Source organism: Ambystoma mexicanum, chromosome 3p (assembly GCF_040938575.1).
Source record: "Ambystoma mexicanum isolate Mex_15411 chromosome 3p, UKY_AmexF1_1, whole genome shotgun sequence".
Lineage (NCBI taxonomy): Eukaryota > Metazoa > Chordata > Amphibia > Caudata > Ambystomatidae > Ambystoma > Ambystoma mexicanum.
The window spans coordinates 133,797,857-133,942,035 of record NC_090925.1 but is presented as its reverse complement, the minus strand read 5'-3'; positions in this window follow the sequence as shown (position 1 = coordinate 133,942,035).

The following is a 144,179-nucleotide window of genomic DNA, read 5'->3' as shown; positions in this document are numbered from 1 at the left end:
TTGTATCCTACATCAACATCTCCTTTGTGTTGATAGCATAGTGTGGGTGCAGTCAGCAGTAGTATGCTTATTGGGTCTTCGTCCTTCTCCATCCAAGTCAGCATCTGTACATACATACCCCAAGTCTTCCAGCATCTGTCATTATGTTCCTGTATGGTAGTGATATTCTCTCTTGTAACCATATTGCTGCCAACCACTCCTATTTCCCATTTATTATTCATATATATTTTCCCAGTTATCGTTATTAGAGGTCTCTCCCAGCATCCTTGTACCCCCGCAACTTCAGGTTCATACCAATCGCATGGCAGGTATTCTAGCATTACTTTCTTTGTTTCTCCTTTGTCGGGGCCATCCGTCATGTATCTGAAAGCTTCAGCATGTAGGCTATCTTTATGGTAACTCAGATAAGTTTCGAGGAAATTGTTTTCGTATGGATATATGTCCCTTGTTTTCCATTGAAGTCTCACCACTGTCCCTTGGAACCGTCCTTTTGTTTGGAATAGTGACAAATATATGATACATAACAAAGTCTTTTCCGGCACTTCTGTTTCTACGAATGTCCTTGATGCACTCATAGCGTACGGGATCAATGAACACACATAGCAGTTGTCCTCTGTTGTCTGCTTACCAATTTTGGTCATGTGCTGATACCACATGTTTGAGACATGTGCTGAATCAGTTATGTAATTATCAATACCCCTGGTCTCCTCATATGTGCTGCGTTTAACTCTACTTCCCTTCTTTACAAAGCTACTCGTACCACCTGACACTGTACCTGTTGCAGCCGTGGGAGGGGGTAAATTAGTTCTAGGTGTAGCCATAACATTTAAAGCGTAGTTTCACTGCCAGACAGAGGCAGCTAATAGACCAGTGACCACCAACACACCTAAAAATTTTATTACAAGAGCTAGTCTCACTGGCATTTTCACTCTTACCTGTGCTGCAGTCCTGCAGCTTATTCTTGCGATGTTAAAGGTGCCCGCCTGAAAATTCTGAAGGTGTGCGTTATTTGGTGTTAGCTATTTTAATTAAGCTCTCCCTATCCGATACTCATTGAGTGCCCAGGCGAAAAGTTGTTCCAATGCTAATCTTAGTGACCTGTCCCTTAGGGCTGGCAGGTGCTCATGGAGATGAGGAAATGATTGTTCTATGGCCAAGACAAATGCTGTGTAGTATACACATATCCTTCTTCTTTTCAGATACTTTGGCCTTCTTATATGATATACAAATTGGTGTGATAGGGCATCAGAGTTGTTGTCATCTGTGGGTAGCATTTACTCCTGGGCACACAGTACGGCGTTAATTACTTAGCTTTTCTAAATAATACAATGACCTGCGGTACCTGCATGTGCGAGACAAAAGGGAAAAGAGAACATGCACGTGTCTACACAGTGTGGTGTAATTTTTCAAATATTTTTACAACATTCTTTATTCAGGTAGTGCGGGGCTTGGTGGGGCGGGGCAGTGTTTGTTTTAGTCTGTGATCTTGTGACCATGGGGTGAGTTGTGGGGAAGTGTCCAAAGTCTATGGCAGTGTTCGTGGCCGGTGGGGGGTCAGGGGCAGAGTCATAATTGTCTTTTGTTATTGATGCTGCCTCTTCATCTGTCGTTGCAGTAGCTGATGACGTCGTGGTTGCTGTAGTGCTGTCGGCAACGCGAGAGCGGGTCTGGCCGCAGTAGGGCTTTACGTCGTGGAGGTGATACCAAGTCTTTTTATCAATTAACTTCACCACTCTGGGAGCTACTGTTTCTACCATGTGAGGCCCTGTGAATCTGGGGCCGTTCCATTTGCGGTTAAAGTTCCTGAGAAGAACAGTATCATCGTTTGCGATATTACATGCTGTCGGCTGCTCTTGTTCTTCAGTCGTTTCCTCTTGTTGGGTCTTCTTTGATCTGCCCCGCGTGCGCTCGAGCTGTTGAGACACAAATGATACACTAGTAATCAAGGAAGACACATATTCGAACATTTCATCACCAAAAACATTGGCAGTTGCATGGTAATCCGTGAAGGCCCTTGATGTTGGCGTTAATGGGAGGCACATTTGTCGACCTGTGACCACCTCATGGGGAGTGAGGTGGTGGTCGGATCCTGGTCTATTCCTCAGCTCAAATAGGGCCAAGGGGAGACAGTACAACCAGCTTTTCCTCGTTGTCTGTTGGATTTTTGCTATTTCCTCCTTCAGGAGGCCGTTCAGGCGTTCGCACACACCGTTAGCTTGTGGATGATATGCACAAGCAAACTTGTGCTTGATGCCCAGGAGGGCAGTGATGTGTTCAAACATTTTGTTTGCAAAGTGTGGGCCGTTATCTGACCGTAACACCTCGCAAACACCCCACCTTGGGAAAACTTCCCTCACTAGAAATTTAGCAGCTCTAAATGCATCTGCGTGTGAGCAAGGTCCAGCTTCAACCCACCTTGAGAAAGGGCATACCACAACAATCATGTACCTATGTCCTTGACACACATTGATCATATCGACATAGTCAATATGAAGGTGTAGGAAGGGTCCTTCTGGCCGGGGTATAATACCTTTTATCACTTGCAGCGTGTGACCGGCTGTAAACTGTTGGCATGTTAGGCATTTACTGATGAAATTGGTAACATGGGAATTTAACTCGGGGCAGAACCACTCTTCTTTAATGCGTGCTGCAATCACTTCCTTTCCTGTGTGTGTCGGATGGTGGAGCTGAGACAATGCTGTGTTTAACAGTGCCAGTGGCATAACCACTTTCCCTGTGTTATTTTGACGCCATAGTGCGTCTGTGGGAGACATTGTACACCCTCTCCTTGCCCATAGCTCCTTTTCTGCCATTGGGGCAGCTGCCTGTAGTTCCATTATCTGGGTTGTAGGGAGATGTGTGTAGCCCTCTTTTAGCAACATTTGTTTCGCTATCAATCTCCCTCTACCCCTTTCTGCTTCTGGGGGAGTCCACATTTTGCCAAAATACGCAGCATGTTTTGCATGTGCGTCTCCTGTTTCATTACCTTTCGAGATGGGGTCATCTCCATTAGTGTGGGCCTGGCATTCAACCAAAGCTATTTCTTGGGGGTCATTAATTACCTCAATCAGTTCGGCCAATAAGAGGGCAGGTTGTACTGGGGTACCATCAGCTCTTCTAAATCCCCTTCTTTGCCATTTTATTATCCGCGGGTGCACTGTTGATGTTACATATGCACTGTCAGAATATATAGTAACTCATTTATCGAAGCATTCTTTTAGTGCTAAGATCAATGCCACTAATTCTGCTGCCTGGGCCGAATAATACTGTGGTAGCTGTACACATTTCACTGGGACAAACATCAAATCATCTGTCATTTTAACTACTGCTGCTCCTGTCCTTCTTATCCCGTTGCTCTGGTCAATTGTTGATGACCCATCAATATACATTATTTCCCCCCCTTTCAGGGCAATCTCCTCAACTACCCTTGTGCAAGAGTATATCTCAGTAGTCCGTGAGCAATCATGGGCATAATCACCTTCCTCAATTATTTCTTCCACGAACCTGGCCGGGTTTACATGGCTGCATCTGACAATTGACAATTCTGGTCTTGATAAGATGATCTCATAACCTGATGCCCTTTGTGTGGTCAGTGTGGACTTGGGCTTGTTTAAAATTGCAAAAAGGGCATGTTCCACAAATAGTGTGGTGGGGCACCCCATTGTTATTGATGATGATTTTTCCACCGCAAATGCTGCTGCGGCGAGGCCTTGTTCGCATGGGAAGTGACCTAACATTACAGGGTCTAAGTGACCGCTGTAGTATGCTATTGGTTTGTGTCCCAGGCTAGTTTTCTGAGTGAATACTGCCTTCATTACTGCTGAGTCGCAATGTGAGAAAATGAAAAATTGGTGCTCATAGTTTGGGGTGGCCAGTACGGGTGCAGAGGATATGGCGTGTTTCAACTCGTCAAATGCTTCCTTCATTTCTCTTGTCCATCCCAACCTTTTGTCCCCTTTTTGTGCTTCCTTTAGTGCTTCGAGCAATGGTCCTATGTATGAACTATAATCAAAAACCCATGCTCTGCAATAGTTACACAAACCCAGGAACTGCTGCAATTCTCGCACTGTTTGTGGCTGTGGTGTGTTGTTTATCGCTTGTGCTCGCTGTGGTGCAATATTCCTTCCGTGTTGGGAAATGAGTTGGCCAATGTACAATACCTGTTCTTGACAATACTGTCACTTTTCCTTTTCCACTTTGTACCCCTTTTCAGCCAATACTGTGAGCATCTTTACTGAATCTGCCCTGCTCCTTCAGTAGTGCTGCAAATTATTATGTCATCGACATACTGCAACACTGTGCTCTCCATTTCGATGTTCCCTAAATCCATCTGTATCACCCTGTTGAAAATTGAGGGTGACTCACAGTACCCTTGAGGCAGCCTGGTATGTTTCCACTTTGTGTTTCTGTAAGTGAAGCTTGTGAGATCCTGTGAATCTGGGTGTAGAGGTATTGAGAAAAAAGCGTTTTTGAGGTCAATCACAGTAAACCGTGATGCCTCTGCTGGTATCCCGCATAGTATTGTGGCCGGGTTCGCTGCGATGGGGTATTCTGCCTCTACAATGTAATTTAAGGGTCTGAGATCCTGAATGAAACGCCAAGACCCTCCTTTTGCTTTGCGTACTGGGTACACCGCCGTGTTGCAAGTTGACTCTGATGGTACCAATATGCCATTGTTTATTAGGGCTGTTATTGTCTCGTATATGCCCTCATCTGCCTCCTTTGATACCGGGTACTGCTTCACCCTGGGTAAGATTGCCCCCCTTTTCAGTTTTATCTTTACTCGCCCAATGCTCTTAATGAAGCCCACGTCATATGAACTGGTGGTCCACAATGAAGCTGGAACCTTTGCCATGTCTTCCTCATAAAATGGTACTGGGGTAGGTGCAGGCGCTTCTAGTGCCATCGCCATTTTCAGCGCCACCTGTTTGTATGTTACTTTTAACCAGATATCAACACTCATCATAAACACCATCTCCCCTTCTCCTTTATCGTCTGAGAAAAGCTCTTCGTCAGACACCTGTGTGAGCCTGCACCCTTCAGCCAGTGCTATAACAGCTCTCCATGCCCTCCCTTCCCTGTCTTGGGCATGTACTGCGATATAATCTGCAGTTGCCATGATGCTCTCGATGCTCACTGCAATCACCTTCCCCTCTGGTTCATTTGCTGGTGCCTCTGGCCTGAACAAATATGCCACTGGCCTCCTCAAATCTTTCCGTCAATCCCTGGCATCCATGCAAATGCCATGTCAGTACCATATTGAAACAACTCCATCTACTGGCTCAGCCCGTGCCACTGTTTGGCCGCAGTAGCCTTGCAATATTTGTCGTGCCGTGAGCATGTTTATTCTAGGTGTGGAGCAAATTATGCTGTTCTCCGTGAAGGATGTGGTCATATTTAATCTACTCATTATGTCCCTTCCCAGTATATTCACTGGTGACTCCTTTAAGTGCAACAACGGGACAGACATGTCATTATCTCCTATAGATAAGGAGATGTTATCAGTAAAGGGAACCACCCCTCGAACCCCAGAGAATCCTTGAGTGTGCATGGCCTGGCCTGATATTTTAAATTGACCCTCCCTTATACAAGACCTAGTTGCTCCAGTGTCAACAAGGAAGGAAAACTTTTTGTCACCTATCGCTACCTGTATGCATGGTTCCTCCGCACTATTAGGTGTAATCGACAGGATGGGACACATCAAAGACATCTGTGGGCTGTCCTATTGTGGGTACAGTGATTGACCACTCCCTGTGTAGGGGTTGTGCCCCAACATTGTCACTCTCCCTAACTGTTTCTGTTGCAGTGGCGTATCAGTAGTCAACACCTTGTTTTCCTGTATCTCAGTAAGCTGCTGTGTTGGTTGTACCTGGTGTTGTTGTGTTACTACCACCTGTTGCTCTGGTATTGTGTATGTCTGTACCTGGGGTTGTAGTGCAGCATATTGATGTACTTGTTGCTGTGGTTGTTGTGGTGACGTTTGTTGCTGTGTGTTGCTGTTTTGCAATCCTTGCTGTTGCTGGTAAACCTGTTGTTCCCCCATATGCCCTTGTGACCCATGTTCCCCCCAGGCTGGTGGGGTGGGCCTCATTCTACATGTGCGTGACATGTGTCCCACCATCCCACGAATCCAACATACTGGTGGTTCTCTGGCTTGCCATGGGAAATTCCCCGTATTGTCTTGGTATCCTTGCTGGCCGTTGGTGTAATAGCCCCAAAACCCTCCCCCTTGCTGTTGTGCAGTATCCTCTCCCTCTAATCATTCCGCCCCTCCCCCGGAAGTTGTTGCAGTACCTGTTTCCCAAATTCATATACCCTCCCCCTAGCGGGGGCTGTGTACGGTGGGGGTGGTGGCATCTTTTGTGTTCTAATCTGTGTCGGCTGTGGTAATTGTGCTACTTGTTGCTGTGTGATGTCTTGTGTGACCATTACTGGTGTGGGTTTCTGCGTCACTGTTACTGGTGTAGTTATTAGTGCTCCCTCCATTGTGTATTTAGTTCATTTTTTCTGCACTAATTTTGCCTCCTCTGCTTTCCTATCCTCTTCCTTTTGTTTCATCTTTTCTTGCCATATCCTACAGTGATGTATTATTGTTAGTTGTACCTCCGGCCATGCCTTAGCTTCTATCCCTACTATTTTCTTCAGTTGTCTTTGTACTGCCTCCGGGAGCCCCTGCACTAGTATGTGGTAGAAGATTGCTGGTGTTTTATCCCACTGTTCCCTAGTTTCCAAGCGCCACTTCTCCTGAATCTCCTGGATGTAATCAACAGGATCTTCACTTTCACGCATTTTGCGTGACGTAATAGCTCCTATGTCTGATGTGTCTGGGTACTGGACTCTCAGGGCCTGCCACAGTGCATGCCTGCAGTTTGCAAATGGTGCCCCGTCATGTGACGTATCTGTAATCGTAACCCCGGGGAAGCCTGCCCTTTTCCAAATGTCATCTGCTGCATCTTCTAATATTGATATTAATAGACCCTTCACATCCCCCACTGCTAGTTTTTGCCCCGCAGTGTGTTTCTTCATTTCATATATCCACTTCCCTGCTCCTCCGCTCAGGGACGGTAGCCTGCACTTTGTTTTCCTTATCAGCATGCTTCCAGGGGACATATTGTGGTCTGACCCCTCCCCTCTCCAATAGTGGCATTAAATTGTTACCCTCTATATCCCCCCGTGACCGTGGGGTAGTGTCTATGTATTCGTCCTCTTCCTCTGTGTTATGGAACTCCGTTATTATATCTACATTACGAGTGCTTGTCATGTGATCTCCTTCGTTCCCTTTCTCTCTCCTAGTATTTCCTTGTTTTATTGCAGGCGTGTGTGGTCGTTCCACCTGCTTGCGCCCTGGGAGGTCTCGAAGCCTGTCAATGTATGGTGTATGTTCAGGTGTAGGTGTCCGTGGACGCGGTGGGCGTGGGCGTACTATTGTAGATGTTACTGTGTGTATTGTCTCTCCTGTCACCTCTCTTACCTGTTCTTCCCCCGTTTTGTCCTCTTCCCGTTTTCTACATGCCCATGGTGATTCACCGTTGGCACGTGTGAGGTATAATTAATCTAAACTTTCCCTGCTTCCGTCCTTTTCGCTCCTCCCCACACTTCCTTCTTCTTCGCTGCAGAACTCGTCCATGAGTGACAATCCCCATTCTGTTCTTTTTCCCCCCACTGTCACAGTTTTTAAGTCTATTAAATCCATTTCTCTCTGTTTGTCTCCACTATTTGCCGCCCCCTGTGTTGATGTCGTAGCCACTTCCGCATCTCTGCGTGCGTATGTTCTTACCCCGTGCTCCACTCTCCTTCCTCTTTTCTCTTCTTCATTTTTCGCCAGTACCTTGCCACCTATTTCGTCTCTCTTCTTCTTCAATTCCTCCATCACCTCACTACTTACCCTTTCTAATATCCTTTCATCTTCTCTCCTCCTTTCCCATTTCTCCTTCTCTCTCATTAGTATGCCTTCTATTACTTTACCTTCATCGTATTTCCTTGTGAGAGTATTTTCTTCCTCCATAGTTGCATTTCCTTTTCCTTCTCTTCCTCTCTCCTCTTCATGTCGCGTTGTGCTGCTCTGGATACCCTCTCCGCTATTGCTTTCATTCTCTCTGCCTCGCTTTTTCTTTCTTCTGTGCGCTCCCTCATCCTTTCCTGCTCCTCCCTGCTTTCCTTCCTTTCCTTCCTCCTTCCTCGTGTTTCTTGCTCGAACTCTTTAATCAATGTATTCTGCGCATCCTTCAATTCAGCCAGTCTTTCCTCCAACATTTCCTCCTCTTCCTGTGACAGCCCCCCTCTCTTAAGTTGTTCGTTCCACCCCCTGTCTGAGCGTTACCTTTGTCGTCCTTAGGTACTCCCCTCACCACATCTTCTTCTTCTTTTGTTAATGACCCTCCTAGCTTCAGAAGTACCTGCTCTGCTATCCACTCGTCTGGTCCTATATTTGCGAAGTGCTCCTCACCTTTCTTCCCTTCATGTGTGTGTGCCTGCGTTGGACTCAATCCTACCGTGCTTGTCACCCCCCACCTCTGGTAGCTACCTGTAGCAGTAAATGGTGGAGGGCTATATGCAGGGTTGGAGTACCCCATAGCTGCCATTAACTGTTGTCGTGCTGCTTCTCGTAACTCCATCACTGGATACAAGCCACCTTTCTCCTTCTTCACCACTTTCGCTAGAGGCATATCTTTGGTCCCTTCTTTCTTCACCTCCACCCCTAGTGCTGTACCTGACCCTTCGGCTTTTCCTTCATTCTTTTATGTGCACTGCGCGATACTGCTCGCCGTGTCCATGCTCCCTTTCTTCTCCTTAACCTCTTTTACCTCATTCTGTTCCTTGCTCCCCTTCTCCTCTGACGCTCCTTCCATGGTGAACATTCCCATCGGTCCTGGCCTGGATCCCTGGAACATTCTCCATAATTTGAATACCTCCACATGATGAGCTAATTTCTTACCCTTGTATGTGTTGTGTAAGTGTTTTAATAACGAATGTTGGACTTATAGCACAAAACTGCCTTTAGGCGGCCATGGTGTCGTCATTTTATTATCCGTTCCTTGTGTCCATTCTATGCTGTATTTGATAACCTTTTCCCTGTGAGGTGATAGCGTCTTGCAAATATGTTGGAGGGGGGTAGTTAGTGTTCCCACACCCTCCGGGCCCTGACCCGTAAGACATGGCTGTATTCTAACTTCTTCCAATAACAACCTTCTTTACCTGGCCCCGTAAATTGGGGACTTCCGACTGTCCGCTGGAAGGAAATACAATTTACCAATATACAGTCCTGTTTCTCTGTTTATTTTCCTTCTTTGATATCACTAGTACGGCCCCCTGCGACCGTGGGACACGGAGCCCCCTGCGTCTGCGTGCCCTGTGTGACGTACTTGTACAGTCGCCCCACCTTTCCCTCTCCACTCGTCCACCACCTTGCTCAGCGTGACCGGCGTTCTCCGTGTGCGGTCACCTCCCCCTTTTCACCCTCCGCTTGTTTTGTGGGTAGCCGGCGTTCTCTGTGCGCGGCTTCCCCACTTCCTCTATACCGCCCTGCCTGTTACTTATTCCCCGGCCGCCCCCTGGTCAACACGAGGCGGTCGCGGTGTCCTATGGAAGCACTAAAGGTGACGTCCTAACTCCTTCAATCTGGTACCGGTAAGAACTTTTTACAACATTTAACAAAGCGCGCTATCATTTTAACTCTTTAACCCCGTCAACCCCAAAGCTGTCCTCTCATTACGCCTGGAACAAGGAAACCAACAACAAAACCCCTATAATCGGACTGCGCACGCTGCGTCGCCTCGTGTGTGATACGCCCCCTCTCCAGAGGGGCTTAACCAGCCAATTATCTTCCGCACTCGGCAACAATCTAGCTACCTCCTGTGGGAAAATGTCATCTACCTAATGAGCTTCAATGCTCAATTAGTAGGGATCCCCATCTACTCATTGACCTAAAATGCCAATCCATAGGAAAGCCACACCCCTCCCCTACAGGTGCCCCCGATCTGAACAAATCAGTGCCTTCTGACAATCATGTGTGGCGCTTTTCAGCTCCAGCCAACTTTCTCTGTGACGCGGTGGGAGACGGCCCTCGTGCCTGTCTGGCCGCCGCTCACTCACCTGTCGTCACTTAGTTATCGAATCCTTGCAACACACTGTAAGAACACCTCCCGCCGCCCAAGTTACAATTCCTCCCCCCTCCCTTACAATATCCCATTGCTTGTTGGGTGTGCCATACTCACCAAGTTCCCTTGATGCGGGGCCCCTCGACTGCGTGCACCCCTCCAAAGCGGCTCGCCACCTCCCCTCGTCTGGACTCGCCTGGACACTCGCCAACCGCGGGCGGGATACTTCTCAACCGGATCCCGAGGGCCAATATCCGGATTGCGCTGTCCGGTCTTCTCGCAGTTCCGCGACGGTCCTGTAGTCCACAAAGGGGGCAGCGGCAGAGGGGGCCGCGCTGCCGGGTCGTCTCGCAACGAGAGGCCTTGGAATAAAATTCTCAGGAGATAGACCTTAACCAGATCTCAGCAGTGCCTCCAACTTGTCGGGGTGATTATCCCGGGGCCGGCGGAGCCGTCCGCGGACCTCCGGGCTGGGGAGGCCCCAACACCTCCCGTGTCCCCAGAATGAGTATGAGACACACACAAGAAGCAAGACGTCGGCTTCAGTCGGGCAGGCTAGTGGGCATACTCCTTTTAGGTTCCTGAACCATGGTATTTTGTCATCTGGGAGATGGACGAACTCTTCTCGTGGGGGGTGTCTGGGTCGTGATCCTCTAGGCCATGGTCTGGATGAGATTGGGGGGAGGGTATTATCCCATTTTCCCACTTCAAGAGCATGAAGAATACACCAAGAAGTGTCCACCCTGTCGGGTGTGAATCTTTTCAGTTCAGATACTGGCAATCTTGTCATAGCAATCGTCAGTAATTGGGCCTATAATTTCATTTTCTAAATCAATACAGTAGTATTGGGAATTTACCGCCATTCCAATAGATGTGGCCATGCTCAAAGTGACACTTTGAATACTCGTGGATAACAGCGATCCTTAAAGGTGTTGTCATTTAGATCAGCTAGTGGTGTTGGATGTATGGCCAATCCTTCTTGTTGGAGGGTATGACTCAAATTTATAAAAGCTTCCTGATTTTTCAGGGTTTGTCCTCTTTATTTTGATTGGTACCGTAAATTGTCACACCTGTCCTGGTATAGTAATCTCTTTTTTTGCTTGGACTTCAAAAACATAAGGCAACAGTTCAGCTGACCGAAATGCTTTCTCAACATTGTCAAATCCCATTTGGTTAACCCCACTATTGACCAAAGTTTATAAATAAAATCCAAATTAATTGCAAATAGATGGAGAATGTTACTACACAGAAGAAATTCAGAAGTGGCACCTCTTAATGATCCAACATGCACCTGCTAGTTAGTATATGTTTTGAATCTTGATTGCCAGACAAACTTTCCAATTTATTTGTCAAATTAAAGCAGGGAATGATCTGATCTGTTTGGGGTTGCCGAAACAGTGCTTTGCTTATGAAGCTTTTTCTATTGTTTAGACAGATCTGGCAAGCAGAAGATCTTTCCCTCTATTTATCTGAGTGGGGAAGAATGTGTGTTCACCCTTTCTCCGAATGTCGGTCTCATTATGCATATATTTTTCCGGACTCTTTTCAGGAAAGCTTTGTATTTCTTTGGGTTCTCCTGATTTTAGAAATTCAAGGTATCCTCTTCCAATGTGGAAGACCTCTGTTGGGAGGGAGATTAATGTTTATGAGTTGGGATGAGGTCCCCTCTCCACTTTTTTCTCCTACTGAAATAATGATGATCTCAGGAATCTGATTATTATGAAAATGAAATTCAATTTGGTATGGTTATCATCCAATTAAGTCACAAGTGCCATTCAGGCTGACATAAGTGGCACTCCTCTTCATCTTCATTGGACGGTTTGTTTCAGTTCAGAGAACCTGGTTCATGCAGTCAATCAGACGGGACACCCTCGAAGGAAATTGCTCCCCAGTTAACAGTGTGTGCCCTCTGCAACCACGATGATTACTGGATGTTTCAGATGGTGTTGCCCATTTTTGATCTTGATAACCGCAATCCCATTGATGGAAATCTCCTTTCCCTACCTTTCTAGGTTGAGAATCAAGGTTGCCTGTGACCCTGTGTCTACCAGAGCTGATAATTCACACTGACCTTGTATCTGAACAGGAGCTTAGAATATACCTTCTTAGACTATAGTTTACAAAGAAAGTGTGAGTTTTTGGACAGCTCGGTATGCATTTTCTTTGTCATTTATTTCTTGAACTTGACCTTGGGTCGCTATCCTGTATGTCTTTCCTTCCTTGAGATCAAGTTCACATGAGTTGGCTTGGTAACTTGCTGGGATAAACATGCAATTGGAGATAAAATATAGAGTAGGTGTGTCCCCCTTTCCCCTCCTTTCCACGGTCTTGTTACTGTCTTCTCTTTTCAGAGCACAATCTTGACAATCCTTTAGGGGGGAGGGCACCTCTACTGTTGCTAAACTTTCTTGGTTTATAGTTTCTCATTTATCAGATTGGCTTTCACATCTAAGGGTTTCTTTTTACTTCTTAGTCTCTGGTTTTATGTTATGAAAATGTAGTGGGCCTCATTACACGGTAGGCGGTGGACCAAGGTGCTATTAGCTATTAGCACCTTGGTCCATGCCGGTAAATTACCGGCACCGCCTTGGTGGAAAGGGGAATTACCGCCCTATTCCAAGGTTGGCGGGCGGTAATTCCCCCTTCCACCATTGCCCTTCCCCATTCCCATTTTTGCCCCATAGGGCATAATGGGAATGGGGAAGGTGCTAATTACGGTACCGCAAATTTGCGGTGCCATAATTAGCACCAAGGTCCCTTTGCGGGTTGGTTTTTAACGCCTGCAAAAAGCAGGCGTTAAAGTACCAAGCCGCAAAGGGACCTCGTAGTAAGGCGGTAAGGGTTAACGGTCACCGGTACCATTACCGGTGACCGTTAACCCTTACCGCCTTCCGTGTAATGAGGCCCAGTGTCTTATATTTTCACCCACTCTTCTTTAGTAGAGTCACACAATCTCTGAAAAAGAAGATTTTCTTTTCTGTATTCTCCTTTCTCTCAATGGGGACTTTTTCTTTATATTTATTTTCATGGAATGTCAATTGTTCTGTTATTTTGCTTCCAGTTGCCAGTGGAAAGAGTTGTTGCTACTAGTTTCTGGCATTTATTTAATTAAGGGGTCTTTTTATGGGTCAGAAAGGAAGCTTCCTCAAAGGCTTTGCATGTCTTTTATTGCATATTCCCTTTTTCTTCTTCCACTAGGAAACCATTATCAGACTTGTTTGCCTCTTGGCATTGTCCCCCGAGGGGACCTGACCCGGAGGTTGGGGCATTCTGGGGAAAGCTGGCAGTCTGAGGGTTCTGTTGGGCCCTCAACATCTGTCCAATGTTCTCTGTCAATTGCTTGACCTGTCCCTCTAGTCCATACCTTTGTGCTCCCTGGAAGAGTAACTATCCCTCCTGGTAAGGTAACTCGGGTACTGTTCAAAACTACTGTAATGTTATTTTCTGGGTCTCCATTGCCCTTGATTCTTGTTTCTTTTGTGTTGGAATCTAGGAGAAAGAGGAGGAAAGTTACTTTGGAATTTTTTATTTGCAGGGGGTGTTGGTTTTCTTTCCCGCAAGAAATTATGATTAAGATTTCTCTGAGAAACTCTTCCTTGATTTTGATTCCCGCCACCCAAATGTGGCAGGGGAGAATATCTGTAGCCCACGATGGGCCTACAACTAAATGTACTGGTGTCAAAGGGGTATGTATTTTGGAACACTGAGGATCTCTTGATTGGGACTGGGTAGAGGGCCTCCTCTGTCATTCTATTTGATAGCAGGAGGAGCATTCTTTGACCGGCCGTCTGGCCCCAGATCCAAAAGAGGAGCGCTCTTCACCTCTGCCACTTTCGCATTGGTGGGTGTTGTAGGTCATTTGGGAGGTTATTTTCTTTTTGCTTTTCTGTAGGCTTCTGGACCTCATAAATCCTTATAGCTGGTGAAATTACCCAGTAGAGTCTTCGCGAAACATCGACGTCTCTTACTAACTGGGTGTCCATGTATTGTGGAAGAGCATGAAAAAATGTGGTAATGAACTCCATCCTGTTGGTGGTTACCCGCCGAGAAGTCTGCGAATGCACGTTTCAACTCTTGGGAAACCTCTCTTGGAGATTGGTCCTCGTAACACACTGTATTGTATGCAACTTTGCAGGCCTCTTGGGGGTTTGTGAAGAAAAGTGTTTTAAAATGGCTGCCTTGTATGTACACCATTTGGAAGCTAGAAAATTCAGACAACATCCAATTCGCATACTCCATGTTATTGAGGTTAACTCTTTTTTTCATTTGTTCATCCAACTCTAGATGTTTCCACACAGAATATTTTGTGTTTTTGTGATAAGCGATCATAAGATGGCTTTTATTTGTTTTATGGGGTCTTTGATGAAACTCTTTTGGGATCTGCATTTCCTGCAGAGTTCACTCTGTGTCAGAGCTACTGCTGGGATCCCATTTCCTGTTGTCATTTGGGCGCTCCCTATTATACTGATTTCGGGATTGCAATCCCGGGAGGATAGCTCAGCGGCAGCGTGCGCGTCTTGGAAGCAAGACGACACGAAGCAACAACAGGTTCGATCCCCGGGTCCGCGCTTAAAAACCTCTGGGTGTTTAAGCGCGTTATAAATACGTAACTAAGACAAAAACACAATTACGCAACTAAGAAAAAAAAAAAAAAAAACAACAATTCCTGTAACAACGCCTCGATGCCTGCAGGCTGTGTGAGCGCTTTATAAATGTAAAAAATAAATAAATAAAAATCTGGAATCACGACACAGACTCCTCTCTTTGTTCTTTTCTCTGGAACTTCTCTGGGTAATTTCTTTCCTAGGATCCGTTATTAGAGGTCGGATAATAGTGGGTTTCTTCCCCTGAGGCTTGATAATACACACTGGGCCTCATTACAAGTCCGGCGGTAACCCTGCCGGTGCTACTGGCGGGTTGCCGCCCGACTCGTAATAATTTACCGGCACATAGCTTCCCGGTGCCACTGGGACATTCCAAGTCCCGGCGGACCGGGATCTAGGTGCCGGCAAAATGTTGTTCCCCGTTCCCGTGGAATACGATAGGACTCCATGGGAATGGGTACACGGAAGTACCGGCACCGTTGTTAACGGTGCCAGTGCTTCCGTGACGGGTCTGCCTACCGTGGTCACTGTGCTTGGTAGGGTCAGACCTGTCAGGCATGGTGGCTCCGGCAGGCACACCTCTAATATGCCAATCTGGAAACCAACGGTGCCGGTGAGCTTACCGGCACCCTTGTTTCTGGATTGGCAGGGTCAGAGTGAGGCCCACTGTCTCTTCTCCAAGATGTCCTCTCAGTCTCCCTGGTGGAAAGAAACCTTTAAAATGCCCTTCCTGGGCTGATAATATTGTCTTTCTATCTCAGTCAAGTTGGCTACCTGGTTTCTCTGCAGTTCTCGCTCTTTCAATTCGTCTTGATATTTTTCCTCAGGTCCAGATGTATTTTCATTTCCTCTTTTGTCCCCTCCTGACATGCTGAATGGGGCTCCTATCCACCTTCTCACTGGGAAAGATGAAAAGTCATCTATGTCTGAGACACTGCCTCTGTAGGGGATAGGATAAGCAGGATCCCAGTGGGATCGATTTCCCACCCGCCTCTGGGTACAAGGATTTCCCCAGTAAGGATTTAATCCCAACTCCCTTCCATACAAAGTGTTTGTTAGTTATATGAAAACTGAAGATGGCAATCACGTACAGGGCCTCTTTAAAGTGGGTGGCTTGGTTCCTGACCTATTTTTGTTACTGCCCCTTTCTGAAAACCAGACCAATGGAATCTGCCATTTCAGTCCCGGGAGGGACATAAATACATCTGCAAGTCAACAGACCGAGAGAATCGCTAGAGAGCGAGGAATGACAGCTTGCACAGCCATACAGAGGAGGGAGTCTGTCCCTCGCAGGAGGAGCAGAACAGGAGACCCAATCAGCGTGGTGTGTGGAGACCCATGGCAGCCTGCAGAGTGCTGCTGCTTTAAAAGCAGAAACCCCGGCGAGCCCAGGACCACAGACAAAGGTAGCCAAACCAAATGAAAAAGAGAAGTACCGGCCGTCTGCTCCTTCAACACCAAAGTCCTGGAATGGAAGAACTGATGCGAGGAAGCTGCTCATGCAGACAAGAACCAGGTTGAGAATGTTGGCTGGGCTGGCCAGAGGGGCCGCTTCCACTACTGCGCACTGCCGCTGGAGAAAATGTATGCAGCATCATACGAGGAGCGAGTGGAGAGCGCTGAGGCCACAAATAAGCCCACATAGGGCTGAGGATCCGAATACCCCCTCCAACAACATCTAACTTGGCAACTTCAACCCTTCGAGACACCAATCCCATACGAAAGACTATTGTGACAAATCCTTGGATGTCGTCCCTTCTCCCCAGGGGGAGAGGGCCTTCGCATTACGCCAGAGGGTGTAAGGCTGCTACCTCATAGTCCCCCTGGGGGTGATACTCAGCAGGAGGATCTCATGGGAGGAGACGTCCGCTCTGGGAACAAGGGAGGACATCTCGGGAGAACATGGTATTCCAACCCTCCTTGTAGCCCAAAACGTCATCTATTCCACCCTCAAACCTGTCCCAACCTCTCACCTCTCCTCTGAATACTTCTATCTGTTTACCTCTGCCAGCTATGTCCCACGTACCAGTACTGGGAAAAGGTGGCCCATAGGAAGAATAAAGAGCAACCTGACAACTTCAGATGTTTAGGTGTTGACGTTCTGCCAGGGCGGGGATAAGCAACGTAAAAAGGAAATGGAAGAAGGATTATCCAACTGAAGCCATCAACGAACCCAGGAAGTTCGAATCGCAGCAGATAAAGAAGCAGACGGAGTAGGAGATGCCGGCGAGCAGCTATGGGAGTCCCGAGGATGTCGAGCTGAAAGCATCCTCCCCTCCAGGCCTGTCGAGTAGAGCAGAGAAGCGATTGTGATCAGTAGGACCACACGGCCAGCATACCACAAGAGGAAGGCAGACCAGAGAAGCTGACGAGAAGCAGCGCCAGAGCTGCCGTCAAGCCGTCTGGTCCCAGGAAGGACCGATAGCCATCTGATCCCAACAGGTACAGGGAAGCTTGAAGGGCCCGGTCAGGACATGGGGCAAGCAGTGAGAGGGTCTGACAGCCAAAGAATGTCTACTCAGCTCAGTGGAACAACAGAAACCACTGAGCAACAAGGAAAGGGCGAAGACCCCAAAGTGTGATGCTATAATAATTGCACTGGAGGAAATATTCCTCGTGTCAGCGGGCACATTAAAACCACTGACCACCAGGGAATGGTCGAGGACCCTAACGAGAGAAAGTTTAATTGTTGCATCTGAGAAAATCTTTTTCGTATGATAGGTATTAGTGAACACAGAGAAACCACTGACCACTGGAGACGGGTCGAGGACCCCAACATGAGACACTGTACATTTTGCACTTAAGGAAAGCTTCCTCATGTCGGTGGTAGCCCCAAGGCCATTGACACTCGGAGAAGGGTCGAGAACCCCAAAGATATCAAATTAAGAAGGGCAGAAGCATCTTCTTTGTGGCAGTACCTGGCAGGAGAGTATACCAGGTCTGCCAAGTAAAAAAAAGGGAGATCTACGGGTCTGGGACCTGCATCCATAAGGAAAGGCTGAAGCATTGAAATGTCTCCTGCATGAACCAAGATGACCACAGGGGGAGAAGTCCAGGTCGGCGACCCTCTCATTTTTGTTGAACTATAAAATCAAGCTGCAAGAGAGACCAGGGGAAGGGAGTCATTCCCCCTGGTTAAGACTTGAAACCACTATTGAACTATAACCTGAACCATAGTCCAGGAAAAGGGAGACATTCTTCTGAGCTAAGAAGGTCTACTTTATTTCTACATTAGTTTAAGATGTAAGGGACAGAAGTAGTGTTTGTTTTTGCACAGGACTGTGGACACTTTGTTTTGACTGACATTCTGATATAACCCTTAGAATTTTAGTTGAGGCAGGGAAACCCCTCTTGGATTAGGGAGAGTTAGGGTTTTCTCCTTTTTTTCACTAGAGAAATAAGTCCGTAACCCAAAAATGGCCACCTGTATGTCAGTCTGCTCCTTCTGCACCCTTACACTATCCTCGCTCCACTCACCCATTTATGACCTCACACACAGCCCATCACCAATCCCACACACATTGCTGACAACCCATTGGACCTTTTGATTGCATCATGTCTCCATAGATATTTGAATCTGGCTACCGTGGCCTGACCACTTTGCCATCCCCTTCACGTGCGTACTACCACACAAAATCCCACCACCTGCCACACATCCCCTTTTCCCCCAGCCAGAAAAACCAAACACATTACAGACATAGCCTTATCACAACTCATAGCACTCCCACCTCCTTCCCCACACGCACATCTCTCGATCCTACTCCATCAATTCAACACCATCATCACACAGGCACTCGACAAAATTGCACAACTCAAATTACAAAAACACCACAAACCATGACAACAGTTCCCTCCTCACTATCAAGCCGGAAGCCACACGCCTGGCAAAAGAACCCAGGCCCCTCAACCAGTACACCCCTCAGACACTGCCGCAAAAGCAATATGCAATTCCAAAGCCACTCATTACCTCCAAGAACTCCAATCTTCCACCACTCCTTCTCAGAAACTATTCAAATACATCAAGTCCCTCTCTAAACCACCCTCCACACCTTCCGCACCCCTATCCACTGCTGTATGCAACTCCATCATGAACTACTTCAAGTCTAAAAATACCCAGCATCAGGACAGCTCTCCCCTCAGCTCTCCCACTCGCCCATCCACTCCCAAACATTTAAACAGATGGGACACCTTCCACCCGATTGGCACTGACACTCTCATTGCCCTCACTGCCAAAACAAAACCTGCACTCTTCCTGGATGATGCCATGAGGCCATAATTCAACAAATAGTTGGGCTGCAGTATGTGCTATATTATTGCCTAAATATCTAACTGCAGTGACCATCTGAAGCGATCACAGAATTCCCCCGGCTTCACCGCGTCCGTCAGAGGCAACAGTTCTGATTTTGTTCCAGTTGATTTGTAACCCCAGAGTGTCGTCCAAATCCGACCCACAATCTGTGTTAGATTGCGTTCCTGGTGTTTACCAAAGACTACATGGTCGTCCACATGCAGTGAAATACCACAGTTTGACTAAACAGTTTAAGGCCACTCTCTCCATGGTGTTCTCTGAAGATGGCGATGAAGGGCCAAAGCAAATAGCATCTGGGAAAGAGGACATCCCTGGCATGTACCTATGGAGAGTGAGATATCACTCCATTTATATATACCCGAGCAGTGTGATGGGTGTATAGTAAGAATACCATCGATATGAAATAAGATCCCAGTCATAGCCTTGTAAGCACCTCCGACATGAACAACCATTCCAATGAATCGTATTCCTTCTCGGCATCCAGGAAGGCAGCAATGGCCGGGATTGCAGGGTCAATTAGTGCCATAACACTGAACAGTTTTCTCAAATGATGTGATGTAGATCGGCCAGGCACTAAGCCTGAGTGATCATCAATGATCATGACCGGTAGGAGAGGGAGATGTCTACGGACCAATACCTTAGCAAATATATTATCCAGATTTAACGTCGATAAAGGTCGGTAGGATCTATGATCCTGTGGCTCCTTGAAAGGCTCCCGAAGCACCACTATCCCGGCTTCATTTGTTATAGTGGGGTGGGAGTTCACCATGCTCCAAAGCTACACCATACATAGATAGTAATTCGGGGGCCAGTATGTCTGCAAACTCCTTGTACAACTCTGCCGTGAGTCCGTCTGACACAGGGGCCTTTTCGGACTGCAGTCCCAAGATGGCCACTCTGATTTCTTCTACAGCCAAGGGAACGTTCAGTGGGGTCCTTTGCTCAAAACTGAGCCACATCAAGGGGGTCCCTTCTAAATACGCGCCTGCTTGAGCCCTGGATGTGTCGATTTTAGATGAAGAGTAATGAAGAGTAATGCTGTAGAAGTGGAGTTTATACCCTCTGCATGTGATATACAGGCGCCATTGGAATCCGCAATACTTGCCATTTGATTAGACAAGCTAACATTCTGCCTTCTCTATCAGACTCTTCGTATCTTCTCGCCATCTGTGTACGACCACACATCTTACATTTTCTGTCTGCTAACTCACAATTCAGCCTTGCATGACCACACATCTTACATTTTCTGTCTGCTAACTCACAATTCAGCCTTGCATGTATAGATAGCCAAAAGAATGTCAGGCTTGTCAGTAGTGTCATAAAGCGATTTGAAGTGTGCTTCACAGCCAGTCCATTCCCTGCGGCCTCATTTCAAAATCCCAAATTATTTTGGAGCACAAACTCCACTAGTACATGCTTTCTGGAAAGGACCATTTATAATGTGTTATTATATATAGTGCTTTCACCACAGAGAACATATTTACATACAATATCACCCAACTATAGTTGGTACAATAGTAGTTGGTACTATTTATCGACCTCGGAAAGATGAAAGGTTGAGCTGGCCTTGCTGGGATTTGAACCGACGACCTACAGATCATGCTCAGAGCATAGCAGGGAGCGCTCAACCCGCTGAGCTATATTATAACCAAGAAGGAAAGCCTGGAAGGAAAAGCCATAAATAGCTGTTTGTTGCTGTTCATTGATGGAGCGCCCCACACTGGACTGTGCGAGTATGGCTGGATACCTGTGAGTCATAAAAGGAAAGCAAAAGTATTTAAAGGCGCCTGTGGTGTGTTTGACTGGTTCGTGTGTTCTTTATAACGAGATTGTTCTGATCTTTCATTGTACTAACCACCAACAGGCATTGGCGCCTGATAATAGCCCTTCGTTGTTCTCTGTTGTTTCAACACGTTAGCAGGGACATCCCACAGCTGCGCCTCCCCAAACACACAGTCACGCTTACCTCGTTCATACCCCCCCCCCAACAAGACCTCCAGGAGATTCCCTGAATAAAGAGGCAAGACCAGTTTTCAAGGTGGAAATCGCAATGCCACAGCATGCTTTATTTGCATAAAGTCAAGGAGTTATCTTACAGGTGATCACCACGGGGAATATTCAACGCCGGGTGTGGTTTCTTAAGGACCTCCCCCCTTTCCACCACTTTCAGTTTCCTGAGGATGCTGCTGGATAAGCCCGGCCCTCCATACACATTGCCCTCTCTACCCATGGCCCTTAATTTTGTTTGTTTCACAGTAAACTTTCCCCAGGCCCTTTTTTCAGAGCCTTTATTCACAGTACACATTGTCTTCTACTCTTCCCTTCCATTCCCAATTCCACATACCTTCTTTCATTCTAATTTCTATTCCCATGTTCTTCTCGTCTACCATTCTAATTCTAGCGCTTAGTGTTCACTACTTCCCTTCTATATACTATTCCCTGGTTCTGTCTAGTATGCTACTCTTCTAATTCAATTCCCCGTTCTTGATTTCCCATCCTACCCGTCTTCATTGATCTTACATCCGATCTAATTCCAACCTATAGTTCTCCCCCCCACCCTTCGTTCCCGAGTCTCTTCCTCCCCCTTAAGTTTCCTTCCATTTTCCCCTGCCCTTTGCCTCCATATTCTTTTCTATCTATTCCCCAGGTTGCCTGCCCCTTCCCCTAACCCCTCCCTCGGTTCTAGCCATCATCCCCCAGCAAGTTATTTCCCCCAACCAGCTTTTTTTTTTTTGTAAACAATTTTTTAGTTTTTCCAACAACCAATCGACAAAAAAACAACAGTGAGTGCGTAACATATAACTTCAAGCATCATATACAGTATCGTACAACGTCCGCTGCCTCCCCATACCCTCCCCCTTAACTAGAGCCTACTCCGCTTCGCCCTCCGCCATTGTTTCCTCTAGGAGTGCCTCCCCCACTGTATTCTCAGTAGAATCATTATCACGACTGGGTAGACCTTGAGAGTGTGGCCACTAGTTGTCTCCAGGCCATCAGAGTTTCTGCCTCATCCTCCCCGCCCTTATTGGCCGTTTCATTCCATACCGCCGTTTCCGCTTCTGCCCATTTCTGGAGATTGTGCCACCAGACCTCTACCCTTGGTCTGTTTGCTTTCCACCCCATGGCGATTCTGCGCTTGGCAAGTATGCAGGCCAAGTCCTTGAGTTTACTCACACGTTTCAGTTTGCGCGGTCTCGAGAATCCCCCTACCATGCATGCCCACACAGAGTCCACATATAGCATGATCCCCTTCTTGGTTAGACAGTTGGCTATTTCTCTCCAGAAATTTCCAATTTCCGGGCATGCCCAGAACATGTGTATCATCCCTGCGTTCACTTCCCCACATTTGGGACATGTTTGCCTTTCTGCACACTTGAATTGAGCAATCCTCTGGGGGGTCAGATACGCTCTGTGGGTAACATATAGCTGGATCTGTCGTAGCCTCGCATTCCTAGATACTTTTTTATGGTAATCCTGGACCCTCTCCCACAGCCCATCACTCATGGGTTCCCCGGCTTCCTCTTCCCAGCCCAATCTCAGTTGGGTAACTTCTTTCCTCATCCTGGACATCAGTAGTTTTTCCCCTAACCACTTAATCCTTTCCCCGCCCTGCCAACCTTAACCCTCCCACCCCCAGAGCCCTTCCAGTCCCCACTCTTCCCTTTGTCCTAGGTACTTTCCCTTCCTTGTTTTCTTTCGTTATCCTTTCCCCTACTTCTTTCTTTCCAAAACCTTACTGTGACACCTTCTTCTCATTCCCCACGACTTCCCTTCTTCCCATTTTTCCATTCCCCTTCACCCCCCACTCCCTGCATTTTGGGGTTGGAATGACTTCCGAGCCCCCTATCCTCTCCCTCTTTGCCCGGGGCCTCCCCTGAATCTAGTACTCCTGGGCGCCGTTAATTCTAAGCTATTGGCTGCGCAGTCCCCCACGGGATCTGTCAGTGCTTTTCTAGGGGATCACAATGTAACTCCGCTGGGCGACCTGAAATAGAAAACAGACATATTATTTAGACAGTAATAACTTACATGGAATGGGCGGGTGGGTGGGATTTCAACTCCAGTGAGGAGGGGGCAGTGCACCGAGAGACTGAAATCTCGAGCGACGGCTTTATATAGTCCACCACTCTCTGGGTCCCGCACCCCCTGCCCCCTTTGTCGCCACCTTGTGACGTGCTACCCCCCCTCCTCCAACTCTGGCCAAGTTGGCCCTTGTTGTTTCTTTGGGGGTTGGCTGGGTGGGAGCCTCCACTAAGGGGTGGCGCCCGCCATTTGCCTCAGTGGTCAGCGCGTTCGCCAGCCATATTACTAACTTGCTCAACCAACACTCTCCTGCAGACGAGCGCCCCTACGGCTTCGTGCTTTGTCACTCTGCTACTGATCTATGCCTGTGCTAAAGGGCGTGCTAGATGTTTGGTGGTGGAACGACTCAGTGGAGGCAGCCGGTCTCAGGGAAGGGAAGAGAGGTACTTCTGCTACCCAAGATGCTAAATCATTCATAAACGCTAAATGCTGTTTGTTTTATTTCAAATAGGAACCTCACTCCAAACAGTATCCCGCGCTAACCTGCATGCTCCCACTGGGCAACCACACCAGATTACAGTTTTTCTTGGTTCTCTCCTGATCACGCATAAAACGGTTTCTTTTTTTACGCATGCCACCCGTAAGGATCTGTAATTTTACTTCATACTCCAGCATGCCTAGCTGGTTCTGGCTATTAGATACTGGATATTGGGCGTTGATCTGTAGGTGGCACAGGGGAGTGCAGGATGTTCCAACTTCTTTGGCTTTAGTGTTTTCTGGACATTGACCCAGGTTGTGGCATGCAATGCCATCAAGTCTATTAACTTATGTTAACTGCCGGCAATGTTTTGAAGCTTTGACTGAGCCGTTGCTATGTTGGGAGCGAGGAGGGGGAGACAGACTCTGGCAGCCACCTTAGCTATCGGGCATGCCTCGCTCCAGCACAGCCTCAGACTTCCGTATTGTTCGCAAGTAAGTTAAACTGTGCTAAGAACAAACAGCTGTCCGTAACTGTTCGTTTTACGTGTGACGCACTTTTAGTTAGTTCAGGACCCGAACACTGTCCGTAGAACATCAACGCACATGCGCAAAACAATGTCCGTACATTGGGTGTCCTGCGGACGGCCGCTTCCTTAGCGAACATGCTCACGAAGCAATTATGTGACCGCGCCCACGCTCATCGCGTGTTCTGAATGCAGACACTGTTTGTGTCCCCGAACAGTTTAAAAGTACATTTCCAAGTAATCCACAATATTTCTCATTAAAAACTCACCATACCACAAATCCCACATACTAATGCTAAGTTTCCACATAGTTTTTGTGACTTTTTGAACCTTTTTTGGTGTTCAATCTGTCTTGCAGACGGCGCGCATGTCTGCGAACCGCGTACAAGCACCCCTATAAAAGACCACGCCCTAGAGCTCATTCTCATTGTGTTTCTGGCTATTCCACAGAGCACAGTAAATTTTGCTGCATACTTTGCAGATTTTGAGATTTCCATCTCCAAACCGATGACATCCATGGCTCCACTATTGCCACCTGGTGCTACATCTGCCTCAGCACCACCCCCACCCCCTCCACCACCACCATCTCCCCAAGGGCCTGAAGAGGGGAACAGGAGTGAGGATACAGAGGAGGAAGAAGAGGATGACGAGAATGAGGTAGAGGAAATCCCTACTACCCGCACTCGGCATGATTCTTGGGTGTGGCGGTTCTTTACCATTCATGGGAATGGTCCTAAGGCTTGTGCGAACCGTGTCAACTGCAATGAGGGTACTCAGTCGCGGGAGGCATGGTGCGTATAGCTTTGGGACCACTACCATGAAGCGACACCTCAACTCATTCCACACTGGGGCCATGATTGCCTCTAATTCATCCTCCATTTCTGATCCTGTCACCACAAGGAACACCTCTGTGGTACAGGATCTTCCTCAAGCTGCCTGACAGGCCATACAGAATTCTGATGACCCTTACCTTTCGAGGGTCACAGTTGTATGTATGTACTGTGACACAGTACTCTGCAGGGGGGAGCGACTTCCGAGTGCTTTTGAGACTATCGTCTCAGAGCATGAGACGACCTGCTCACTACCCAAATAAAACCCACTCTACATCTTCCTCTCTCAGCTCGCCCTTTCTTATCCCTGTGGTTGGTGCCCCCCCTTTACCCTCCTTTCCCCTCCTCTCCTAGTGTGTCGTGTATAAAAAACCAAAAAAAATACAAAATAACAAAAATCAAAAAGAAATAAGGCTCTTTTCAGAGCCGCCTTTCACGGTTAAAAAGTAGAAGTGAAGATAAATAAAGCAGGGCCCTTAAAAGTCCGCGGACAGTTCGCGAACATAAAAAAAATTGGGGTGCTACCCTATTGTAACCATTGCATTTTTCTCTGGGAGGAAGTGGTGGCTCTGAAAAGAGCCTTTGGGAGGTGTTTGTATGTAAAAAATTATAAATACTTAACACCTATTTCAAAATGGATGCTGTATTTCTAAAAAAGGTCGCAATGCATTTTGTACATTTCTCAGAAAAATCTGACTGCGAGCATAAGTAAGATGGACTCCATCTCTGCGAAAAATGTATGTACTACGAAACATAATATTTTCATTGTGAAAAGAGGACATGCCAAAATCTCTTAGGAAGGCACAAATAGCCTTATTGACATTACGCCTTGCTTTCTCCATTTGTGGACCACATGAGAAAGAACGAAGCCACATTTGTCTCTGCGCAATCCGTGAAAAAATTACTTTGGAGTTTGGAAACATGTCCATGATCTTCTGAAGTCCTTCTTTCATTGCAAATTGCCAAGAAATTCCAGACACATGTCCTAAACTGTTCCCTCCACAATGAATTACAATTATGTCTGGATGTTCCTCTATCTTCAAAGTTGCACAGAAAGGTAGCAAGTCCAACCACTTCATTCCACGCACTCCATGCCAGTGCACTTCCACATGTGGGAATCCAAGATCTATAGATACTCCACAGCTTTCTGCATGCACCTTCAACCAATGTATCCACAAGTCTCCCAAAAGCCACACAATCTGTTTTTTGAAACACTCAGCCATAGCTATCTGTTCTTCTCTCAGCAAAAAGAATATCTGAGAAAACCTCTCCTAGCACAACACACTCACTAAACTTTACTGACCAATCCCTTGCTATATTGAATCTCATTTGCATGCCTCCCTACCCCAAATTCCCCGGATGTAATACGCGGTGTCCTAGAACTACCACCATGTCCGCGAACATATTGTAACATGGACAGCCCTTCTACCATTTCCACTTCACTCTCTGTGCCATTCCCTCATTGGATGTAGCTAAGAAATCACATGACCATCCACCAATCAAATCCAAGACCTCTACATTTAACTGCATCATCATAGATCAGCACTGCAAATGTACGGTGAATCTCTTGGAGTACAAGTCTTATACCATTGGCAAGCACGATCTACGAGAAATACTATACAAGTCTCCAAGATTTCTACTTGCAGCTTCGTCCATATCCATATGCATGAACACAAACTACAGGTATGCATATTTTCTATACAGTACATGAACACATTTTCTAACCGACTTTTACCTTGTATAATCTGTAAAATGAATCTACGATCATTTTTTCATTGTCCTAAAATGAACTGTGACTTACAAACCTTTATACCGTTTAATTTCTTCATACACACACACACGCAAATAATGTTAAACTAACATTTTTGAAATAAAATATATAGACTACATATAATCAAACAAAATTACATACACACTCTATGATCAAATCTCAAACAATAATATTTGTACAAACACATAATTGGTTTTTAAGTTTTTTAATTTATATAATTACTTACATTTATATAGGACAAGCAGGCTATGACATTGACTCACTATTACGTGGAAAAGCAGGCTATGACATTGACTCACTATTACGTGGAAAAGCTTAGTTACAGGAATAGTGGTATACAGTGGTACATTATGAATTTCACAAGCCATAGTAAAGATATTTTCTTTCCTACAGTTAGTCATAAGATAGTTTTAATGGTTTTGAGGAAGGCGCTGAACATTTCAATTTAAAAAATCTATGTCTAAATTAAAAACAGTGCTATATACAAACCAAATTACTAATTTCTTTCTTTTACAATTGCAGTGAAGACCATTCTCCTGAAAAGAAGCAGCTGAATTTGAAGTACAAAGAACAACTAAGAAGTAAACTGCTCATTTTAGAAAAAAGTAAGTAGAATGTTACCATAATATTTGAATTATTGCTCAAACACACATGCTATTTCTGTGCCTAAAAATAGAGATTCTGCACCATTCTGACCAAATATCCCCCCCGTCTTAAACAGTGATTTACTGAAGAATGGCCCACAAATTCCTATTTTTCGACACACAAATTACCCAACTCAGCTGCTAGAATTTAGATGTTGCACAACAAACAACTGTTTTAATTGTATAGCTTTAGATATACTATTTATACTTCTCCACACCACTGGCTTACTTTTTTCTGTCATCTGAACCCCAGTTTAGTAACACATGAATTCAAGAATACCCATCCCTAGTACTTGTACTTCCCAATGCACAATCACACACCATTACATACATCTTTATCATCTTACTCAAACACTCACGCACACAACACACATGCATTGCAGAACACTCCAACCCATACCTTCTGTATTTTTTTCAACAGACCCTAAAGAATGCCTACCAAAAAGCAACTCCGTAGAAAGGAACGCAGAAGTAGAGCAAATGAAAAGAAAAGTCTCCAACATAAACATCCATCTATAGCAGAATTTGTAAAAAAAAGTTGAAACACAACAGCTAATGCAGTCATGTAGTGAAACAGAAGAAGTTTCTAGTACAAAAACTTTGCCTCCTTTATCACAAAGTAAATCAACCCAAAAAACAATTAACAGAAAATCAACTATCGCTACAAATAAAACTTCTTCTATAAATCTTGATGTAGTACAATGTAAGCATACCAAGAAAAGTATTTTAGCCAAAATGTTCCGTCACAAAGTCCTTCAAAATCTAATAAAAACAGGAGAGAAACCAGGTTCAACACTTCAAACCTATCGAAGGAAAGTAATCTTAGAAGCGTTGATAGACAATGCAATTCTTCTCAAAAGAAAGTTATTTATTTTAGTGTTAAACAGAATGAAACCACTAACAAAACTAATAACTAAATTACAAAAAAGACTTCTCAATAAATGAAATGTCAACAGAAATAAATTCTTAAATATCTGTGGAGGTGAATGGAGTCACACTACAAGCACAGAACCATACTTTAATGAAGAAGCGTGCAAACAAAAGCAAACAAATACAATTGCCATACATAGCATTGGTCGAGGTTATGAAAAAGTTAATAATACCATAATGGAACAAGAAGTACTCCTTACAAAAATATGCCCTGACAACGTAGATTTACCCCTCCATTCAACTGAATTAGAACATCTAGTGTACAAATGGCCATGCACGTCAATGTGTAACATTCCCAAAAAAATGTTCAAGTCTTTACGCCAATTCCTCAATCAATATGTGAAAAGCAAAGACAAAATCAAAATTAAACTACTGCACAATATGGATGCTTGTCCAGTACGCAAGTACACAGGACTACAAGGACATTCATTGGCCTGCATTACAGGACCTACTTGCAAAACAACCTTCCATGATATCAAAAGGATATCAACACATCATGCAAGTATAAGAAATCTAGTTTATAAACTGTACTATGCTAAAAGTCCTGCTTTAGCACTAGCCAATTTAAATAACATTCTTCTACATGGTACAGCAAAAGACCTACTAGAAGAAATCGACTATATCCAGACAAAATATTTTGGAAGTGAAACCCACTTACAAGATGAATTAGCTGTAAACCAACTTCGTAACAATTCTGCACATGGCAACCTTTCACTACACACATACAAAAAAGAAATACTAAAATTTGAAAGTACTTCAGCTGAAGTACCAAACCACGTGTGTGTATGTTGCCGCAGAACTTTTTGTAAAAGTAACACAAAAACTGTAGCCCTATCATACAAAATAGAAGACAATGAAGATTCTAAATGGTTTGAATTAGCTCTCTACCTTATAGCAGAAAACAAATACGAAATAACTGACCCCATAATACTTTGCAGTTACTGCACTACTAAACTTGATAACAACCAAACTCCTTCACGTTCTATCACAAATAACTTGGAATTATATCCACTACCAAAACCCCTTCAACAACTTAATTTATATGAGAGCATCATAATTCAAAAAGTGCACCCATTTCAAGCAATAATACGCCTTCAACCAAAAACTGCTAAATTACCTCTGAATTAGTGAAAGGTATTCATGGAAAAGTAGTGTATTTACCATTAGATCTAAAAGAAAATGTGCACACTCTAGGAGTGCAACGTCCAATGCAACAATCTTTAATTATCTTGGTAAATGGAGTACCTACAAAATTTGGCAACAACTGGTAGATTTACATAAAGTTAGAGAAGCCCTGCAATATCTTAAAGAGAATAATGAATATTACAAAGAAATTAATATTGAAGAAAACTTGAAAGATACAACTGAAATAATTCAAGAGACACAAGAAGCTGTTCAATTTGAGCTCCTAGATCCTGCTACAATATCAAACACTTTAGACCATTATACAATTCATCCATTGCACTCTAATGACACCATATAAGATGCACTGGAAACGTACCAAATGCGTCAAACAAAAGGATCACCAATCAGCATATGGGAAAAAAGTATAGAAGCATGTGCTTTTCCTCTACTCTTTCCTACTGGCGAAGGAGGAAGATACGATGATAGACCTATTCAAATATCAGCATCAGAATATCGTTCATTACGAATGTATTCTGAAGATCCCAGATTACGACAAAATGTGGAATACATATTTCACCTACTCTTTGAAAGTGAACTACCAACTTTGTTACGGAGTTGCACACATTAAAATCAGGATCACACTTTCAAAATATGACAGCTACACAATTATTACAAAAAGTTCAACAAAAAGATGAGGTTTTACAAGCAAATCTTACAAATCTATTAGCAAATATGCGTGGTACTAAAGAGTACTGGTTTTGACGTCATGGAGATGTACGTTGTATGATCAGAAACCTTGGCCCACCCACTTGGTTTGTTACATTAAGTTGTGCAGAATATGCATGGGAAGATTTACATGCTTTCCTACGCATATCAAACGAAAACAAAACAAACATAGATATTCTAACACCTGGAGAACTTTGTTCTCAGGATCCTGTTAATGTTTCAAGATATTTTCACCATCGCTTCATTGCTATGCTACATTTTATTTGCAATAAAACTCTTCCTCCCCTTGGAGAAGTACAACATTTCTTTTGGAGAAAAGAATACCAAGCCAGAGGAGCACCACATGTCCACATGCTTTTATAAATTAAAGATGCCCTTAAATTTGGTCAAGACAGTGATGCCACTGTTTTACAGTTTATTGAAAAATATGTCACTTGTGAAATTCCATCAGAATCCACAAATAGTGATCTTCATGCAAAAATTTTACAATTCCAAAGACACAAATGTGGCAAATATTGTCGTCGCAAATACAAAAACAAAGGAAAATACTACACCAAATGCCGATTTGGTTTCCCTAGACCAGTTACAAATACAGGTCAAGTGAACAACCTCATGTCTTCAGTTAGACATAGTGTTAAAGGTAAGTCACCTAAAAATACATATTGCATAAAAAGAAAAGAAGAAGAAAAATATATCAATGATTACAATTCAATCATTGCCCACTTATGGAATGCAAACATAGATGTGCAGAACATTGCAGACAATTCTACTGCAGTTGCATGATATGTCACAGCATACTTAACCAAATCAGAAAAGACAGAGCTCCAAGACCTCTGGAATGACCTGTCATCAGATAAAACAGTGTCTCAGAAATTATACAGCTTGGGCATAAAAATGCTGACCCATAGAGAATGTGGATCCTATGAAGCAGCTGATCGATTAACTGGTACTGCATTGTATGGTAAATCTGAAAATATAGTATGGCTAAGTCTTGGTCCAGCTAAATCTAGAAAAAGAGTTCTAAAATCATACGAAGATATAGAAACAATAGCCAAACATGATCCCAACAGCCAAGACATTTTAAAAAAACAATGTATTGGACACATACTACCCAAACAGGAGTACCACTTTGGAAACCATTTGTCTATACCACATAGCCCAAAACTACACATACAAAAGTAATATAAAACCTGATGAACAAAACCGTAAATACAAAGTGACAAACTGTGAAGGCAGCTTAGTAAAACTCACCAAACCAAATTTAATTAATCATATCAAATTGTCATTAAAGACTCCTCAACATAAAGAAGTATATTACATGTCCCTGCTACAACTCTTTAAACCATGGAGAAAAGAAGAAGAAATACTAGATAACTATGACTCATATGAAGACGCTTACAAAGCAAATGAAAGCAGTATAACTGATGTAAACTTTGCACAGTACAAAACAATGTTGCACAATGAACAGCAACACGAAGAAGAACTCCAGGCCCAACTAGATAAGGACACTCCTGACAGTAGTTAACCTTCTGTCACAGGAAGCCAAGAACCACTGGGAGACCCACTAATAACAAATGAGGCAGAATTAGCTCTGATAGAAGTAGAAAACACCATGTGTCAGTATGAAGATAAAGAAGACTTAACTATACTACAATCAAAGCTAAACAATGAGCAACATAGCATTTTTCAAGAAGTAACAAAAGAAATTGCACATGGTGTACAACATGAAAACAAAGAATGCACCTGTCAAAATTACAAACCTATACTATTTTATGTCAGTGGTGAAGCTGGTTCTGGCAAAACATTCCTAATCAAAATCATCAGTAAGTTCCTTCAACAATTGACAAACAACAAACTGTCAGCTGTTGTCACTGCCCCCACAGGTTTAGCTGCCTACAACATAGGTAGTGTCACTTTACACCGATTACTACTCCTGCCAGTAGAACACCAAAACAAATTAGATTATTACAAACTTTCTGCAGAAGCTGCAAAGGAACTAGGCAGAGAATTAAAACAAATGAAAATGCCACTAATAGATGAAGTCAGCATGGTGTCCAACCTAATGTTGTCTTTGATTCACCTCAGATTACAAGAAGTACTCAAAACAAACTATGAAGAGCTCTTTGCAGGAAAACACATTATTGTTTTCGTAGATCTTCTTCAATTGACACCAGTAAAAGGTGAGCCTATTTTTAAAACATTAGGACACAAACTCTGCCGTAAAACTGTTGGCAGCATTGGAAATGTCAACCTTTGGCAACATTTCCAATACAGAGAATTAACAGAAAACATGCACCAATCTGCAGATCTCACTTATGCCAACATCTTAAAAAGTATCAGAGTTGGTATACTTTCTAAAGAAGCAGAAGCAATATTGGAAACCCGGCACATTCATGCACTTTATGGTGATAATGCATGTGCTGCAGATGTTATGGAACAATTAGCCCACAAAAATGTCAATTGCATGGCCTTAATGCCAACTCTTGCAAGCTGTTTCAAATTCAATGAAATAATGTTAAGTAAAGAAATGCAACCAATAATGGAAATTAGCGCCACAGACAAACTAGATGTACATGGAATGACACTACCCATGTGTGACCAAGCCACAACAAGACTAAATAGTTTAGAAAAGTCAATCTCAAACACAGCAGGCTTGGAAAAGATATTACAATTATCCTTAAATTGCAGAGTAATGCTGAAACGTAACCTTGACGTGGACCAAGACTAGTTAATGGAGCACTGGGTACAGTTGTTGGCTTTCAAACATACCCACGTGACAACAAAATTCAGTTTGTCAATATTCTCTTTGACAAACTTTCAGAAGTAAAAAGAATAGGACGCTCAACAGCTCGATTCCTTCTCTTCAAAGACCTGTATGTACGCAGAGAACAATCTTCTCTAACTCTTGCATACGCAGTCACGGTTCAGAAATCACAAGGTCTTACCCTAGACAAAGCAATGATAGACATTGGTAACACAGTCTTTAAAGAAGGCATGAGCTACGTAGCACTATCACGCTTAGGTACACTTGACGGTCTATTTCTAATCAACTTTGATGCAAGTAAAATAAACGCTGATATTCCTTGCATTTTAGAATACAATAGACTTCGTTCACTATACACCCCCCATCTAGAAACATATCCTGTTCCACAAAAAGGAAAATGTTCTAAAAGAAAACTAAATCAAACAGAAATGCAACAGGATGTCACTGCAAATCCTCCAAAGAGAGTAAAAGAAACTAAAACTTCATCATGTACCACAAGCAAAAAAGAACCAATTAGGGAAAGTAAACCAAGTACTTTGTCAAAGAAGGAACACAAACTAAAAAAAATCAATCAGATACAGAACTACTTGGTCCATTTAAACTTATAAATGAAATTGGTGTAAGTTGCTACGTAAATGTAGCAATCAATATTCTATTTCGATTACCACCAATTGTTGACAACATTTACTTACACTTTACAGACCCATTGTGTATGCAAATGTTAGTACTTCATAGAAACGCAACAAACAATCCTGACAACCCGTATAGTGTTCATGGAATAAGACAAGAATTGGATTACTGTGCTGGAATGGTGAAATTCACTATAAACTCACAGGAAGATCCACAAGAATTTCTAATGTACTTACTATTAGTACTAGAAAACAAAAACATACCTATAAATGAAATCGTCCAGATTTCATAAATGTGGAAACATACATGCACTCTCTGCAACAATTTTACACAAGAACAAATCCCCAATGAGCGCTTTGTGTATATATCAATACCTAATTGTGAATCCGTTCCATTTCAGCAACTTGTACAAAATGCAAACCATGGTAGATTATGTTCGACCTGCAATTCAGATAATCGCTCCACGTTAGTAATACAAACACATAGTAAATACGTAATACTAATGCTTCTACGTTACAATGCAGATGGTACCAAAAACAAGTGCAAGCTGACTGGATTCACACATGGTCAAATATTACTTGGTAGGAAAACCTTCACAGCAATAGGTATAATCTACCACGCAGGAGCCACAACCAATTCAGGGCATTACACTGCATATATAAAAAAGAAATGTGGATGTTTTTAATGTAATGATAGTACCATTACTCTAAAGCAGAGATTACCAGCAAATCTTACAAACGCTTATTTATTGTTCTTAAAACCAAAATTTGATAACTAAACTGTACTTAAACCTTAAGTACACTTGTAGTAAAAAAATATAAACTGTCACAATATTCCTAAAGCTATCTAACTGCCCAAAGATGCTACAACAACTAATCAGATAAATGAATACCACTCAAATAGAGCAAAAAATAGCCAGAATACGCCAATTGGTATCTAACTGTCCCAAAATTTAGAAATATCCAAACAGATAAATCAATACCACGAAATTATATAAAAAAATAAACAGTTAGAATACGCCTACTGGTATCTAACTGCTCCAAAATTTAACAATATCCAAACAAATACCTAATATCTTACTGCTCCCAAAAACTGGAACAATCCAATGTATAAAGCATTAGCCAGAAACAACAAGTAAACACTGAAAACAAACAAACAAACAAACTGTAGCATAACAGGAAAAGGTTTTTTTTTTTAAATCCAACATGGATTTTTTTTCTCCCACAGACCCAATGATTTTAGCAACAAATATAGAAACTGAGCAAATTGCACAGTACTCTGGTTTGTCATCTACTAAATATGAGGGTAAAAAAAAGAAAATGTTGATTGTACAATGTAATAAGTCTTTATAAAATACTAATACTAACATGCTATTTTCTTTTAACACAGAAATGAACAAGAAAAACATGGACTCCCGTTACTAAACCAAATAGTAAGTATAACATGACAAATACAACCATCGCAGCATATCACACCCATACTGGCTTATAACATTGTTCCTTATAAATTTGTTTTTGACCCAAAGTTATAAGCCACTATGAGTGTGATATGCTGCGGTGCTTGTGGCCAGGGCCATAGACTCTTGGGTGCATGGCATATGAGTGTGATATGCTGCGGTGGTTGTGGCCAGGGCATAGAGTCTTGGGTGCATGGCCAAATGGCCATGCACCCAACATTCTATACCCTGGCCACAACCACCGCAGCATATCACACCCATAGATTCAAGCATTGCAACCATTTTAATGTCCGTGGACACAAGGAAGCTCCTAGAACACATTCAACTTGCCAGAGGACGATACAGACAGCGTCCTCAGGACACCCCCATTTTCTTTATGTACGGACATTTCAGGACACCGCGAGTGTTCTTAGAACATTTTCAGCTTGACAACGAACAATACAGACAACGTCTTCAGGACACCCCCTGCGAACATTCCAGGACCCCACGAGTCTTCTTAGAACACTTTCAACTTGACACCGAATCCATTCTGTTGATTTACGAACATTTCAGAACAGCTGTGTTGTCCGCAGACCAATCGAACACAACAAAAGCGTCTAGCACATAAAAAAAATACAACATTGCGCCTATCTCATACTCCCCCACCCTCCCCAAACACTCTTACACACCAACACACTCCACTAAATACAATTTTTAAACCAAGTTTCACCTCGCTGTCCGCGGTCGTCCGCGAATGCAAGATGTCGGGCGCCACCAAAAATCTGACGCGCTCCACGCCGTCCAATCAGCGAACACGTCGGATGTCTGCGGACATCGCGCAAGCCGCTCGGCCAATCAGGGCACTGTCCGCGGAGCGAACCGGGAAGTCTGTCCGCGGAGCGAACGGAGATATCACTAATTATTTTGCCTTACATTTTGGTCATTTTAAAAAAACTACTGGACGGATTTACACCAAATTTGCAAAAGCACGCTTTTGGGACCAAGCCCCCGCTCCTGCTGCAAATTTGGTGTAAATCCGTCCAGCGGTTTGGGCTGTAGGCGTGCGCAATGTTTTTTCCCATTATGTCTATGGGAAAAAACAAACGTTTTTGGACCCCCCCTATAACTTTGCCCCCCCTTGACCAAACCTCTCCAAACTTTGCAGAAAAAGTTTGGGCCATATACTTTTTTTTTTGCAAAGTTTGGTGAGGATTCGTCCAGAGGGAGCGAAGTTATGAGCCACCCAAAAAATTCTCTTCCTACGGAAACACCAATTTAACCATAACTACATGGACAATATCTTACTTTTTCTTAAAAGGCGGTGAACCGAGTAAGTGCTGCTTTTCCTATTTCTTTGCCCATCCAGCCCCTTATTACTTTTGTGTTTAGTTTGCGTGTGTAGTAGTACAGGCCTGATTAAGGGAGCTTAAGCTGTGACTAACCCCCTGCCTTTTTTAAAAACAAATCAAAACGTAATAAAATGTGTATGGGCAAAAGGAAAGCTGAGTGTGCAATGCCAGGAGGAGGGGGCAGCGTAACATTTCTAGCCCATAAATGAGGTTAACAGCTGATCTCAGAAATGAAAGGATTTTTATGTGATATAGATGGTCCAGTAAAGGCAATAGAACCAGCTAATCCAGTTGAGGGGCCCTAGGGTGTAATGGATGTGGGGGGAGTTAATGTACTTTTGTGTTCCGCTCCGAATTGTGTCTAGTGGTACTGATGATCTTATTTCCTCATGTAATAATTCCCCCGAGGGGGCAGTGGTCGAGGGCGAGGCCGGTAGCTCAATCGCCACATATTACCAAAGAGGATCACATGTAACCATTTCAAGTGCCCCCGAAGTGTGTGCAATGGTAGAACCTTTGTCTTGTAGGTAAACAAGACTGACAGGGGGTTAGGTCCCGCTGTACCAAACATTATAGAGACACATTGTCCCCCCAACATAGCAAACAAATTGGGTCCCGTTGTGGGGGAGGAGGACGACCCCATTAATGTGGGGAGGGAGCCCCCTACCCCACCTAGAGGGACTCCTCAAATAAAGTTATCCAATCAGTTTGACCCTCTTGGTCCAACAGGGGGAGCCCCAACTACAGAGCCTGTGCTCGGTGACGGGGCTAGCAAGTTATGTGCTCCATGGAGGACAGCATCTCGTGGAAAAAAGCTAAACAGTCAAGGGCTACTCCAGGTGGTAAGCGGGCAACGATGAAGGGAAGTGAGGGGTTGACCTTGGGGCCTCGAGAAATGGGCACTCCGACAGACTAACCAGCGGTGGGCTTAGAAGCCACCACCAACCAAGCGAGGGAGGTAGCCATTGTGGTTAGTATGAGCAGGGAGGAAATTGCTGCTATTTTGGATGGATACATGGAATCCCTACTGGATCAACTAAAAGATCTAAAGGGGTTTATCAAAATATCAAATAAAAAAGCTAGGGATCCCCCCAGGTAACCAATGTGGGGAGCCCTAACCCCTTGGTCTGGTCCCCCCCATGGGTTTTGAAGGGATGCCTTGAGCTATTGCTGTAACCCCACAGGATAGGGGTGGTCTCATGGAGCGCACCTGTGGAAGGATTAGCTCCAAAGCTGGGCAAGAGATGAGCAGCAATGGAAGAGAGGACAGAATAAGAGCGATATCCCAGGATAACAGGGGCACCTGGCACTCGCGGGTGCATGAAACCCATATTGAACACCAGGGGCCTAGATACCCAAATCCCCTGGTGGGTCCTCCCCCTTGGTGTCAAGGTGGGGGACTGGAATTCTGTTAAACTGGATCGAACCTACAGCCCCTGGGAGGACAAAGGGGTGAAGTCCAGCAGCAGACCCAGCAGCCCAGGGGTTCCATTGATCTAATTGACAAATGTAACTCGCTTGCCAAGAGGCGCCTACGAGGATGCCGACGGATTAAGTAATACGTGTGTGCATTGGTTTAGTCAGAGGAGGGGGTGCCTTTTGGTAATTGCGAAAGACTTTTTACACTGCGTTAGAGGCCCACTACCGAACTCCAGCATAGATTATATTAAGATTCACCTGAATTCTTGGGACCTAGTGGAGGGAATTTTAAGTATTGATTTGCGGCAATACCACCCAAGGGAGTGAAGAGTCTGGTACGCTCCCTGCAATATTTCAACCATAATTTCATCCAGGAACCTACCCCAAATAGGATATTGAATCATGTGCTAGCTAACGTGGTTGATGATGTGCCCAGGGGATATGTGATTCGTGCTGAGGGCCGTAGGGGGCGATCGCCCCCAAATCTGAACCAGGTAGATTGACTCCATGTACCTATAGATGGGGAGCCCACTGGTATTATGAAAATCCTATCATGGAACATAGAGGGGTTAAAGCAACCTTTATGGTTTCTGCTACTAAGGGGCCCAGAGGCAGACCGTGGGGGGGAGTCTACAGATTTGGGTAGATATAAACTTGGGTTTGGTGGTGGAATCTATAGACACAGGTACACCTCATTTAGAACTGCTGGTGGTGTCCACCAACTAGTGGAGCGATTTCTGCTGTTTAATCTTTATAATAGACCTAATGGGGGGCTCAGGGCTAGAACCCCTATTGAAGCTCGAGGAATTATGTAATTCAGATCTGTTCCAAATACTAGGAAGCTGGTATGTTTTGGTTGCGGGTGATATGAACCTGCAACTTGAACCTTTGTTGCCCATGGATGACCTTTGGGAAGACCAGGACTCTGCCTGGTCTATTCCACCCCTATTGTCTACACAAGAGGGTTCACAAAGCAGCAGTGAATTCTGCATCTATCATTGCCAATCTGAACCTCAGAGCTTGCAACTGCAGATTTGTAGGTGACCAGCTGGCCCAAATGACTTTTAGGGGCCCTGAGGGCCAATCTCATATCCATTACTTTTTTATTTCGGCCCGTAACTGGTTTAGGACCAGGGATCTCTCCATAATTGATCGGAGTGAAAGCGACCACAAGCCCCTATATCTTAGCTGCGATCTGTAAAGTGGCGAGCCACGTGGAGGGCTATTAGGGAGGCCCAGCCAAAATATTAATGTGGAGGGGTATGCCAGAAAAACTTTAAAATGGGCGGAGTGGATCGGTGGACAACCTGGGTACTATCTTTGCTGGTAGCTGTTAAGACGGATTTCTGAACTCTGACCCGGTGGGCAGAGGTTCAGAAGGCCAGCCTAGTTTCTTGGAACAGGGTAACCTTCTGGACAAGCCAGACCAATCAAGGTAGCATTTGCAGCAGTCAAGACTAGATCTCCCGAGGGGTGAGTGTGACTGAAAGACCTCAATGAGCACACACAGTAAAGGACACTCACAAATCACGCCCAGTCAGGTGTAGATATATTAAAAATACAAATACATTTATTGCAAGGCCTTTGAGTTTCAACACACAAATAAAATCACAGTAATACTTCTAAGCCAACAAAATCCTATCAATATACATATATACAAGACCAATGGGGTCTAAAGGGTTAATGCACAAAATGGGTCCACAACCTAAAAAGGGAAGGAAGCAGGTAGTGCACATAGTCTTTAGGCCCTTCTGCATCAAACACAATCCTAACTGAAAGGCAGTCCAATCCCTAAGATGAGGGGAGCCTAGTGCTCAAATGTACTTGTGAAGCTAGCACACGCGGTAGTGCAGATGGGCGAAACAGGGTCTTTTGTAGGGGCTGTGCAGCTCAGGAAGGCAGGTGAGGTGATCTAGAATTGGTTCGCACTATTCGAGAAGGGTCTTCCCTTGAGGGCAGAACAGGTTGAAAGAGTTTGGAATAGTTTGATAGTTCGCACTAGCAGTGGAAATGAGAGGGGCCCTCAGGGGCCAATCATGCGTAAAAATTAATGGATGCGCTAGGGGCCACCAGTAAGGGTTGCAATTACTCACAACTCCCGGTGCACTCCGGACCCAACTTCAGCACTCGAGTCCACTTCGGTTGCAGGTTCAAATGTGGCAATCACACGGCTCTGCGGCTTTCAGAGAAGAACATACAGCGTTGATTCCCAAACGGGACAGTGGCAATTTCTCCGTTCCTGGTGGATGGATCAGGCCAGTTGCACTGTAGCAGGCTTCAGGGCGCAGAGGGGCACAGCTGCAATCAACTTGCAAAGTTCATCGGGCGCTCTCTATTTACTCCAGACCCGGGAACGCCAAGTGTACAAAATTCGGCGTGTGAGTGCCGTGAACACAGAGCTTGCGATGGACCAAGTTTCGAGTGCCTCCTCAAAACGGCAGCGGTATTGGGGCAAAGGTCCTGCGCAAGCTGGTCAGCCAACTCGTTGGCCCTGGGACACTTCTGAAAAGACTTACTTGCAGGTTTTGATGAAGGTGCCGCGAATAGTTGGTCCCACTATTCCAATGGGTCAAAGCATCTTCGCATACATTCTAGGACGACCAGATGCAGAGGGGTCCAGTGGGACGACAGCAGTCTCAGGGTACCAAACCTTCCAGTGGGTCACCAGCGGTTCCTCGACACGGCTTCTCAGTGGAGTAACTTTTCTGAAAATGTTGGGGGGGGCATGACATCTGAAGAAAAGGTGCCCCAGCCAAATGAATGGGGACAAAATGGTGTGCCATGAAAGTTGGGGGGGACAAACACCCCTGTCCCCCCCTAAAATTACACCCATGCGGCTTCTTAGTTTCAGGATACTTGGATCCTATCCTTTGTTCAGTGAGAACTTCGGAGATCGACATGGCATGGGTGTTAGGAGCCTTCTCTTATCCAAAGTCTCCTTCGTGCCAAAACGAAGAGGACCCAATGGGAGATCTGCTTACATACAGGCATACCATACGTGGACCAATCATGAACCACGGTGGTCGCAGGCATTCACAGCCCACCAGACTCTCTGGCATCCAGGATGTGTATTGGAACTAGACAGTCCAGCCCATATCCTGGGGGCGCACACCCAAGGCATGTATAAGCCCGCAAAAGCTTTGTGCTTCACGGGAAAATGTATGCCCAAATAAGGACCGACCTGGGGAAGGTGAAGGGGCAAGATGGCCAAAGGACATGACAAAGAACCTCGTGGCATGGCCATTTTGGAGCCAAGCCACCTCACTGTGCCAAACACGGTAACAGCAGTTTACCTGGCAAGAAAGGATTAAAAATAGACAAAAAGATAAGCTGCCACCAGCCCTGTCCAAGGCACATCGGCACTTCTCCTAAAAAATCCTTCGAGAGTATTTAGGGCCTTTAGAAATGACAGGAAGACACAATACTGGAAGGTAAAGTGTGCACTTGCAACATGTTGCAGAAAAGTTGCAACATTGACAAGGACTAAGGGAAACAGTCTCCCAGTACTGACTGTCTTTAAGGGCATGTCAGTTTCCCCATAACAAATTGAGCGGAAAAAGCCCAGCCGCGTGCAGCAGAAGACTGTGCTCCTCTGGCAAAATCAGACTATGGTGCTTAAACAAAGCAAAAAGCTGGGGATTACACAACTGGAGGGAAAATTACACATGAAATGGAGATCTTTCCTAACGGTAGCCTGCGTGATGGGGCAAAGGTTGCAGAAAAACTCTAATACCATTCCTGACCATCTACTGGGGGAAGGTTAAATCAAGGTTAGATAAAAAACAACCACTGGTATGATGAGGAATGTGCAGTGGTAAAAAGAGATTTTTCTCCACGTTAAGTCTCCTAGCCCGACAGACAAATGTATGCTACAAGCCCAATAAAGTATAAACAGCTCCTATCCGCAAAGAAAAGAGTATATGAAAACGGGTCCTGGGAAGGTTTGTTTGAGGCAATGGTTCAAAAAGATATGTCCAGATTCTGGAAATTGGTTACCCGCTGTGCCATTGGTGGAGAGCGGTTGTTACAATGCTATATATTGGGCGCTGCCTGGCAGGCCCATTTTTCTAATTTATATACAGATGTAGGTTATTCGCTAGAGTGGGATGGAAGTAAAGACCCGCCGGCCTCTCCCACCGAAATGCATTGGTTATTTCTAATAAGGAGGTGGGGGAGGCTCTACACTCTAATTTGATATCATTGGACTTCTACCGGGACAAACCATCAATCTGGATCCCGGTGTTTTAATGCGGTTATTCGTGCAAAAATAGTCCCACGTACTTGGTCTGAGGATGCAATAGTCCCAGTATATAAAAAGGGAGGTAATGAGCGGCCCGAAAACTACTGCCCTATATCCCTGCTGGACTGCATTGCGTAGACGTTTGGCAAATTTTTGCAAACCAGATTGCAGGAGTGGGTGGATGACTCTGGTATTATTAGCAATTCGCAAGCAGGGTTTAGAATGGGTAGGGGAACTGTTGACCATGGTTTTCTATTATTCCTCCATATCCAAAAGTACACCAAGTAACTTAAAATGAAGTTATGTTATTTTCCTCGAACTGAAAACAGCGTTCGACTCAGTGCCCAGAGAAACTTTGTGGCAGGTCTTGAAGCATGGACATGTTCCATTACCCCTAATAGAAGCAATTAAACTGTTGCACGAGAAAACTTCAGCGTCAGTTCAGTATGGGACAGGAGGGGAACAAACAAAACGATTTGAGGTTAACCAGGGGGTGCGCCAAGGTTACGTCTTGGCTCCGCTCCTTTTTCTGCTTTATATCCAGGAAATAGTAGACGCCTTGGAACAGGATGTATGGGATACGCCTAGAATTGCATCTACGAGGTGGCCCACCTTATGTTTTGCTGATCATGTGGCAATACTTGCAAAAACCCCTAAGGGTCTTAAAGTAGTACTTGACATCTTCTTGGGGAAATGCAAGGACCTTGGGCTAGAATTAAATATTACTAAAACAAAGGTAATGGTTTTTAAACCTCTGTTTACCAAATCCCATAAATTGAGAGTTGAGATTGAAGGTTGCAAATTGGAGCAAGTAAGGTATTTTATTACTTGGGGATTAGATTCAAAGAAGTAGGAGGTTGGACTGACCAACTGACGAAAGCTAAGGTTAACCTATCGAAGTACAGTGGGGGCATCTCTTCTTTTTTACGAAGCCATGGTAGTGGGGCAATCTCTGCAGCTATGGAGTTGTTTGACAAGCAAGCCCTTCCAGCAGTGTTGTATGGCGCTGAGACATGGGGCTTTACCCCCAGAAAAGGCTTATCCATAATTAAAAACATCTTCCTTAAGAAATGATTACCTAAAAATGCCCAGACCTCATTGATCCATCTGGACCTGCAGACCTGGCCCGTAGCCGCACAGATTGCCCTAAAGCCAGTGCTGTACTGGGTAAGAATCTGGTCCACCCCTGGCTTGCTCCCCTGTAGAGCTACGTTCATAGACCTTCTGAAACTGGATGGTGCAGCCAATTGTGGGGGGGGAGTGCAGAATGTGCAATGTATGCTAATAGGGCTGAATGTAGAACCCCTCTGGACTGTCCCCTCAGAATGCCACCATGACTCCAAAGTGGATCTGAAATTAAAGGCTAATCTTGTTGCCAGGACCGATTTAAAGTCTCTAGGCTGTGTCTTAAAGAATGGGCTGGAATTCCTACCTATGAACACAGTGGGGAATTGTAAGCACATCTGGGTTGAGATTCACCGACTCTGAGTGCTCAGTTTATGTACGCTTTAGATTAGGGATTATATATACTGCTTACTACACTTGCCTATGGTCTGCATCTAATTCGGGTGTTTGCCCTCTGTGTCGGGCATCTGTTGAAACTCTATTGCACTTTATGTTAATTTGTCCAGTGTATCGATCTTTGAGACAAAGGTATTTGAAGCCTATCTTTCTGGAGTTGAGTATAAGAAATACATGTGATGCCATGCTGTTTTTAACCGGTTCCTTGGAGTGGAAGGTAATTTTTTCTACAGCTAGCTATCGTGCTTGGCTCTCAAGAAGTAAATTGTTGGGCATTGAGTGATTATGTAAGTGATATGTTCGAGAGGCTGCGAGCTTGCTCTTCTCGCGGAGGTTTCATTTTGAGGAGATCCTGTTCTAGGAGGTTTTTTATACGAAATTGTTTATTTTTTTATAACCAGATTCCTTCCTTTTTGTACATTTATGGTATGTGCATGTTTTAACCCAACCTATCAATTTTTAATGTATACATTGTATTGATTATGGTTGTTTTGCTAAAGGTCTAAGCGAATAAAGCTTTAAAGATGAAATAAGCCAGTCTTGCCCCCTTGAGTGATTCCAGCATCTAGCTGTACCTGTGTCAGACATCCAGTCTGCAAGGGTGCAAGTCACATCTTCCTATGAAGACCTGACTGATGTTGAAAAGTGATTACTTGGAAGGACCATAGCAGTGAGCCTATTTATTGTATATTGAATACTTTTTTGCCTATGCTCAAAGGCAGATGGAAGTTCTAAATGGGGAGCATTTGTTTTGCTTGCAAGGCCTGAATCCTGAGAACCAACTCCAGGGAAAGTCATAAACCTTTCTGGTCTGCTTCAAAAGACTTTTTTTGGCCTTTTCTCTGAGGAAAGCATATACCATGCCCTGTGGGTTATTTGCAGTCTTATTTTCAAGTCAAATGTGGCTATATTCCCTAATGCAGCCTTTAAGTCACTGACAACTGATCATCATAACTTTTTTTCGTTGCAATCAAAACTTCTGACCAAGACTTGTATTTTTGATATTGCTATATGTTTCTTTCTTTTTTTAAATCTATATTGTGCTATGGTTTATTATTAAAACCTTTCACCATTACAGAAAAATATCACAAAACAATAACATTCAATCTAAAATATATAGTCTAAAATGAATCAATTTTAAAACAATTAACACTAAGAACATTTAAACTGTATCCATTTTATAAAAATACACATTGTGGGAGATAATAAACAGTGAGTAATGTGAGAAAACAGAAGGTATCTCACTCGCTAGTCCCCAGGGACTTGTCATCCAGGTGGCCAGGACATGGCCATCGCTTTTGGATCCAGTTCCTGGGGGTGGACCAGTCTGTGAGGATCACCTGGGCGATAGGTCCTCGGGGAATGGGAGTGGGACACCGGATGGTGAGATGCAATAGCCCTCTCTTCCCTGTAACACCTTTATCCCATCTTACCTGATGGGATATTTAGAAACTCAACACCCCTACACCCCCCTTTTCCTGCACGAACACTTTACACGGACAGCCTGCTGTGGGAGAAATCAGACTCACGCCCGAGCCGTGTACATGACATGTACCAATACTATGGTCAGGTGAGGTCAGGCAATTATTGACAATCACTCCCACCTGACTTCTATTACACTTCCCCACATGGATAAAAGGCGGAGCATGAGAGCACACTCTGAGCGAGGCAAATCACACAAAGGTACAAAAGTTTCGAGTTGGTAGTTGAATGAGGGGAGAAAGACAGCCAGGTATGAGAAGTTTGTGAGAGGGGCAAGACCCTCCACCTTTTTGAAGGAAGCCGTTACGTTTTCTGCCTTTGCGGTTACTTGAAAGTAAGACCAGGAAACAAGGCTAAAGAATCCTGCATAGTGTGTCGGAGATATTGAGGGTCCTCCCGCATAAATGGCCAAGGCTGGGAGGAGCAGGAGATGCTGTGGTATCGTCCTTGGCTCCAAGAACAAAGAAGCGACAGAAAACAACACAGCCGGTGAGTTGGGGAGACCGATGCCAGACCAGTCTGTGTTGAAGTCAAGGTTGCAAGCGGCAACATTGTAAAGTGAGCACAGGATGGAAAATGTTAAACGTGTTTCATGAAAGACGTGAGTGAAGCTAAATTACTGGTAAATATCTGAACATTAGAAGAAAAGATAAGATACCATTGACAGAGTGGTCCGGCACTGTGAATGTGCTCAATCGTAGGTCACTGTACAGTATCCTGACAAAAGGAAACTAAAGCAGAAGATTGATATGAAGTGTAAATTGTGTGAAGTAAAGCAAAGTGGACCTGCAACGGTTTAAGCAAAACCCAACGCACATTCGAAAGTCTTCCCTTCTGGTATAAAAAGGGGATCTTAGCCCAAACAAGGGATTCCATGTTCCGAGCCCGAACGAGGGAGACCAAGTTGTGAACATTTGTAGACAAGGGGTTTGAGCATGGACGAGGGGGACCTGTGGTCCAAGCCCAAAGGAGAGAGACTAGTCTTGAACTTGTGAAAGTGAAACCCTGACAAAGGACAGGAACTGTTGTTATTTTTGCTGCATCAGACCCTCTATGATAAGAGACTGTCATTGCGAGAGAGACTTTTGCGGAAGGCCCTGATGCCTATATGTTGAACTGTTACCTCGTGGCCAAGAAGCTAGAGTGTGTGCGAAGCCTGCACGTGCCGCCTTGCCCTGTGCTGAAAACATGGGGAAAGGAAGCTAACTGCTCAACTATCCTGACATATCATTTCTTGAACACTGTTCCTTTGCATACGTTGTTGTCCCACACCATTTTGTATTTAGAAGTAAGGATTGTCAATAGGTGTATTAGTATAGGCCCTTTTATTTTGACGAACTCCACTAGGACTGTGTTGTTATTATTTGATGGTCGTAGCTTGCTCTCATCTTTAGATTTCGCTTTAGATAGGCATTTTACCAACCCATTGAAGTTCAAAAAACACCCTTGAACTGTGATCACTTGTCTCTGTCTTCACTCCACACTAATATGCTTGGCTAAAGCATACCAAGGCATCCTTACCCAAATAAAGTGGCTAGTGCAAATTCATAATGTATCCATCTTGCTTTTATAAAAGAAAGCTCAGTGAAGGTGTAGTGCGTCTGGGCGAAGACGAGGTACAAATCGAGCTATACAAATTCGGACATCCCTGCAAGTTAATGTTTCCACAATAGAAGAACACCAATATATGCAAATAAATTGGACCTGAATGGATTACGTCTTCCAACAAAATCATTATAACTAGCCAAACATCTTCAGTCCTGTAAGCTCAATGAAAACTCGGCTAGCCGTGGAATATCTCCTAATTTAAAAAATATCTCCTTTAAAAAACAGATTTGTGCAATGGTCACTAGTTGCTTACCATTCGTCAGTCTCACCCAAAGATTGAGAAATGACTGCTGAGATGGTATGAACAAATCTTTCAAAGAAAAAGGCTCTCCTCTGTATTAAAACCGGACAGGCCAAAATTAAGTGGTGTAGAGGTTCAAAGCTGTCTAATTTAGAAAGTCTACAAGTGCGCCTATCTTGAGGTAATCCAATATGGTGGCCAATCACTTTTAATGTATGAAGACGGTTCAACCTGAATCTTAGTTTCTGTGGTTCCTTAATGGAAATTTGGAAAAGTAAGTCATCAGGGTCTTCACTCCTGGGAGAGTATCAATATAATATTTATAGAGTCTTAAATTTGTTACACTCTCCCTGTTTTCAATTTAATCCCACGCTTTCATCTTTTGAATGAGATTCCAAATTAATTCCTGCTTCAGATAAGAAACTTTCACAAATCCTCCAACTCATTCAAGGAAGAATCTACTTCAAACGAAAGATATCTCCCAAACTAGAAAAAAGAGATTCACCTCTTTTCTCTTTAATCTTAGTAAAGAGAACCAATTTATTCCATTTATAAGTAAACCACCATGTGTTAATACACAACTCTAGCAGACTAACTCCAATTGGAACTGAAGGGGGAAGACCCAACACTGCCTGCCATTTTTTCCCCGTCGGACATCAAGCCATTTCCGGTTCTTGAGGGTTAGAAGCTCCAAACCATACATGGCAGTTGGCATAACTTTAGTTTTGTCGAATTCTACTAGGGCCCTATGGACTAATTACAGTAGAATCTTCTGGAAAACAAAAGATACAATCCTTGACCCTTATTTCACCTTAATAACGTCAAGGTGATTCTTATTGGCAAAAATAAACCCCAGGTATATTAAATGTTCAACTTCTTCTATATTACTATTTACAAAGCACCTGCCATTTTTATATTTCATTTTTAGTTGAAAATCCGAATTCGAGATTTATCAGTATTACCCTCTGGACTGTTTTCTCTAGCGTATTACCCAACCGGGCCTAGACATCTTTGGAAGCTGATGGATGTTGCATCTAAAAGAATCAGATCATCTGCGTCCACCATCCATTCAACCTCCGGGGAACCTAGCTTGGTGGGCGGGGGCGACTTCAATAAAATTGCGTGCAAATCAGATATGTACAGGTTAGAGAGTGTGGGGCAAACACACACACCCCTGTCTTAATCCTGTCTAGAATGGTACATCTCTTGAAAGCTCCCACTCAGAGTTCAAACAAATTCTCAAGCTATTGTCAGAATAAAAGAGAACGAATATATTTAAAAGGGCTGGGTCGATACCGCAGTTAACTAACTTGGACCAGAAATTACCTGTATCCACCCTGTCAAAAGCAGTCAATAGATCCAAGCTTGCCAAATACAGAGGCTGACCCTCAGCCCTACATGCCTTAATCTTACAGAGTGTATATCATGTTTAATGAAGCCCCATTCCTTTCCGAAAACCTGTTTGGAAGATGCTCAACCTCATAGTGCTGTCTATCCACATGACCAGATATTTTAACACAAAGTCCGTTAACACTTTGCTTGGTGTATCACAGATATGGTCTGTAGCTTTTAGGGGACATTCTGTTCTCCGTTTTAAAAATGGGTTCTATGATCGCCCAGTTCCAAGAGTCCGGAAGGATCAGATCAGTGGCAACCTGTCTAAAAAGAGTTAACAGGATCTTGGTCCACAATTTTACATTTTCTTTGAGAATCCTATTGGAGACACCATAAGGACCATTCACCCGTGAATGGTTTTATCGATTAAGGGCCCCCTCAAGATCTTCCAAATCAAAATTCAACTTCCAGGGTACCTGCGATAGCCTGACAGCGGCAGAAGACGCATCGTTACCTTTAGAGAAGAGATTTAAAAAGTGCTGCGCCCAGGAGCATTCAGAAACACAATTGGCTTGAAATGAAATCCGTTTACTTTCATGCCCATTTAATATCTTCCCGATTCCCCTATTGTCATTGGTGATTAATAGCTTCATAATCGTTTGATTTACTTTAATTTAATTGTAAATTTTGTGTGATTTATGCCAATTTTTGAATGTCTAATCCTCCTGCCCTCCTCGTCCCTTTCTTCAATAGCCACTGATTCGTAACCCATAACTTTCATCAGATACGAATGCATTACTCTCTTACGATTTCTAACAGCTATGTCAAACGAATGACCATCAACATTAAGAAACAGATGCTGCTCCATCTTTCTGAGGAAGGTGGAGAGACTAACCATTTCTGTAAAAAGTGTCAATAAAGGAATTAGCAGAACATTTACTCACTCTCAAGTACCGACCAGCTGTCCCAACACTTATTTAAGGTTTGAGGAACCCTGGAGCAACCTGTTTCCTGAGTTGTTAGCCGAAATGTTTTTACACATAGAATTGACCCCATTCCTCTCCCACCCCTCCCAGTTCAACCTAAATAGTAGCACCAACAGAGCATGATTACTATTAGCATTTTTTAAGACCACAGTAGATGATAGAGGATACTATCTAAGAGAACACTGGAAACAAAATCAATAGTTGAGCTACAAGCTGGGACATGCAAGGTAGGTTGACTCGGGGAATCACCTGGAAAGTTCCCATTGATTCTACTAAGTTCCCATCTAATCATATATTTCATCCAAGTAAGGCCTGAAGCCTCTTTCTTATTCAGAGATTCTATAGGAACCATATTACTTAAGGATCGGATGCTACTTGGGTCTCCAATAGCACTCACTACATCAGGGCAAAAACAGTTAAAATCACCTGCAACTAAAACCAATGATAACGGATTGTTAGACACCCATTTCAAAAAGATCTCCTCCAGTTCAAGTCTAATCTCGTCCTCATTTACCAACCCTGAATTAAGGTATACATTAATAAATAAAACATTATTCCCTTTGTTGCCAGAATAGTTAGACAATTTTGCTGCCAGCATTGTATCTGATGCTGATTTCATAAGCATCTGATGTTGATTTCATAAGGCATAAGTCCAGGCCTAAATAATGTTTTATGGCGCTCAAGAGTCTACCCGAGGGACGGCCTCCCTCAACCCCCATGCTCCCCTCTTTTTGGCTTTCTTAATTAGAGATAACTCCATTTATAACGTGGGTCTCACAAAGCCAAGTTTTCAGTAAAAATAAAATGTCAAACATGCAAAAATGCACCATCATCTTACTATTTAATAAACGGTTACAACCTTGCGTATTGCAACTTGGTAAGGATAAAATGTGTGAGTTAAAACCCTGGGTGAACGCCAACTTGAGAGGACAGGTAGGCAGACAGCGAAGCCCAATCCTCACCCCCAGAAACCCTGGGTACCATGAAAACCTGCCTCCATCCTGATAAAGTAATTTTGAAACACACATCTATGGAGTTCTGGTTAACCATACTCTTTTCAGTTCCTCTGTTATTGTTACGCTCACCTGGTATCCACGGGGGGGGCCATACGATACTGGATGGCGGTCTAAGCTTCTACCAGACCCCTCTCTGCTTGGTTATGTGCCAGACGTTGGGTCGCGCTTTAGGTTTTTGTGTGTTAAACTCTCCGTTCTGCGTCTCCGTGCTGGGGCGCGTGGTTGGTGCGGACCTAGTTGCTTCACTGGTCGGTGTGCCCTTATGTCGGGTCCAGACCGGCTTTGACTATGACTCTGCTTGTTGTCTTCCAGGTGAGTTATAATGTTTTTTCTGTCTGTATTCTGTCTCTTTCTTTCCCTATGTTTTCTCTGTCTTCTCTGCGTCTTGCTCCACTACGCTGTTCACTAACAATGTCTCTTTTTGTTTTCACAGGGATGGTTTTGATCTTGGAGTTGCTGCGCCAATAACGAAGACCACGGTGAGTTATTGATGCGCGGAGCGCTGCGCTGTTTATTGGTGTTAATTGCTAACCTGTGTTCTCTTCTCCTCTTTGTACAGGTTGCAGTGACGTTCCGGAGTGATGAGCGATCGAAGCGCTGCTTGCCAAGGTAAGTGCTTTGTTAATGCTGACCTTGTTCCTTCTGCCTTGCAGGTTGCAGTGAAACCCGAAGATGGGCGAGGTAAGAGAAGCGCAGGGTGCTGCCAGGACTCGCTGCTTGCCCAGGTAAGAATTGTTATTAATGCTGTCCTTGTTTCTTTACCTTTGCAGTTTGCGGCGAACTCTGGAGATGGGCGAGGTAAGCGAAGCGCAGGATGGATTCAAGACTGGTTACTTCACAGGTAAGTGTTCTTGCTTGCTAATGCTGTTCTTGTTCTTCCAGGTTATTAATGGAATCAGGATCTCGGGCTTCAGGATCGGGCCGCCGGAGAAGCAGATGAGCAGGAGCTGGACACGGTGAGCATTACGCTGCAGGAGTGCAGAATAACTCGAAGTGTGTTCTGCTGTTTGGGTGTGGTTTAAATAGCCCAGGTAAAGTAGTTCCAGGCCAAGTAGTTCCAGGCCCAGCCACACCCAAAACAGTAGACCGCATGGCTTGGTTCTAAAGAACTGAGCTGTGTATAGGATAGGCCTCCATGTTGGATTAAGGTCCAAAACTGGTATTGCTTTATTCCTGATAATGAGCCTGGCACCAAAGGCGCCAGGACTGACTCCATGTAGGTTTCTGATGGAGTTTTAATGCCCTTGGGGCCAGTGTGAAGGTCTTTAGCCCCAGTGCTGCCAGGGGGCTGTTATACCTGAGGGGTTCAGCGGCATGGACCGTGACAGCACTCCCCCCTAAGGCCCCTCTCAAGGTATTTCCTCCGTCTGGCCCTGGTTTGGTTGGATGGTTCCGATGAAATCTTCTTACCAGGCGTGGCGCATGGACGTGCTCGCTAGGCTCCCATATCCTGTCTTGAGGGCCGTATCCCTTCCAGTCCACTAAGTAATATAACTTGGACCTGGTGAGTTTAGAATCTAGGATGTCCTTGACTTCAAATTCGGGTTCTGCGTTAACCAATACCGGATTTGGTGGTGTTTTGACCCGAGTTCCAGGCTGAACAGGTTTTAAGAGTGACACGTGGAATACGGGATGGATCTTCATATTTGATGGTAAAGCTAGTTTTACTGTCACAGGATTTATAATAGCCTTGATGGTATAGGGCCCTAGATATCTGGGACAAAATGTTCGAGTTCCTCTTATGGGCACGTGCTGAGATGCCAACCAGACTTCATCTCCGACTTGGTAGTCTGGGGCTTTTCTTTGGTGTTGATCAGAGAATCTTTTCTGTCTTTCTTTGGCTTGGATCAAGTGTTCTGCTGCCTTTTTGAAGGCTTGAGTGATGGTTGTATGTAAAGTCTTTACCGCAGGCATTTCCAAGGCCGTGGGGGTATCTAATTCGGAAGTACGTGGGTGCCTTCCATATACGGTATAGAATGCATTCTGTCTAGTACTGGTGTGTAGCGAGTTGTTGTAGGCGTATTGGGCTATCCACAGCACATCCTTCCAGCTTTCTTCCACTTGATGTAACATGCACCGTAGGTATTGCTCTAGTGTTTGATTCGTCTGCTCCGTTTGGCCATCAGTTTGGGGATGGTGACTAGTGTGTAGAGGAGGTCCCAGATATAGCCTGCACTGCAGCCACCCATATTGAAGTACCAGGAACGTACACACCGAGATATGTGACGTATGATGAGCAAATAAACCAGCAGAGAGCCGCACTAGGGCTCTGCCCAGTGCCCATCAGAAGAGCAATACCTGTTGAAGTGCCAATAATCAGACAACCATGGGCAGCAAGGTACCCATTGAGATAACCATACCAGCAGCTGACACGAAATGAAGACTACTTGCAAACTGTCCCAGAAGAAACACAAAGGGCCTTAAGTAAAGGTGAATGGTGACGATACAAGGGCCCGGACAGACTTACAAATGAACGAAACGACAACCAAAAGATGACACGCAAAGACGAAAGGTTATGAATAAAGATGTAATGGACTTAGAAGAAGAGGCGATGTTGAAATGTAAAGAAACGTAGCTGTAAAACGGGATGAAAGTATTCAACCAGCTAACACCTGTACATATGCTTGGAACCCAAGAAGCTAAGGAAACAGTACTGCTTGCTATGCTTAGTAGGAGAGTAGAGCGGCAAGCGCCAACTATATATCTACCTCAATGAAGCACATTATATAAGTGCAAATCCATTTTATACAAAAGCAGAATTAACCCAGGTTGCTAGGGGTCAAACAGGCCAAGATTCGTATACCAGCACAAAGCCAGACGAAACAGCGGAGTCGAAACTTAGCAAGAAGCAGTTCATGCCTGGGAATTCGATGTCAACCCAAGGAAGGGAGGAGAGCGGCAATTTAGAAGAATTGAAACTTAAGAGCATAGCAGCCTGCCCCGTGAAGGTCGAGATAAGGAGGCCCAGGCAGGTGGCAAGGCCGAAGGGAGAATCAAATACTCAAATAGAAGGAAAATGAAGCTGATTCACTGTGTACTAACACGTGACCAGCCAGGCGCGGAGAGGTACCAACGTCTGATGTCACCCAAAACCAGAGGATACCATAACTTTTCCTGATAAGAAGCTACAGTTTCGAGGCCATCCTCAGCCAACTAATTGACACATAGCCCTAAAGTACTGATTGATAGAAGGGAGGCAGGGTGAATCTTGGGGCATACCGCATCTGCGTGACCATTCTGCATGCTGATAATTAAAGTGGAGATTAATGCCTAGAGGTGTAACCGACCCAATCACAATGGACCAAACAATCTAGGGTCCTATAGTTAGTAGAACCAATGAGACTTCGTACTTTTAGTGACGTCTGGCACGAGTGCTATAGAGGGATGGGCATAGACGCCCACCCGATAAGAGTTATCTAATCCTCACACTCCGTTACCATATACAGATATAGCACCTATACTTAAGTTACCTTTTCTAACCAATAGAATTGCATGACAAACTTTTGAATGTCACACGTCAATGACGACGAATTTTGACTATAATTATTGCTGTTTGAATGAAGATTCAGGGAGTTGAAGCGAGACGGGCGATCACATCACTGTTGATTTCCAAGAGAATCCCGCAACCCATCCACCTCAATCTGCAGCTATCTCGTCTTAAAGTACTCGCGGGTGAGCTCTGATCCTATGGGACCGTCAGAGGTCGCTCCGCCCTCTTGTACACTTGGTAGCGGAGAGGATGGTTTTGACCATCAACTATTGATTATTGATTAAAATAAGACAGCTATTGACCATCGACACGAAGTAACTCTAGGTCTTCGGCAATATCACCAGTCCTTCGCCATTCGGCTGAGTAGACTGTGAAGCTTCCCGTGGACAATGATAGTTTAAATTGCTCCAAAACTGCAGTGGGCCTGAAGGGACCCGTTTTAAAAACATAACCCTTCCATTCCTACGGGCAGCGGATCAGGCGAAAGACTGAAGGAGGCGGTAATGGAGGCGGTGATCCCGAGGGTCCAGAGAGGAACGATGCGAGCGGTGAGTGAAACAAAAATTGAAGGCATTGGCAAAAGTCATAGGCATTAGAACAAGTAAGGGAAAAGGTAACGGAGGGAGATGGGAAAAACAAAATAATCAGGAGTAAAGAAGACTGTGTATATATATATAAGGGGATAATGACTCGAGAATAATTGAATAAATAGTGGTTACCAGGGTAGACACCCGAGAAGAGAGAGGATACCGGGCAGACACCTGAGAAGAGATAGATTACCAGGGCAGACACCTGAGAAGAGAGAGGATACCAGGGCGGACACCTGAGAAAGAGAGAGGATACGCCTTATTCCTGCGCTTTAATATAGCGGTCAGAAGAAACGTGAACTCAGAGCCCCACAAAACAGGGGTCGACTAGGCTACCACCACGTTTAAAGACGTCCTGAATGGAGTTCGTTTAAACTCCATGTCGGGGTACAAATTAGAGGCAGAGATATTTGTGTCCAGCTGGTGTCTGTATAGTCTGTCAAGTGTCTGTCGTACGTGTTCTGTTGTGTGTCACATGTAAGGAATTTTGTTGTTTGTTGTTTAGAACTGATTGGGATTTCATTCGATTCTATAGTTGAGTGGGAATCGCACTCAAATTGATTTTTTGAGTAAATTGGTGATATAAAAGTTTTGGCGGGAAAGAAATTGGATTGGAGCTTGCGGTGTTTGGTGCTCGCTCATATTGTTGACAGTGTTAAAGTTGCATGAGAGCATTGAAAAGTGTTGTATAAGAGGAAAGTAGAACAGATTTAAGCATGGAAGAAATTACACCATTAGCACACTTATGTAAGCAACTGCCGAAACATGCACCCAAGCTTAAGAAATATAGCACCGAGTGGGTTAAGGGTACCGCACACAAGATGTTTATGCCGTGGCCACAAAATGGGTCCTTATCTAAAGCCGTCTTACAGCATATGACGACTTACTTGCATGCCACATATACAGGCAAGAAGCTAGAGAAACGCCTTGCTGTTCTAGAACTTTGGAAAATGTTCGAACAGTCAAAGGAGGAAGAGCCACCTGTAGACTGGATATTAAATGTATGTACAGAGGGGGGGGGGTGAGACGCCTACTGGGCCACCTGCCCCTCCTGAAATAGAAACTGAGGGAAGTAAGCCTGAGGGATTCTACCCTTCAAGAGAACTTAAAGCAGCCACAGGGTATAGCAACCCCGCATATGAGTCACCTACATACAGCAGTGATGAAAATAAAGGGAAGGATCAGGATAAGAATCTTACCTCCGCAGTCCCGAGGGACAAGGACAGACGTGATGATGAAAGAAAGGATCAGGCACAGACAAGTGCATCTCTCGATAAGGAGAGAGAGGGACAGAAATGGAAAGGAAGTGAAAGCAGAACTGATGAGATAGCATTCGCAAAAGACAAATGGATGGGAGGACAAACATTATTGAAACTCGATGGAAAAGGAAGTGATGACGTTAGACCTAAAGAGAGGTTAGATGAGGCACAGAGAAAGGAGAAAGAAAAGGAGTTAATGGACGAAAGGATAAGAAGGAAAGATAGGCTGAGGCGAGAACTGCTATATCGCGAAGAGCAAGAAAAGCAGCTCGATCGCAAACATAGAGCGGCCTATGACCAAGACAGACAGAAACAGCAAAGGTTGGAAGAAGAGCAAAGGGCACGTGAAAAAAGGATAAGGAGACGAAGAGATGAGGAAGTTCGAAGGGCAGATGAACGTAGAAATGAAAGGGGAAAGGAAGAAAAGGTCAGAGAATAGGCGAGGAAACGCAAAGAATTTGATGATGATATTGAACGCAAGCGCAGACCGAGGCCACGCGATCTCGAACATGTGGAGGGGGAAGTTAAAAAACCCGATCCAGTTGTAGACTGGGAAGACATTGAAGAATTCTTTCCTGCGTATGACTCAGTACCAGGCACGACTAAATATTGAAGATGACTGTGACACCAGAAGCATCGGGGAAACGAACGATAAAATATATGATGAAATGGGGCTTGAACAAATATCCCAAGGAGAAAGGGAAGACGAGCGCTTGGAAAGCACTCAGCTGTATGACACTGAGGATGTCACCCGAAGTAGTGGGAGCAGGAAGCTGTTAATGGACAGATTAGAAATCAGTAAAAACGACGATGACATAAGGAGTTGCGTGAATGGGGAACAATCAATGTCTGACTCCGGAGAGGAGACAGAGTGCGAGACAAATAAAGAAGGGAGACAGCGCGAAAAGCGGCTTCCAAGGGACAAAGGGGTACAATGGTCAGACGCTAGCGAGTCTGCACCGAGGACATCAGAGTCTGCCGCACAGTCTGACCGGCACGAAGGAATGCCCCATGGTCAGAGGGGGGTGTCGGCACCCGCATATGTAGACAGGTTGAGGACATTGCCAGGCAGACAGCGATGCGGGAATATTACACCTGCGATAGACAGGAGAGCTATGAGAGAAGAGAAAGAAGGCTGCGCATTCCAATTTCCGCTACTAGAAAAAGGGGGAGCAAGACCACAATATATTCCATGGCCAAACATGGATCGAAAAAACCTGAAAAACAAGCTTCCAATACTGACATCCGGAGCGGGAAGTGGATACATGAGTTGTAAAAAATGACGGGGGGAGTCACGCTCGCAATAGGGGACATTAAAGGTCTCCTGATTGCCATACTTGGTGAAAGAGCAGACGATGTGTGGTCACGGGCAGGGTACCCTGGTGTAACCACAATTAACACTGCACACGACGGAGCACTATTTAACAATTTCAGAGCAGCAGTATGGAAAGCGCTACGAGTACTTTACCCAGACACTTCTGATGTGGGAGCTATAATGACTCGAAAAATGAAGAAGTCAGAAGATCAGTTAATTTATATCCAGAATTTCCAAGACGCATGGATACTCGAAACGCATGAATTTTGGACGAAATCTATACCGATGTTTTACCACATATTGTGCCATTGGTTTGCCAGAACCAGTGCAGAAACAGCTCAAGAAATTGTTAGGGGTTGAGGCTAAACCTTGGGCTGAAATACAGTTAACTATCTCGCATTAAAAAAGGAGGCAACTCGAAAGGGTGAGGAAGCGAAGCTGGTGCAAAAGAAATTATCAAAGTATGCTCTTGAAGGAGCCATGCTAACTAACCCAGCTAAACAGAACATGCAACAGGTGGCTAATCCACAGCAGAACAACCAGGGTAACGTAGGACTGTACCCGAGGGGAAGAGGATTTAGAGGAAGAGGATGGCAGAATAATCAAGGAAGTTTCCAAAGTAATCAAGGAGGCTTTCAAAACGTGCAAATGGGCAACCCAGATATGTCAGATGGACAAATAATCTGACCACTGCCGGTATGTTGGCTGTGTGGAATGACGGGGCATTTGGCGCGCATGTGCAGGAGTCAAGGCGCGTGGCAGAATAGCCAAGGAATGGGAGCAGGCGCTGCGAATCACCCTGCAGTCTCACATGGCGGTGCACAGAATCACGCGGTGCAGCAGCAAGTGCCAGGTGTGCAGCAGGGTGCGCAACAAAGGGTTCAACCACCGAACATGGGAAATCCTCCACAAGGGCAATCCCAACAGGCACCGCTGCAAACTTTTCAGGGCACAAACTCTGGAAGGGGAGGCAACCCTGGGAATGGAGTACAGTGGACTGAACTTATATATGAACTAGGACAGCTCACTGGGAACACTGATGTGCTCTATCCTATCAGTAACACCAGACCCTAATAGGGAACCTAGGGTGAATGTCATCATAGGGGGTAAAGAATATTCCTTCCTAGTTGGCACGGGTGCAACACGCTCGTGCATACGTGAAGGCAAGTTTTCCTTGTCCGGCGAGGCCATAGATACTCAGAGTTTTACAGGAGCTCACAGTCGAGTTCCCTTTACAGACACACTCCCAGTCTCTGTAGGAGAGTGCGAAATGAATGACCTTTGTTGTAATCAGGTCAGACCCCAGTAAACATTTTGGGTCGAGACCTAATGACAAAATTGAACATAACGATCTCGTTCACGGAGGAGGGCATAGTATGCTCCACTCCAGGAATGCATTATTCAAACGTGTGCGAAATGATTAGAGCATATTCAGGACACATAGCCATGAGAGCTATACCGCTGGAGCCAGATGTTTTCGCATATGGCATGCGTGTACTTATGGCGGGATTGCCAGGCCTTGCAGACAAGGTCATGAGAACCCCTGATGAGTTTTTATTCAGACCAAGAATACCTAAGCATGAAGAGGAGGGACAAGTATTTCCCTTGATGATATATGCTACAGCAGTGCGAAGGATAGTAGCACTGGTCAAAGGCTACAATGATGAAGGTAGACAATGGTGCGCGATTATCGCCATTGAAGAAGGGTATCGAGTGACTGACGTCACCGATGACGATCTGTTTGAAGAGCAACCAGACTCAGAAGAGACAAGGGTGGAAGTGAGTCTCGTATTTTGGGTAAAAATGATCAAAAGAGAAGTGCCTCAGAGAATGATGTTGGCGCTGATACGTCTGGAATACTTTGATGACAACATGGCGCAGGTGCCTGTCTCAGTATGGACTACAGGACCCTATGACGTGGGCCTCCTGAAGGGGGTGGGAGAAGTGAAAATTAAACTGAAACCAGGAGCAATTTTACCGAGAGCCCGATAATATCCCATGTCCAGAGAGGCGGATGAAGGGATCGCAAAGACAATTTCTGCCATGATGGACCAGGGCATCTTAGTGACATCAGAGTCACCATGTAATACAGTGATTTATCCTGTCAAGAAATCAAAGGTACGGTCTTGGCATTTAATCCAAGATTTAAGAACATTAAACAATATTGTTGAAGCCGAGTTCCCTTTAGTCCCTAATCCGTCTACAATTTTATATAATATACCTGTCGAGGCAAAATATTTCACGGTGATTGACTTGAAAAATGCCTTTTTCTCCATCCCGTTGCACCGTGACTCACAAGATCTGACGTCATTCATGTTCAGACAAATGCATCTGAAAAGCACGAGGCTGCCACAGGGGTACTGTGAGTCCCCGTCCATTTTCAATAGAGTCCTACAGATGGACCTAAGCAATATTGCATTAGAAAGTGTCGTCTTGCAGTATGTGGATGACATCTTAATCTGCAGTACCACAGAGGAGCAATGCAGGCGCGATTCTGTTCAGCTATTGACTATACTGGCTGAGAAGGGTTATAAGGTTGACTAGGAGAAGTTACAATATTGTCAACAGGAGGTGCAATACATAGGCCAGCTAATCTCACACAAAGGTAAAAAGGTGACCCCAGAAAGGGCTGAAGCCATCTTGAACACGGCTAAGCCACACACGATAAAGCAAATGCAGAGCTTTCTAGGCCTGTGCAACTATGTTAGAGCATGGGTATTCGATTACAGCTCGTATGCCAAGCCCTTGCTCCAGGCCCTAAAGAAGGCCCAGGAGACAAAGGAAAAGATTGAATGGTCTGAGGCAATGGAAAAAGGGTTTGCAGAACTCAAGAGAGCGATTTGTACGGCTCCAGTTCTCGGAATTCCTAATTATGCAGAGGAATTCTACTTGTTCTCGCACACAGATGGCAGCATTATGACGGCAGTAATTGCTCAAAGAACCTCGTTGGGGTACAAGCCCCTGGCATATTACAGTGGGAACCTGGACCCAGTTATGAAAGGCCAATTCCCATGCAAACAAAGTTTAGCTGCCGCAGCGTTCGCCATAGAAAAGGCGACAACCATTGTGATGGGATGTTCCATGACGTTATACGTCGAGCATTTATTATTTGCCATTTTAGAGAAACCAAAGGGCACATTGACGTCTCAGAGAGCTTCTGCTTATGAAGTGATCATATCTAATCCATCGATCAAAATAGTTCGATGTAAAACAGTGAACCCAGCCACGTTCATAGCTGAACCAGTCAACGAAAGAGAGCCGATACATGACTGTGCAAACTATGAAGAATTCTATGATGAAATCCCCAGGGTGAAGAGATTGTTCTTATTGACGGTTCTTCAAGAATCGATCAAGAAGACAGACAAAGATATACAGGCGTTGCTGTAAAGAAACACATAGCAAACGGAGAATTTCGAGTACTCTTCTTTGCACGAATACCATCACATTATTCAGCACAGGCTGCAGAATTATTGGCGTTGATACTCGCCATTGAGAATCACGCAGACCAGGAAGTAATGGTATACAGTGACTCCGCCTATGTGACGTCCACAGTGCATGCAGGACTAGCGCGCTGGAAGAGGAGGGGCTACCTCCGAGCAGACGGCACGCCAAGGCAGCACGCAGCCTTATTGGACAGGCTGATTAAGACACTACAGCTCTCAGTGGGCATAGCGGTCGTAAAATGCACCGCCCACACCAAAGGGACAGATTTTGTGTCACACGGAAACCATGCAGCAGACACGGAAGCCAAGTGTATGGCGTCCAAAAGTGAGACGGCCATGGAAGTGGAAGTGGCATGCACCCATGAGAGAATGATGGTGGCACGAACCACACCTGAAGCCTATAGCATTCTGGGGCAGACACAACTAATGGAGCTTCAAGGGAAGACACCGCAGGACGAGAAGAACCAGTGGAAACGTCAAGGGTGTTCTTTAAACCCCTCTGACGGATTGTGGCGGCAAGACAGCACTGGTAAACTAGTAATGCCTGTAGCCCTACTAAAAACAGCGTTGGAACAGTTACACTACCCGATACACATGTCAATAGAGAATCTAGCAGCAAGACTGGTTCATACCGAATTTAGCTGAGCATGTTGCATTCTTTATGGTGAACTGCTGCCACCAATTCACTGCTGGGCACACATTAAAAGTAGTGAGAGGAGTCATCCCCCGGCCAAATGGGACTTTTCAGCACTTACATATCGACTATGTCGACATGATTCAAGTGTGTAACGGGTATATATACTTAATTGCTGTGGTGTGTCCATTCTCTAGATGGATAGAAGCAGGTCCATGTACACACCCAGACTCTACCTGTGTGGCCAAATTCCTAGTGAGGGAAGTGTTCCCTAGGTGGGGGGTGTGTGAAGTTATGAGATCAGATAATGGGGCTCATGTTATAAATGCAGTCTTTGAGCAGATTAGCTTGTTGCTTGGTATAAAGCACAAGTTCTCGTCAGCGTATCATTCAGAAGGTAATGGTATTTGTTAAAGGAAAGGATAGCCAAGTTGAAGCTTACTCTGAAGAAGGGATGTTTGCACTGCCTTCTATTGGCATTCTATGCTCTTCGGAACCAACCCGGCTCCGACTATCATCTTACTCCGCACGAGATAGTCACAGGAAGGAGAATGAATACTCCCCTAACCCCTCGAGACAGAGCTAGATGTGATGCCCAGTCAACCCAAGAGGTCCTGGGATCCGAAATGCAAAAGTACCTGAACTGCATGACATCCAGCCTTACTGTAATTTCAGACCAGCTGCAACGACGCCGAAAAGGGTGCAGCGCAGCACAAAACACAGCAGGAGAAACTGCCACAGACTCAGTTCAAGGTCTACATGTTCCACTCATCTTCCCTGGAGATGCTGTACTTGTGAAAAACCACATGAGGAAAAGGTGGGACGAGCCGAGATTCAATGGTCCTTTCATCCTGGAGGAATTCACCCCGTCAGCTGTGAAACTGCAGGGCAGGAGAGCATGGAATTTTCTCAATGACATTAAGCCCTATATTGGAGAAAGCCCTCTAGCTGCACCCCACCACGAAGAAACCACAGACAACGGGGAAGAACCTCAACACGTGCAGACGAGATCCATGACGAGGAAGAAGGACTCATGAGCAGCAAATCCAAGACAAAAAGAACCCTTTTGCAAGTGGTGGCTTAAATTGGACATTTCCTCTAAGCAAAAAAGGGGATAAGGACATAAAACGGACACTCTGTGCATCCTAGTTGCAGGGTGAAGCAGAAAATTGCGCATGTAAGCCACAACACGTTTGCTAACTCGAACTTTTGAACCAAGTCACACTTAAGCATTATTGAGGAAAAGACTATAACAAACATTGATCAAGGACTTTTACATCAAGAGCAAAATACAGTATCCTGAATCATCCAGCACCAAGACTTTGTTTGGCAGCACTTATGGTGTGTCATGATGCCTACCTCCAAGGAGCCAGGTCTGACCCAGCAACCCCAGAGGCAGGCATCATTTCCCCCAGGGGAGTGCCAGCAGGCCCAAGCTGGGGCCCTTTGGACGCAGTCCTGGCGCCTTAGGCGCCAGGCTCATGTTGGACCTCTGTCCTGGCGCCTTAGGCGCCAGGCTCATAGAGCTAGACATGTGTTCAAGTGTTTTAATGTGCACTTACCTGATGCAGACCATGCTGCCACATCCAGGCCCTCTTGAGGCCTAAATAGGAACTACTTTACCTGTGGGACTACTTTCCACCCGGGTGTGGTCGGGGAAGGATACATACCTGATCGGAGGAAGGATACACACTTGGAACTTCTTCCAAAGCTATTTAAACCACACCCGATCAGCAACTCACGCTTCGCGTTGTTCTGCTCCTCGCAGCTGGACGCTCACCGTGTCAGCTCCTGCATCTGGACTTCAGCCACGCCTGTCAGCATCCTGGGTCACCTGCAAAGGGAGACAAGAGACCTACCAGCTAATCTGCACCACGGAGACATCACCGACGATCCTGAAAGGGAAGACATCATTTTTAAAAGCATTTTGTTACGATCGCTGCAGCGCTGCATTTCACTCACCTTTCCTGGGTTCCTCCATCTTCAGCAGCGATCATCCGGATACATAGCCACTTCCCAGAGCCTAGAGAAAAAGACAAGAATAAGAGGTGAGAAAAGGAAGGGAATAGGAAAAGCTCAGTTTCCTTCTAAGACTTACCTGTTGGGTCATTCCCATTTCATTTCGGGTCTTGCTGCTTCCAAGCAGGACCCTGGCCCCTATGGGGAAAAAAGACAAAGACATTAGATGAGCGAATGCAAAAACATTACCTGAGCGCTCATCTAGGACTTACCAGATCTTTACTGGAACTGCACGTTTCACTTCGGGTCGGCGCCATATCTCCGGCATTCCGAACCCCGGCCCCTATGGGGAAAAGACATCAACATCAGCGCTTTGTTGCAAGAAGTCTCCAAAGGAATCTTCATTCATCACCTGAAAAAAGACAATGAACATTATTATTTAAAGCTTGAACTTTTGAACTTGCAACAGAACTTTTACAGCGCCTTACCAGTATAATCAAGCTTACCTGAACTCCCATCCAACCTCAATCCAGTGAAGTAACTGGGTTCAACGCGCCCCTGCGTCAGAAGCAGGATGGAGAGCTCGTCCTTTCAGACCCTAAGGTGAGACTTCACGGGGAATCGTGGAAGGGTATCGTGGAGGGTTGGAAGAGAGTGGGAGGCTTGAGCATAATTCAGTCAGTAGGTAATACTCCCTTTTCACGCACAGGGGAATATTCCTGCGAGCCGGAGAAGCCAGAGTAGAGGGCCCTTCCTGTCCATCTTCAGAGTCCTGCGCTTCACCATTGAAGAAGCATCAGCACGCGAAGCCAGACCTGCGCCTCCGTGGGAATCAGGTGAGCGTTACAGAACGCGAAGCCTACCCACAATTTCCCACCCGGGCGCTATGGAGACTTCAGAGACTGACCAGCTGGCCCAGCTTTTGGGGGAATTACGGGCAGAGGTGCACTCAGCCCGCCAGGAGACTAACGCTCTCAAAAGAGAACTGATCTTATCTAAGGAAAGAACTGATGACCTAGCCAAAAGGTTATTACAGGCCCAGGCAGGGCACACTCCTTTACCTAATTCCAGAGACATTTCCTCATAAATGGGTTTGAGTAACCCGGTACAAATTAATCTACCTGGACACATGCCTTTGGCCCCGCCTGAACGTTTTGCGGGGGATCCCAAGAAATATGCCGTCTTTATGAACCAATGTCGTTTACACTTTCTATGCAGACCCGGAGCCTTCCCTAACGACCAGACCAAGGTAGCCTTTATACTATCTTACCTCAGTGGCAGTGCTGCCGATTGGTCTATTCCATTGGTAAATCAGGATGATCCCATTCTCCAGAATTTTCAGGGCTTCCAGGCCAGCATGGAAAGATTGTTTTGCTCGACACTCTCAAGGACAGGCCCTCGATAACGAACTGCTATCCTTACGACAAGGTAATCAGGATCTTCTGTCCTACATAGCCACCTTTAAAAGACTGGTTGTGGAAACTGGATGGCCAGAAAGCAAAAGGATCACATTGTTTCATCGAGGCCTGCGCGGAGAGCTTAAGGATGTTCTAGCTCAGATAGTAAACCCACCCCAGGTCTGCGCAGACTACATTGACTTGGTGGTTCAACTTGATCACAGACTTCAAAATAGAAAAGCAGATCGGTTCAAGTATGAAAACCGAGCACCGATCAAAACCCACGCTACCTCCAAGAGTACCGACGTATCTGAACCTATGCAAATCGGTGGTGTTAAAGGACCATTAACGCAGAAAGAACGAGAGAGAAGGCGGCAAATGCAACTTTGTCTGTATTGCGGGACTTCTGGTCACTTTCTTCGAAATTGTCCAGTTAAACCACTTAAGAAGGTGGTTGGAGCTACTGATAATGAATTAGTGACACCTGATTCGGGAAACGACCTAGCCCGGCAAGCGTAGGGGTCCGCTTGCCGAGCTTGAAAACAGACTCTTTGACCTCGCATTTTGTCATGCCAATGGTGCTCGTGGACCCAAAACAGCCTCAGCAGTTGTATGCTATAAAAGCATACATCGACAGTGGAGCTATTGGAAATTACATAGACCGTGAATTGGCTTCCAGGATTAAGCTTCCTCTCCTCCCGAAAGTAACCCAAGATGTCATTACTACAGAAGATGGAACCGAAATAGCCTCAGGGCCTGTAACGCATTCCACTGTTGAAGTGACACTGGTGGGTCAGGATGGACATCGGGAAGCAATCGTGTTTGATGTGATCAAGGCCCCACAATTTCAAGTAATTCTTGGAATTCCTTGGTTAGAAACACATAATCCCAGAATTGACTGGCGAGCAAAGAAGATAAGTTTTCCTGATTGTGAACCAACTTGTTATCCAAGAAATCCAGCTATGGGTCTAGCCACAGCAACTTCCACCCCTGTACAGCTACCGTCAGAATACCAAGAATTCCAAGACGTTTTTCAGAAAGAACAGGCTAACACGTTACCTCCCCATCGGTCTTATGATTGCCAGATCGATCTGGTACCCAATGCTCAACTACCTTGTAGTAGGATTTATGCTCTTACGGAACCTGAGAACCTGCATTTGCGTCAGTATTTAGATCAGTACCTAGCCAATGGTTTTATTCGCCCGTCCAAGTCTCCTGTCTCTTCAGCTCTGTTCTTCGTGCCAAAAAAAGAAGGCGACCTTAGAACGTGTATAGACTATCGCGCCCTAAATCAAATAACGATTAAGAATCGTTATCCTCTGCCCTTGATCCCTGAGCTTCTTGACCAGGTGAAAGACGCTTGTGTGTACAACAAGTTAGATCTCCGAGGAGCTTATCACCTGGTGCGCATAAAAGAAGGCGACGAATGGAAGACTGCATTCCGCACCAAATTTGGGCTCTTCGAATATCAGGTGATGCCCTTCGGTTTGTGCAATGCACCTGCCGCCTTTCAGTACTTTATGAATGATGTTCTTCGGGAACTTATCGATGTCTGCGTCATTGTTTACATTGACGACATCCTGGTGTACTCTTCTTCAGAATCTGATCACAGAAAACATGTTAGGGCAGTTTTTGAGAAACTGCGCCAGCACAGACTATTTGCAAAACGCGAAAAATGTGTTTTTCATACCACAGAAGTTGAGTTTCTCGGATTCATCCTGACACCTCAAGGAGTCCGAATGGACTCGCGAAAGGTGGACGCCATCCTCAAATGGCCATCTCCAAGCTCGGTGAAGGGAGTTCAGAGCATGCTCGGCTTTGCCAATTTCTATCGAAGATTCATCCCGGAATTTTCCCGAACAGTCCAACCCATCACCGCTCTCCTAAAGAAAAACAAACGCTTCGAATGGACTCTTGAGGCCGAACAAGCCTTCCAGGACCTGAAAACCAAATTCACCTCTGCACCTGTATTGAAGCACCCGCACCCAGATCTCCCGTACATAGTGGAAACCGATGCTTCCAGTTCGGCCATGGGAGCTGTCCTGTTGCAAAGAGACCCAAAAACTAACCAACTACACCCAGTGGCCTTTTGGTCCAGAAAATTTTCTCCTCCTGAAATCAACTACGCAATTACTGATAAAGAGTTACTGGCCATCAAATCTGCTTTCAAGGCTTGGCGTCACTACCTTCTCGGGGCAAGACACACCATCACCGTAATTACGGACCACAGAAACTTACAGTATTTAAAGACGGCCAAAGCTCAATCTTCACGACAACTCCGATGGGCTCTATTCTTTGCGGAATTTGATTTTGTAATTACCTATCGCCCTGGCTGTAAGAATGGAAAAGCAGACGCCTTATCCCGGATTGGCATGGAAGAACCTAATTCGAGCTTAGAACCTGTGCCCATCATACCTGAGCAAAGAATCTTAGGCTTAACTTCATTGCAATCTATTGAGGATATCCAAACGCAAGTAAAACAACTTCTAGACTCTTCAACCTTACTGGAATGGAGTCAAAAGGGTCCTAATTACACCGTTAAGGATGACTTACCCTACTTCCAGGAGCGGTTGTTTCTGCCAAGCAAAGAATTGCAAGAACTTGTGATTGCCCATCATCATGAATCTTTAATGGAAGGACACCCTGGTATCGCTAAAACGGAGGAAAAAATCAAACGCCACTTCTGGTGGTCTTCTTGGAGAAAAGACATAAAGTCTTTTGTACTGTCTTGTGGAATTTGCGCCCAAAACAAGGCTCAAAAGAAAAGGCCAGCCGGCCTACTTCAACCCTTGGATATTCCACCGGCACCATGGCACACCCTGTCAATGGACTTTGTAACAGTCTGCCTCCTTGTGCTGGTTACAACACAATCCTTGTAATTGTGGACCTATTCTCCAAAATGGCCCACTTTATCCCTTTAAAGGGTTTGCCTTCAGCTTCCACCTTGGCCAAGGAATTCCTGGATAATATAGTTCGCATACATGGTTTCCCTTCCATTTTAGTCTCGGATCGTGGAAGTCAATTTATCTCACATTTTTGGAAGAAGTGTTGCCAACTAGCAGAAATAGATGTGCGGTTATCCACCAGCCACCACCCCCAGACCGACGGACAAACCGAGAGAACCAATCAGACTCTTGAGCAATATCTTCGGTGCATGTTACACCAATCCGAGTTAAATTGGAAAGACATCCTTTGGATCGCAGAATATGCATACAACAATTCAGTGCATTCTGGAACCGGACAAACCCCCTTTTATATTTTGTATGGTCACCATCCTCGGACCTCTGATCTAGATCCACCTCTGACCCTGGAAATGCCCGCAGTAAATCATCTGCATTCTACAATAACCCGAGCCTTCAAAGAAGCTGCAACTCATTTACAGCAAGCCAAGAAAAAGTATAAAGAAAACGCTGATTTGCACCAAAGTAAAACTCCTCCTTACCAAGTAGGAGACCAGGTATGGCTAGCAACTAAACATTTACCCCTCAAGGGCCCGCGAACCTTCAATCACAGATTCATAGGACCTTATCCCATCAAAGCTATAATCAACCCAGTGGCCTTTAAACTGGATCTACCGTCCAACATGCGTATTCATCCAGTTTTTCATGCATCACTTTTGAAGCCAGTACAACCAGGAACCCGATTGTCCAAGCCTCCAGATCCAGTTCAAATTGAAGGGGAATTAGAATTCGAAGTTAAAGACATTTTAGACTCCAAGGTGGTAAAGTCGAAACTCTTCTATCTTGTTGACTGGAAGGGATATGGACCTCAGGAGAGATCGTGGGAGCCTAGTAGCCATGTCCACGCACCTCGATTAGTACAAAGGTTTCACCGGAGATTTCCGAACAAGCCAAAACCCCCGGAGGGAAGAACCTTGGGAGGGGCCTTGAGGGGGGGTACTGTCATGATGCCTACCTCCAAGGAGCCAGGTACGACCCAGCAACCCCAGAGGCAGGCATCATTTCCCCCAGGGGAGTGCCAGCAGGCCCAAGCTGGGGCCCTTTGGACGCAGTCCTGGCGCCTTAGGCGCCAGGCTCATGTTGGACCTCTGTCCTGGCGCCTTAGGCGCCAGGCTCATAAAGCTAGACATGTGTTCAAGTGTTTTAATGTGCACTTACCTGATGCAGACCATGCTGCCACATCCAGGCCCTCTTGAGGCCTGAATAGGAACTACTTTACCTGTGGGACTACTTTCCACCCGGCTGTGGTCGGGGAAGGATACATACCTGATCGGAGGAAGGATACACACTTGGAACTTCTTCCAAAGCTATTTAAACCACACCCGATCAGCAACTCACGCTTCGCGTTGTTCTGCTCCTCGCAGCTGGACGCTCACCGTGTCAGCTCCTGCATCTGGACTTCAGCCACGCCTGTCAGCATCCTGGGTCACCTGCAAAGGGAGACAAGAGACCTACCAGCTAATCTGCACCACAGAGACATCACCGACGATCCTGAAAGGGAAGACATCATTTTTAAAAGCATTTCGTTACGATCGCTGCAGCGCTGCATTTCACTCACCTTTCCTGGGTTCCTCCATCTTCAGCAGCGATCATCCGGATACACAGCCACTTCCCAGAGCCTAGAGAAAAAGACAAGAATAAGAGGTGAGAGAAGGAAGGGAATAGGAAAAGCTCAGTTTCCTTCTAAGACTTACCTGTTGGGTCATTCCCATTTAATTTCGGGTCTTGCTGCTTCCAAGCAGGACCCCGGCCCCTATGGGGAAAAAAGACAAAGGGCCTCATTAGGACCCTGGCGGATTTCGCGGTGCTAAATGCACCGCGAAGCACGGCGGAAAGCCGTCGATAGCGCCATGGGGGTTGGCGGATTTACCGCCCCATTCCGACCTTGGCGGAGCGGTAAATCCCCAATCCCCATTCTGCCCTTCCCCATTCCCATTCTTGCCCCATAGGGTATAATGGGAGTGGGGAAGGAGTTAATTACGCCACCGTAAAATACGGTGGCGTAATTAACAACGAGGTCCCGTAGCGCCATGGTTTTCTCCGCCTGGTAAAACCAGGCGGAGAAAACCTCCATGGCGCTAAGGGAACTCGTAGTACGGCGGACGGGTCCGCCGCGATTAGCGCTGGCGGAAACCCACTCCGCCAGGGTCCTAATGAGGCCCAAAGACATTAGATGAGCGAATGCAAAAACATTACCTGAGCGCTCATCTAGGACTTACCAGATCTTTACTGGAACTGCACGTTTCACTTCGGGTCGGCGCCATATCTCCGGCATTCCGAACCCCGGCCCCTATGGGGAAAAGACATCAACATCAGCGCTTTGTTGCAAGAAGTCTCCAAAGGAATCTTCATTCATCACCTGAAAAAAGACAATGAACATTATTATTTAAAGCTTGAACTTTTGAACTTGAAACAGAACTGTTACAGCGCCTTACCAGTATAATCAAGCTTACCTGAACTCCCATCCAACCTCAATCCAGTGAAGTAACTGGCTTCAACGTGCCCCTGCGTCAGAAGCAGGATGGAGAGCTCGTCCTTTCGGACCCTAAGGTGAGACTTCACGGGGAATCGTGGAAGGGTATCGTGGAGGGTTGGAAGAGAGTGGGAGGCTTGAGCATAATTCAGTCAGTAGGTAATACTCCCTTTTCACGCACAGGGGAATATTCCTGCGAGCCGGAGAAGCCAGAGTAAAGAGCCCTTCCTGTCCATCTTCAGAGTCCTGCGCTTCACCATTGAAGAAGCATCAGCACTCGAAGCCAGACCTGCGCCTCCATGGGAATCAGGTGAGCGTTACATGGTGTCCCCCAGTAGAGACATCACAAAGGACCTGCTTAACTCTGTCGCTGGTAGGGAGGGTCACCAGTGTCACAGACTTTATCCAAGATCCTGTCAACAAGAAAGTAATCTGGCAACTATTTACCGTCATCGTGGAAGCCTTCATTGTACTGCCTGAATACAGTTATAAGGACACAAATGCTTCCACCACAGGCGATTCTAGATGAACTCATCAATAAGCTTTTCTTTCGCATAATTGATGAGTGCCCATCTTTTGTCGGAAGAAATACAGACACGTTGACTTTTATTCGAGATCCAGCAAACACTGAACATTTGAGCCAGCTGTGGAACAAACTTAGCTATTTGGTCGCACTCCATGCAAAGTGAAAGCATTGTTCACATCAAGGGAAGAGCCTGTAATCCTGAACCCAGCAAGGCAGGACAAATGTCTCTGTCACCCGAAGACAGCAGACGGGCACATAATGTCCTTTTTCGCCTAGTCACTGACTTTCCAGAGATGGTGGGGAGACCTATCGAGGTTGACGTCCTCACCTTCATCAGAGATCCAGCTAATGTCGCACAGATGGGAACGCTCCTCCATGGTATAATGTTGCAGGTGGAGCTGTCTAACTTTCAGAGAGATTATCTAAGGAGATTCCAGTGAAACTTTCCGCCGAGGGACATATCGAAGGAACAGAATCAAGAACCCTAATTGTTGTATTTGTTGACATTTTTTCCCCTTTCTTCACACTGACCAGCATCCAGCATGTCCTCAGGACTGAAGCAGATTCTGGGGTGGACTGGGAACGCACCTACTTTGAGCATGCACAGTGAAAGTGACTTACTGAAGTGTTAGTCTAATCTATATTTTCCATAGTCTAGCAAGGGAACTGTATCCTGTATGAAGAGACAATCGTCACCCGCAAGAGGGGGACACTTGTGAAGCTCCGGACACTTTATGACACAAACTGTGCAAAGAGCGATATTAAGTGAGGGAAAACAATAACATTGACATTGAGTAAATGATCGAGATGGGGGCCCAGAACAGTAACTTGGTCTTCCCACAAGCAGAGGGGCGCCCTCGCTTCTCTGGAAGGAAATGCTGCCACCTGACTTATCGCACTATTAGGTATTTATGCATTGCGTTTATCATTATTTTGCTGTCATTAACGATCAGACCTGCATTTTTTATTGGTGCACGAAGTGTTCCAATGTCAGTGCACCCACCTGATGATGTACGCATGAGTCCCACAAAAGCACCCAGACCCTATATAGTTATTCCAGTCCCGAGGACATCTGATGGTAAGGTAAATGAACTGAAAATGGATGTAATTAGCAGTGATACATACACACTTGAGGTAACGAATGAAGAGAAAAGCTGGAGACATGGTCAGCACGGAATGAATGAAAACATAGCACTGATAACTACACGCGCACACACACTGAATGCACACGAACCAGGGCAAGTATCAATGGCCACAGAACCTCGAGCGAAGGCAACAGAGAACACGAGACAGCCTACCGAACAACCAGTCCCAGAAAATAATGAGAGAAACCGAGAAGAATCAAGAGAAAGGCCAACAAAAGCAGACATAACAAAAGCCCTTAAGAAGACAGCAGCGGCTGCAGGAGAATTCACTGCAAAGACACAAATGTTAATAGATCATTTATTCCCGTTTATAGGTAGAGCGAAGAAATGGCATGAGGAACTGAAAAATAAAACTGCAGCGACTGTATTGACAAGCACACAAGTTCCAACACAAGGGTCAAGTACCAGGCCCACGATGCAGCCATACACTGGGCCAGTGACAGGTTGGTGGTTGATAAAGGCACTTATTGAGGGCAGAAAAAGAATGCAAGAAGAAAAGGAGAGAATTGCAAAACCTCCACCAACCACATTGATGCAGATGAAGAGACCTGCACCTTGAACCAGAATGCCCGAGAGTCCTCCAGTAAGAAAAAGCCATACAGACGCATTTAGGGATGTAGTGATAGCAAACTACAGAAAGATTCTAAGGATCAAGAGAAGCCTGCATGAAGATAACAATGAACTGAACGACTACCTGGACAGCACAGCACATCTAGGAAACAACATTTGATATCAGCACATGAAAGAAGTCGGAAGAAGTGAATCAGAAGGAGAATGCTTTGTTTGTGCACTTTTACCGTACAGCATGGGAAAATCCAAGATCTTCGTGGCTGTAGAAATTGATGTCCCGACAGCACACTGTATGTCACACGTAGCAGTGTGCAACACCAGAGGACAGTTTATGGGGAGGGATGCCTCATTGATAGGGGCAACTGAAACGGATTACCCCGATGAAGATGACTGCGTCCAGGACATTAGGACGAGAAATAGGGCTCATACTAGGAATCACATGATCAGGTATGAAAAGCCTGAAGTTAAAGGAGGATGAATAAGATGGGAAATAAACCCGAGACTGAACGTCCAAGGAAAAACTCCTGAAGAAGCTCAAATTTGGAAGAACAGAGTCCAAATGCAGATTTGGGGAACAGTGGTTTCACCAAACGGATGGGAAGAAGGAGTGGTGATCTGCCGAGCATGGATGGTCCTTGGAGCCTGCAAGGAAGCAATAGAAAACTCACAGAGGTTGTGCAAACCTCTATGGCCAAAACTCACAAAATTACTGACATGGGTCGAAGGCAGGGGAGGACCTTTGCAGATAGTGCCACTGGAAAGCCCAAAATTGTGCTTCAGGAACACTGGAACGAGGAAGATGGGAGAGAATCAGAACTGCAGACACATTTTTGAAGCTCCAGGAATGACTCAATGAGGAATGAAAGTTGGAGTAAATACCAAATAGTTGCAGATAACCAGATGGGAATTACTGCAGACCATCAACTCTACAGTAAACGGATTCAATGCAATCAAGGAAGAGTTAAGGGCAATTAGACTGATGACTCTCCAGAACAGATATGTACTTGACATGATCACAGCGATGGATGGAGGTGTTTGTGCAAAAATCGGAGAATCATGTTGCACATTTATACCTTCGCATGACAAATAAAATGGAACTTTAACAGAAGCCATAGGTATGCTAACAAACCTGCAGAACCAGATGATCAACGAAACTTATGAAGCTGATGATGACAGCTGGTTTGGAACACTATTCTCATGGGTCCCACAATGGATGGCAGACATATTCAAGTTTCTGGGAGCCCTGCTATTGATGATACTACTAGGATTTTGTGTCATTAAGATAATAATCTCACAATGCCAGAAAATTGCGAAAAAAGCCGTAGGGATGAAGATCATGATCGATGTCAAACCAGGATGGAAGCACAGAGACCTGACTGACGAAGAAATAAGAGACTTTGTGAAGGCCAGTGAGTATGCGCCGGAAGGAACAAAGTTCATGTATGCCAGGAAACGAAGAAAATATGAAGGAAAGTGGATCTATTGTAGCCCAAATGGACAGTGCCAGCTAATGACCTGGAACAAAGACGAACATGTAAAAACAGCAGGAAGTTTGAAAGGAGTGAAAAAAATATGGACTCTAAAGACACACTCCTTCACACCATCATGTACAAACCCAGAAGATGAAGAAATGGATACAGAAGAACCAAGTAAGACGAATCCAAAGGAGGAAGCAGAAGTGGTCGATGAACTGACCAGAGGGAGGAGTGTAGAGGAGGTCCCAGATATGGCCTGCACTCCAGCCACCCATATTGAAGTACCAGGAACATACACACCGAGATATGTGACGTATGATGAGCAAATAAACCAGCAGAGAGCCGCACTAGGGCTCTGCCCAGTGCCCATCAGAAGAGCAATGCCTGTTGAAGTGCCAATAATCAGACAACCATGGGCAGTAAGGTACCCATTGAGACAACCGTACCAGCAGCTGACACGGAATGAAGACTACTTGCAAACTGTCCCAGAAGAAACCCAAAGGGCCTTAAGTAAAGGTGAATGGTGATGACCCAAGGGTCCGGACAGACTTACAGATGAACGAAACGACAATCAAAAGATGACACGCAAAGACGAAATGTTATGAATAAAGATGTAATGGACTTAGAAGAAGAGGCGATGTTGAAATGTAAAGAAACGTAGCTGTAAAACGGGATGAAAGTATTCAACCAGCTAACACCTGTAGATATGCTTGGAACGCAAGAAGCTAAGGAAACAGTACTGCTTGCTATGCTTAGTAGGAGAGTAGAGCGGCAAGCGCCAACTATATATCTACCTCAATGAAGCACATTATATAAGTGCAAATCCACTTTATACAAAAGCAGAATTAACCCAGGTTGCTAGGGGTCAAACAGGCGCCTAGCAAGATTTGTATATCAGCACAAAGCCAGACGAAAGAGCGGAGTTGAAACTTAGCAAGAAGCAGCTCATGCCTGGGAATTCGAGGTCAACCCAAAGAAGGGAGGAGAGCAGCAACTTCAAAGAATCGAAACTTAAGAGCATAGCAGCCTGCCCCAAGAAGGTCGAGATAAGGAGGCCCAGGAAGGTGGCGAGGCTGAAGGGAGAATCAAATACGCAAATAGAAGGAAAATGAAGCAGATTCACGGTGTACTAACATGTGACCAGCCAGGCACGGAGAGGTACCAATGTCTGATGCCACCCAAAACCCAAGGATGCCATAACTTTTCCTGATAAGAAGCTACAGTTTCGAGGCCATCCTCAGCCAACTAATTGACACATAGCCCTAAAGTACTGATTGATGTAAGGGAGGCAGGGTGAATCTTGTGGCATACCGCATCTGGGTGACCATTCTGCATGCTGCTAATTCAAGTGGAGATTTATGCCTAGGGGTGTAACCGACCCAATCACAATGGACCAAATAATCTAGGGTCCTATAGCTAGTAGAACCAATGAGACGTTGTAATTTTAGTGACGTCTGGCACTAGTGATGTAGAGGGATGGGCATAGATGCCCACCCGATAAGAGTTATCCAATCCTCACACTCTGTTACCATATACAGATATAGCACCTATACTTAAGTTACCTTTTCTAACCAATAGAATTGCATGACAAACTTTTGAATGTTACTCGTCAATGATGACAAATATTGACTATAATTATTGCTATTTGAATGAAGATTCAGGGAGTTGAAGCGAGACGGGCAATCGCATCACTGTTGATTTCCATGTTTCCCCGTTTTGCCAAACCATTGAGTTGTCCTTATTTGATTGGTGTTGGAGTAAGAGAATCCCGCACCCCATCCACCTCAAGGTGCAGCTAACTCGTCTTAAAGTACTTGAGGGTGAGCTCTGATCCTATGGGCCCGTCAGAGGTCACTCCGCCCTCTTGTACAAGCAGACACATGAATATCGATTTGGGCAATTGCACAACTCTTCCTCCAGAAGTTAGACACAAACTGACTTGCTCGGTCAGAAATCAGGATGGAGGGGAAACCATGTAATCTTACGATTTGCTCTATAAACACCTTTGCCAGACTGGATGCGTTTGGTAGACCCTTAAGCGAAATTAAATGGGCCATTTTGGAGAATAAGTCAACAACCACTAGGATAGTGTTGAACCCTTGACAGGGAGGCAGATCTGTGATGAAATCGGGGGAGAGTGTGTGCCAAGGTGCAGGTGGAATTTCCAGGAGTTGAAGAAGGCCCGCAGGTCTTTGTTTCTGGGATTTATTCTTTGCACAAATGCCAGAATGACAGAATAAACTGCGTAATGTCTTTTCACCAGGTCGGCCACCAATAATGTCTTTCACCTTGGCTAAGGTCTTGGCAATTCCTGGATGTCCTTCTATCAGGGGGTCGTGATAACCAGAAATTACTTGTTCTTGTAGTGCCTTATTCGGTAGATATAAACGCCCTCTGAAATACGGGAGTTGGTTCTTTGTTGTGTAATGTTGACCTTGAGTGGATCCATTCTTGTAGAGCCTCAGTGTTCATTAGGAGCCGAATTTCCTTTTGGAGTTCATCCAGTGATAACGCTGTTGTAGGTCCTAGTAGTTTGTCACCTGGAATAATGGCCACCGGGTCTGGGTTTGAATATGCATTCTTATCAATACCCATGAAAGATAGGGCGTCAGCTTTTCCGTTCTGGACTACAGGTCGGTACGTGATTATGTAATCATATTCTGCGAAGAAAAAAGCCCATCGGAGTTGACGGGATGATTGAGCCTTTGCCGTCTTGAGGTATTGTAGGTTGCGATGGTCGGTGATTACTGTGATGGTATGTCTGGTGCCTAGGAGGCAATGCCGCCAAGCCTTAAAGGCGGCCTTGATCGCTAGGAGTTCCTTATCTGTTATTGCATAGTTAAGTTCAGGTGTAGGAAATTTTCGTGACCAAAAGGCCACAGGATGTAGGCATCTGTTTCCACTACATATGGGAGATCTGGGCGGGGGTGTCGTAGCACTGGGGCTGATGTAAATGTTTTCTTGAGTTCCTGGAAGGCCTTCTCCGTCTCTTCTGTCCATTGGAACAGTTTGTTGTTTTTTCGTAATAAAGAAGTGATCAGGTGCACAATCTGGGAGAAACCCCGGATGAATCAGTGATAAAAGTTCGCAAAGCCGAGCGTACATTGGACACCTTTGGCTGAAGACGGTGATGGCCAGTTAAGGACGGCGTCTACTTTGTGCATATCCATCTGGACGCCTCTGGGAGTGAGGACAAAACCAAGGAACTCGACTTCGGTGACATGGAAGGAGCATTTTTCAAGTTTGGCGTATAGCTGGGGCTGTCAGAGTTTTGCAAGGACAGAGCGAACGTGCCTGACATGGTCCTGTTTAGAAGAGGAGTACACCAAGATGTCGTCGATGTAAACTAGGGCACATACATCGATCAATTCCTGTAGTACATCGTTCATGAAGTACTGGAATGCGGAAGGAGCGTTGCAAAGCCCAAAGGGCATCACCTGATATTCGTACACCCCATACTTAGTATGAAAGGCGGTCTTCCATTCGTCTCCTTTCTTTACACGCACAAGATGGTATGCCCCCCTGAGGTCCGATTTGGTGTAAATGTGGGCATCCTTGACTTGGTCCAGCAGTTCTGGGATAAGGGCTAGGGGATAACGGTTTTTAACTGTTACCTTGTTTAGTGTGCGGTTAGTCGATGCACGTTCTCAAGTCCCCCTCCTTCTTGGGTACGAAGAATAGGGGCGAGGCTGCCGGGGATATGGACGGGCGGATAAAACCATTGCCAGGTATTGGTCATGATATGATTTCAAGTGGAGATTTTCAGGTTCGATGAGTGCATAAATTCGACTACACAGGGTTTGTGCACCAGGTACGAGGTCAATATGGCCTGTGAGGGGGTAAGGTATTAGCCTGTTCTTTTTGGAAAACGTCTTGGAAATCGTGGTATCCGCTTGGTAGTGCACTTGTTACACCTAGTACCAATGCCTCTTTATCTTGGACAGGTGTCTCTGGGTCTGACAATGGCTTTTCCACTTGGTAGCACGCATGAGCACACTCATTGGAGAAGGCTAATTTCTTGGCTCGCCGGTCGATGTTAGGATTGTGAGCCACCAACCACGGCATCCCTAGAATCACCCGGAACTGAGGGGCCTTCATAAGGTCGAAGGCAATGGCTTCCCGATGTCCGTCTTGGCACAGGAGGGTCAATTCTGCTGTGTGTTGAGTTACAGGGCCAGAAGCTATCTCTGTGCTGTCGACAATGGTGACCTTCTCAGTTGTCATTTTCTGACAGAGGGGAAGCCCCATCCTTGTTACCAGGCCTTGGTCTATGTAGTTACCAACGGCTCCGCTGTCTATGTATGCCTCCACAGCATGCATCCGAGACGGTTGTTCGTGACTGATCATAATCACAGGCAGGGAAGGTGTGAGGTTTGTGGCTCTTTTCCTTTGCTCGACAAACAGACCTCTACGCTTGCGGGGCCTGGAAGTTTTCCAACTCTTGTTCTCCTCCTTTCTCTGTAGCTCCAACTGTTCTCCTAGGGGGTATTACGGGACATTATCTGAGGAAGTGACCTGATTTCCCGCAGTACAGGCATAATGCTGTTGTCTCCTTTTGTCTCTTTCGGCCTTGGTTAATGGGCTCCGTACCCCCCCAATTTGCATGGGTCCGAAGTGTTTTCTGATGAACGTGGATTGTTCTCCTTTGAGCGTACATACACAGTACGATTCTCCGTTCTGGCTCGATCTGTCCTTCGATCTTGCAGCCTGTGGTCTAGCTGCACCACTAGGTTGATGAACTCTGCACAGTCTTTTGGTGGGTTTACCACCTGAGCTAGGACGTCTTTCAATTCCCCCCGTAATCCTCGATGGAATAACGATGTTCGTTTCTCCTCAGGCCACCCAGTTTCAATGACAAGTCTGTTAAAATTGGCGATATACGTTAACAAATCTTGGCTGCCTTGGCAGAGGGACAGAAGTTCGTTATCCAGAGCTTGGCCCTGGGTATGTCGGGCGAACAGCTTCTCCATCTCCTGTTGAAACCTCCTGAAATCCTGCAGGAGTGGGTCATCCTGGCTTACTAACGGTATGGAGCAATCCGCGGCACTGCCACTCAGATATGACAGAATGAAGGCAACCCGCGACTGATTGTTAGGCAAGTCTCCGGGTCTACAAAGAAAATGGAGGCAGCACTGGTTCATGAATACTGCATATTTTCTTGGGTCCCCCGTAAAACGTTCCAGTGGGGCCAAAGGAACTGCCCCAGGGAGGATCACCTGCACTGGATTGACGGATGTGGCTGGAACCAACGGGATACTTCCTGGCAACGGAGCCTGCCCAACCTGTGTTTGGAGCAATTGTCTGGCTAATTCATCGGTGCGGTCCTTGGTGACAATCAACTCCCTCCTAAGGGCGTTGGTTTCTTGCTCGGCCCGTAATTCTCCCAGTAACTGGGCTAGTTGGTCAGTCTCTGATGTTTCCATGATGCCCAGGTGGATGTTTTAATTGAGGCTTAGAGTTCTGTTACGCTCACCTGGTATCCACGGGGGTACCACACGATACTGGATGGAGGTCTAAGCGCTGTCCCGGACCCCTCTCTGCTTGGTTATGTGCCAGACGCTGGGTAGTGCCTTAGGTTTTTGTGCATTGAACTCTCCGCCCTGCGTCTCTGTGCAGGGGCGCATGGTTGGTGCAGGCGTTCCGTGGAGCTAGTTGTTTCACTGGTCCTATGCCCTTATGTCAGGTCCAGACCGGCTGTGACTCCGACTCTGCTTGCTGTCTTTCAGGTGAGTTATAATTTCTTTTCCGTCTTTATTCTGTCTCTTTCTTTCCCTCTGTTTTCTCTGTCTTCTCGGCGTCCTGCTCAACTATGCTGTTCCCTAACAATGTCTCTTTTTGTTTTCACACGGAAGTTGCGATCTCGGCGTTGCCGCGCCGATGGCGAAGACCACGGTGAGGTATTGATGCGCGGAGCTCTGCGCTGTTTATTGGTGTTAATTGCTAACCTGTGTTCTCTTCTCTTCTTTGTACAGGTTGCGGTGATGTTTCGGAGTGATGAGCAATCGAAGCGCTGCTTGCCAAGGTAAGTGCTTTGTTAATGCTGACCTTGTTCCTTCTCCCTTGCAGGTTGCGGTGAAACCCGAAGATGGGCGAGGTAAGAGAAGCGCAGGGTGCTGCCAGGACTCGCTGCTTGCCCAGGTATGAATTGTTATTAATGCTGTCCTTGTTTCTTTACCTTTGCAGGTTGCGGCGAACTCCGGAGATGGGCGAGGTAAGCGAAGCGCAAGATGGATTCAGGGCCGGTTACTTCACAGGGAAGTGTTCTTGCTTGCTAATGCTGTTCTTGTTCTTCCAGGTTATTAATGGAATCCGGATCTAGGGCTTCAGGATCAGGCCGCCGGAGAAGCAGATGAGCAGGAGCTGGACACGGTGAGTGTTACGCTGCAGGAGTGCAGAATAACTCGAAGCGTGTTCTGCTGTTTGGGTGTGGTTTAAATAGCCCAGGTAAAGTAGTTCCAGGCCAAGTAGTTCCAGGCCCAGCCACACCCAAAACACTAGACCGCATGGCTTGGTTCTAAAGAACTGAGCTGTGTAATAGGCCTCTATGTTGGATTAAGGTCCAAAACTGGTATTGCTTTATTCCTGATAATGAGCCTGGCGCCAAAGGCGCCAGGACTGACTCCATGTATGTTTCCGATGGAGTTTTAATGCACTTGGGGCCATTGTGAAGGGCTTTAGCCCCACTGCTGCCAGGGGACTGTTATACCTGAGAGGGTCAGGGGCATAGATCGTGACAGCTATCTCCGAAAGGGACAAAAGCAAGGGGGAATTCCTTCACAACAGGAACATAAGTGTCATAACCTCTTTGCAATAATTCCACATGGGCAGGGCAGAGTTAACAAACCCCCACACAAGTTGTGCAAAAAGTGCACTGTGCATCTACTAAGGTGTCAACCGTCTAGGAATTCGACTTGTTTCAAATCATGTTGCCTAATAAATGAGCCTGAGTTACAAAGCCACTTAGAGCAACATTGCCTTTGGGGCCCGGCTCCTTCTTCGCTTTGAAGCTAAGCAGTTTTGGTCCAGTTACTGCATGGATGGGCCACAGTCAAATATCTCACAACACACTAAGAAAACACACGACATCCGCATTATTGTTTTCAAAAACCGTGCGGCTGTCAGTCCTTGCTGTGTGTGTATTCATGAGTGCCAGCTTTTGATTTTTGCTTTGAAGGCAAAAGTACCAGGGCATATGTTATCCGTGCAGCCGGTCATTTTTTAACCTTTTCTGTGCTGCTTAAATGCAGATAGTTGGGGTTGTGCAATGTATCACAACAGTCACCAAGAGACTGGCATAAAACAAGGGGCTTGTAGCACACTTATTAGCCAAAGTGTGTGATCCTCAGCAAATAATTGAATCTCACTGTGCATTGCCTAAAAACATTGTGAGTTCTCAAAGCCTGCAATCTTTTAAACATAACAATACCACTGTCAAAACAGGTCAAAATACGTTTGTGATTGATGAACGTCTTTGAGTGATGGGTTGCAAGTTTTTTGAAATATATAGTAGCAGTGCCCACCCTCCATGGCTGAAGGCCATGGCTACTGGTCTGGTAGTGTTCTAAAATGGACAGTTGGCATGGCCAAAGGCCATGGCTAGTGGTGTGGTAGTGTTCTAAAATATACAGTGGGCATGGCCGTAGGCCGTGGCCACTAGCCATGTGCGTAAAACAATCTGTAGAAGAACAAAACCCTTGAAATTCAAGGAATAAACTTTAATTGCAGGGACTTTAAGGTGAGAACCCCTGAAATTCAGCTAAAGCCACCTTAACTGTGTGCCCCATGTTGCGCAGCCTATGACCACAAAGATGACATCACAGATGACATCACTAATTACATTACAACAGTAACTGGCTCTAAGTATGGTCTTCAGCCATGGTCCATGTACATAAAATATATTTTAACAAATAAATCAGCCAGTAGTCATGGTCTTCAGTCATGAACACTGGCCACATCCTTCACCCGTACACACTTTATATTTAAAATAAACAAATAGGCCACCAACCATTGCCTTTCGCCAGTGGCTACAGCCTTCAGCCATACTGACTGTATATTGTATATACTAACCAGCCACTAGCCATGGCCTTCATCACAATAGTGGCCAGTGGCCAGGCTTTTAGCCATGCCCACTATATATTATAACATATAAATGGGCCACTAGCCGTGGCCTTTGACCATGGCCAGTGGCTACTGTAAGGAAGGCATGGTATCAAACAGTAAGACAGACAGACTAAAGTGATAACAGTTCAAGGGTGTTTATTGAACTTCAATTGGGTTTGAAAAACACCTATCTAATCCTAAATCTAAAGATGGGAGCAAGCTACGACCATCAAATAATAACGCAGACCTAGTCGAGTCTGTCAAAATAAAAGGGCCTATACTAATAAACCTATTGCCAATCCTTCCTCCTAAATACAAAATAGTGTGGGAAACAGTGTTGAGCAAAGGAAATGTGTTCACAAAATGATATGTCAGGATATTCAAGCCGTTGGCTTCTCTTCCCCATGTTTTCAGCAGAGGACAAGGCGGCACACTCGAGCTTAGCACACTCTCTGGTTTCTCTAGCACGAGGATGCAGTTCAAGACTTCAACATCAGGGCCTTCTGTGCCAAAGCCTCTCTTGCATTCAATGTCTCTTATTTCAGTGGGCCTGATGTAACACGACAAAACATTGAAGTTCCTTTCCTCTCTGGCTTTTCACTTTTGCAACTTCTCAGGTGATTTACTGTTCACCCGGGTACTCCTCTGCCAGGCTCATAGCCACTTTCGCATAAATCCTTCAATTGATCTCCCTCTACCGTTGTACTGCTAAGTGTCTCCCTACACTATTGTATTTTGGTCGATAAGTGCTGATTCCAACCTAGTTATTGCCATAGGGCATTGTACTGCTAAGTGTCTCCCTACACTAGTGTATCTTGGTCGATAAGTGCTGACTCCAACCTAGATACTGCCTCAGGGCCTTGTATTGCCACTATACCCAGCACCCTAAAATGTACACCACCAGGAGCCTACGGCCCTGCATTACTCTTGTCCTAGTCACCACTTTGCTAATAAATACGCTGGTTAATTATCACCATACCACCATCACACTAGCATCACACCCACTCAAGATTAATGTAGAAAAGCTTTCTAAATTAACCATTCAAGAATTACTGTTATCACTACCATGCATGACCCCTGTTAGAAACAGCAGACTCCGGGCGAGACTACCTAAATTTTATGAACCGCCTGCCAGAACACTAGCACATAGCAACAACAGATTCCATCCTTCACCTAATACTAGCAAAGCTAAAGGTAACCAACCACAAACAACGCAAACCACTTCACTAGCCGGCCCACCTGGCCATACTCTTAAAGGGGCCCTAATAAATGCCAGATCCCTGGTAGCACACGCCACTGAGATATCGGAGATCATACAATTAGAACAACCAGACCTATTAGCAGTCACTGAATCCTGGCTGCACGCCGCTGCAGGCCCAGCACTATCACTAGCTATCCCCAAAGGCTACACCATCCTCAGATCAGATAGAACTGAGGCACGAGGTGGAGGAATTGCACTCATTGTAAAAGATAACCTACCAATCAGACTTATACCACACTTGGATACCAATTCCTGCGAGAACCTATCAGCTAAACTGAACCTAAATTGCACCCAAACCCTTACTTTCTACCTTATATATAGACCACCAAATTCCATTGGGACCTTCGAAGATGACCTATCTAATATCATAGCAAACAACTTAAAAAATTCTTCCGAAGTAATTCTATTAGGAGACCTCAATTTAGGATATAATGACCCTAAAGACATATATGCATCTTCTGTGGCAAATATCCTCACAGAACAAGGTCTCACCCAAAAAGTATTGGACCCTACACACTCAAAAGGAAGAACTCTGGATTGGATAGAGGACCACAACTGTAATGCGACTATCACTTCCAATTCACCCGTGTTATGGTCAGACCACCATCTCATAACCTTCACCCTCAACACTGAGAAAACTATTGCCCCGCCCGCGCCTCTAGCTCCCCCAGTCCCTACTCGAAACAAAAAAAGCATCACTTGCGATAAACTACTCCCCCGATCTTACCCACCCTTAATGCCTTCCCAGAAAACTTGGGACCAGAGGCCTTGATCAAAGTATTCAACAATACTATGACTACCTCGCTGGATACAATTGCGCCACTTAAACTTAGGAAAAGCAAACCTAAGGCGCACCTCAACTCTTGGAACACACCCCATCTAAAAACATTACGCACTAAAAAAAGAACATGCCAATTACTTTGGAGAGCCCACCCTTCTGAAGAAAATAAAACAAATCTGCGCGCTATCTCCGCCCTCTACAAAAAAGAAATTCTCCTAGCCAAACGCGAATCCTACAATTCAAGAATAGCCCAAGCTAACTCCAGTACTAAGGAACTCTTTGTTATCCTCAAAGAACTCGAAGCACCCATCCCCGTACCCGACAATTGTGTTAAGGACAAACCCTGGTGCTCAAATATCCAGCAAGCATTGACAGGTAAAGTTGCTACCCTCCAAACAAGAATTAAGAATAAAAAAGCCTTATTATCAACCAACATGCCCAACAATACTATTATACCGCCTCCCTTCATCTCTGACACACTAACTCGATTCAAATTTTCAAAAGTTGCCATTCTCGAAACAGAAAAGACAATACTTTCACTCAAACCCTCTAACTGCCATGGTGATCAGTGCCCGGCCCAACTCATCAAGGACGTAGCCAGAGAACTGTCACCTTTTATTACTAAATTGATCAACGCTTCATTTAGGACTAACCGCATCCCCACTAACCTCAAGGAATCCTGGGTACTCCCCTTAATAAAGAAACAAACTTTAGACTCCCTAATTCCCACGAACTACCAACCTATTACTATGGTACCATTCCTCCTGAAAATCATAGACAAAATAGCCTATCTACAAATTCAAAAATATTTGGAATCCAATCATCTGTTGGGATCTAGACAATTAGGCTTCTGGCCCCAACACGGAACTGAAACTGCGCTAATTGGTTTGAAGGCCCAGATTGACAACCTCAGGGACAGAGGCGACTTAGCTCTCCTCTTGCTCCTGGACCTATCGGCTGCATTCGACCTGGTCGATCACCAGGTCTTGTGCAGCCACTTGGACTCAGCAGCACACTTCTCCCCTGAAGCCATTGCCTGGCTCAGTGATCGTACTATGAGAGTTTTTTCTCCTATTGCTTCTGCTGACCCTATCCCCATCACGTGCGGTGTTCCCCAGGGTTCATGTGTCTCGCCTACCTTATATAACATCTTTACTAAGCCCCTCTTCGATGATCTGGATCATCTGGGTATCACCTACACTAACTATGCAGATGATACTCAGATCCTCCTACCAATTACCGGTGATTATGAAAAGAATTTGGCCTTGGTAAATAAGGTTTACCTCATCATCCAGGCATGGATGGCCTCCCATGGACTATGCCTGAATGATGACAAGACAGAGATCATCATCCTGGGTACACAACTATCACTAAAGAAACTAAGCCCAAATTATTCTGCCTCTAGCGTCGACAATAACATTATTACAACTGCCAAGGAAGTAAAAACATTAGGATTTTACTTGGATTCTGCCTTAACGTTTAACAAACAGATAAACTTGCTGTCCTCGGCCACAGCCTATACCTGTCAATTAATCAGAGCTGGCAGACCTTCCTCTCCAATGCCAGTTGTATCACCCTTGCTAGAGCTCTCATATTATCAAGACTCGATTAGTGCAATGCCATGTACATTGGGGCGAGCAAACAAACTACCAAAAAAAATCCAACTCCTGCAAAACAATGCCCTCAGAGCTGCGCTCGGAATTGCTAGGAGAGACCATATTTCCGACATCAGAAGAGCTCACAACTGGCTGTCTACGATTGACAAAATAAAACTCAAAGTTGCCTCCCTCACTCATAAATGTGTAAACAAAGCAGCCCCTCGCTATCTCATGGACAGAATCATCATTAAACCCGAGACAAGACTAACCAGACATTCAAAGACTAATTGTCTCCTGACCCCCAGATTCAAACTGGCCAGAGTGGGAGGTAACAGTTTCCAGGTCAAGGCTACCCAACTATGGAACTCATTCCCTACCGCACTCAGACTAGAACCATCTTACACAAAATTCCGCCACACCCTTATAAAAATGCTCAAAGATTCTGATGGCTAAGCGTGACTCTGGTGTTTGCCCTCTTTCACCCAGATCTCACCCTCCTCTACTTCGGACCTTAACCGGTATGCCATTCACAAAGACTCTGCATTAATTAATTTTGTATATAATGTATATATATTCTCTACGCTATTATTATGAAAATTGTAAAAAATTGTAAAAATGTCAACTATTATTATGCTCTTTGACTGCAAACAACAACTTTATTACTGCAATATCTTTTTATGTACAACTAAAATGTGAGTAATCTTATGCGATGCGCCCGACTACCTGTGGGTTTGGTGCGCAATACAAGTAATAAACTAAACTAAACTAAACTACAGGGCTCGGACCAAATTTATGTACTGTTCCAAACTTTCTCTACTTCATCAAAATCGAATTCTTTCGATTGTGCGCAGGATTTAGCTTGACCCATCACAGGACCACTTCGATTCACATTTATTCGTTCTCTTTCAATTGGTCTCCCTCTGCCGGGCTCAAACCAAATGTATCTACTTTTGTCACTCCTCAGCTGGATACCTTACAGAGACCTTCAATTGAGCACCCACGCAGTGCCGGACCACTCTGTCAAAGTTATTGTAGCTTGCTTTAAAGTTTGAACACTCATCAGCAGCTCAACTTCACTTGCGTCTCTTATTGTGAGCCTGGAAGTGCATTGGAGGGGCAGGGCCTCCAAGTCCTTGTCCTGTACTCCCTTATGCATGTTCTGTGTTATTTTCTGCTCAGCGGTCCAGAGGGAGCCGTGGCAGTGCTGCTCTTCCTCTTTTTGGTCATGGTGAACAGAGACCCTGGTGTTACCATTATGGCACCCTTGGGTGGGGGTAAAACCCTGTATATGCTTCTGGGCACCTGTGTGTTGCCCACAGAGCAGGGTATGGGCTGGTGGCCGCTCCATGCTGAATGTGACAGGTGCTCTGAGTATCCTCCATTTTAGGATACCCAGGCCCGATTCCTGATAGAAGGCAAGATGACCCCTGGGGCCTCTTGGTTTCTGTTGACTGTTACCATATGTTCCCAAAGTCCTGGGAAGCCCTGACTCTGTCCCTTCCCCTGACTGGCTGTTGGTGGAAGAACAATATATGGTATCATGGGGAAGTCCAGGCCAGACTTGCTGCCAGTGACTGTATATTGTGGGTACACCCTTGGGGTGGGACCTGTGTGAATAGTGTGTGACCAATGTTCATTCTATGTTATGGGTGTCTGGTTTCTGTGTGTGTGACACAATGAATGAGACAGCCCTGCCTGAATCTGACATGAATGCAGTGTGGTGTGCTGAAAGGCTGGGTACTTGCCCCAATCCAAATTCCTTGTTATGGGTGTGTGGGTGGATGTGAATAGCCTGAATGCCTGTGAGCCTGATTGGCTACCTGCCTGCATGAATGCCCTTCCGTGTGATTGGCTGACAGAGCCTGGCTCAGCCAGAGTGAATGAGAGACAGATGTGTATATCTGGGGACCTCTCACTTACCAATTTATTTAGAAGCTGAAGTTGAAACTTGAAGCTCATCCATGAAGCCCTGCTGGAAGATGAATTGCCGCTGCATTTCCTTCGATTAAATCTAAAGGCTGCCGAGTCTGTCGAGGACTGATAAAAGAGAGGACCTGGCTAGGAGACCTCTCTCTGAGCTACGAGGGACCATTGTCCAAAACCTGCTGCTCTTCATCACGGTAACCTGGAAGCCAATCCCGAAAGGCTGTCGACTGGAGAAGGAGTCCGCCGAGAATCCTGAAGAGAAGTGCCAGGACATCAAGGCCATTGAAGTCCATTGCATTGACCAGGGTTTGGAAGATTTCTGTCACCGCTGGAAGCCAGTCGAGTCGTGTGGCCCAGAAGCGGGTACAGGTTGACGCTGTGCTGCTCGATGACCGGAGCCGTCCTTAACATTAACCATCCTTAACGTTTATAAAGGAATGCATGCATTGGGGGTTGCACGGTCGGTCCAGAACTGCTGTGTGTTTTCTCTGTGATCCATATCCAATACGCTGGACATGCAGTATTAAAGATATTTAGCCATGTTCAACTGTACCTAAGGTTGATAAATCCAGATATTTTGGTCTGAGTGACAAGTGATTGTGTCAGGATTACATGTGAGATGAGATGCTAATAATAAAAAATTCTGGAGAGTGATGCAGCAGGGATCTGTTCTATCAAGTGATGTCATGAACAAGCACCCAGCTACAAGGATAGATGACCCTCAGTATAGCATACGTGGTAAAGACACAGCAGTTCTGGACCAACCATGCAACCCCCAATGCTTGTGCTCCCTTATAAACGTTAAGAATGGTTCAGTAATATAACACCAATAGTGGAGGCAGATCTATATGACACAGTGGAATTCATATGTATATTCAGGTTCAAGGCATGGAGAGATACGGGCAATAATATAATGATTCCATCAAGTATGGCTGTGATACTGTTAATGTATCTAATGTATTTAATGGTTGGCGATACGGCAATAAGAAGAGACAGATACGCTGTCCTCTTTCTATGCCCATGGTTACTAACTATAAGAGCGGTACGCGACGCGGTCAACTTCGCAATGCGTATGTGAGCACCCGCAACCAAAGACGTAGCGAAAACAATCTCGGAAGAGGTGATAAACAGAGTTCATTTCTCGCCCCGCGGGAAGTATTAGAATGATAGCTGCAGTATTTTATGCGATGGGCATGAACAAGAGGTTAGTTAATCTTTGAGTCAACTAGCAAGTATATGAACTCCTGACTCTATATGAAAACGAAGAGAGTGGACTTACTGTATCTAATGTATTTAATGTGGCTAAATAACAGAGAATCAAAGTAGATCATTTGGTGTACAGTATACAACGCATAGATGTATGAAGATACTGATCCCATTATGAACGTGAATTTTTCAGTGATTGCCGCAGAAAGAGACATAGGTCCTTTTTATCACCACAAGGTTTAAAGAAAAAAATGGAGCGTGCTGATTCACATTTGGCTGTTAGTGGAAGCCTGTGAATTATTGTTATAAGCAGAGCTTCACATAATTGAGGAACGTAGCATGAATACTGTACTGCAAGGTTTTTGATGAAACTAATAGAATCTTATGCTTTGTGTTAAAGGGACTCCATGGCAGCATTGTAGAAATGAAGCAGTAATTGTCAAGTCGATCTGAGCCTTACTGTGAAATTGAAATGAAAAGAAGGCATTCTATGAAGAGTGATCCTGAATTACACACTCATAAACAGATGTAAGTAATTGAATTTATATATGGCGGTCACCCCTATAAGTAGATAAATATAAACAGAGTATAATTAAAGTTGTTCTCCTTTGTAGGAGGTGCACTAGATAGAGGTTCAAAGGTGATCCTATTCATCTCAATATAGGAGTGGTGGAGACGATATAGAGAAGCAATCCATCAGATGTGTGTGGAACCTGTAATTTTCTTTAAAAGAACAGGAACCTTTTCATCATTAAGGATACAGTTTCTCACCAGGAGGCGACGCAAGGCGCCCTGTGGCATCAAGGAAGTGAGTATGTGACGCTAACAGGAACCTACTTTGGTCTAATAGTATAGACACTAGAATGGAAGGACCCGATTTCTTTGTATTTGTATTTATTTGTTTATATAGCGCTTTCATCCAAAGTGCTTTACATTATAACAACAGAATACATAGAACATTATAACAGTAGAAGCAATAAACTGTCATGACCCTTGCCCCTGGCCCTCACTGGCAAGTCTTTGGCGCCAGGCTCATAACCATCATGAAGACTAACATTAGAATGGGACTATTTACTTGGGACTATTTAACTTGGGGGGGTTCAGCCAACATGGAGGCACACACATAGCTCAGTTACAAGGAACTGAGCTATGCGGTCTAGTCTTTGGGTTGTGGCAGACCTGGGACTACTTTACCTGGACTACTTTGGGTGTGGCAGGCCTGGGACTATTTTACCTGGACTTCTTTACCGGAGACTATTTAAACCGCACCCAAACAGCAGAACATGCTTTGCGTTATTCTGCTGTGGGCGGCGTAACGCTCACCGTGTCCAGTTCTTTGATGCCAGCTTACCTGAAACCAAGGACCTGCAGAGAGAGAAAGAACACTACGAAACTTACCTGGAACAGTATCCTGTCTTCAATCCATCACCGACTTCAGTTCCACTCACCTGAAAGTACGAACTCCATCATCCGGCACCGCATGCATCCTGGAATACCATAACCTGGAAAGAGGAGAAAGAAAGACAGCATTAGTAAGCGTTTACTCACGTTGCCTCCCGAATGAAGAAAGCCACACAATTCTTACCTGGGTAGTCATCTCCTGGTCAGTATCATTGCTGGAACATTACGGCGCTCGGCGAGGAACATTGCAACCTGCAAGGAGAGAAAAGACACAGGTTAGCAATATAAAAGGCGAAACAGCGCAGCGCATCGCGCATTACTCACCAGACAGCATCGCGCACACCGCGCTTTCGGCTACCGGCCCATGCTCATCTTTAAACTGCATGACAACACCAAAATACCTTTCCATACCTAAAAGGAAAGAAGCAAGACATTATTATTCGAAATAAGAGGAACAATAGAACTGCATATAAAGACTGTAAAGCAGCAAACCTACGGAGTCGCAGCAGGCCTGTATTCCCACAGGAGGGTTTGCACCAGTGAAGTAACTTGGTCACTGCTCGCCCCCCACATCTACGCGCCCCTGCCACGAGGAGCAGGACGGAGAATCCACCTTTCACAATATTAAGGTGAGGAGAGGGCCCAACGGGGAGGAAGGAGTTGAGGCCAAGGGAGGTGGGAAAACATAAAGACAATCTGGTATTGAATCCAGCTCTCCTATATTGCAGACCCACCTTTAACCAGAGGCCTTACCAAGGGACCGGGAGAGGGTTCGAGAGTGCAAATCATTCAACCAGGGCTGTGTGGCGTCCCCGTGGATACCAGGTGAGCGTAACATAAACAATCATGAATCGAACCAAAAAAACAGTAGGTAGAGCAATGAATCTGTGGGGGGATGGGGAAGGGGTGAGGAAGGGAAGGAGGAGGGAAGGGGAAGGGGTATAAGGGCAAACATGAGTGAGGATAAGGGGAAGGGGGAGGGTAGAGAGGATCATAGGGAAGATTCAAGGGAATGGGAGAGAAAGAGAGGTGGGGAAGAATTCATGGTGGGGAATGGAGAAGGAGAGATTTCAGGGAAGTGCAGAAGGAGGAAAAGGTAGGTATAGAGTGGATTGCGAGAGGTAAGGAGTTCCAGTGCAGGGGGGCTAGGATCTGAAAGGAGAGGAAGAGGGAGGAGGCACATGGGGGAGGAGGGACAGCGAGAAGGAGTGTAGAAAGAGAGGAGAGAGGAGAGATAAGGGGCAGCCAGATCGTGGAGTGATTTAACCCTTTAAGTGCCATGGGTATTTCCCCCCAGTGCCAGGGCCTTCTTTTGGTGATTTCGGTATGTGGACATTCAATGGCTTGTAACTTTTTTGTTACATGAGATATCTCGGCCAAATTTGGCTCCTTTTTTTCCCACATGTAGGCGGTCATAAAACCACCCAGGAATCCAAGGTTGCTGTAGGGGGATGAGAGAAAATAAGCAAAAAGGGCAAATATTTTGGGTTTTTTCAAAAAAATGCCAATAAAATGATGTACAACGAAGCCCGTGGTTTTTTCCTTGTAAGAGCTAGGAAAAAATGGTTTCCTGTGCTGAATTCCCCAATTTCCTGGCTTTCAAGAACATATTGAGTGGAAACGAAAATTTATTTTGATGTGGTTATCAACTGTTTTGTGAGAGGTAGGCGATTTTGGCCATTTTTGCCAATTGGACATGCATGGACGGAATGGAAGAAAAGGGTAGGAAAGCCAAATTGGAGGACAGAAAGGCATATATTTCTGAAAAGTAGACAATATTCCAAGTTTAGGAAGGGGTGATTTGCATAGGTCAGGCAACAACTAGGTAGGGGGAAATGCCATAGATTGGGGGAAAAGCCAGAAAATGACAGAAAAAAAGGGATGTGTTGGACATGGTTGGCTTGGTACGGCAATGGCTTCTATGAATTTTGAGAAAAGCAATGCTCCGCTACATTCCCCCGACTCTTGCAGTTAGGAAAGCACACATTTTTTGTAGTGTTTTACAAAACAAGCAATACCACAAGCCAAACACTGAGCCATGGTACACAGGAGTTTTATGCTCACAGTCTGAACAGACGCATTTAGCATGTGTAAATCGGGAAAACCAATGTGGAGAGGAACGGCAAGCATACATTTTTTGAAAGAGCACAGGCAGACCTTTTCAAGCGTAGGTGACTTGTCCAGGTTACAAAAGTGTATGCTGCCTAAAGCAGTGACTAAATGTAGGTCACATTTGGAAAATGAAAGGGTTGTGTGACAAAGGGCACCAGCAAATGGGTCAAAACGTTATGAAAACCACATAAACACAACAAATGTTATACCTTCCTGCGTTCCCACAGGTGTCCCGATGAAAACGGTACCTCACATGTGTGGGTGCACCTACCTGGGCGCCAAGGGGATAGCCTAAAACACAAGTAACCCCAAGTCTGTTTTCACACCTGAATTTCACACTCTCTGCAGACGGGCACATCATACAGATATGGGCCTCGGGTGTCCAAACCACCAAGGAAAACAGGGAACACCATGCATTCCCAAAAAGAGGACACCCGTGGGAATCCGCAGAGGTATGATTTGCGCAAATTGGCCCAGAATTTATTACCAAGACACCCCCGCAAAGTCCAAAATGTGGGAAAGAAAACGCATTTTCCGCACATTTCGCTCGGCTCACCCATCGAAACACGCCAACAACAACACTTGGCCTACTGTCCCGCATTCCCACAAGTGGCCCGATGAAAATGGTACCTCACATGTGTGGGTGCACCTACCTGGGCGCCAAGGGGAAAGCCTAAAACACAAGTAACCCCAAGTCTGTTTTCAGACCTGAATTTCACACTCTCACATCATACAGATATCGATCGGTCTTGGGTGTCCAAGCCACCAAGGAAAACAGGGAACCCCATGCATTTCCGAAAAGAGGACACCCGTGGGAATCCACAGAGGTATGATTTGCACAAGTCGGCCAAGAATTTTTTACCCAGACACCGCCGCAAAGTCTGAAATGTGGGGAAAAAAACGCATTTTTCGCACATTTCACTCGGCTCATGCATCGAAACACACCGCCAACAACACATGGCCTACCGTCCCGCCCCCTGCCTCTAGTAATTTCTTTAATTACCATGTTCCATAGTTTTCTGAATAACACTGACCCACAAGAGCAATGGAGGGTTGTGCACTCGCTCATTGGTGGGGCGGACCTCTGTGGTGGATCCATTTATAACGGATCCATAATTGTTTCTATACACGTACTAACACTCTATAAATTCCTTAGCAGTTTCACATTATTAATGTTGCTTTTCTAACGTATACCTATACTTAGAACGTTGGTAGTATTACATATTCCCACACCAAGTTGGCCGTACAGGGACACACCGCGCATGCGCGGGCGTCTCACGGCAACCAAGCAACACAATAATGGTGTAGCGTTCGCAGGATGGTCTCAGTACTGCTGGCGAGCGGCAACGGTAACAGAGAGGTGAGCGCTGTTAAGATTTCTTATATATATTTTTCTTGTAGGGACTCTGTACACTGCACCCGACATAGCCTTACAACTTTCACCCTCCTATAGGGTTAAGATGCATACGTCATAGTATTACTTTACTACCATTACGGGTGCGGATGCACTTACATGAAATATATTCTTCACATCCATGGGGCACCGGGGATGTGAGACGCATTTCAGTAAACCTGATCGGACACGTATTAGATCATGAAATGCTCCTCATTTCGCCTCCAGGCACTAGGCGGAACAAACACGTCCGCTCCTTTCGTCACCCTACAACAACCTGTTAGACAATGTCACTCTACCCGACATGAGAAACCACCCACCATCTTAATTCGGAGCACAGATTTGAGAACTAGGACTTCTCGGATTCTAACGGATATACTGGTTAAAACCGCAAGGTTAGTAATGTTTGATATTATTCACCCAGCAAAACAGTTAGACCTCATTCGTTAATGAAACACTATAAGACCCTTTATTATTTAATTTCAGATTTCTCACGAGTGACAACATTTGAAAATAGAAAATAACTTTATAAAGAACAATAGGCACCAGGTCCTGAGGATAGATTATATCCGAAACGCGTCGGCAAACACATAAAGGAGCCTATTAGAGTTTAAATATGGACTTTTGGATATTTATGGAGAAGTGATTACATCCTTGTGTGAGAGTAACACAATCATGTACCTTAAAACCACATCTTAAGTGGATTATGTTCAAATTGTGAATCTTTTGAATTGTTGATTTTTGAATTGTGAAAACTGAGATGTCAATGGTGTATCAGAACTGACCTTCTGCCTTATTTGATTGACCTCCAAATTTGAAAACTAAAAATTGAAAATTTAAACAAGTGGATTGTCTGTTTCCTTTTTCAGCAAAAGGCATCTCCACATATGTACACCTATTTTGATGGAAGTATAATGAATATTTAACAAACATATTTAATTTGCATAATAATACGAGGTGTATGAATGTTCTGTCCCAGAATACCTTTGCAAGAACGATTACGGGACCTACATCCCTTTAGGAGTGCGTGAAGGGGTCTCCTGTTAGCAATTAACAGGTTTTGTTCTACATGTTTCCATGTTACAGTCTTGGGTGGCCTCTAGACTGCTTGACCCATACGCACCTGAAATAATTTAATGTACGTATCCAGAATTAAAGTTTAAACACTGAATTGGTGCAGCTGACACCAACATCAAACAATTTAATTTGTTGCGCCCCCCTACCCCCTCTATTCACTCTCTACCGTCCCGCGTTCCTACAGGTGTCCCAATGAAAACGGTACCTCACATGTGTGGGTGTACATACCTGGGCGCCAAGGTGAAAGCCTAAAACACAGGTAACCCCAAGTCTGTTTTCACACCTGAAATGTCACACTCTCACATCATACAGATATGGGCCTCGGGTGTCCAAGCCACCCAGGAAAACAGGGAACCCCATGCATTTCCGAAAAGCGGACACCCATGGGAATTAGCAGAGGTATGATATGCCCAAATCGCCCCAGAATTTATTACCCAGAAGCCCTGTCAAAGTCCAAAATGTGCCGAAAAAACCCACATTTTTCACTTTGTCGGGGGTTCTGGGTAAAACATTCTGGTCCACTTCACGCAAGTTGGACCTCTGTGGATTCCTACTTGTGCCCTCTTTTCAGAAATGCATGGGGTTCCCAGTTTTCCTTGGTGGCTTGGACACCCTATGCCCAAATCTGTAGGTTATCTCCCCAAACCCTTTTGTGGTTATCAGTGGGTTAGCCTTTTCCCTTTGCTGCTAGATTGGTGAACCCACACATGTGAGGTACCTTTTTCGTCTTGACACCTGTGGGAATGCGAGAAGGTATGACATCTGTTGTTGGCGACGTGTTTCGGTGAGTGGATACAGGAAAATGTCTCTGAAATTGGCTGGAAATGAAGACAATTCTCAGACATTTCACTCTGGCCACCCACCGAAACACACTGCCAACAACACATGGCCTACCTTCCCGCGTCCCCACACGTTTCCCGATGAAAACGGTACCTCACATGTGTGGGTGCACCTACCGGGGGCGCAAAAGAAAAAGGGTAACCCACTGGTAACCCCAAGCCTTTCGCCACTCACCATTTTGTTCATGTGGGCAACCTACAGATTTGGGCGTAGGGTGTCGAAGCCAGCAAGGAAAACTGGGAACCCCATGCATTTCCCAAAAGAGGACACCTGTGGGAATCCACACATGGCCAAATTGGAGGGGCGGCCATCTCATGTAGCCCTCCCCAGGGGCAGATAAGGGGGGGGCTGTCCTGCACTCCTCCCTGGGCTCAGGCGTCCCTTCCTAGGAGCAGATATTTGGTCTCAGGGAGGGCTGCATGACATGGCACCCACTCCATTGCGGGTGGGGGAGACGGGGTCACTACCCCATCCCATTAGAATATTCCCTGTCCCTTTGGGGTCCCCCTAAAATGTGTTCCACCATTTTCCATTTTTTTCTTTGTTTACGAAACTTGCCTTGGCGCAGGGGGGACATTGGTGTGCCAATCTGGCCCCAGGGTGCCCAAACCTTACTGCCCCACCCACTGGGGGGACTGTCCCACAATTTCTGGGGCCCCTCTCCCCCCTCACCCCACAAGGGTGGCGGGGGCACCTCATGCATGCCTCCCTGGGCCTCCTACAAACGGCTGCGTGAGGTACACCCCCCTCCATATGTTGGGGCACCCCGGGGCCAGATTGGCACACCAATGTGTCCCTCTGCGCCAAGGCAAGTTTAGTAAACAAAGAAAATAATTCAAAATGGCAGGCTGCCCTTTAGCGGGGGCAGAGGGGCCCCATACACCACCAGGTAATTTTCTATTGTGAAGGGGGGTGCACCTCTCCACCCCCACCCCAATTGGAGGGGTGGTGCATCTCATGTAGCCCTCCCCGGGGGCAGATAAGTGGGGGGGCTGTCCTGCACTCCTCCCTGGGCTCAGGCGTCTCTTCCTAGGAGCAGATATCTGGTCCCAGGGAGGGCTGCATGACATGGCACCCACTCCATTGCAGGTGGGGGAGACGGGGTCACCACCCCGTCCCATTAGAAAATTCCCTGTCCCTTTGGGGTGCCCCACAGCCCCCCTAAAAGGCGTTCCGCCATTTTCAATTTTTTTCTTTGCCTTGCCTTGGGCATTTGGCATTGGTGTGCCAATCTGGCCCCGGGGTGCCCAAACCTTACTGCCCCACCCACTGGGGGGCCTGTCCCACCATTTTTGGGGGCCCTCTTCCCCCTCCCCCCGAATGGGAGGCGGGGGCACCTCATGCAGGCCTCCCTGGGCCTCCTACAAATGGCTGCGTGAGGTACACCCCCCTGCATTTGGGGTGGGGGGGAGAGGGCCCCCAGAAATGGTGAGACAGGCCCCCCAGTGGGTGGGGCAGTAAGGTTTGGGCACCCCGGCGCCAGATTGGCACACCAATGTTCCCCTCTGCGCCAAGGCAAGTTTCGTAAACAAAGAAAAAAATGGAAACTGGTACACTACACTTTAGGGCGGGCTGAGGGGCACCCTAAACCGCCAGGTAATTTTCTAATGTAATGGGGGGTGACCCTCTACCCCCCACACCAAATGCGGGGGGTATCTCATTCAGCCCTCCCTGGGGGCAGATAAGAAGGGGCCATCTCATGCAGCCCTCCCTGGGGTCAGATGCCCCTTCCTAGGAGCAGATATCTGCCCCCAGGGAGGGCTACAGGTTGTGCCCCCATTTCCCCTTGGGGTGAGGAGGAGAGGGCCACCCCCCCTTTTCTGTAAAATATATCCCTGGTGATTAGTGGCCCCCCAACTCCCACCCAAAATTCCCTTTTTGTTTTTGTGCTTTTCGTTTTTTATTTTGTCCCCTTCCCTGGGGGAATGATCAGCCATCTTCCCCCAGGGTTGTACACATATGTGCCCCCACCCCTCCCTGCATTCAAAGACATCCCTGGTGTTTAGTGTGCATTGCCCTGCGCCCGATCCGCGGGAAGCAATGCTGTCACACAGGGTGTCCTTGGAAAGGGGAGAATCTCCCCTTTCCAAGGACACCATTTCTGAAAAAATCCCTGGTGGCTAGGACCCCCAAACCCCCTCCCCCCTTCCCATCACGTTTTTTCTTTTCGTTTCTTCTTATTTTTTTTGCCCCCTTCCCTGGAGATGATCAGCCATCTGCCCCCAGGGTTGTGCACATATGTGCCCCCATGCTTTGGGGGCTGGGGGGGAGAGGGCTGCTTACTGTAAGCAGCCCCGCCACGTCACAAACGTATCCCATGGTGGTCCAGTGGGTTGCTGGTCACGGATCGAGCGCTCTGACCAGCAATGCCTCATGTACATGGTGTTGTTGGAAAGGGGAGTATCCTTTCCAACGACACTACATTCACCAATATCCCTGGTGGTCTAGTGGGCCCCAGGGCCCCAAACCCCCTCCTACCTCCCCCCCTCCCTCTACTTTTTATTTTTTTTGTTCACCCCTGGGGGCAGTGATCATCTGCCCCCAGGGGTCTCCAGCGCTGTGGCCCCATACTTTGGGGCCACGGGGGCAATGGGGCCGCTTACCTAGTAAGCATCCCCCTCTCCCCCGTGTCACCAACGGATCTCTATTGATCCTGTGACATTGCTGCTCACGGATCACGCGCCCGCGTCCCGAGAAATGCCACACAATGGGTATTGTTGGAAAGGGGAGAATCTCCCCTTTCCAACGATACCCGCCTCGATCTCCTGCTTGAAATACAGCCGGAAATCGAGGCTGACAAAGAAGGGCACTCACCTTCTTTCTTCACTGCAGCAGCAGAAAATGGCTGCTGCAGTGATTTTGCTTTCAGTTTCACGCCGACGTGCTTTATGCAGGGATCACTCAAAACAAGGTGCCAAAAAGGATGAGCTATCTCGTCCTTGGCACTGCATATGCAATTCCAAGGACGAGATATCTCGTCCTTGGCACTGAAGGGGTTAAAGGCTAGACAGAAGAAAGGAAATTTAAGTTGGGAGTGAAAGGGAAGCCAGCCAAGGAAGGAGAGCAAAGAAGAAATTGAGTCATGCAGGGCAAGGAGACGGAGGGTACGGAGGGCTGAGTGGTAGATAGATTTGAGGGGAGCAAATTTAATGGGGTCATTTGTATTGCTTCCTTGTGGGTGGGTCCATATGGAGTGGAATGCACACACAGGTGTGATGGGGATTTCTCCATTGTATCAGCACTTTCATTGTAATTAAGAAACAATGAAATGTGTTGATAAGATGATTACTTTTAAGAATCATTTGTGCTCTCATTAGGAGTGATATATAAGCAATTGGGGATGACAATTTTGACAGAATTTCTAATAGATTTTATTGTTTTTTAGGTGGTGTGGCTCACCCCACTTTGTCAAATGGGAACCATTGAATTTCCTGTTTATGTCCTGACGAAGTTTGCGTTACCAAGTGGACACTATTTTTGAAGTCTGTTTAGACAACCGAAACACGTGTCGACGATTACATCTGTGGAAATAATTGTATACAGATAAAATCACCTGACAACAGGCAGAGGGAATTAAACAGTGTCAATTTTGAATATTGTTTATGGTGACCAAGTGGGTCACGGTTATAGGTATGAAGTAATAATTTGGTGTAAGAGAAAGTGAGAAGGAATGTGTGGTAGGAACAAAGGTATGTGAGTCGAATCTTAAAAAAGATTGAATTTTATTGTGAAGATATTTTGTGTTTAATGCTTTATGATTGTAACAATAAAAAGAAAAGTTGAATCTATACTGAAGCATTTATTGGTATATTTAAAAAGATAAATGCATTTGATCTGTCATCCCCTATCTCATTGGTCCATTGTTCTGATTGTTTGAAGCAAGGGATCTTGTGCATCACTGGAAAGTTTGGTTGTACAGGCTGACACAGAAAACCTGAAAATTACAGCTTACTCCTCTTTGCACCCTGAGTAGGAGAACAAAAGACTGGATGCATCGCGGCAGAAAGGCTTTTAGCTCTGAAAACCTGGAACTGGGATGCATCTATTTTCTTATGAGCTTTGGTCTGTCACCTAGAAGGTGGCAGGTACACATACCTGCAGGTTACATAAAGGATGGATTCAAAGCTCTCGTAAGGGATGGCAAGGAGTTTTGAAGCTAGATATTTCGATCAAGCCTGGAAACCGCTGAGTGTTGTGGCCAGGACGATGGCCATAACACAGTTTTGAGGAGAAACTCAACACTTGAGAGCATCCGTTTTGCTCCAGATGTCCAGGAAAAGATTCTAGACATGCCGTTTTACAGCAGAAACCTGTTCAGTATGAAAGGGTTCGGGGTAGAGGTGCACCCAGAGGAGGTGTTGCAACCTCCACTGCGCCCTTCGCTGCCCCAGGTGCGGAGCCCCTTTCAATCAGACTTCCACTATCTCTCCCTTGTGGGAGGCAGGATATCCCAATTTGGCCACGGGTGAATGTTTAGCACGTATAACGCCCGGGCCTTACAGGTCATTCACTAGGGACACGTTCTCCCTTTTGCTGGTCATCCTCCGGGCCATCCACTGGACAGCCAATTCTTGGCTCCGGACCCTGTCCTAATAGGAGAGGTCTGTCAGCTTCTGGAAAAGGGTGCCATGGAACCGATGCCTTATTCGGAATGAGGCAAGGACTGTATTCAAACTCTTTTTTGGTGCTGAAGGAAGACTGCAGTCTTTGCCCCATCTTGGCTCTGAGGCTTCTGAACTTGTATTTATGCATGGACAAGTTCAAGATGGTTACGCTTACTCAGATCCTTCAGGCTCTGTACCTGCAGGATTGACAGGTCTTCCTGGATCTCAAGGATGCATGCCTTCATGTGCCCATCCACAGGAAGTACTTGAGATTCAAGGTGGGAAATTGCAATTACCAGTTCAAAGACCTGCCATTCTGCATGTCTTTGGCACCAAGGGTGTTCACCAAGCTGCTGGCAGTGGTGGCAGCTCAACTCGGAAGGGAAAGCATCCATGTTTTTATCTTTCTCAATGACTGACACGTCTGACCTGACGTTGGTGCACATTCACCGGATGTGCAGCCTGTTGCACAAGTTGGGCTTCTCCCTGAACTTCAATAATTCTTAGGTTTTGCCATCACAGTCCCTAAGATTCATCAGGGTGGTCTTGGACACTCACCTGGGCCAGGTCTTCCCACCGGAGGACCGAGTAGCGAACATTCCCATGATGGTTCATGTCTTCCAACCACAGAAAAAGGTTCCTGACTTGGCTTTTTTTCAATTGCTGGGTCTTATGTCCTCCTGCATCCTTGTAGTCCGAGAGGTTCAGCTGTGCAAGAGGTCACTTGAGTGGCTTCTCAGTTGCCAGTGGTCTCAATTTCAGGGATGTACCTTATACCTTTTACAGGTCTCGGCAAAAGAGTCTAGGGACCAAGAATGCTGTCCTTGAAGGGACAACCTTCTGAAGAATGCCTTGTTTCACAAATCTGGCCACAACTAACTTTAATAATGGTCATGTTCCTGAAGTGCTGGGGTTCTCACATGTGCATTCTTTGGTCTCCACTGGAGATCCGGGAGCACATCAATTTGCTAGAGTTGAGAGCGATGAAGCTGGCACTCGTTGCTTTAGTCCGGTATGTACTAGGCAGAATGGTGTTGTTCCTGACGTATAACACATTGGCAATGCACTACTTCAACAAGCATGGTGGTGTGGGTTCCTTGCCTCTGTGCAGAGAAGCAATGTGATTATGGTCCAGGGCTCAGGTTAAAAGCATGTCTCTGATGGCTGCTCATCTGGCCGCCAAGGAGATCTTTTTGGCGGAGGCCCTAAGCAGACAGTCTTCACCTCCCATGAGTGGGATCTCGGTTTGGAAGTTCTGGAAAAGGCGTTCTCCTGTTGGGGGACCCCTCTGGTAGACGACTTTGCTTCCAATGTGAACAAGAAGTGCAGGTGGTTCTGCTCCATAGGATTTCCTCGGCAGAGAGCTCTGGGGGATGAGTGGGACTTCAATCTGTTCTGTGCATTCCTGCCGATCCCTGCCATACCTCTGATTATAAGAAAGCTATGCCTGTTGGGGTCCACAGTGATCTTGATCGCTCCAGACTGGGTTACGACTGGGTTACGAGAACATGGTACTCAGAGTTACTGGACATGTCAATCTGCCCACACTGGTTCCTACCACAGAGAGTAGACCTCCTCTCCCAATCGAAGGGATGGATCCTACACCCAAACTTCAACAGTCTGAACCTTCATTCTTGGCTGCTGCAAGGATGAGGTATAAGGAGTGGAGTCCGAGGACGTCTTAGACGTCTCCTTTCCATTAGGAGACCCACCACCAAATTAATGTATGCATGCCACTGGTGTAGTTTTTTGGCTTGGTGCCAGGGCAGGGATCTGGGCCCTTCTACTAGCTTCACATCCTCTGGTTTACATTTTCTGCTTTCTTTGGCCCAAACAGGCATGCAGATTGTCACTGTGAAGGGGTTCCTTGCTCTCATTTCAATTTTCAAGAGCACCTTGGAGCAGGGCTCTTCGTTTCACAATCCTGGCAGTTATGCAATTCCTACATGGCCTCTGAAATCAGTTTTCCCCACGCCAGTTTGTTGATGCTGCATGGGATTTAAATTTAGTGTTAACAAATCTTATTGGAGCTGGGTTTAAGCCCTGTTCTTCTTGTTTAAGATTGCCACACTTAAGGTGATTTTCCTGGTCTCCATCAATTCCGCTACATGGGGTAAGTGAGCTCCACGTGTTGCCAGTTAAACCACCATACTTGCTTTTCTCCAAGGAAGTAGTGACGTTGAGAGTAAGACCATCCTTCCTCCCGGAAGTTGGCTCTGATTTTCATCTTTCTCAAAAGATCCATATATATGTCTGTTTTCCTCTACTCCACCCTCCCAAGGCAGCGGAACGATTCAATCGTCTGGACCCATTGCAGGCCCTCAGCTACTATATCTCGGATGAGAGAGGCCAGGAAAGATGGACTGGGAGATGGATATCAATGATAAGGAATCTGTCAGTGGAACGTCCATCAGAAAGAACATTACAGGGAGGTAAGTAATTTGTTCTTTTCCTTTACTGGCCGAGGGTTTGGAATTCACTGCCAGTTAAACTGTGTCTTTGCTCTCCTTTTTTTGAATTTCAAAAAGGCTCTTAAAACACACTTGTTTATGCAAGCTTTTATGGTTTAATGATATTGCTTTTTCTTGTTGTATATTATTTTGCACTGTTGTTTATGATGGTCTAATATTGTAAAGTGCCTCTGGGGTAGAGTGCACTCTAAAATGCAATTAAATACATTTGTCTTTAATTTGCCCTTGGCTTAACTCCTGAATACACAGTATTGTTTACTCGTACTGCATTGAGGGATTTTTGGTGACATAAATCCATAGTTGTCTAGCCACTGTGGCGCTCCGTTAGAAAGCAAATTTCAAAGTATCCTTTCTCTTGTAATTGACGACAAACATCCACCACTAAACTTATGGACTTTGGAACCTTTCACCATGGAAGGGTGGTGGCACCTCCTAGGTCAACGTATCTCCATGCCAGGTCCCTAGGTGTCCAACCATGGCCAGCAGCTCTCTCTGCCATTCTCCCATACAGGCACCCTATTAAGACGTGTAATATTTTTTTGCTAGTGCTGCCTTTTGTGGGGTGGTCATTATCTGTGAGAGCTTTCTTGCCCTCAGTGAAGGGCATCCTCCTCAGTGAAGGGCATCCTCTGTGTCTACGCAGATTGCACGTAGCCAAACGCTACTCCTTGAAGGCGCTGCTGAACCAGCCTAAACAAATGCTGCAAAGTAAGTAAAAGATTGAGTCTGTCATTGATTTTCTTACTCCCTTTTTCTAAAACAGTATTCATACTGTCAAATACCTTGATTACCTCTACAAAATCTAGGGCCGACCCAAGGCATGCACTCCCAATCAGTCCAAATAATTAGGCACGTAGCCTAACGCTACTCCTTGAAGGCGCTGCTGAACCAGCCTGAACAAATGCTGCAAAGTAAGTAAAAGATTGAGTCTGTCATTGATTTTCTTACTCCCTTTTTCTAAAACAGTATTCATACTGTCAAATACCTTGATTACCTCTACAAAATCTAGGGCCGACCCAAGGCATGCACTCCCAATCAGTCCAAATAATTAGGCACGTAGCCTAACGCTACTCCTTGAAGGCGCTGCTGAACCAGCCTAAACAAATGCTGCAAAGTAAGTAAAAGATTGAGTCTGTCATTGATTTTCTTACTCCCTTTTTCTAAAACAGTATTCATACTGTCAAATACCTTGATTACCTCTACAAAATCTAGGGCCGACCCAAGGCATGCACTCCCAATCAGTCCAAATAATTAGGCACGTAGCCTAACGCTACTCCTTGAAGGCGCTGCTGAACCAGCCTAAACAAATGCTGCAAAGTAAGTAAAAGATTGAGTCTGTCATTGATTTTCTTACTCCCTTTTTCTAAAACAGTATTCATACTGTCAAATACCTTGATTACCTCTACAAAATCTAGGGCCGACCCAAGGCATGCACTCCCAATCAGTCCAAATAATTAGGCACGTAGCCTAACGCTACTCCTTGAAGGCGCTGCTGAACCAGCCTAAACAAATGCTGCAAAGTAAGTAAAAGATTGAGTCTGTCATTGATTTTCTTACTCCCTTTTTCTAAAACAGTATTCATACTGTCAAATACCTTGATTACCTCTACAAAATCTAGGGCCGACCCAAGGCATGCACTCCCAATCAGTCCAAATAATTAGCTTCCGCACCCAAACTAGACGCTTTGTTTGAATCATCCAATGTATTCATTTTCTGTAGCAGCGATACACAGGGTGATGTTATCCCCTGCCCTAAGGAGTTAGCCGCTTGCCATCGAGTATCCTGATTTCTCAATTGGGGCTTCTGGTCAAAAGTGTTGTGATGCTGGTGTGCATACACATGAATGGGAGTCAGAATATACGTATCCCAAATGTGATCTAACATTGAATAATTCTGCAGCAATATCAATCCATTAACCTTTATTAAGATCGGTATTTGAAACAAAAACACATATTCTGATGTTTCTACAATCTTGTTTGATTGCAAATAAGCATTGGGTGGCCACATATCCAAGGTATGAGCGTCTTTATACCAGTTTAAGGCATCCGCTACATTACCTGACAAAGGGCCTCATCAAGACCTCGGCGGTAACGCTGGCGCTATTAGCGCGACCGCCATAGCCCCCGGCGCTAATAGCAAGGGATCACGAGTTGGGCGGACTAGGAAGTCCCCATTCCCCATTGAGCCCATTCGGGATGCCCCATTCCCCATTGGGCTCAATGGGGAAATTTCGCGCTCTTACCACCGCAAATTTTCGGCAGATTTCCCCCCAGCTCAGAGCTGGGGCGAAATCCGCCAAAGCCCTGATTTGGCGGACCCTTAAATCCAGCGGTAATAGCGCTACCGCCGGATTTAAGGGTTACCGCCGAAGTCGTGATGAGGCCCAAAGTGGTGAGTTGAGAATTCACCCAAGGATATTGTCTGCCAGTATCCAATTTGCTATGTAAAGCCGAGTCCTTGTGAAAATGCATGCACTGATTCCCGCTTCTTAAAATGTCATTTTACAAATAATGTGGAGATAAAGATCCCAATACAAAGCATTATAATATGGTTTAATTGGGGACCCTTTTCTACCTCAAATTACCCAGATAATGGAACAGTTTGGCTACTAATAATGCACCATCAATATGTTGTAGTTGAAATATGATATAACTATTTTAGATACAATTGAGGCAAAGCACAGATGTCCTTTAGTTGTATGAAGTGTGCAAACCTAATTCACAATATGGCGTGCCCCCTTGTACAGTGGGGGCAGAGTCCTTGCTGACAACAGGTAGCTTTTGTTAAGGTGGTCCGTAAGCATGATTTACTCACTTTAGGGGTGTGAGCTGGGACAGAAGCAATCCAAACAACAATAGTATGGTAATACCAAAATTAAAGAATGTCCAACCAAGGTTCTATAGAATTGGAATATGTAAACTAATAAAATCCACACAAATAATAAAAAAACTCCTCTGAAAGGGAAAAACGAGTACGCAGATTCTAGGTTAAAGGGATGCTATTGGTGTGCAGACCGCCATACTTTGGCATTAACTTTTAGCACCACGTGTCAATGAATGTCTTCCGAAAGGTAGGGAAAGGGGCTTCCATCACTAACCTCCTTTTAAATGAACCGGGGGTGCAGTGCCACTTCAAATACCTTACAGTACTTGTTTTTGGGCTTCTTTGGTGCCTGGGAGTGGCGTTGACGGAATCCAATGACACAGTGCAGTTTGGCAGTGCTGATGCCCGGCGGGACGAAGATGCTGGGAAATTTTAGACTGTCAGGTTGGCCATGCTGGGAAGATTCTGTGGCCTCGGATACTTAGAAGTGGAGACTTGCTTTGGCGGGGCGACTGGCTTCTGCATCAGCCTGGAGCACAAAGGAAAAGGTAAGCGGCAGGTGGTGTTGAGTTGGGGATGCTAGAAAACTCTGCATATCTCAAATACAAAAATTGCAGGGGTTCAGTGTCTAGTAAACTCAGAGATGCAGAGGCGGTCAATTATGACTCCAGCTGTTCTGTTTCAGCAGTTTGGATGGCATCAACGGTGCCCAAACCGATATCAAAGCTGTTTTGCTATGCAGGGAGAGCTGGGGTCCAAGGCCTTTTTTCTGCCTTTCCCAAACAGGTAGGTTTGTAGAAGGCACTTACAGGGCTTCTGTCACCTCATGTGGCAGGGTCCTGGGTATCCCAGTTGCAGTAGGCCTTGTCCAACCAGCATTTTCACCACAAATATCCCCCTGTATTATTGCAGATAGGTGAAACAATTGTACATTTGATGCTTGAGACATACATTTTTGCACACCTACTCTCTAACTTGGACTCTTAACACTCCCTCTGTTCTGATCCTCCTCGATCTTTCTTCTGCTTGTGACACAGTCAACTACTCCATCCTCATAAACCGTCTCCATGATACCCTAGGCATCATGGAGAGGGCACTGTAGTGGCTGACCTCCTTCCTCTCTATAGACCCTGCCATGTGCAAATGGGTCATTTTCTCTCCTCCAGCTCAGTCTCTGCCTGTGGCATCCCTCAGGGCTCTAACCTATCACCATGGGGCTTCAACCTCTGGCCCACCTGATCTCTACTTTCTCCCCTCATTTCCAGTGTTAGGCAGATAACACACAGCTCTCTTTCAGGCTGACGTCCCCTACCTTCCCCTCCTCCATCCTCCCTCATACCTGACTGCTATTCAGGCATGGTGCTCTTCCAATTATCTCTGCCTTAATGCCAGTAAGACAGAGATCCTTCTCTTTGGGAAGCCTGCTGCTTGTCCCCCCCTCACTCTCTGGCCAGACTCATTGGGTCCCACCCCTCACCCACTTGTGAGGCAATAAACCTTGAGGTCATCTTTGACTCCTCTCTCTCTTTCTCTCAACACATCACAGACCTTGCCAAGAAGACCAACTTTCAGCTTCATCTCCTCAGGGGCATTCTACCTTTCCTCACCTTCCCCCAGTAGCTCAATGTCTCCAGGGCCCTGGCTCTCTCAAGTCTTGACTACTGCAATAGCCTCTTCCTCAACCTGTCTCTTTCCTCCCTTTGCCCCTTCCAACTAATCCAGAATAGGACTGTGAGACTTATCCTTCACCAGAAGGCCAGGTACCGCATCTCTCCAGCCCTAAAATCTCTTCACTGGCTCACAGTCACTGCAAGGATCAAATTCAAGACCCTTTGCATCATCCACAAGGCTACCTGGGCTACCTGGGACCTGGGTCCTCTCTACGTGCAGCTTTCTCTCCCGAAATACCTCCTAGCCAGAATCCTTCGGTCATCTGGCTCCAACTCTCTGCAAGTCAAACGTTTCCCCAAGCAGAAAGAGGGAGGTAGATCCCTTTCCTCGGCTGGTGCCTCCCTCTGGAACAGCCTCCACCCCACCCCCTCTCCGACTTGAGTTGGATCTTCTTAAGTTCCGGAAACTCCATAAGACCATCCCTTTATCCTCTTGTAACGCTCACCTGGTTCCCATGGGGGTGCTGGTCTAGTCTGGATTGCTGTGGCCTCTTCAAGCGTGATGCGCAGGACCCGGAACACTGATTGGACAGGACCTCCAAATCGTGCTTGCCTGGCCCGTAGGAATATCCTTCTGCAGATGAGAAAGGGGATTAACAGTCTGCAGAATAGTGTGCTAGCTCCCCCCTTTCCACCTTCCCCCTTCGTTCCTCTCTAACTTCCTCCAAACCCCGGTTTAAGCTCACCTTATGGTTTGGAAGGATGAACTCTCCATCCTGCTTCTGGTGCAGGGGCGCGTGTTCGTCCAGTTACTTCACTGGTTTTCAGAATGGCGCTGGCAAAATCCACTTGACTTTCCTGAGCGATGCGCCGTAAGTATGAAAGTTCAAAGTTCAAGTGAGGCCCCCTTTATGTTGTCTTTCTAACCTGTGATCTGTCCTTTATTTCAGGTGCAGAATGAAGGCGATGCGTCGAGGGGTTAAACTGCCGAGGTGAATAGTGATGAGGGCGATCCCTCTAAATGTCCTTATCATTCCCCAGAAATGTCTCTTGTCCTTTCCCCATAGGGGCCGGGGTACGGTACCTGCCAACGGGGCGGCGCCGACCCGAAATGTGGAAGAAAAGCCGGTAAGTATTATGGCTGTTAATCAGGCTTTCATTCTGTGTTCCTTCTGCTCACCTTTTGTTTCTTCCTCTCTCCCCTAGATGCAGAGATGTGGCGTCCGATGCTGACAGCCGCGATGGAGCCGGGAGATGTCTCGAGGACAGGTGAGTGAAGCGTGGAGCTGCAGCGAGCAACGCAATGCTTTTAAATGGAAGTCTTTCTTCAGGGATGCTGGCGAGAAGATTCCGGATGCAGGTAAGAAGTTTAAAATAGTCCTTGGTTTTCACCTTTCTCTTCTCTTCCTTCCTTGCAGGTCTTCCAGGTTCGAGGCAGGCGTGGATGGAGTCCAGGAGCAGGAGCAGACACGGTGAGCGTTAAGCTGCAGGAAGCAGAACAACGCGAAGCATGAGCTGCTGTCTGGGCGTGGCTTAAATAGCCTCCAAAGAAGTCCCAGGTATGTATCCTTCCCCAACTAGGTATGTATCCTTCCCTGGCCACGCCCGAGTGAAAAAATAGTCCCTATGAAAAAATAGTCCCTTTCAGGTCTCAGGGAGGCCTGAAGCGTGCAGCATGGTCTGCATCAGGTAAGTGCACAAAACACCTCCCTTTATGAGCCTGGCGCCTATGGCGCCAGGACTGATGTCCAACATGAGCCTGGCACCAAAGGCGCCAGGACTGAGTCCAAAGAGCCCCTATAAGGGGCAGCTGGGCTTTTACCCGAGGGCATGATGCCTGCTTCCGGGGCTGCTGGGCCTGGCCTGGTGCTCAGGGGGTAGGCATCATGACAGCACTCCCCCCCCAAGGCCCTTCCCAAGGTCGTTCCTTCTGGAGGTTTCGGTTTGTTTGGGAAATTCCGATGGAACCTTTTTACCAGCCGAGGTGCATGTACGTGATCACTGGGTTCCAAAGACCTTTCCTGAGGCCCGTACCCTTTCCAATCAATTAGATAGAAAAGTTTTGATTTTGAGATCTTAGAATCCAAAATGTTCTTCACCTCGAATTCAGGCTCCCCATCTATCTGAATCGGTTCTGGTGGCTTTGTTAATCTGGTTCCTGGGTGCACTGGTTTCAAAAGTGACACATGAAAAACGGGGTGAATCCGCATGTTAGCTGGTAGATCGAGCTTGACTGCCACTGGGTTGATTATAGCTTTGATCGAGTAAGGGCCTAAATACCTTGGATTAAAAGTTCGAGGCCCCTTGAGTGATAGGTGTTTGGTAGCCAACCATACTTGATCCCCTATTTGGTATGGAGGCGCCTCTCTTCGATGCAGATCCGCATTCTTTTTGTATTTCCCTTTCGCATGTTGCAAATGTGCAGTTGCATCCTTGAAGGCTTGAGTAATCGTAGAATGCAAATGGTCCACTGCGGGCATTTCAAGGCTCAGAAGTGAGTCCAAGTCTGAAGTACGAGGGTGATGTCCATATAGGGTATAAAAGGGGCTCTGACCAGTTCCAGAGTGTATCGAGTTATTGTATGCATATTCTGCCACCCATAAAATGTCCTTCCAATTACCCTCCGATTGGTGCAACATACATCGTAGATATTGTTCAAGGGTCTGGTTTGTTCTCTCCGTCTGACCATCGGTCTGTGGGTGGTGGCTGGTCGAGAGTCTTACGTCGATTTGTGCCAGTTGACAACACTTTTTCCAAAAATGAGAAATAAACTGGCTTCCCCGATCGGAGACTAGTACGGATGGGAATCCATGCAAACGGATGATATTTTCGAGGAATTCTTTGGCAAGAACAAAGGCTGAAGGTAATTCTTTCAACAGAATAAAGTGGGCCATTTCGGAAAATAAATCCACCACGACCAGAATAGTATTGTAACCATTACAAGAGGGCAGGTCCGTGATAAAATCTAGTGACAGGGTGTGCCAAGGTGCTGGTGGAATGTCTAAGGGCTCAAGAAGACCGGCGGGTCTTGTCTTTTGACCTTTGTTTTGGGCACAAACTCCACAGGACATCACGAAAGATTTAATATCCTTTCGCCAGGAAGGCCACCAGAATTGTCGTTTAACCTTTTCCTCAGTTTTGGCAATGCCAGGATGTCCTTCCATCAGGGTATCATGATGACGGGAAAAAAACAGTTCTTGCAATTCCTTTTCTGGCAAAAATAAGCGTCCTTGGAAGTAAGGTAAGCCATCCTTGACTGAAAAGTTAGACCCCCTTTTGATCCAATCCTGCAAGGCTGAAGAGTCCAGGAATTGTTTCACTCGTGCTTGAATGTCTTCAAGTGTTTGTAAAGTGGTTATCCCCAAAATTCTTTGTTCGGGAATTATCGGCACAGGTTCTGAGTTTGTGTCTATTTCTTCCATTCCAATTCGGGATAGAGCGTCCGCCTTACCATACTTATAGCCGGGACGGTAAGTGATTACAAAATCGAACTCAGCAAAGAACAAAGCCCATCGGAGCTGTCGAGACGATTGAGCCTTGGCAGTTTTTAAATATTGTAAATTTCGGTGATCAGTGATCACGGTGATGGTATGCCGGGCGCCGAGGAGATAATGCCGCCAAGCCTTGAAGGCGGACTTAATGGCTAATAGTGCCTTATCGGTGATCGCATAATTTATCTCTGGCGGCGAGAATTTTCTGGACCAAAATGCTACGGGGTGCAGTTGGTTGGTTTCAGGGTCTCTCTGAGACAGGACAGCTCCCATGGCTAAGCTGGACGCGTCGGTTTCGACTATATATGGGAGATCGGGACGCGGGTGCTTCAAAATAGGTGCGACGTGAACTTAGCTTTCAACTCCTGAAAGGCCTGTTCGGCTTCCTCGGTCCATTCAAAAAGTTTATTTTTTCGCAAGAGTGCAGTGATGGGTTGCTCCACACGTGAAAACTCCGGGATAAACCTGTGATAAAAGTTGGCAAAACCAAGCATGCTTTGGATACCTTTCACCGAACTAGGTGATGGCCATTTGAGGATGGCATCCACTTTCCGTGAATCCATTCGGACCCCTTTAGGTGTCAGGATGAATCCGAGAAACTCAACCTCGGTGGTATGGAAAACACATTTTTCCAGCTTGGCAAACAGTTTGTGCTGGCGCAGTTTCTCTAGGACGGCCCTGACATGCTTTCTGTGATCAGATTCTGAAGAGGAGTACACAAGAATGTCATCGATATACACGACAACACAGACATCGATGAGTTCCCGAAGGACATCGTTCATGAAGAATTGGAAGGCTGCAGGCGCGTTGCACAACCCGAAAGGCATCACCTGGTATTCGAATAGTCCATATTTTGTACGGAAGGCTGTTTTCCATTCGTCGCCTTCTTTTACTCGTACCAGATGATGAGCCCCCCGGAGATCTAACTTGGTGTATACGCAAGCGTCCTTCACCTGGTCAAGGAGTTCAGGGATCAGAGGCAGAGGGTAACGATTTTTAACAGTTATCTGGTTCAATGGGCGGTAATCGATACAAGTTCTAAGGTCGCCTTCTTTTTTAGGCACGAAGAACAAAGCTGAGGATGCTGGGGACTTTGACGGGCGAATGAAACCATTGGCGAGGTATTGATCTAAATATTGTCTCAAATGCAGATTCTCTGGTTCAGTAAGGGCGTAAATCCTGCTACAAGGGGGTTGTGCACCGGGCACCAGATCGATTTGGCAATCGTACGATCTGTGGGGAGGTAACGTGTTGGCCTGTTCCTTTTGCAAGACGTCCTGAAAGTCTTGGTACTCTGGAGGTAGTTGCACGGGGACAGAGGTTACTGATGCTAGATGAATCTTTGGATTTTCTGGGTAGCAGTTTTGTGCACAATCCGGGAAGGTTATTCTCTTCGCTCGCCAATCAATTTGAGGATTATGTGTCTCTAACCAAGGGATTCCGAGAATAAGATGAAACTGTGGAGCCTTGATTACATCAAACACAACTGCCTCCCGATGGCCATCCGGACCTACAAGTGTCACCTCAGCTGTGGAATGTGTTACCGGTCCAGAGGCAATTTCGGTTCCATCTACTGTGGTGATGACATCTTTGTTGGTTTTAGGACGCAGAGGGAGGTTTATCCTAGAGACCAATTCTCGATCCACATAGTTTCCTATAGCCCCGCTATCGATGTATGCCTTTATGCCATGCAACCGTTTAGGCTGTTCCGGATCTACGAGGACCATTGGCACAATGAAATGCGTGGTCTGAGAGTTAGTTTTCAAGCTCGGCAAGCGGACCCCTACGCTTGCCGGGCGTGGTCGTTTCCCGATACAGAGTTTCCATGGATTTTATCAGCAGCTCCTACCACCTTCTTGGGCGGCTTAACCGGGCAATCTCGTAGAAAGTGTCCAGAGGACCCACAATAAAGGCATAATTGCATCTGTCGTCTTCTTTCCCATTCTTTTTGAGTTAGGGGTCCTTTAACACCTCCGATTTGCATAGGCTCCGAGGCATCAGCCCCCTTGGGATTAGCGTGGGTCTTGGCCAATACCCGGGTTTCAAACTTGGACCGATCTGCTTTTCTGTTTTGCAGCCTGTGATCCAATTGGACCACTAAGTCTATATATTCAGTGCATTCTTGGGGCGGATTTACAACTTGTGCCAGGACATCTTTAAGTTCTCCGCGTAGACCTCGATAGAATAACGTGATTCTTTTATCCTCTGGCCAACCAGTTTCCACAATTAGTCTATTGAAGGTTGCAATGTAGGATAGAAGGTCTTGATTGCCCTGTCGCAGAGATAGAAGTTCGTCATCCAGAGCCTGTTCCTGGGAGTGTTGAGCAAATAACCTTTCCATGCTTGTTTGAAATCCTTGAAAATCACGAAGAATCGGGTCATCTTGAGTTACCAGTGGGACTGACCAATCGGCAGCACAGCCGCTGAGATATGACAACACAAAGGCTACCTTGGTCTGATCATTAGGGAAGGCCCCAGGTCTGCATAGGAAGTGCAAACGACACTGATTCATGAATACGGCGAATCGTTTGGGGTCCCCAGCAAAGCGTTCAGGTGGGGCCAGCGGCATGTTTCCAGGTAGATTAATCTGCACCGGGTTACTGGAAACCACAGGAGCGGGGTTCCCCCCGGAACCGGGTAAAGGAGTTTGTCCAGCTTGACCTTGCAAAAGCTGTCTAGCCAGGTCATCAGCTCTATCCTTTATTACAATCACTTCCCTCCTGAGGGCACTAGTCTCTTGATGAGCGGCGTGTACTTCGGCCCGTAATTCCCCCAGTAATTGGGCCAACTGGTCAGTTTCGGAAGTTTCCATAGTGCCTGGGTGGGAATTTGTAGGAAGACTTCGCGTTCTGTAACGCTCACCTGGTTCCCACGGGGGCGCTGGTCTAGTCTGGATTGCTGTGGCCTCTTCAAGCGTGATGCGCAGGACCCGGAACACTGATTGGACAGGACCTCCAAATCGTGCTTGCCTGGCCCGTAGGAATATCCTTCTGCAGATGAGAAAGGGGATTAACAGTCTGCAGAATAGTGTGCTAGCTCCCCCCTTTCCCTCTTCCCCCTTCGTTCCTCTCTAACTTCCTCCAAACCCCGCTTTAAGCTCACCTTATGGTTTGGAAGGATGAACTCTCCATCCTGCTTCTGGTGCAGGGGCGCGTGTTCGTCCAGTTACTTCACTGGTTTTCAGAATGGCGCTGGCAAAATCCACTTGACTTTCCTGAGCGATGCGCCTTAAGTATGAAAGTTCAAAGTTCAAGTGAGGCCCCCTTTATGTTGTCTTTCTAACCTGTGATCTGTCCTTTATTTCAGGTGCAGAATGAAGGCGATGCGTCGAGGGGTTAAACTGCCGAGGTGAATAGTGATGAGGGCGATCCCTCTAAATGTCCTTATCATTCCCCAGAAATGTCTCTTGTCCTTTCCCCATAGGGGCCGGGGTACGGTACCTGCCAACGGGGCGGCGCCGACCCGAAATGTGGAAGAAAAGCCGGTAAGTATTATGGCTGTTAATCAGGCTTTCATTCTGTGTTCCTTCTGCTCACCTTTTGTTTCTTCCTCTCTCCCCTAGATGCAGAGATGTGGCGTCCGATGCTGACAGCCGCGATGGAGCCGGGAGATGTCTCGAGGACAGGTGAGTGAAGCGTGGCGCTGCAGCGAGAAACGCAATGCTTTTAAATGGAAGTCTTTCTTCAGGGATGCTGGCGAGAAGATTCCGGATGCAGGTAAGAAATAGTCCTTGGTTTTCACCTTTCTCTTCTCTTCCTTCCTTGCAGGTCTTCCAGGTTCGAGGCAGGCGTGGCTGGAGTCCAGGAGCAGGAGCAGACACGGTGAGCGTTAAGCTGCAGGAAGCAGAACAACGCAAAGCATGAGCTGCTGTCTGGGCGTGGCTTAAATGGCCTCCAAAGAAGTCCCAGGTATGTATCCTTCCCCAACTAGGTATGTATCCTTCCCTGGCCACGCCCGAGTGAAAAAATAGTCCCTATGAAAAAATAGTCCCTTTCAGGTCTCAGGGAGGCCTGAAGCGTGCAGCATGGTCTGCATCAGGTAAGTGCACAAAACACCTCCCTTTATGAGCCTGGCGCCTATGGTGCCAGGACTGATGTCCAACCTGAGCCTGGTGCCAAAGGCGCCAGGACTGAGTCCAAAGAGCCCCTATAAGGGGCCGCTGGGCTTTTACCCGAGGGCATGATGCCTGCTTCCGGGGGTGCTGGGCCTGGCCTGGTGCTCCGGGGGTAGGCATCATGACACCTCTTCCTTCCTCTCCCCCTCCTGTGCTAAACTATCCGTCTGCTGTTGCGACTGGGGCCTGGCCACCCCCTACAAGTCCCCCCCCCCCAGCATCCTTCGCCAGCACTTGCCCTTGGGCTCCTTTTCCCAGACTTTCCCAACTTAGTCCTCCCTGTCCACTGCACTCTTTCTCCCTCCACCCCCATCCCCTGGCACTTGCCGCCTTGGCCCGACAAGCACTTGCCCACCCCCATCCATGGGGGTACCCTCCTCCTGCACTTCTCCCTCTACCAGCACCCCCCTGCACTCATCACCTTGTCACGCACTTGCACTCTAGGATTGTCACAAGGCCAATATAACCGTTCTTTGTTGTCGCATGTTTATGATTTCCCATGTTTCACGCGCCCCCCCCCATCTTGTCCAGGAAACACTTATGTATAGACGCCATACAAATGTCCAATAAAATTAAAAATAGAGACACACTAATGAACATTTTTGGTTATGAGGCCATCTCAGATTTTTCCTGTAACATAATTGGCAGCCCTTAAAATGGCAACTAGTTGTCATTTGGGTATCTTAATTTTTGTAGATATTCATTGTTCACTCATTTACTTGTGGTCATGCGATGCATATTGTACACATTAGAAGTATAAATGAAGCCTAACATTAAATGTTTTTTTTCATAATTTAAAGCAGAATATATCAATTCATTGATTTAGTCAAGGGAAGAAAAATAAAACCATTAACAATTATTGATTGATGTTTATGTAATGCAAATACAGTATCTTGTATTTCTAATTTTAATGTTATTGTTCATTATTGAATGAATATTGATACTATTCCTAAAACCGATTATAGGTAATAACCCTGCCTTATTTCAGTCAGTACACTCTAGAGCAGCTTTCCTACACTTGAACTGTAGTGTGCAGCCTTCCTACACTTGCACTGTAGTGTGCAGCCTTCCCACACTTGCACTGTAGTGTGCAGCCTTCCTACACTTGCACTGTAGTGTGCAGCCTTCCTACACTTGCACTGTAGTGTGCAGCCTTCCTACACTTGCACTGTAGTGTGCAGCCTTCCCAAACTTGCACTGTAGTGTGCAGCCTTCCTACACTTGCACTGTAGTGCGCAGCCTTCCTACACTTGCACTGTAGTGTGCAGCCTTCCCACACTTGCACTGTAGTGTGCAGCCTTCCTACACTTGAACTGTAGTGTGCAGCCTTTCTTGCAGCCACATCCTAAGAGTTCCCTGCAAACGTGCGTAGCCTCTGGTACAGTTGTCCAGGATATTTCCGATCCACCTTTATCCTTCTTCTTCCACCCCCAATCACTTGGCAATGGAAGCTGTGGTGTTGCGACCATCGTTTGGGGCCAGCAGTAACCAGCCCGACCAAATAGCAAAACTACAAATCTCTCCAATAGCTTTAGCATTTCTGCTACTGCCTGCTGACTAGACCTGTCAGCTAATCCACAAAAAGCTGAGGTGACCTCTCTGTATGCATTCAAGGTGTCCCATGCAGTCCTCTTGCCTCTTCTATTGCAAAAAACGACACAGTGTCACTGTGAGGTGTCGAGGTGTCGGAAAAGTGAGGTGGACAACTTTGTGACGATTTCTCAACAAATGCCATTTTATTAGAATATAATGTTGGATGAATGCCTCACTATCCCTACCCTAACGAGTATTTCCCTGCCTAAAATAAACTAAAGGAAACACTCTAATGAAGGATATCTGCCCCCCACACTTATACATACAGCAAATAAACAAGGAAATACATGGAAATTCCAAACTAACAATAATTATATCATTTGTAATGTCACCACAGTCTTGCTTTGTAACCTGGGCGAATTCCCCTTCCTTGGGTTCAAACGTAATTCTGCTTCACAGTTCAAGAAAAGAAAACAACGAAATCCTGCTGCCTAACAATGTTCAATCACAGTAACATTCCACTTCAACTTGTCTATAGAAAGTTCTAACTCAGTTTGATGTAACTCCAATGTATCAACAGAAAGTAACAACTTAGTTTGATACAGCTTCATCTTGTCAATAGAAAGTTTCAACTCAGTAAATAGAAGGCTCTTTCTCCTCCTTGAACATGTTTAGTTCATCAATAGTCACAATAATTGTCTTGGTCAGGACTTCAGCTTCCACCTGGCACACTCCTTCAACGGTTTGCTGTCCAGGCATACTCCCCTGTCTGAACAACATTTTACAACAAGTGCTTTTAAGGTAATGTCCCTTGATAAAAGTTTCATCACAACTTCATAAAGTTGACCAAATTGCAGCTTCAAAACTCCCAACAACTCTTCAGGAAAAACAAGATTTACGTGGGTGCTATGATACTCGTGTGAAAACAATGCTCCTCTCCTTCTGAATCTCTTTTCCCCGAAGGGTCACCTTTTTTTCCACTCTTGCTTCCCCACTAAACAATTAACCAATGACAGATTGGGAAAGGGTCTTTATCTTCTTTCCCTTGGCTTAGACAATGTGAGTTTACACCAGCATTTACCACAGGTGGTACAAAATGTGGACAACACATTTCTCTGCTCATGAATCTTCCAATATCTCCTTGCCATTGTTGGCACTGTCTACTAAATTGTAACTGGCTTGGTTTTACTTCCTCTTGGCTTGGGTAATGCTTGTAGGTGTTTACTTTTAAAAATGTTGCCCTTTTAGTTGGTTGATGTTTCCATAAACTCACACTTGTACAAATGCAGTCTTTTGGCTTTCTTGCAATGGGATTTCGCTGCTTTTCATTACTTTGGTATTTAAGTTTACTTTGGGAATTCTCACTCGCTTTCGGGTGCTGCTTCTGCTGCGTTTCAGTAGCCTGAGATTCAAAAGTGCTTTTCGAGTCACTTTCATTCCCACGCAAGTGTTCCTCATTCGCCAGATGCCTGCCTTGCATAGGCGAGAAGGGAAGGAGCACTCTGGGGTGTAAGGAACTCATGGCAGCAACAGTAAAGATATACACAGGTTATCACAGTTCAAGGGTGTTTATTAAACTGTGTAGTGGGTGAGAAAAACACCTAATCTATACCTAAATCTAGGATGGGAGCAAGCTACAACCATCAATTAATAATAAAGCAGTCCTAGTGGCGTCTTGTCAAATTACAAAGGGCCTATACTAAAGGAAAAACTATTGCCAAACCTTACTGTTACAAAATAGTGTGGGATAATGTTCATCAGAAAAGAAAGAAGTGTTCTCAAAATGATAAGTCAGGATGGAATGACTGGGGTCTCCCTTCCCCATGTTTTTAGCAAGGGACAAGGCGGGACTCCTGAGCACAGCACACTCCTGGGCCTCGCCAGCACGAGGTTACAATTCGTTACCAAAATATCAGGGCCTTATGTGGCCAAGTCACTTTCACACAAAGTCTCTTGTCTCAGAGGAACTGATGTGTTACAATCAACAAAAAACAAAAGTTCTTTCAATAAATCTTCATGCAGCGATTACTCTTCGCCTTAGGATCCCCCTCTGCTGGGCTCCGATCCCTCGTGCAACATGGGTCTGCCTCTTTCGGGTTCACTACAGCCTTTCATTCACAATGTAACATTCCAGAGTCTCAATGTCTTTTTAAACAACTATTCACTGTGGACATTCCTCAGCCGGGTTCACGTTTGCCAAACACACAGTTCACTTTGTTTGATCAATACAGGATTCACTCTCCTTAGCTCTCCCTTTGGCATCCCTCCATCAGGTTTACATAGCCATTCTAGCATAGTTCATGATTTGCTCATTCTCATCAGAAGGCGGGGGTTCCCTTCCCCTATTGGCATCCCTCTGTCAGGGTTACAATTGCCTTAGTTCACAATTTTACAACCTTATTGGAAAGCGGGGGTTCCCTTCCCTTAGCTTTCTCTTGGCATCCCTCCATCGGGTTCACACTTGCCACAATTCACATGACTATTTCTTTAGACCCCTTAGGTTCTTCCTGTTACCTAAGTCTGGATCTCTGCCCCCAGTCAGGCTTTTCATTAAGCCCCCAGCCAGGATTCCCTTTACTTTCCTTCTTGTCAATGCGTCAGACTTTCGATTGTACAAGGGGGGTTGACTCGACCCTTGTATGACCCCTCTGACTCCTCTCACCAGCCTCTTCTAGGGCCTCCTGGTACTTGTAGTTTTAACAAAGGGGACCAGCCAGAATCCTTCGAATGAACGCTGACGTGGTGCCTGACCACTCTTTAGCTGGTACTTCACTAGACTTTCTCTATGCTGAAAACCTTTCTTCCCCTTATTTCGGAGGGGGACCGATCGACAGTGGTAGGCACCCTTGTTAATGCCAGGCTGGACTACTCCAATGGGCTCTTGGTAGGCTGTCCTAAATACCAGTTGCAGCGCCTTGCAGTAGCCCAAAATTCAGCAGTTCATCTGATTTTTTGCTACCATGGAAAAGGTCTCGGAGTTTCGTAGGAACCTTCACTGGTTGCCAGTCCATCAGCAGATTCGGTTTAAGCTGTTGTGCCTTGTTTTTAGATGTATGCGTGGCCTAGCACCACCATACTTGATCTCAAAGATTAAGATCTATAACTCCACACGATCATTACGGTCCATGAACCAAGGCCTTTTGGTAATTCCTCCCTCCAAATCTGTTCGTTGGGGTTTGGGGGGCAGAAGGTTCTCAGTGGCCGGGCCCCTGGCCTGGAACTCTCTCCCGCTCCATCTACGGAAAATTGAATCTTTAGCTATGTTCAGGAAACAGTTTAAAACATATGCATTCAAGTAAATTGCAATTGTGTAGCTGCTATTGTGTTCCATGTATTAGTAATAAAATATGTGCCTAGATGTGGCTTGCCACTTGGTTCCTTGGGATATGTGCATTATAAGTCCCAAATCTAATCATCCAATTCAAACCAACTCACAAACCCCACATATACATATATGCACTTTGTTTTGTAGCACAACAGGTGCTATTATCAGCAAAGTACCTGCATCAGATAGGGGTTGCTATAAAAACAAACGTAGCATCAGTGTGGTAAAGGTCTAAAAATTGGATTATTCAGAGGGGTAGTTGCACAAACCAAGCAGCCACCTCCAATGATGAGCAGTACAGGGAGAGGATTAGGTATGGAACCACAGCATTCATGCTTGTATCTTGGCTTTGCCAGCAGAAGGCACAGGGATCCTGGAAAAATCATCATTTCATTGACATTACTGTCTGTGCTCACTTCTGTGAAAGGTTTTTCCTTCTCACATGCTGTCGAATTGTTTAGCTTATCATCTGATCTTACTTTTTATTTAGACCATTTGAGTGCAAGAGGTTCTAGACAGAAGAGAGCGGAACAGGTATTGCAGGCCTCTGGTAAGCATATTTTAAGGTCTGCTCATTTGACACGTTTATAAATAACAATTTCACAAGCCTGCATTCTAGGCATATTTAAAGCTTTACAATGCAATTAAGAAACCCACATAACATCTTTTAAGATCACATCAATTAGTATGCTGGTACTTGTTTACTTCCCTTGATGATGGAGACATTGAAGCTAGAATCATTCCAATTTTGCATAATACGTTTTTATAATATTCTGTTTAATAAAATGTTCATGTTGGGTTATGTGACTTGTGTACTTTCCTATAAAATGTGATTATTTTAAATAATGGAAAGAACTGGGGAAAAAGGGGTAAAGTTCAGAAATTGCAGAGTGGGTGCAAATCCCAGCCTCACCCCTTAACCAATGTGTGATCCTGGCCATCCCATTTAATCTCATATTGCCTAACTTGTCAAAATTGCCAGTCAGTAAACCTTTCAAAATTGTCAACCTTCAGAGTCAATTAGTTCTCAGGGTATGAACTTCAAAAAAGCCTCACTCATGGTTTCACTGGCTACAGTGTTGCTTCCTCTATAATAATAGTGATCATTGACCTAATGCACATCACAGGGACGTGTTCCTTTGCTCTCTAACAGCAACACTGCTTGCAAACCACGTCCCTCTTCTAAACGCAGTCTGGACCCAGACACGTTTGTGGTATCTTCTAATATTCATCCACTATCTTTGCTACGGTATGTGTAGCTTTCTCCTTACTTCCAATTGGTCACCTGGATTCCTGCTTGAGCACTTTTGTATCCTCTGAGTCGTCTGTCTGTTCTGGATTATGTGCACCTTTTTCATAAGACATGTGTCCTGCATTTATACTATGGCAGGTGTACCTTCACCATGGCTGCTATTGATGAAAAGTGCCCTGTACCGATACTAGAACACTACCCCTGTCGTGGACTGCTAATGTTGCCCTTGAAATGCTACTTGTTTATCATTCGGATTACAGCAAGAATGAAGAAGGCAAGGGAAACGGAAAGAGAGTACCCATGCTTATTGCGATTGCTGTGAGGCAGCAAATCAAGCTCTGGGTTGTGATCGCAATGTGTGGGGGGTGGCGTGACCAGATATTCTGGATCCATTCCTTCATTTGGTTTGGTGGAGGGGGGGACTCAAAAAATGTTCTTGCCCCAAAATTGCTTAAGATGGCCATGTCCACACCAAGAAACCACCACATCATTCCACATCACCGTTCCACCCACCCCTCCACATCACACCCCACTTCCACACCCACATTATCACCCCACACTCAACACTACAACTCTATGCTGTCACTCCAGACTACTACTCCACTCCCCCCACCCTAGTCACAACATTCCCCTATCCACCACACCGCTCCACTCTGCCTCAACGCTTCACTTCACTACCACTTCACTTCAGTCTAGCTACCACCACTCCCAACCCATTCTCTAACCCACCCCACTCTAACTCCATGCCCCCACTCTACATCTGCTCCACCAATGCGCCTGTCAATCCCTGCCCCACCCTACCCTCTGCCCCACTCTATTGACTGCCCGATTGTAACACCTCCCCTTTTCACCTCACCTCTGCCCACTTCACTCTACCCCACCCACCATTCCAGACCTGTTCTACTACTCTACTACTCACCCACCCATTCTCACCCCTCTACCCCGATTTCTCACCCCTCTGCACCCAACCCACCCTTTCTCAGTCCTATGCCGCAGCCCACCCACCCTTCAGCCCCCAACCACCCATCCTTCCTCACCCTCTACCAGCATACAGTTTAGGGACCAGGCACTAGACTAAACCCCATATTACCTGAGACCATAGAGATGTCACCCAGTCCGGTTGATGCTGAATGATTGAGATAATGTTTGGGGTTTGCAGAATTTCATGTGTGCTTTGTCAAATCCTTTACACATATATGAGAGGAACGCTGGCAAGGTTCATAGACTATGTAGGTCTTTCCCTTCAAATGTTGTAGCCTACGTAGCTACTCTAAACTCTTGCTTTGCTGTCAAACATTCCTCTGACATCTGCCACCTCCTCGAAGACCTTGACCTGGACGTTCTCGCTGTCACCAAGACACGGTTCGCAGGCAGCTCTGTCACTAGTTTTGGCACCCTCCTCCCTGAGGGCTACAAGTTCCTCTCTGAGCCCAGAACTAATGGGCCCGGAGGAGGAATGGCCCCGATATTTCCAGAGTGGGTCCCTGCTTCTGTCATTCCCACACAGGCCTACTCCTCCTTTTAATGCCTGGTCTGCAGGCTCTCTATCTCTCCTGGCCTCTCTCTCACTGTGGCCACCATCTACAGGCCACCTGGCCAGATCACCCTTTTCCTCCCAGAGTGGGCTGGCCTCTCCTCTTCTCTCCTTGCCGCGACCTCTCAACTTCTCTTCCTCTGAGACCTCAGCATCCGCCTGGATGCTTCTAATCCTTCCTCTGGGCTCTCCTGCAACCTATGCGACTCTCTCTCCCTTTCCATTCTACCCACTAGTCCGACACACCCTGCTGGACACAAGTTGGATGCTCTTGTCTCCTCAGCTATCCCACTCTCTACCCCTCTTCTCTATTGGACTGACCACTTCCTGCTCTCCTCTCACCTGAAACATCTTGCCCTTGCCCCTCTATCAAAGCCTAGCCCAGACCTTCCACCTTCCTTCTTGGTCATTGGGCCCATGAAGCGAGTGTCAGTGGATGCCGTTGCCTCTACTTTCTCTGCTCCTCCTACTCCTGCGGCTTACTCGCACACTGACACAGCCCTCTTTAACCTGCATCTTTCTATCTCCAACACTCTGGACATCCTTGCCCCTGTCATGAGAATCCGTCTGCAGCCTATTTCAGAGTGCAACTCTTGGTATGACTCCGACCTCGCCGCCCTGAAACGCAAGTGCATGGTGGCTGACATGAAGTGGAGGGCTTTGGGCGCATCCTCTGACAAACTGGCCTGCTGCCTGCTCCAAAGGCAATACACACTATCTGTCCTCTCCAAGAAGCTAATCCATATCCAAGCCTGTGTCTCTGCAGCCTCTAACAACATGGTCGAACTCTTTAAAATCTGCAAGGACTTGGCTGATGTCCACCTCTCCTGTTCCCTCCCAGCCCCTCTGTGCAGGTCTGGCCTCCCATTTCACTACTAAAACTCAGGACACCCTGTCTTCTCTTTCCTCTTCATCTCCCTCTACCTCTCACAGGCCCCCTTTGGCTGCCTCTTCCTCTCCTCTTCTCTTCCATTTTCCTCCTTCTCTCTGACAACACCTGACAATGTCTCTAGACAAGTCTAATCTAAGAAAGTTTCATCCAAACAGGTGCTCCCCTGCTCCTCAAGAACCATCAAGGACCACATTACCATCCTCGTCCCCAGCCGTGGCAGATTTCTTCAATCACGCTTTTGCCATTGGATCTTTCCCCTCTCTCCTCAAGCACTATCTTGTGCACCCCTCCTCAAAAAGCCTTCTGCCATGTCTGGCAAACTATCGCCTGATTTCTATCACTCCTATCCTGGGCGAACTGCTGGAAAAGATGGCCATCTCTCATCTTTCCCTCCACACTGAATCTGTTGGCTGCCTCCATGACCATCAGTCTGGCTTTAGAGTAGCCAGAGGCACAGAAGCTGCTCTCCTGAACAACCGTGAAGATCTTCTCTCTAACCTCGACTCCAGCTCTCCCTCTGTCCTCTTCCTCCTTGACCTTTCCACTGCTTTCGACATGGTCAATCATACCACCCTGATCAACCGACTCTGGTTTTACCTGGGCACCACGGATCAGGCCCTATCATGGTTGACTTCCTTCTTCCTGGACGGTCCCTCGCTGGTCCAACTTGGGTCCTTTCTCTCCACCACCTCTCTTGCCACTTGTGGTGTCCCCCAGGGCTTTATCCTCTCGCCCTGGCCATTCAATATCTATCTGTCCCCTTTTGCCCACCTGATCTCCTCCTTCTCTTCTAACTTTCAGTGTTATGCAGATGACACTCAGCTCTCTTTTAGGCTTCCCTCTGCCTCCTCTCCTCCCTTGCTCATTCTGGACTGTCTAACAGTGATTCGGGATTGGTGCGCCTCCAGCGACTTTTGCCTTAATGCCAGTAAGATGGAGATTCTTCTCACTGGGACCCTGCTCCCGCTTTCCCTCTCTCACTCTATCGGCCCACCTTGGGCCCAGTTCCGTTTCCTTATAGTGAGGCGAAAAACCTTGGTGTCCTCTTCGACTCCACTCTCGTTCTCTACTCACATCACAGACCAAGGCCCACTTCTAGCTGCACCTCCTCAGAGGTATTCTACCTTTTCTCGCTTTCCCCTAGAACCTCACTGTCTCCAGAGCCCTGGTTCTCTCTAGACTGGACTTCTCCAACAGCCTCTTTCTCAATCTGCCTACCTCTACTCTTCGCCCCCTGCAACTAATCCAGAACAGGACTGTGAGACCTATCCTTGGCCTCAAGCCCAGGGACCGCATCTCTCATCTCTCCACTGGCTCCCGGTGGCTGAAAGGATCAAATTCAACACCCTCTGCATCATCCACAAGGCTTTCTGGGGCCGGAGTCCCCACTACATCCAACCCTCCCAAAATGCCTTACTTGTAGAGCCCTTCCTTCAGTTGCCTCCAACTCTCTGAGGGTCAGATGCTTCTTCAGGCAGAGAGTGTGTGGTAGATCTCTCTTCTCTACAGGTGCCTCCCTCTGAAACGACCTTCCTGACCCTCTCAGACCTGAGCCGGACCACCTGAAGTTCCATAAGCAGTTCAAGACCCTCCTTTCTCCTATGCCTTCTCTCTCTCGCTCCCTTGCTAACTTACCTGTCTGCTGCACTGACTGGTTGCTTGGTGCCCTCAGAGTCTCACTGGGTACCAGGCCCCTACATGCCCAGTCTTCCTGTGCACTGCCCCCTGGCCTTTCAAGCATGGCTATAACCCCTACACCTCCCCTGCCACAAGTGTTTCACTTGCACTTGGTGGACTTGCACTTTCATTTCCACTCCATGTCAGCACCTTACGGCCGGACAACGGGTTATAGAGACCACACTTTTGCACCTTAAAAAAAAAAGTGCTAAACTATGGGGCGCATGAGGTGTTGTTCACGGAGGAAAGAGGCAACATTCCTACCGAACAGTTAGGTTTTGCATTGTAAAAGAAAGTTTCTATTTTAGATTCTGTAAATGCTAAACCATGAGAAGGCCACACAAACCGGATGCACTATAAAATGTGCTCTCTGTCCCAAAGCTGCAGGCACTTTTCTACTATACAGAAAGTGCTTATGTAGTATCTGCAAGTGCTACAGCTCGGCAACACGTTCGGTACAGTCGCTAGAAATGTGTCTCTGAAGCTTCTATTTGGCACAACTTGGAGAATTGGGAATGGAGCAAACAGGTTTAGCCCCAATTTGTATTATCTAAACATGTTTTCACAAGGGCAAAAAGGAAACATGATGTTTTTTTATCATGTTTGATGAGTAACATGAAAAGAAATGCAGGAAACAGATTTCTTTTTAGGCTATGCAGCAAGCATAGTTAAAAAAAACAGGATGATTTATTTTTGCACCAGTGCAAATGTTTTTATATAATACTGATTGTGACAAAACCTGTTTGCTCCATTTTATATTATCAAAGCATTTGCTCACTTTTTAGAACTCATGCAAATGTTAGATAATCCGGCCCTAGGTGCTCTTCATGGCTAACCGAGCAGAACACCTTTTGCTCCCAATTTTGTGTCTGTGATCATGGCATCTCCTCACCAGGGTTCCTAGTGATAGTTTCGAATGGCAAAGTTTCGAAAAAAAATGCATTTACAAAAAAAATGCATTTACAAAAAAAATGCATTTAAAAAAAAAAATGTAATGGGGGTCCCCCCCCAACCTCAGTTTTCTTACCCCTTAACATCCATTTTAGTTAAAAAAAAAAAACCTTTACCTACAAAAAAATGCATTTTTTCGATGCATTTTTTTCCCGAAACTTTGGCATTCAAAACTATGTATTCGAAGAAATGCCTGCATACCCCTCACCGGAATAGGTGTGGAAGGATTTGGTGAGGAGTGTTAGGCAAGAATTGATGTGGTAAACCTGTGGGAGACTACACAACACTTGTCCTCTTGGTATTAGCTAACCCACCTTTTGGTATAGGGCTGTACTACACAAGTTGGCAGTGTGAGCAGTCAGGCTTATCTCAAGAGGGGTGAAAGTGAGCTGTACAATACAAGTAGCCAAATAACACTTATACTCAAGGTTTATGTTATAAATAATTTTGTATTTAATTAAAAATTGTTTTTAAATAAGCATTCTTTAAAAGGTGCAATATATGTAGAAATCAAATACACTTTAAAATACAAACATTTTCTCTGCCATTCTAAGGTTGGCAGGAGGAGTGGAGGGCAGGTGCCGTAAAAACATAATTGAAAAATGCTGTAACATGCTGGCAGGAGGGGCGCTGCTGGGTTAGCATGAGCAGAGCACATACACTGTCTAATCCCTCCCTCAGACACATGTCTACATTACCAGAAGTGGCACTCTGGGCCTGATTCTGAGCTTGTGCTAAAAGTAGTGTGGAAAGCCGACATTCTCCCTTCCAGTTTCCAGCACTCCCATTCTGAGGCGGGAGGAAGGATTGGAGGAGAGCTGTCCTGCTTACCTGCAGCAGAAGATGCTAAAATATATCCTTCTGGGAGCCAGTGGCCCTGTGAGCATTTCCTAAAGACAGGCACTTATATCATTTGCAAAAGTGTCCTTAAGGTTTGAGCAAATTAGAAAAGTGCTGCTGCAGTCTGGGAAATGCTGTATTTACGAAGAGAAAATGTGCGAAGGAGGTTAACGGCCCCCATCCACCAGAAATCCCCCCCTGCTCCCGCACCCCCCACCACTGTGCTTCTAACAGTCCGGCATCCTGGTGCTCTTATTGTCTTATTGACTCTGCTGCCATCTTGTGGCGGAGCTATGATATACGTTTGAAGATAATTTGATACCAAAGAGCTCAGCAAGAAGGCCGTCTCATCGCATCCCTAACCACACCTGACGGGGTTAGCACCTATGTTTTCAGGTGCAAATATGCCACGGGGCTGGCAGAGTGAGCTGGCACTGGTGGCTCTGCGGTTGGTGTGGTCACTAGGGATGTTACCAAGCCGTCAAGTGAGGACGTGACATATGAACCAAAGTGGCAGGTTATATTCCAATCTACCACTTTTTAAGTCCAAGTGAATCGGGTGCATTGCGGAATAGGACCACTCCTTGACAGAACACAGCTCTTCTTGCTTTGCCTGCACCTCCCATTCGGGTCCTCGGTGGGTTACATTCCCTCTATACCTTTATGCAATCTGTCAATCACAGGTGTGATTCCTGGCAGGGCAGACTCACCCTTTCATCCTTCTGAGGTTTACAACTTGAGTATTTTTAAGTTGAGCAATCATAAAATCGGTTACACACAGCACTACAAATCAGCAAAACGGTGGGACCATGTGATACATTCAAAACGTTATTATTTCTTTGTTGTGTAATTGTCCAGGCAGGTTTACATCAATATTTTTAGTACAAAACCATAACGAAAGGGACAAGGTATCACATGATGTGGTGGAAGGTGTACGGTTGCGGTCAGGCTGAGACAGGATAAGAGGAGAATTGGAGAAAAAAGAAAGGAAAGAAGGAGGGGAGTGACGATTAGGGTTATTAGAAAGCATTACAATAACAGCTAAATAAATGTGCAGAGAAAAAAAACACGCATTGGCCAAGCCCACAGTGTTGTCCTTTAAATAGGGAGACATGGTTTGCTAAATCAAGTGTTGTTAACATTGTAACATTTATCCAATACAATGATGTACAAAACATTCACTACCGCGCCTAGAAACACTTGCCACATTATATCATATATCATATCAATACATGTTTGCCAGGCACTGCCATAATATTACTACTTGGCCATAACGTGGCAACAGCTGGAAAATGGGTGAGTACCTGAGAATATGAGGGCAGTGCCTGAGAAAAGGCCCATCTGATGCCTATACACAAGCTAAAAGGCTTGGCTTTGCCAGAGCTCGTTTTTAGGAGGACATCTGTGCAAGGAGCAGATTTGAAGACGCAAGTATTCCATATCAATCAAATTGATGACGATACATACTTGATTATGATTGTTTTATCACAGCAGTAGCTCATTTAAAGCAGGAATTAATCCATTACCTTTCAGAAGCGAGGTTAGAAATAACCCTGGCAGGTCCTATCCAGCACAGCGTTTGATGGTATTGTGTGAAAGAGCTACCCGAATGAGATCCCATAAGGATGTGCTTTGGGTGGGATGGTGTAGGTAGTGTGTGGTAATGGCCTTGGGGATTAACATGCCCACAGACATTTGATTGATGTTTAAATAACTAAACAATGCAGATAGGCTGTGCCCCCTCCTTACATCCCACCCCCTTCCTATCTGTAATCCAATGTAGTAGTTTCAGAATACAGGTGACCATAGAGTGCCACCCAATAGATAGAACTAAACACATTAAGAAGGCTCCTCTTTTGCCATCATGCTGCCTAGACTGCAACTCCCTACCCATAAGAACCTGATCCTTGCCAGACATCTCTCTTCCAGAATAGCACACACACCTGGCTATTGCCAAGAAGAGTTCATTATTAAACACCTGTGTAACTTGAAGAGGAAATGGCAACCGCTAGCTCTGATATGGTGAAATGAAGACACACAGATCAAGCAAATGAACACCTTGGTCAAATGAAGAAACCCACTCGTTTTAAGAGAAGCTCCAGTATCCAAGATAATGGCAAGCCTGAAAATAACCTCAGGTCCTGGCCCACCCAGACTACATGACCCTAAGCACATGGGCCAATCTCAAGACAGCACAATTCACACTACTCGGGGGCAAACCATTACCCTAAGCACCACCCAGTGGTGGGTGGAAAAAACGAAAGCTAAATGTCGTCAAATTGCAGTCCATGCAGCAGTTCTCAACAAGAAGTACGCCGATTCTCTTTGAGACCTGCCATACATTTTTACAATCAAAAGGCAGTGCCTGCGATGATATTTGGAGCTGAAAATGCCTTAGGCTGTTCTGCTTCTCTCTGGGATACGCTTCAAAATATGTTCTGGCCCAAAGTTCTGAGCTTAAACCGAGGAACAGCTGCACCAGTGATCCTATATGAACTGAGTCTGCTCTCGATTAATGCAAGCGTTACTTGGAATACACTGACGACATATCGGAAAATGACTATGGCAAAAGGCCCTTCGCAATATAACATCTTTCAAAAGCCGTTTAATGGAGAGTCAAACACTGCCCTCCGTTTATGGGCTGAGCAATGTCAAAGAACACTCGACAATCTGAGCATGATATGACCACTCTGGAAAATTACCCGGGTGCAGTAAAAAAATAAAAAAACAGTGGGATCAGGACCGGATTGATACAGCGGAACAAAGAACTAATTACAAATTCATCAATTTAAAACCAAAGAAGTGATAAATCGCTGGTCTAAATATAAAAGCATGAGCTTAAAATGTAGATTCTGGACAAAACAGGATGAGACTCTTAAGCACTTGACGTTGTTTTGTGATACATTAAGGAACGAAAGAACTAAATATTTTGGGCCACTACTAACTCATAATCGCTCCATGAATGCACAAGACTGGTGGCGAAACTGCTTCAATGAAAGTGATAATAAATAGACATTTGCACTGACGTTTATGCTAGTCATAATTACGGAGTGTCTCTCTGCCACCAGAGTGGCAGAAAGTCAGCAGTTTAGACCAGGGAACATTTGAGACAAAAAAAACAAACTGAGATAAGAAAAATGTATATACGAATAATGAAATCTAACCTGTGTGCTAAACTTTGGTACTCTGTAGATGAAACATTTTCAAGGTTTATATAAACCAATAAAACATTTTTTTAAAAAAAAGCTCACCCAAGGGGAGGAGAGTCCAGTTGTGTTAAAATGCAGCCAACCCGGTTATCCAGAACCAATCCCTGGAAGACCATGCAGGAGGAGAGCATCCCTATCTGGGAGACCTGGTAACAAGGGTGCAGGAGACCCAGTCCTAAATATCTTGGTAGGAGAGCTTGAGAGTGGGAAGCTGGTAGAAAGAGAGGCTGGTGTGTGATCGGGTAAGGGAATACAATGGAGGGACATATTGTGATAAAGAAGGGCAGAGGTACTGGATGTGTGGCGAGAGAGATGCCAGTGTTTTGGCAGAGGGAGATATTTCTGTGAGGCCAGAGAGGGCCTTTGTGCTGTTGGAGGAGGGAGATAGTCCATTGGAGTGTAAGGAGAGGAATATCACCTTAGAAAGGAAAGAAGGAGACATCATCTTGAGATTGCAGGAGAGAGATTCTTTGACTGAGAATGAGATTGAGAAGACAAAGAGGGAATGTGGAAGCAAAAGGGGGAGGTACTGTACCTGAGAGGGAGTGTGATTTTGAAGCAGAGACATATTGAGAAGTAGAGAAATATTGAAGTGAGAGAGATTTTGAGACAGAGAGATTGATGAAGAGAGGGAAACAGTGAAGGAGTGTCAGACTTTGCACAATACCTGATATGGCTCACCTGTGTCTTCTTTTGAGAAGGCTTGCTGTGGTCTTCTCCCTGACGACTTCTCTGTTTGGTGTGGGAATCATGTAGATAAGGTCGAGCCTCCGCAGACGCCACCCCGCCTGCCTGCCAACAAGACTGAAACATGTTTGGGGATGCTTGTGGTCTCATGCAGAAGGGATGTGACCTAGCAGTTCGGACTGCCCCTTTTGGGGTGGGACCAAGCCTGATTTGCATATGTTATGTTACTTGGCATTTATATAGCACCTTATGTATCATTGGTATGATCTCAAAGCGCTGGTAGGTTGAACACCCTCGGGAACCGTAGTTCAAGTCAGTAGAGCGAGAAAGAGTCATAAGGTGCGTGGGTGCACCGGATATGTGTGCAGCCGGTGTGGCAGTTGCATGACAACTGTTTCTTAGCGGTAGGTGTGGTGCTTGGGAGGTCAGGTATATGTGTTCATTCTAGAGGGATGACACCCAAACTGATTTGTGGTTGCGTTAGGCCTGAGGAGACACCTAAGCTAGCGGCGTGTGCTCAGCTAGCTGTGTTTAATTAGGATGATGAGGAGAATGTGGCGGGTGTTAGTATGAGAACAGCTATACCGAATGTGTCATAGTATTGCTGTATTCTAGTTGAGTGGTGGTGTATAGGAGAGAGTAAGTGTGGTAGTGTGATATGGTGGTTATCAGTAAGGCACTTTAGATCGAGCACTCCATCTGTACCATCTATTCTATCCATTTTATTTACTCTGTCCGTTTATTCCATTTCGTCTGTTTCATCCATTTAATCTACTTTTCCTTCCATCATTCCATCCACTCAACCCATCATCCACATAATCTACTCTATCCATTCCGTAGACCCATTTCATTCTTCCCATCCGTTTAATTTGTTCTATCCATTTCATCCTTCCTATTCATTCGATCAGCTCCGTGTGTTCCATCCACTCCATCTGTTCCATTTACTCCATCTGTTCCATCTACTCCGTCTGTTCCATCCACTCTTTCCACACCATCTGTTCAATCCACTCCATCTGCTCGATCCACTCCATCTGTTTTATCCATTCCGTCAGTTCCGTCCCCTCCATCAGTTCCGTCCCCTCCATCAGTTCCGTCCCCTCCATCAGTTCCGTCCCCTCCATCAGTTCCGTCCCCTCCGTCTGTTCCATCCGCTCTGTCTGTTCCATCCACTCCGTCTGTTCCATCCACTGCGTCTGTTCCATCCACTCTACCTGTTCCATCTACTCTACATGTTCCATCCACTCTACATGTTCCATCCACTCTACCTGTTCCATCCACTCTACCTGTTCCATCCACTCTACCTGTTCCATCCACTCTACCTGTTCCATCCACTCCATCTGTTCTGTCTATTGTATCTGTTTCATCCACTGCATCCGTTCCATCCACTCGACTCATTCCAACTGTTCCATTCATTAAAACTACTCATCCTTTTCATCCATTCAATCTGCTCATTCGTCACATCCGTTCAATCCACTCATCCATTCTATCCATTCCATCCCAACCATCTACTGTCTGTTCTTTCCACTCCATCTGTTCCATCCACTCATCCATTCCATCCACTCCTTCCGTTCCATCCACTCCTTCCGTGCCATCTGCTCCATCCACTCCGTCCGTTCCATCCACTCCATCCGTTCCATCCACTCCATCCGTTCCATCTGTTCCATTCACTCTACATGTTTCATCCATTCCATCCATTTTTATCTAATGCATCCGTTCCATCCGTTCCATCCACTTAATCTGTTCTATCCCCTTCATCCATTCTATCCACTTCATCCATTTCTTCCGTTCCCATCTGCTGCATCTGTTCTAACTTCCATTCGTCCCATATATTCCTTTTGTTCCATCTATACCATCCGTTCCATTAATTCCAACCAGTACGTCCACTCTGTTCCATCTGTTTCGTGTGTTCCATTTGCTCTGTCGGTTCCATCCGTTCCGGCCAGTGCATCCACCCCAGCTAGCACTCCGTTCCATCCACTCCAGCCAGTACGTCCACTCTGTTCCATCTATTTCATCTGCTCTATCCACTTCGTCTGCTCCATCCATTCCATCCGTTCGTTCTGACAAGTAGACTTAGTCCAACAAGCTCTCGGTTCCATCTGTTTCATTCACTCTATCCGTTCCATTAACTCAATCTGTTCCGTCCGCTCTATCCGTTCCAGCCATTGCATTTGTTCTGTCCACTCCGTTTGTTCCATCTACTCCCTCCGCTCATTTCATTCACCCTTTCTATCTATTTCATTCCTTTATCCACTTTATCCATCCGCTCCATCCTTTTCACACGTTCGATCTACTTTTCCATTTCGTCTACTTCATCCGTTCTTTATATTTATCTGTTTCATCCACTTCATCCGTTTCATCCACTTCATCCGTTTCATCCACTTCATCCGTTTCATCCACTTCATCCGTTCCATCCATTCATCCGTTCCATCCACTTCATCCGTTCCATCCACTTCATCCGTTCCATCCACTTTATCCATTCCATCCACTTTATCCGTTCCATCCACTTTATCCGTTTCATCCACTTTATCCGTTTCATCCACTTTATCCGTTCCATCCACTTTATCCGTTTCATCCACTTTATCCGTTCCATCCACTTTATCCGTTCCATCCACTTTATCCGTTCCATCCACTTTATCCGTTCCATCCACTTTATCCGTTCCATCCACTTTATCCGTTCCATCCACTTTATCCGTTTCATCCACTTTATCCGTTTCATCCACCTTATCCGTTCCATCCACTTTATCCGTTTCATCCACTTTATCCGTTTCATCCACTTTATCCGTTTCATCCACTTTATCCGTTTCATCCACTTTATCCGTTTCATCCACTTCATCCGCTCTACTCAGTTTATCCGTTTTATTTACACTGGCCGTTTTAGTTCTCTGTTTGTTCGATCGTGTCTCTATGCTGGATTGTTATCTTTGATTTAACAACCCTGGGTTTCTGTTTATTGTGGTTGTTTATTCTGTTTGTGCTAAGAGTCGATTTTTAAGGGAAGAGCCATGTTTTCAGTAATTTGCGGAAAGACATGTGGTCTACGGTGAGTCGAATGTGGGGTGGAAGTGAGTTCCACAGAGTGGGGGCCAAGGCTGAGAATGATGATGATCCACCTAACCTGAGTTGGTGTTTGGTATCACTAGGAGGCGGGCAGAGCTTGATCTTAGAGTGCGTGGTGGACGGTAGGGTTTTAGCTTGGCCTGAAGGTATTGAGGTCCGGTTTTATGCATTGCTCGGTGAGAGATGCATAAGGTTTTGAAGGTCACCTTTTGTCCAACCGGGAGCCAGTGGAGAGATTTGAGAGCTGGTGAGGTAATCTCTTGGGCCAAGTGCTAGTAGCAGTTTGGCTGCAGCATTTTGTGCTCTTTGTAGTTTAGTCAAGTGGTAAGCTTGGACTCTGAGTTAGAGGGAATTAGCATAGTCCAGTCTTGACATTACAATTAATTGGACCGCGGCAAGTCTGTTGGGAAAGGAGAGGTATGGAAAAATGCACCTAAGAATTTTGAGGTGGTAGTGGCAGGACTTAGAGACGTTGTTGACTTGGTGCGAGAGGGTTAGGTCAGAGTCGAGAGTGCATACAAGGTTTTTTACTGAGGTTGAGGTTGTCAGGGAATTGCCCATGGATGATGGCCAGGGTAGAGGGTGCGGAAGAAGTTTGGTGTTGCCACACACCATGATTTCAGTTTTGGTGGGGTTTAAAAGGAGGTGGTTTGTGGTCATCCAGGGATCAATGTCAAGGAGGCAGGCAGCGAGGTCAGGCTTGCAGCTGGGTTTTGAGTTAAGGAGTTTTAGGATTAGTTGGGTGTCGTCGGCGTAGTTGTAGCACAAGATATTGTGCAAGCGGATTATTCGTGGGAGGGTGGACATATAGAGGTTGAACAGGAGGGCTGATAGGCATGCTCCTTGTGGAACTCCGGTATTGACTGGTCGGGCGGCAGAGACGAAGTAGGAGAGGAGGTTTATTTGGTTCCTATTGTTGAGGAAGGATACTATCCACTTGAGAGCGTTTCCACGGATTCCTATGGAGTGGAGGCAGCCCAGGAGGATTGAGTGGTTGATTGTGTCAAAGGGGGCGGATAGGTCAAGAAGGATTAGTACAGCTCACTCTGCAGAGTCGGCAGTGTTTTTAAAGTCATCCCAGATTGAGGTCAGGGTGGTTTCGGTTCCGTGTATGGGTCTGAAACCTGATTGAGCGGGTTCTAGGAGATTGTTGGCTTCGACAAAGGCATTTAGTTGGGAGTAAGCGGTTCGATTGATGAGTTTAGCAAGGAACATGGTGTTTGAGATGGGGCGGTAGTTTTTGGGGTTGAGAGGGTCGAGGCACGTTTTTTTTAGGAGGGGCTTGACATGAGTGGTTTTGAATGCGTCGGGAAAAATTCCTGAGGAGAGGGAGTCGTTTATGATGGTTCTTGCGTATTCTCCTGCGCAGGTAGATGCAAATATTTCTTTGAGGTTTGAGGCTGGGCAGGGGTCAGGCGGAGAGCAGTTTGAGAAATTGGTCAGTTGATATTGGTGTGAATGAGTCGAAAGTCGGGTGGGTTGCAGTTGCAGGCGGAGGGTTGGCAGGTAGGGTGGGTGGATTGTGTGGTGGGTGCAAGAGGGCCAGTTTGTTGATTAGGGAATTTGTTCTTTCGAGAGCAGTGGTGTAGAAGTGGAGAGAGAGTGAGTCGCAGAGTGACTGAGAAGGGGTTGATTGGTTGGTGGTAAATGATGGTTTGGTGACTTCAGAGATGATTTTGTGGAGTTCCTTGCTGGGGTTTTCACAGTTGAGGATTCGAGATTTGTAATGGGCTTTTTTTGCTTTCCGGATTTCGGCTTTGTAGTGGCGATGGTGCCGGGCCAAGGTGGATCTGCTCAGGGTGGTTTTATCTTTCCGCCATTTGCGTTTGAGGGATTTATATAGTTGTTTTGCAGTCTTCAGTTCTGCTGTAAACCATCTTGGAAAAAGGCCATGGCGAGCGGATGATTGGCAAGTCGGCATGAGCGGGATTAATGAGGTATAGAGCCTTTAGTCAAAGGCATTGGTGGTTAAGTGTTCATTGCATGGGGAGGTAGGGGGACAATGAAGTGATCGGACCAGATGATAGGGTTGTGGGGGTTTAGATGTATCTAGTCATGGGAGCTGAAGATGGCATCAAGGGTGTGTCCTTTGCAGTGAGTTGGGCCGTTTATGTGGGTACAGAGGTTAATGGCGTCTAAGCAGTCGACCAGAGAGTGGGGCATAGGGTTGGTGGGGATATAAGCCAGACATTGAAGTCTCCTAGAAGAGTGAAGGTGGGATGGTTTAATTGGATGGTGTCTATCGAATCGCAGAGGTTGCTTGAGAATTGTCTGTCATTGCCAGGAGGTCTGTAGATGATAGAAAGTTGTGGGAGAACGTTGAGGGGAGGGATAGTTTGACGAGAAGATATTCATAGGAAGGGATGGTTGGCTGGCTGTCGATGATTGAGGCGGAGAAGTATGACTTGAAGGCGATTGCTACTCCTCCTCCTCCTCCTCTAGAGGGTCGGTTGAGTGGGATGAAGGAGTAGTCTGGGAGGAAGGCTTCATTGGCGATAGGGGGAGAGTCGTCGGAGAACCAGGTTTTTGTGTTAAAGACTAGGTCTGGTTTGTCTGAGGTGAGTAGGTCAAAGATGCTGTGTCTGTTTCTTGTTACAGATCGGGCATTAAAAAGGATGCATCTTACTTCGGTACAGGAGGATGATGTGGAGGTTGTAGAGGTGGAGGTTGGGTGAGTGGGAGACTGGGTCAGAGGTTGTGGGGGTGTGGTGGAGGAGGGTGAGGGGAGAGAGTAGAAACTGGGGGGTGAGAGAGGGGGATGGCCAATGGGATGAGTAGGTGGGCAGTTGAGCTGGTGGTTGTTGGGGGTGGGGTTGGACGGCTGTGTGAGGTTGGTTGGATTTGGGTCAAGGGACTCGAAGGTGGGGTGTAGGGGGTTAGGAGTTCCAGTTGTTTGGTGAGAATTCAAGGGAGAGGGGTTTAAGGCAGGGTAAGGAAAGGGGGGAGGGTGGTGATGATCGAGATTGGGAGATTAAGGTGGTGGGTCGAGACAGGAGAGGCGAGGAGTAATGAGAGATTGAGGGAGACCAGGTACGTTTTCTTTTCAGGGTTTTTGTAGCTGTGGAGTGTGAGAGAGGGTAGGGGGGTTGGAGGGTGAAAGGGATGCGGCTACTGTTCTTGCCAGGGCGAGACGTGCAGGTTTTAGAGAGCGGAAGGAGTCGGGTCAGAGGAGGATGTTTGGGGGAGTTGATGAGAGGAAGGAGGAGGCGGTGGTGGTGTGCTGGGTGTGCCTGGGAGGCTTGGTGGGCCGTTAGATGGAGGGGCTGGGTGTCAGAAGCTCCCTTCATTCTCACCTTTTGATCCTTGTTGGCGTTCTTCCGGGATGTGGCTTTTTCTTCTTCACCGACCGTGACTTGTATAAGCTGGAATGTGAGTCCTCGGATTCCATAGTGAAGCCGGCTGCCAAGCCGGTATCGTTCGAATGTCCAAGAACAAGTGAAATGACTCCAGGATGGAATGAATCTGAAGGTAAGGAATAGGGCGGGGGGTTCCAGGAGGGGAAGATAGAATGCACAAGGCACAGAGAGCGAACTCGCACACGTCTAGTAACTCGTAGGGGTAGAGTTGAGACGCGCGGAGCCGCGGGGGCGTGCCAGTTTTCTAGAAGTGGGTGAGTGCACGCAAAGGCTAGACTGCATCAGTTCTGACTCGGTGGCCATTTTGGATGGGTGGCTGAGTTAATGCCACGATGCATCATGGACCATGAAGTCCAGAAGGGTTGAACCCGGCCATTCATGACACTGGGGGTGCGGGCATGATGATGGTGGGCGGGTGGGTGGAGGGGATGGGAGGAACAGGGGTCTTAGGATGGTCGGCTCACCATCGGGCTCCTCTGGCTTGGTGTTTGGTATAGGGGTTCAGGCGTGGTGGAGGGCGGGTTGGATTGGGATAGGATGGTCCTTCCGGCTTGAGGGTTGGACAGCGAGTGGGCTGAGGATGTGGTGGAGGGCGGGAAGGTTTGGGGGGAGGGGAGGAAGTAGGACAAGGGGGAATGGAGGCGGGCACAAGTGGGTCTCTTTCGGCGGACCATGGTGGGCCGGATGGACTCATGGCGTGGCTAAGTTTGAACTATGCTACAGTTGGCATAGGATGCTATTGTTCACACTTTCCAAGTTCAACTATACCACAGGATGTTATTATTCACACTTTCTAAGTTTACCTATACCACAGTTAGGCTAGGCACACTTCTAATTCAGCTGGAGCAGAGGATGATTATTCACACTTTCTAAGCTCAACTATACTATACCATAGGATGATATTATTCACACTTTCTAAGTTCATTTATATCACAGTTAGGGACACATTCTAAGTTCGACTATACCACAGGATGATATTATTCACACCTTCTAAGGTCAACTATACCACAGGGTGAGATTATTCACACTTTCAAAGATCAACTATACCACCGGATGATATTATTCACACTTTCTAAGGTCAATTGTACTACAGGAAGATATTATTCACACTTCAAAGATCAACTATACCACAGGATGATATTATTCACACTTTCTAAATTAAACTATACAACATGGTGAGATTATTCATAATTCAGAAATCACTGAATTAATTATGTTTGTACGCGCGAGTGATTTATTTTCAGACTGATGAATTTGTAAACTGTCAGGTATGTATTTACAAGATGCAGACTGCATGCAAACAAGACCACATGCAGCCATACTGAGTGACCTAAAATACATATATTATTATTTTAGTGTTTAAAGTGCAGACCTAGCACGCAAACAGTGGAGCGCTGTAAAGGGTGTAGGTAGCCAGCATTTTGAGTGGCATCTTTTAACAGTAGTGCAGTACTGTGAGTTGTGGATAAAGGCTAATCCCACTGGGATTAGTCTTTGGTCAGCTGATGAAAAAGGCACGTTCCGAGAGTTTTGCAGGCACTCCTTGTGTACTGTTTGGGGCCTAATCCACCTGCCCACGCACCCCCCACCCCACTTTAAGTCTCTCCCAGCACTCTTCATGCCACACCCATCACTTAGGCCACACCGCCTTGTTACAGCACTATCACCCCATGTTACACCATCATGCTACTTAAAGCAATGGGGAAACCCACATAGAAAGGGGTTGATCTTTCCCCTTCTGTAATGGCTTGGCGGGCGAAGAATGTTTGTCTGGAGAGTTGCCCAGAACAATGCCAGAGGTTAAGGGTCATTCTAAACCTTCCAGCCATCCCCTCTTTGTTTTTGGGGTATTTGCCCATGCCAGGTAGCCCCTGGAGGGACTTCCAGTACACATGATAAACTTCCCAAAAGGAAGGAAAAAACGTATTAACCAGAAAGCAGGATCGATGACCCAATCGAGCAGCACATGAGAGGAAAGCAGGATTGAAGTGTTTCCAGGAAGTTCTCAGAGGAAGAAGAGACCAAGCTATCAGACAACACAAAGCGGTGGAGCAGTCTGGGAACTGGAGCAGAGAAGAAAACAGGCGTAGAATGGCACCAGGGCCAAAACAGGAAGTAACAAGGACTCAAGAAAACAAGTCGGAAGGAGGATCACAAGAGGAAGCGCTGAGCTGGGTGACGTACAGAATCACTGAGAATTGAGACGCAGTAGCTCCCGGTCTGTGTTCTGAATAAGTACACGCAAGCTACAAGCAGCCAGAGTGTGTTTTCCCAATAGACTAGAGTGCTAGATCCACTTCTGGATGGAAATGCGGTGCGCCATGTTGGAAGGCAAAATGGTGCCCGTTACCCAAGGCTTCAGCTTCCAGGGGTACCACAGCGACATAGGTCGATAAAGCATGACACGGAGTGAGACAGATGGGAGTATGTGAAAGAGAGGAAGGACAATGAGGTACAGAAAAAAGATGACTGGGATATTTGAATAGAAGACTGGGAGGGAAGTGCAAGGTGGGTGAAAGAGTGTGGAAAGCATCAGGAGGGAGAAAGGGAGAATGATTGGTTAGAGTGTGCAATTGGGCCACAACAACTGAAGAAGTTTGAAGAGACTCGGGAGGTTTCGGAGAACTAAGTCACTCCAGAGGAGATTGCTGTGGAAGGTAGAGGTACCAGATGGTCTCACTATCGCGGGAAGAAGGGAAGACAGCTTGGGGTGGTAAGAGTGGGGAAAACATGGAAAGAAACATTAAGCAGAGAGGTGGGTGGATGGGATTAGGTCACGCTTCTCTGCAATTCTCCACCCTAGCACACCCGAGCCCCTTGTGAGCACCAAACTAGTACACAGCATGGCATAGAACACCGAGTGTTCCGACAGAGGAAAACTCAGAGGAGACACCCTAAAGGGCAGCACTCGGGGGTAGCTCATAAACTCCTGAAAAGGAAAAGGACAAACAGATTTTTGGGGGAATCCATTAACATGACAGGGACAGCAATTAATGAAGTACACGTAGCAGGAATCAGTGTTGGGGGCTGTCCCGGTCCACCGGGCAGCCCCATATTCGTGTCGGGTTGCACCCGACACGACACACTTCAGTGCGGCGATCACGCCGCATACTCAGGGGTGGGGGTTCCGCCCACCCCGCTCCAGATCACCGGAGCGCCTCACACAGCCGGCTGGCCACCGGCTTACCGCGGCCCCGGCTCTGGGGGCACCCAGGCCGGGGTCGCCTCCTGGCCCGACTCACAGGGCCAGGGATACACAAGGGGACGGCGTTGCCCGGCAGGGGCACCGTCCGGACGGCGTTGCCCGGCAGGGGCACCGTCCTGGCGCTGGGCCCCTTCCTTGGGCCCAGCACACGTGGTGGGGCGCCGCCATGGCGCCAACCCAAATAACACACACACACCACGGAGTCTGGATGGTCTCGACTCCCGAGCCGGAAGCGGCTCGGACCTTTTATTAAGATGGTCACATGGGTAACCATGTGACCATGACACCATACACTCGACGATACCATGGCCCCTTGCAGGGGTGCCATGCAACACTCCTCCTTTTTCATAACAACAAACGAAAAAAAACCCAAAATCCCCACCTAACCACAACAACTACTATTTGAGCCACTCTACTACTTTGCACACCCTTTATTAACCTGGGTGAGTGGCTCTCATGTCACTAAACAGCACCAGTGAGGGCTACTGGCACCACATAAAGCACTCGGAGCCTGCAGGTGGGCACCACACAACATTGCCCACTAACTGGACCATTTTAAGCAAGTCCATGTCTGCCGGCTCACAGTCTTCCGGGGAATGTCACTCATGATGTCCGCCTTCCGTATGGAGTCGCCGGAAACCAGCTCGCACCCTCACCAGAGTTCATTTAGGACATTCACAACACCGTCACACAACACCGGCAAAGCCGCACCTGGGTAGGCCCAGGGGCCACATCGGCCAAGTCCACAGTCTTCGGAGGAGGCCCCCTCCGCACGCCTCCTTTCCTCTCCTTCATGCCTGCCGTTGGGGGAAGGCCGGTAGCCCCCCTTCGTTGTTGCAGGTGCCGCCGCCACCACTCCTCTTTTCCTTGCTCCTCGGAGTGGGCACACACACACACACACTCGCGGGCCGTCCCCCTTCAGATGGGAGTGGGGACAGCGGAGGGGCAGCTGACTTCCCCTATCTTTCTCATCGCGGACCCAGCAGATGATGGGCCCGCCTCATTTTTTTTTTCCTTTTTTTTTTTTTTTTTTTTCCCGGCGGCGATGTTTGCCGCGGCCTGCGGGTGGGGGGGGGCAGGCAGCTCTCAGCCCGCTCCTCAGGGCGAGCACTCTATTGTGCTTGCGAGCCCAGCTGGTGCTGGGCCCGCCTCCTTTGTTTCCATTGCAGGCCCGTTCGATTCGGGCCTGCACCATCCCTTTTTTTTTTTCATTTTTTTTTTCCTGTTGCGGGCCCAGCTGATGATGGGCCCGCCTTCCGTTGGGGGCCGCGTCAGCTGTTGGGCGGCCCCTCGTTTCCCTCCTCTTCCTCCGGGTGGGGAAACGGCTCCTTCTTACCTTGCGGGCCCAGTTGGAGCTGGGTCCGCATCGCTGATCTTCCTGCGGCACAGTTGGCTGCAGGGGATGCTTCCTCTGCGGGCCCCGTTGGAGTTGGGCCCGCATCCTTATTTCGGCGATGCTCGCCGTTTCCCCTCGTCGCGGGTGGGGGAGGGGCAGCGCCTCCTCACCGCGGCGATGTTAGCCGCTCCTCGTCGCGGCCGACGCCGCAGAAACATCTCTTCCCCACGGGGATAGGGGGAAAGGACGTCTTCGCTCCTCCACATCGCGGGCCCAGATGGAGATGGGCCCGCACCATATCTTCTCCGGGGCACGCGGGGCCCCTCTCCTCGTCGCCATTGTTGGGGGCTGTCCCGGTCCACCGGGCAGCCCCATATTCGTGTCGGGTTGCACCCGACACGACACACTTCAGTGCGGCGATCACGCCGCATACTCAGGGGTGGGGGTTCCGCCCACCCCGCTCCAGATCACCGGAGCGCCTCACACAGCCGGCTGGCCACCGGCTTACCGCGGCCCCGGCTCTGGGGGCACCCAGGCCGGGGTCGCCTCCTGGCCCGACTCACAGGGCCAGGGATACACAAGGGGACGGCGTTGCCCGGCAGGGGCACCGTCCGGACGGCGTTGCCCGGCAGGGGCACCGTCCTGGCGCTGGGCCCCTTCCTTGGGCCCAGCACACGTGGTGGGGCGCCGCCATGGCGCCAACCCAAATAACACACACACACCACGGAGTCTGGATGGTCTCGACTCCCGAGCCGGAAGCGGCTCGGACCTTTTATTAAGATGGTCACATGGGTAACCATGTGACCATGACACCATACACTCGACGATACCATGGCCCCTTGCAGGGGTGCCATGCAACAATCAGCACGGGTTGAAATTATATGGCTACCCTATTGAAAAATTCAGGTCAAAGACATGTAGATGCATTAAACCTTATTCTACCTCAGGCAGAGTTAATGGCAACTGCATTTCACAAAGAGGCAAACCTGGAGGCTTGGTATTAACAGGTGGTTAAGGCTTGGGAAGAGTTGAATTTTAGAATAAATTGCCTGATCACGTAGAGTGTGGAATTTAATAATATTTGGAAAAAAATAAGGAGCTTGAGGGCAGGAACGCTGCTCACTGTCTTTTTGCTGAATGATCTTCAGACTTGGGGTAAAAGAGAGTTTTTGTGCCTCTTTGTTCCATTCAGAAATAAGTAAAATCGGAGGATGTTAGGAGGAGAAGAAATTAGGGGAGAATATAAGAGTAGTGGTCGACACATGCATGTGCAGAAAGATAAAAGTTTTGCGTAATGGACAAGTGTAATACTAGGTTAGGGACATGGCTTAGTCAATGCTTATGTTAACACTGACTACTCATGTGTTACTTTCCCTATACTATGGTGAGCGGTGCCAGGGCTCCGTGCAGCCCCCACCCCTGCTTTGTCTGTGATAATAGCCCTATCTCTGAGACTCATGCAGAATGTGTTTGTGGGGAATGGACACAGCAAGTAGTTAGGTATAGTTTGTTAAGTTGAATTACATGGAAACACGCTGTCCACTTCCTCCAACTCCAGGACCTCCCGTCAAATGTCTTCCCTCAAACTTCCCTGGATTCCAAGTTCTGCAACCCATGGAGGTTCAATCTACACAAAGACAGCACAGTTCTCATCACCTTCCGGCAGCTGTAGCCTACCATGGGACGTGCGCATGGAACCAAGAGATCTTAGACTTGGGGCTTCTAAGACGAGAAGCACAGGAGACCTGTGGACACACAGAACCTTCTGTTTAGCAGATGGACACTGAGCAACCACAGTCTGACCTCATGAAGGGTGCCTATTATTTCTGTGTGGTTATTGGCAGAGCACAGACGGATTCAAGCAGCAGACCATGCTATGTTTTTTTTGTACAATTAGGTGTTGCTGGGAGAAACAAGACAGGGCATGGTAGCCCTTTGTACTGAATCCTTCTCCAGGGGACATTGACCCCTAATAAAGTTGTTAATCTTTATCGTTGAAGTCAGTCGTGCTTTGGAGAAGGGCAGCCAAGAACCATACTGGTGTATGTTCTAAGCATTGGCACATTTTAATATACATATTTAGTGAAGTAAATAGGATGCCAGTTTTCAAGAAAATACAATTGTTTGAGAACGAAAACTCATTTAGTCAGATGATAGAACACAAATCAGGACCCGGCCAGTGCAAGTGGGTGGCAGCCTCCCAGCCAATGAGGAGGCTCAGAACGGGAACATTACCACATGGTAATCCCCCGCTCCGAGCCTCCTAATGGCTGGAGCCCGCCATCTTCCTCGCCGGGGAACAAGGTAAGTGGTGCCCTCTCTCCACCTCCCCTTCTTCATCCATAGATTTCCCTTCCCTCCACCCTCCCCCTGACTTAGCTTCTTTTTGGTCCTTTTTGGGAGCGGCATGCTGGGAACACTTCTGTCCCGGAGCGTATGCTTCCAAACTGCGACATGCCACCATGGAAAGAGAGAAGGGACTACACGTAGTCCCTTCTCCCATTCCTTGACAGCCATTATTTAGAAACGTTTTAGCAATTTTGATATTAGTATACGGCAAGGGGGGAGGAGGTCAGCCTCCCAGTGGATGAGGAGGCTCAGAATGGGGGCATTACCACATGGTAATTCCCCCGCTGCAAGCCTAATCACAGCTTGAGGCCGCAGTCTTCCCTTCCCGGAACAAGGTAAGTGAAACTTTCTCTCTCCCCGCCTCTCCTCCCCATCCACAGATTTCCCTTCCCACCTCCCAACTTACCTTCTTTTTGGTCTGTTTTGGGAGCAGACACGCCGGGAACACTTCTGTCTGCGGCACATTCACTTCCGAAATGCAACATGCCACCATGGAAGAAGAGCTGGGACTACTTCTCCCGTTCCATGGTGGCCATTTTTTTGTTTACTTTTTTTGCAAATTTTTTAATGGCCACCATGGAAAGGGAGAAGGGACTAGTCACTTCTCCCATTCATTGGAGGCCATCTTCTTTGTTTACTATGGCTGCCATGGAAAGGGAGAACGGACACCATTCTCCAATCTGTGGCGGCCATTTAAAAAAAAAGAGAAATGTGCAGTTGTGAAAAGCCAGAGCGTCTCACAACCAAAGAAAATACACTATTAGTGTAACGCTCACCTTGTTTCCACGGGGGCGCTGATCCGTCAGGAGGGCTACTTCTGCTGAGGCGTCTGTAATTCCCTGC